We start from the raw sequence: 137,572 nt of genomic DNA, 5'->3' as shown, positions 1-137,572 counted from the left end.
TAATTGTTCCTATGTAAGGCCTATAATCTGTCTGGTATCATTGTCCTCCCTTGCTAAAGAGCCCAGGCAATCCAGTTTGAGTTCTTAAATGGTCTATAAAGGAACAGTACTTAGTGTTCTTAACCACTAAGCCATTTCTCTAGCACCTCAAAAACTTTATTTACCTAAACATAAGCATTAATTAGAAATGTCAAATCCTGTAAATATTGTCCAATTTCAGTCTTACTAGAAATCCCTGAGCTGGCAGGGTGAGGCCGAGAATTTAAAGTAAGCAAATGGAGTCTTCTTCTTTTTATATCAACTCCATTACCATTTTTAAAGAGCTGGGTCTATGGTTTTGTTTAGTTGTCTGAGCCAGAGCACTGAAAGGAGAGTGAGTTGTCAGACATTCACACTGAAATCACTCATTGATTTTAAGTAGAAAACCTGTCTCTAGTAAAGCATTAAGTAATTGAAATCAATTGTAAACCACAAGCCACACATTGGCTATCAGTATATGAATTGAAAGCTTGATTTTTTAAACATTTTTAAAACAGTGGCTATAGCACGTAATTTAATAATCTGTGTTGAAGCAATAGAAACTCAAGAGAATAAACAAGTGATCTAATCATACATGTAGTCTTTTCATTAGATGAACCACCTATAAATACAGTAAGCGCATTTCCTATGGGTTGTATGCACAAATATACAGGAAGTACAAAAGCATGTAAAGAGTAAAATTATCAATTTTGCCTGAAAAATTTGTATATGTAATAGGCCAAATATCAGTATTTTGTAATAACCAATTAACTGTTGTTTGGAATAAGATATGTTTTACCAGGTTTCTTTTTAAAATACTTCCATGACTCTAGTCCACAACTCTGTATTAACACAGCTGAAGCTTTATCTCCAATGTGCATAACAAAGACCTAAATCCTCTGGTATGGTGAGGTACTTAGCCAATTAACATATCCTTAGAAGCTTGAAATTAGTTTCAAATATTCTTTTCTGGAGTAGGGCAACAGCTACTCCCCAAATATTAAAGCTCATTTTGAGACCAAAGGTTTGTAGTAAAAATTTCCATATACATTGAAAGATTTAAGTTCTTACATTGAAGAAGCAACAAAATTACATAATATAAGGCTATTAGCCATTCTTTTTTTTTTTTTTTTGGTTCTTTTTTTCGGAGCTGGGGACCGAACCCAGGGCCTTGCGCTTCCTAGGTAAGCGCTCTACCACTGAGCTAAATCCCCAGCCCCGCTATTAGCCATTCTTAATGATATCACTCTATGGGCTCTCTAAAATTATAAGCAGGCTCACGAAATGAAAACTCAAAATCAATCCTCTAAATCTATCTTGAAATGGCAGTTGGAGTAAGTAAACTAGCTGTAATGTTCTCACAAGTTCCAAAACCTCATCAATCCTTCGTAAATCTTGTAACAATCTCTACCTGTTTGATTTTTTCTTAATTAAAAATAAGTTTGAGTTAGTCAATGTAACACTGGCAATCCTTAATCACAATCTTTAAGTTCTCTTTGTAACACCAGAGCACAACCACAAGGTCACCTGAGTTCTGAGTACCTGACTAGGCAGCTGCCCTTGGGGCAGTGGAATTAGCATTAAAATACAGATAGCTTCAGGGCAAACCACAACTTTGGAAAGCAAAACTCGACCTCCAACAATCTAGTACAAAGTTTGACTGCCAATTCCTATATATGAACGCACGATGGCATAGTCTCTAGTACCACAACAAAGAGACATTGTCCTAAATTCTTTTAGAAGCCTGGTTTCTAGGATAAGAATTCCATAAAAATATTATCTCAATTTAGACCTGTTTCCCTGGGTTGGCTCATGCCACATGTTGTCTAGAAATGACTCCATCCAAATTACCAGTTTTATGTCAACTTTCTGTTACCAATATTTTTAACCATATCCAATAACTAAAAAGGCCAACAATCTATGACCAAGGCAAGTAGAGCATATTTACACATTTAAAACCAATGAGAAACAAAATTGAAGTGGCTACACATATCTTTAATATTCAGACCAAAGACCATTTTTACCTTTTTAGCTATGATTTTAAGAGAAGCACCTTGTCACCTGTTGAGTCAAATAATAAGTCAGGGATTTCTCTAAGAGAAACAGCTCTCAGCTCTTGTACCAAAGAAGCTGAGAAGCTGCTGGCGCCTTTAAGATCAGCTCGTGCAGACGCTTAGCCTCTGGGCAGCTTCTCCAGCTAACCTAAACTCCTGGTGAAAAGAAAATTATACGAATTCTAGGTTTAGAAATATAAAATTAAAAGAGTAAGCCCCAAAAGCCACAGACTCAGGGCTAAGCCCTGCCGCCAGGAATAGCAGGCCATAAAGATAAAGAAAAGGAATACAAAAACCAGCTCAGGCTATCGAGGACTGACCCATAAACCATCCAAAGACATCCCCCCAGCTTACTCAGAGTCATACTTTAACCAGATGTCCTCCAGACCCTGATAAGCCCCTACTTGTGCTTTTCAGCCATTGTGTCCTGCAGAGAGCACTCCAAGAAACCGGGCAGCCCAAGCCTAACCAGAGGTGTTTCAAATACAAATGCTCCATCAATTTTGACAAACTTTTAAAAATAATGAGGACCTGAAGACCCTACCCTTCTCCTGATTTAGTAGCTCTGTTCCAGGAACCAGGGAGCCATAAAACCTTCTGGCATCCCCTTATCTCCTGGAGCCATAAAACAATCCTGTAACTTGTGGTGCATTCCCCTTTGACATCCCCCATCCCCTGGTGCTCACAGCCTCTGCCTTTAAATACTCTTTTTCCCAGCCTCTCGGGGCCGACACCTCTGTCTCCTGCGCGGGATACGTGTCGGCCCGGAGATCTCTGTAATAGGTCTCCGTAATAAACCTCGCCTTTGCTTATTACATCCAAAATGGTCTCTCTGTGTCTGGGGTCCGCGATTTCCCAAGACTTGAGTAAGGGTCTCTCTGCGTGGGATCTTTCACTGGCTGCAGGTGCAGGGCTCTAAAGGCCTGACTGAAACTGTTTTTTATTCATTTGTTCCTTTTTGAAACGAGTTAAAACCAAATCAAGGTGTAAACGACCGGCAGATAAAGTTTTTACCATATTTTTCTTTTGAACATGAAACATAAAACATTTAAACAACGAGAAACAAAAACCACCAGACATAAACTGACAGATATGGGGACATCCTGGTGCACCAGGGACAGACAATAGACAAAGAGGGGAAAAAACCAGATGGTGTTCACGGTGACTATCCACTCGAGTGGAGTCGATATGGACGATGGATTGTCTCAATTCCTGGACTAGTCCATCAATGTGTTGAGACCCAATTCCTGTAAGATACTGAGATATATTATCTGAGCAGCACGACTGACATTCGCCAATGGTATGGAAGTGAAACACAGTCCTGAATATTTTTACTCACAACCCAATTACATTAACTCCATCAAGCTGTGCATGGGTATTGAGATGTCCTTTTGTTTGATTCTCCTGAATAAATTTTCAGGCGGTCTGCCTCTATCAAGCCTAATCAGTATGACTCTGCAAATCTTATAGAGCCTGATCACACCTTTTGCCAGCACAATGACAAAATTTTTCTCCCAAAATACTGCGTTCCTTTTATCTCCTTTTCTTTTCGTTTTTTCTTTAGAGACCTTTTCTCCCTCTGACATACTTTCTTGTTGTTCTGTAAGGACCCTCTGACCTGTCCTAATGGCTGTAACGGCTTCCCACACAAAGAAAAAAATAAACAAAATTACCAGCCTTGTCCACGAAGGATCCATAACTTTCGGTTTCTTCACAGTTTTTGCAGGGGTCCCTCCCTCAGTAGCCGAGGTGGCCACTGTCCCCGGGGCATCCTTTCCCCGTACTATCACCTCTGGCGGTGGTAAGACCGCAGAAGGGCCTGGTGCTTGAGATCGATCAGTATCATTTTTTCGTTGCAACCTTTCACTACACTCCATTTCTGACATGCTTTCCTATCATGTCTCTCGGAGTTTACCTCAATTCCTGCCGCTTCTGGATTCTCTCCTCGGACGGAGGACTCCCTCTTGGCGCCTGGCGATGGTGTGGCATTTTTTATCCCGGGTTTCGGCACCAAATGTCCCACGCGCGTCCTTGCCAGCAAGAAAACACGCGGGGACATGCGAATCCTTGCGGCAGCCAAACTTTATAAAAATCTTAAAGAGAGCCCCGCGCGCCCGCATGGCTTATATACACCCTAGCGCGGTGCATCCACACCTGATTGGTCGCTCACCCATGATCTCATAAGGCACGCCCCGGAGTGGGCAAAGACCTGGCACGAAGGCACTCTTGCACTCTTGCACATGCGCACACAGTTAACTTCCTGAAAGGAAGTCGGCTGGCGCGGTGGAGGCCAGCGCCATCTTGTAATGGCGGAAGCTATCCTGGCCTTTCACGTGGGGCGCAGTGGAAGCCAGCGCCATCTTGTGGTGGCGAATGTTAAAGCAGCCCTCTACACTTGAGGAAAATGACAACAAAGAAAATGAACCCAGAAATTTGGCACAGACAAACCAGCAACTTCACTAGAGATGTGGATCTGCCTGGAGTTAGGGGGCACCACAACCTGAAACTCCCAACTGTGAATGCTGCCCCCAGCAGAGTGGGTGGTGAGGCTGCTCTCAGCATCAGGGAAGCACAGGACTTTGCACTCCCTCTGCTATGCTTAGAAACCCCAGCTTCCCTCAAGGGGGGTTATCCCCACGCTAATCATCAACTCCAGGTCACTAGAAACTCGGGCCAGAAAGAATTGTCACCTCCTCAGAGGTGAGCCTGGTTGGCCAGCTTCTTCCAGATGGACTCTGTCCCAGTCTGGAAGGAGTTTGCCTGGGAGCTTCCACTCTGGAAACTGAGGCTGAGAGCCAGACTGCAGGGGCTAAGGATGGACAGGCACTAAATCTGTCCTCAGCCCTCATCTCTGTGAATGTCCCCCACTCCACTGAACCATGCACAAGGATACAGATGGGGTGGCACGTTGCAGGAATGTGGTGTGTGCTATCCTAATCTACCTGGACTCACTTCATCAGATCTGTGGTGTGGGTTATCCTAATCCACCTGGACTCACTCATCAGATCTGAGGTGTGGGTTATCCTAATCTATCCTCCCTGGAAAAACGAGTCAGCAAAGAAAGCTGGTTGGTCATGTCGGAGAGATCTGGAGGATGTGCCCCAAGCTAGTGATACCACAGGCCAGACTACCATACCTTGCCAAAAGGTCAGCACAGTCTTGTACTGCCTCTGCCTGTTCGCTGAGGGAGGGGTGCTGTTCTGGCTGCTGTCCCATGATCCCTCTCCATTTCCGTCTTTGTTGCTGAGAGAGGTTATGTAAGAATGTTACGTAAGCCTTCTCCTTTATTTGTGCTGACTATTGAAAAGCAGGCCTTGTGTGCTGGGACACGCACTCCGTTTCAAAACCGTGAGATTCCCCACTGAGCTGGACTCCTATGTGGAGGGTCAGCCTCCACTTGTGGTTTATCTCTGTGAATGGGGGGGTTGCTCCTAGTTTTGTACACACACAGGGAGGTGAGGGACAGAGAGAGAGAGAGAGAGAGAGAGAGAGAGAGAGAGAGAGAGAGAGAGAGAGAGAGCGCACCAACTGCTACAGACAAATACTGACTTCATCCTAGGCAGTAAGTCGTGAGCTGAGGGCATAGGTGGGTGTCTTCCACAGGGACACTTTACATATTTACATAGAAGGGTGTCTCTCTAAGCCTGGGGCCTGAGAAGACTCATGCAGTATGGCAGGTGCATCAACACATGACTGAGGAAGGGATGGAGAAGTCAGTGAAGACCACCAGGAGCCATTAAGAAGGAGGTAGGTGCAGCCTGGGCAGGGAGAAGCCCTCCAGGGAAGGGTCTTGCTGTACACTTGTGCACACTGCTGCTTGTGACAAGTGAGCTTGGGAGGAGGGTCAGAATCCCTGGGCTCAACATAACAAGGGAGCAGAGTGCACCTCAGAGGGGGACATGGGTACTAGGCAAGAGTTTCTGCACCCGGGAAGGGATGAAGAGGTGAGGTGCAGGCCCCTGAGTGACAGTAATGGCCCCAGAGCCATCTCAGATCCTGATTCCCTTCCAGGTTCATTCTGTGGAGGTCACGGAGTTGACTGGCCCTGCATGGATCTTCACAGTCTAGCAACTTGGCTCTGTGGTTTATAATTATCAAGCATCCAGCTTCCAGCCAATGAGGTTTCTACCAAGTCTGCTACCTCAATAAACGTCAGGTCACTGAGTAGCTTCACCTTCAGTCACAAGCTCAGCAGTAAGGCTGATCTAGACCCTCAGCTTGGAGCAACTTGGTGAGTATGTTTGGGGGCAAGGTGGGGAGGAGGTGCCTCTGCATTTGTCTGGAGTAACAGGACCTTCTCTTTCACGTTTGCTCAAATGTCTAAATGTTCAGAGTTGAGGGGCAATGGCTTTGTTGAAATTTGTTCTTGGAAATGCTGGATTTGCAATGTACACACTCTAGAGAAAGAGAGATCAAAAGGGTCGGGCATGAAGACTGGCTGTCACAGGATACTATCTCAAAATCCAAGAAACTTAGAGAGTCAGTAATGGGTCCAGGATGGAGGCAGAGAAGGGGGCCACTAGTACTTCTAGGGGAGTCTAGAAGGCAAGTGTTTTGTTTTGTTTTTAAATCATGTTCTGCAGGTGAAGAAACAGGTTCAGAAAGATTAAGTGACATCCCAGTGTCACATATCCAGGCAGGCAGAAAATTACATTCCAACCAGTGTGTCTGGCCTTCCAATACTTTCTACCTGTGATGGTTTCCTCTTAGGTCACATGTGCATGTACACACACACACCCTTGAACAGGTTAATGACAAGCTGAGAACTTGGTTGGGGACTTATACTTATGTGGTTTCTTTTCTCTTCTTCAGCGTTACAGGGAAACACAGTCAGAGGTGGCTGTGTCTTTGGCCTTGGAGATCTGAGACCCAGAAGTTTCCCATGGCTCCTTATCATATCCGAAAATACCAGGACAGCGACCACAGGAGTGTAGTGAATTTGTTCTGCAGAGGCACGGAGGAGCACATCTCCGCCAGCTTCCGCTACATGCTGCTGCTGCCCGGAACCCTCCTGATCTTACTCGGGGTCCCTCTTACTCTATTCTTGGCCTCAGGCTCCTGGCTTCTGGTTCTTCTGTCCACCCTTACCCTCCTTGTTTCCCTGTGGCTCCTTGCAAAATACCCTTGGGAGAAGTATACGGCAATGTGTTTGCACTCAGACATGGCTGATATCCCCAGAACCTACTTGAGTTCTCATTACTCCTGCTTCTGGGTGGCTGAGTCTAGAGGTCAGATGGTGGGCATAATCGCTGTTTTACCAGTGAAGGATCCCCTCCTGCAGAGGAAGCAACTGCAGCTACGTCACCTCTCTGTGTCCCTGGAGCACCGGAGAGAGGGGATTGGAAGAGCTATGGTCAGGACTGCCCTCCAGTTTGCAGAGATGCAGGGCTTCAGTGAAGTTGTCCTGGTCACCAGCATGTTGCAGTATGCTGCCCTAGCTCTGTACCAGAGCATGGGCTTCCAGAAGACTGGTGAGTTCTTCTATACCTTTGTCTCTCGACTAAGGAATTCTCCAATGATATGCTTAAAATATTGCCTCACTTCTGCTCTGAATGACCTGAAAACCTGAAAGACCTGCTCTGAGAGACCTGTGAGCTCTCTCCTGTGGCCATCAGTCAGGATCTAATTGCTTCTGTAATAGTAACAAGCAAACCCAGCTATTTCAGCAAACCACTGACCCTCACTCTCAAGCACATCGGAATAAATGTTTGTGGATGGGGTTGGGGCAATGGCTACTCTTTGTTATCCATGCTTTTCTGAGGTATCCTTTAGCTAATACTACAATCATATATAAAAAGTAACGCAGATAATAAAATTTAACTTAGCTTGTGAATCTTTGGATCATTTACAGAGCTTGGCAGGACAGCTCTCAGGGTCTCAGGACACCTTGGGTCGGCTGAAGCATGTCACTTCATTCTAGCAGTCTGGCTCAGGCAGGGCTCAAGGGTTTTGGAGAGTAACAAAAGCAAAAGCTAAGGAAGTGAAGGTCTTTCTCAAACACTGAAGGGGCCACATGCAGAAACATCCAAGACTTGGGTGGAAACTCACCTTCCTCTGTCGTAGACGGAGTGCAGTCACAGAACCAAGAGGTAGGCTATAGCCCTGTGACTGGCCAGGCAGCCGCTCAACTGCTTCTGCACAAGGTTAGGAGAGTGGGTGCAGGTGGGGCACAGGGTGTTTTAGAAATTGTTTACACCCTTTGGCAACTGACAGGACTCCATCTTGTGGGACGGCATGCATGCATTGAAATAGGCTGGACATGGCGTGTTCCTGTAGCCCAGAAAAGCTATAGAATTAGTAAGGGGACACAACTTCATATGTCCATACTGCCCTGGGATTCCTCATTTCTCCAAGTGCCTCCGGCCTGGATGCATTCCTGCAAGCTTTGATGTCTTAGGGTTATGACTATTTTAATAGCAGTGTAAATTTTATCAAATGCCACCGACTTGTGTATTTTAAAATAGTTAACTCCACACATCTACGTGCCTCTAATCTCAGTGCTCAGAAGGCAGAGGTGAGGCAAGAGGCTATCTGTGAGTTCCAAGACCAGCCTCATCTACATAGCAAATTCTAGGCCAGCAAGAGCTACATAATGAAACCCTATCTTAATAATAATACTTTAAAAAATAAAATGGTTAACTTTAAAATTTGTAAATGCTTTCTCCCAATAATTGGAAAATGAAAGAAGCTTATAGATTTGTCCAAAACTCTCAAGTTCACAAGCAGTTAAAGAGAGCAGTGCTGTCGAGGGAAGCTGATTTTTGGAGATTCCACAGATGGCAAAATGTAGACCTATGATTTGTACAAGGATCAGTTTATGTGCATATAAGGTGGGGGACTGATGGTTTTCCAAAAGGCAGAAAGGAATGAGGACATAGACCAAGATAGTTTTAGAGGTTGGGACTTAGATCCAGCAGTGAGAAATCCTGGAATGTGGGTTCCAGACCTCCTGTTCCTTCAGCTAATAAATAATTTTTCTAAAGAACACGATTTTATTCTGAAAATGGTAAAAATGTAAAGACATTAGTATCTCTGAGGATCCATCCTGACTCCTAGGAATATGACCAGGTGCGTCATGCTCCTGTCTCATGTGTCCTTGATCATGGGCTGTACCCTCAAACTGTGAGCCAAAAGAAACCTTTCCACGTAAAAAGCACATCCTGTTATGTAATAGGTTATTGATTAAAGTGTAGCCTATTTTTTTTCAGTTTGGTTTTTGCTTTCTGGACACATTTATTCACCTGGGCACGTACATATGCACACTTAAGGACAAGGGTGTACACAACTGAAGCCTGCCAGCCTGACCTCCAAACTTCTGTCCCTGCCTGCTTTCCTCTCTTCTCACGTAAAATTATGTAAATGTACATAATATACATTTTCTTACATTTTGGGGGTGGGGTTCAAAACAGAGCTTCTCTGTATAGCCTGGCTGTTCTGGAACATGCTCTGTAGCCCAAACTAGTCTTGAACTCAGTTATCTGCCTGGTTCTGCTGGGATTAAAAAGAGTGTACCACCACTGCCTGGCTCTATGTATGCATGTATGTGTGCATGTATGTGTGCATGTATGTGTGCATGTATGTATGTATGTATGTATGTATGTATGTATGTATGTATGTATGCATGTATTCATTCATTCATTTTATCTCTGTGTGTAAGAGAGTAGATGTAGAAATGTGTGCCTGTGTGGAGGTCAGAGAACAGTTTGTGGGAGTCAGTTCTCTCCTTTCACAGTTGTGGGTCAGGGGATTGAACTCATTTTGTTAGACTTGGCAGTAAGTACATGCCTCTACCTGCTAAGACATTTTTGTAAACTTTTACTGATTCTTTATGAGTTTCACACCATGTACCCCAGTCCTGCTATCCCTCCGTTCCTTCATATCCGCCTTCTGCCTTGCAACCTCCCCACAAAAGATAGAACTTTTTAAAAAATCTTGTTGTAGAAGCTGTGGCATGTCCCAGTGTGTCACAGAGTACACCCTTTTGTCCACACATCTTTACTTGATGTTCATTGCAATGAGTCATTGAAGGCCTCTGTTTTAAGGCCTCTGGCTCCTGCTACAATACTGGGCCCCCATGGGGACCTCCTCTCAGATATCCTGTTGTTGCCCTGTGTCACGGAGGTCCTTTAGCTTTCAATCTGCAGTTTGTAGATGAAGTAGATGTTCAGGTTGGCCAGCTCAAAGCTTTCAGTCTGGGCCTGTGAGGTAGCTGAGTTGCTCAGCCTGCCATCTCTCCTTTGCCTACACCACCAGGGAAAGCTCTCCAGTACTGTTCAGGCTAGCTCACCCAATGCCTCAGCCAGGTCATCTCTCCCCTTCTCATGCACTGGGGGCTGGCTCACTGGCACCTTTCACTGGAGACAACTCTAATGTGCTGCCCAGCAGAGGTGCAAGACTGGCTCTCCCAAGTGCTGCAGCCCATGAGGGGCAGGGTCAGCTCTCCAGTTCTCATGACCTAGAGACCAGCTCACCCACCGGCCTGCTGCAGGCAGCAAGGGATGAAGGGGAAGAGGGCATTTTCCCCTCACCCACACCACTGCTACATTTTTAATTGTGTAGTTTGGTGGTACTAATTACATTCATAGTGTAATGCAATTATTCCCACTGTCTGTTTTCATCTGTGGGCATTGTACAATAAATCATTTCAGCTCTTCCCCATTCAGTCCTTGCCAATGTCGCTTTCTGCTTTCTCTATGGATGTGCTTTGCCTGTATCGCACATGAATCATAGAGTTCTTGCCCTTTTGTGTCTAAATTCTTTCCCTTCACTTAGTATAGTGGTTTTGAGGATCATATATGTTGTAGCATGTATCAAATGTTCCTGCTGTGTGTGTGTGTGTGTGTGTGTGTGTGTGTGTGTTACCAGGGATTAAATGCCTGGTACATGCCCGGCTTTCCTGAACAGGCTATGTAGACCAGGCTACCCCTCAACTCTGCTTCTACTCCCAAACACTGGGATGAAAGTTGTGTACCGCCATGCCTGGCTCTCTACTATGTTTTTAACCTGAAGACCGGAATTTGAATTTTTAGCACCCACAACTAAAGGCTGGGTGGGCATAGTGAACTACCTGTAATTCCAGGTTTGGGGTGGGGGGCTAGAGACAGGGGATTCTAAGAGCAAGCTACATAGGTAGGCAACCAAATCAGTAATAAAAGGTGAAAAAAGAATGAGGAAGCCAGCTATTGCTGTGGCAAAACACCATGACCAAGGAAACTTACAGAAGAGTTTATTGGGGGCTTACAGTCCCTGAGGTGAGAGTTCATGACTATCGTGACAAGGAGCATGGAAGCAGACAGACAGGCATGGCTCTAGAGCAGTAGCTGAGAGCTCACATACTTATCCAAAATGTAGGAGGAAGACGGAGAGAGAAAGAGATAACAGAGTGTCCTGGGCTTTCGATACCTCACAGCCCAACCCCCAGGGACACACCTCTTCCAACAAGTCCACAACTCCTAATCCTTACCAAGCAGATCTGTTGGGAGTGATGCCCTTGAAGCCCTCCATTATTGATGTTATTATTATGCTTAGAATTAGGTATGACTGGGTTCATGGAAACTCCCCAGCCAGCTGCAGAAAATTAATACAAATCTGGTGGTCAGGATAAATAATAATATGATAAAGTTCCCTTGCTGAGAAATACACCTGTAACCTTTCTGAAAAACCAACATCCTGTTGAAATCAGCTGACCACACGAATATTATGTCCTTAGCCTGCGTAAATGTTTCACACATCCCCCTCCCTCTGTCACCCATGTTATGGTATAAATTCAGTCTTGGGGAAAATAAAATTGTCACCTTGATCTGACTCTTGTCGTGGCGTCCTTCTTCGCGTCTCTTGTCTCCCATTCTCTTCCAGGTTCTCAGCACCCTCATTGACTGTCCTGCAGGACGTGACACAGATCTACCAACTGAGGATCAAGCATCCAAACATATGTGCCTGTGGGGACCATTCTCATTCAAACCACTACAATAGCCAATGTTAACATCTGGCTTTCATTTTTTTTTCTTTTTTTTTTCTTTTTTTTTTTTTTATTAACTTGAGTATTTCTTATATACATTTCGAGTGTTATTCCCTTTCCTGGTATCCGGGCAAACATCCCCCTCCCACCTCCCCTTCCTTATGGGTGATCCCCTCCCGACCCTCCCCCCATTGCCGCCCTCCCCCCACCAGTCTAGTTCACTGGGGGTTCAGTCTTAGCAGGACCCAGGGCTTTCCCTTCCACTGGTGCTCTTACTAGGATATTCATTGCTACCTATGAGGTCAGAGTCCAGGGTCAGTCCATGTATAGTCTTTAGGTAGTGGCTTAGTCCCTGGAAGCTCTGGTTGCTTGACATTGTTGTACATATGGGGTCTCGAGCCCCTTCAAGCTCTTCCATTTCTTTCTCTGATTCCTTCAACGGGGGACCTATTCTCAGTTCAGTGGTTTGCTGCTGGCATTCGCCTCTGTATTTGCTGTATTCTGGCTGTGTCTCTCAGGAGCGATCTACATCCGGCTCCTGCCGGTCTGCACTTCTTTGCTTCATCCATCTTGTCTAATTGGGTGGCTGTATATGTATGGGCCACATGTGGGGCAGGCTCTGAATGGGTGTTCCTTCAGTCTCTGTTTTAATCTTTGCCTCTCTCTTCCCTGCCAAGGGTATTCTTGTTCCCCTTTTAAAGAAGGAGTGAAGCATTCACATTTTGATCATCCGTCTTGAGTTTCATTTGTTCTAGGCATCTAGGGTAATTCAAGCATTTGGGCTAATAGCCACTTATCAATGAGTGCATACCATGTATGTCTTTCTGTGATTGGGTTAGCTCACTCAGGATGATGTTTTCCAGTTCCAACCATTTGCCTACGAATTTCATAAACTCGTTGTTTTTGATAGCTGAGTAATATTCCATTGTGTAGATGTACCACATTTTCTGTATCCATTCCTCTGTTGAAGGGCATCTGGGTTCTTTCCAGCTTCTGGCTATTATAAATAAGGCTGCAATGAACATAGTGGAGCACATGTCTTTTTTATATGTTGGGGCATCTTTTGGGTATATGCCCAAGAGAGGTATAGCTGGATCCTCAGGCAGTTCAATGTCCAATTTTCTGAGGATCCTCCAGACTGATTTCCAGAATGGTTGTACCAGTTGGCAATCCCACCAACAATGGAGGAGTGTTCCTCTTTCTCCACATCCTCGCCAGCATCTGTTGTCCCCTGAGTTTTTGATCATAGCCATTCTCACTGGTGTGAGGTGAAATCTCAGGGTTGTTTTGATTTGCATTTCCCTTATGACTAAAGATGTTGAACATTTCTTTAGGTGTTTCTCAGCCATTTGGCATTCCTCAGCTGTGAATTCTTTGTTTAGCTCTGAACCCCATTTTTTAATAGGGTTATTTGTTTCCCTGCGGTCTAACTTCTTGAGTTCTTTGTATATTTTGGATAAAGGGCCTCTATCTGTTGTAGGATTGGTAAAGATCTTTTCCCAATCTGTTGGTTGCCGTTTTGTCCTAACCACAGTGTCCTTTGCCTTACAGAAGCTTTGCATTTTTATGAGATCCCATTTGTCGATTCTTGATCTTAGAGCGTAAGCCATTGGTGTTTTGTTTAGGAAATTTTTTCCAGTGCCCATGTGTTCCAGATGCTTCCCTAGTTTTTCTTCTATTAGTTTGAGTGTGTCTGGATTGATGTGGAGGTCCTTGATCCACTTGGACTTAAGCTTTGTACAGGGTGATAAGCATGGATCGATCTGCATTCTTCTACATGTTGCCCTCCAGTTGAACCAGCACCATTTGCTGAAAATGCTATCTTTTTTCCATTGGATGGTTTTGGCTCCTTTGTCAAAAATCAAGTGACCATAGGTGTGTGGGTTCATTTCTGGGTCTTCAATTCTATTCCATTGGTCTATCTGTCTGTCTCTGTACCAATACCATGCAGTTTTTATCACTATTGCTCTGTAATACTGCTTGAGTTCAGGGATAGTGATTCCCCCTGAAGTCCTTTTATTGTTGAGGATAGCTTTAGCTATCCTGGATTTTTGGTTTTCCAGATGAATTTGCAAATTGTTCTGTCTAACTCTTTGAAGAATTGGATTGGTATTTTGATGGGGATTGCATTGAATCTGTAGATTGCTTTTGGTAAAATGGCCATTTTTACTATATTAATCCTGCCAATCCATGAGCATGGGAGATCTTTCCATCTTCTGAGGTCTTCTTCAATTTCCTTCTTCAGTGTCTTGAAGTTCTTATTGTACAGATCTTTTACTTGCTTTGTTAAAGTCACACCGAGGTACTTTATATTATTTGGGTCTATTATGAAGGGTGTCGTTTCCCTAATTTCTTTCTCCGCTTCTTTCTCTTTTGTATAGAGGAAGGCAACTGATTTATTTGAGTTAATTTTATACCCAGCCACTTTGCTGAAGTTGTCTATCACCTTTAGTAGTTCTCTGGTGGAACTTTTGGGATCACTTAAATATACTATCATATCATCTGCAAATACTGATATTTTGACTTCTTCTTTTCCGATCTATATCCCCTTGACCTCCTTTTGTTGTCTGATTGCTCTGGCTAGAACTTCAAGAACTATATTGAATAAGTAGGGAGAGAGTGGGCAGCCTTGTCTAGTCCCTGATTTTAGTGGGATTGCTTCAAGTTTCTCTCCATTTAGTTTAATGTTAGCAACTGGTTTGCTGTATATGGCTTTTACTATGTTCAGGTATGGGCCTTGAATTCCTATTCTTTCCAGGACTTTTATCATGAGGGGGTGTTGAATTTTGTCAAATGCTTTCTCAGCGTCTAATGAAATGATCATGTGGTTTTGTTCTTTCAGTTTGTTTATATAATGGATCACGTTGATGGTTTTCCGTATATTAAACCATCCCTGCATGCCTGGGATGAAGCCTACTTGGTCATGGTGGATGATTGTTTTGATGTGCTCTTGGATTCGGTTTGCCAGAATTTTATTGAGTATTTTTGCGTCGATATTCATAAGGGAAATTGGTCTGAAGTTCTCTTTCTTTGTTGTGTCTTTGTGTGGTTTAGGTATAAGAGTAATTTTGGCTTCGTAGAAGGTATTCGGCAGTGATCCATCTGTTTCAATTTTGTGGAATAGTTTGGATAATATTGGTATGAGGTCTTCTATGAAGGTTTGATAGAATTCTGCACTAAACCCGTCTGGACCTGGGCTCTTTTTGGTTGGGAGACCTTTAATGACTGCTTCTATTTCCTTAGGAGTTATGGGGTTGTTTAACTGGTTTATCTGTTCCTGATTTAACTTCGGTACCTGGTATCTGTCTAGGAAATTGTCCATTTCCTGAAGATTTTCAAGTTTTGTTGAATATAGGTTTTTATAGTAAGATCTGATGATTTTTTGAATTTCCTCTGAATCTGTTGTTATGTCTCCCTTTTCATTTCTGATTTTGTTAATTTGGACGCACTCTCTGTGTCCTCTCGTTAGTCTGGCTAAGGGTTTATCTATCTTGTTGATTTTCTCAAAGAACCAACTTTTGGTTCTGTTGATTCTTTCTATGGTCCTTTTTGTTTCTACTTGGTTGATTTCAGCTCTGAGTTTGATTATTTCCTGCCTTCTACTCCTCCTGGGTGTATTTGCTTCTTTTTGTTCTAGAGCTTTTAGGTGTGCTGTCAAGCTGCTGACATATGCTCTTTCCTGTTTCTTTCTGCAGGCACTGAGCGCTATGAGTTTTCCTCTTAGCACAGCTTTCATTGTGTCCCATAAGTTTGGGTATGTTGTACCTTCATTTTCATTAAATTCTAAAAAGTTTTTAATTTCTTTCTTTATTTCTTCCTTGACCAGGTTATCATTGAGTAGAGCATTGTTCAATTTCCAAGTATATGTGGGCATTCTTCCTTGATTGTTATTGAAGACCAGTTTTAGGCCGTGGTGGTCTGATAGCACGCATGGGATTATTTCTATCTTTCTGTACCTGTTGAGGCCCGTTTTTTGACCAATTATATGGTCAATTTTGGAGAAAGTACCATGAGGAGCTGAGAAGAAGGTATATCCTTTTGCTTTAGGATAGAATGTTCTATAAATATCCGTTAAGTCCATTTGGCTCATGACTTCTCTTAGTCTGTCTACATCTCTGTTTAATTTCTGTTTCCATGATCTGTCCATTGATGAGAGTGGGGTGTTGAAATCTCCCACTATTATTGTGTGAGGTGCAATGTGTGTTTTGAGCTTTAGTAAGGTTTCTTTTACATATGTAGGTGCCCTTGTATTTGGGGCATAGATATTTAGGATTGAGAGTTCATCTTGATGGATTTTTCCTTTGATGAATATGAAGTGTCCTTCCTTATCTTTTTTGATGACTTTTAGTTGAAAATTGATTTTATTTGATATTAGAATGGCTACTCCAGCTTGCTTCTTCTGACCATTTGCTTGGAAAGTTGTTTTCCAGCCTTTCACTCTGAGGTAGTGTCTGTCTTTGTCTCTGAGGTGTGTTTCCTGTAGGCAGCAGAATGCAGGGTCCTCGTTGCGTATCCAGTTTGTTAATCTATGTCTTTTTATTGGGGAGTTGAGGCCATTGATGTTGAGAGATATTAAGGAATAGTGATTATTGCTTCCTGTTATATTCATATTTGGATGTGAGGTTATGTTTGTGTGCTTTCATTCTGTTTGTTTTGTTGCCAAGACGATTAGTTTCTTGCTTCTTCTAGGGTATAGCTTGCCTCCTTATGTTGGGCTTTACCATTTATTATCCTTTGTAGTGCTGGATTTGTAGAAAGATATTGTGTAAATTTGGTTTTGTCATGGAATATCTTGGTTTCTCCATCTATGTTAATTGAGAGTTTTGCAGGATACAGTAACCTGGGCTGGCATTTGTGTTCTCTTAGGGTCTGTATGACATCAGTCCAGGATCTTCTGGCCTTCATAGTTTCTGGCGAGAAGTCTGGTGTGATTCTGATAGGTCTGCCTTTATATGTTACTTGACCTTTTTCCCTTACTGCTTTTAATATTCTTTCTTTATTTTGTGCGTTTGGTGTTTTGACTATTATGTGACGGGAGGTGTTTCTTTTCTGGTCCAATCTATTTGGAGTTCTGTAGGCTTCTTGTATGCCTATGGGTATCTCTTTTTTTAGGTTAGGGAAGTTTTCTTCTATGATTTTGTTGAAGATATTTACTGGTCCTTTGAGCTGGGAGTCTTCACTCTCTTCTATACCTATTATCCTTAGGTTTGATCTTCTCATTGAGTCCTGGATTTCCTGTATGTTTTGGACCAGTAGCTTTTTCCGCTTTACATTATCTTTGACAGTTGAGTCAATGATTTCTATGGAATCTTCTGCTCCTGAGATTCTCTCTTCCATCTCTTGTATTCTGTTGGTGAAGCTTGTATCTACAGCTCCTTGTCTCTTCTTTTGGTTTTCTATATCCAGGGTTGTTTCCATGTGTTCTTTCTTGATTGCTTCTATTTCCATTTTTAATTCCTTCAACTGTTTGATTGTGTTTTCCTGGAATTCTTTCAAGGATTTTTGCGATTCCTCTCTGTAGGCTTCTACTTGTTCTCTAAGGGAGTTCTTCACGTCTTTCTTAAAGTCCTCCAGCATCATGATCAAATATGATTTTGAAACTAGATCTTGCTTTTCTGGTGTGTTTGGATATTCCATGTTTGTTTTGGTGGGAGAATTGGGCTCTGATGATGCCATGTAGTCTTGGTTTCTGTTGCTTGGGTTCCTGCGCTTGCCTCTCGCCATCAGCTTATCTCTAGTGTTACTTTGTTCTGCTATTTCTGACAGTGGCTAGACTGTCCTATAAGCCTGTGTGTCAGGAGTGCTGTAGACCTGTTTTCCTCTCTTTCAGTCAGTTATGGGGACAGAGTGTTCTGCTTTTGGGCGTGTAGGTTTTCCTCTCTACAGGTCTTCAGCTGTTCCTGTGGGCCTGTGTCTTGAGTTCACCAGGCAGCTTTCTTGCAGCAGACAAGTTGGTCTTACCTGTGGTCCCGAGGCTCAAGTTTGCTCTCGGGGTGCTGCCCACGGGCTCTCTGCGGCGGCAGCAACCAGGAAGACCTGTGCCGCCCTTTCCGGGAGCTTCAGTGCACCAGGGTTCCAGATGGCCTTTGGTGTTTTCCTCTGGCGTCCGAGATGTATGTACAGAGAGCAGTCTCTTCTGGTTTCCCAGGCTTGTCTGCCTCTCTGAAGGTTCAGCTCACCTTCCCATGAGATTTGGGTGCAGAGAACTGTTTATCCGGTCTGTTTCCCTCAGGTTCCGGCGGTGTCTCAGGCAGGGGTCCTGCCGCTCCTGGGCCCTCCCCCACGGGAGCCCAGAGGCCTTATACAGTTTCCTCTTGGGCCAGGGATGTGGGCAGGGGTGGGCAGTGTTGGTGGTCTCTTCTGCTCTGCAGCCTCAGGAGTGCCCACCTGACCAGGCGGTGAGGCCTCTTTCCCAAGGGGTCTGGGAGCAGAGAGCTGCTGCGGGCCGGGATCCGCGGGCGTGGGACCTCCGGCAAACACAGGACGTGCCCGGTCCTAGATGAACTCTGCCTCTGTGTGCCCCGATCTCACCAGGCAGCTCTCTTGCAGCAGACAAGTTGGTCTTACCTGTGGTCCCGAGGCTCAAGTTTACTCGCGGGGTGCTGCCCACGGGCTCTCTCCGGCGGCAGCAACCAGGAACTTTTTTTTTTTTTCTGGAGCTGAGGACCGAACCCAGGGCCTTGCATTTGCTAGGCAAGCGCTCGACCACTGAGCTAAATCCCCAACCCCAACATCTGGCTTTCACACACACACACACACACACACACACACACACACACAAATACAATGGACACAAATATACATGCAGAAGGGGCTACCTATTAATCCCTGACCTGAGAATGTATGAGCCATATTTTATCCATTCATCTGTTGGTAGACTCTGCCATTGTGTCTACTGTTTAACAAATATTCATTTGTTTTGAAAACAGGAAAATAATTGCTAAGTCAATGAAAAAGAAATCACACTTAAAAGAGATACAGTGAATTTTAAAGTAAAGTTATTAGAGTAGGGAGCACATCTGGAAGCTACTTTTTGCATGCATGAGAAGCCAGTGGTTAACTGTTTTTATTATGAATTTATTTTACCCTATGTGTAAGGGTGTTTTGCCTACATGTAAGTGCAGCACATGAGTGCTGGGAATGACAACTCCTGAAAAGAAGCTGTGTCTGCAGACTGACTGACAGATTAATTCCAGTACTGTGTAGATACTGGAATGTTGCAGCTCTAAAGGCTTGTTTCCTTATCTTGGGATAGTTCAAGCCCCAGGACAGCCATGCCTTGCTCCCATTTGGAACTAACATACTGTGACTTGTAGATAAAACCTTTGAGAATCTATTAATTTATCAGACCACTAGCTTCCCCTAACCCAAAAGCTAAGAATCCTACCTGTGCTTGTAGTTAAGCTTCCACCAATCACCCTGTATCTGCTTCTCTGATACACCCACCTATGTATTTTAAACTTGCTTTATTATGGAAAACTATAAAAGTTCCATGAAATTTCTTCTCCTTTGGAATATGGAGCTTTGGATAACCTAAATTGGTGTTTCCAGGTCACAGTCATCCCAAATGGCTCCAGAATAAACTACCTCATATTCCTTTAAGATGAGAGCTGTGGTTTTTGTGTCAAAAGAAGGTCAGAATAGGGTGTCAAATCTCCTGGGACTGTTGGAAGTCATCCTTTGTGGTGCTGGGAATCAAACCCAGATTCTCCAGAAGGGTAGGTAACAAGTGTTCCTCATTGGAGCTCTCTCTCCAGCCCTGGTTAATCTTTTTGAACAAAATCAATGTAGGTGTATTCAGTAGTTAGGACCCAGTTTAAACCCAGTTTAAACCCAGTTTAAACCCAGTATGGCTGGACATGGTTGTAATCCTAGGCCAAGAATAGCCATTCAGCTTTAGTATCAGTGAGATATTATCTTTTAGAAAGAAAGAAAGAAAGAAAGAAAGAAAGAAAGAAAGAAAGAAAGAAAGAAAGGAAAAGAAAGCAAGCAAGCAAATGTGGGCATTGTTAAAGCAAGTTTTGGGGGGTTTTTTGTTTTGTTTTGTTTTGTTTTTTTGGGGGGGGACATTTGTAGAGCTGATAGAGATTTGAGGTCAGGTAGAAGGCTAGAGCTTTAAAATTAACCTAACTAGACAAACAGTGGGATAAGACTTCTGTAGGCCATCTGCCCAGAGCTTGGTTAAACAAAGACATTGCAGAATAAGTTTAAGGTGTATCTCTTCTCTTACCAATCAGTGTCCCCTCTCTATTGCATCTTAGCTCAGCTCTGTGTGGAGGGAGGGCATAGATTGCTACAAGCACCTGCGACATGAAGATGAGCAGAATCAGGTGAGTGTACTCTCAGCTGTGAAGACTAAGAAACGGGAAGGAGGAGGAAGACTTTGGCTCCTTCAGGAGGCTATAGCTTGGCAGAAAGGTGGCAGCCCCTCTGGGACTCAAATGGTGCATGGGGTGGGGACATCCAGAGAAGGGAGCAGCAGTGACTATGAACAGCATGGAACCCTTCCCACCAACACTGATGGTATACGCAGCTTTACCTTGGAGGCATGCAGACATAGCCAGGTGCTTTGGTGAATTTGCCTTGAGTTCTTTTATGTGAATATATCACTGGTCATTACCTTTTCTCCTGTGAAAGGAGGTGAGGTGTTCCTGCTCTTTGCACGGTTATGAAGATGCTGCCCTTAGCCTTCCTGGATGGGCAGTAGAGTGCACTGTCCCAGAGTGCATCGTTGGGACTCAGTGGTTCAGTGAATGCAAACCTGTTCAAAGTGTACTTGAATTCCACTTAGCCACTTTCCCGGCCAACTCTTGTGTGTCAGACTTAGCAATTCAGAGTAAAAAAGGTTCTTTTATATTTAGTGTGCATTTGACCAAAGAAGGATAATTTTCCATATTTAGCATCCAGATGTTTGTTCTTCTGTGCCTTTTTAAACTTTTTTACATTACCAATTTTGGAAGTTGACTCATAAAAGGTCTTTATATATAAATCTTTTGTTAGTTACCTGTGTTGCAATCATCTTCTTCTTCTTCTTCTGTGTGTGTTGTCTTTTCTCTCCTTTTATGTTGATAACATTCTACATTCTATCACTTTTATCAACATTTTATGGCTAATGCTTTGTTACATGGAAGGGCTAGATATTGCAACGACACAGGGCATTTGTTGCTCTTACAGAGGACCTGGGTTGGGTGTCCAGCACTCACATGGCAGCTCTCAACTGTAAATGAAGATTCCTGAAAAGAAGCTATGTCTGGCTGTGAATGAGAGAATTCTAGGAAGGAATATCAGTCTGTGGAGACTGATTGACAGACTGGAATTCCAGTAGTGGAGAAATTGGAATTTTGTAGGTGCAGAGGCTGGCTACCTTATCTTGGGCTACTTCTAGCACTTCTGGAACAGCCATTCCTTGGCCCACCCTGTATATCTTGTGACAATAGATAATCTTTAGGCTCTATTGATGTAGCAGAACACTAGCTTCTGCCAACCCAAAGCTAAGGATAGTATCAGATAGCATCTTAGGCCTTAGAGCTCCACCACCACCCCATCTCGCTGTATCTGCCTCTCTGGTTTACTCACCAATACATTTTAAGCTTACTAGATTTATGACTTTCTCTGTTCTGTATGACTATAAAAATTTCAAGAAACTGCTTCCACATTGGGACATGGAATTTTGGGGTAACCTGAGTCTGTGTTCCCGGGCCATAGGAATATGCTCTAGAATAAACTGTGTCCTTTATTCTTTTGAGGTGAGAGCTGTTTCTTCCATTGACACAATCATCCACTCCAGTTCCAGGGAAATCGATGCCCTCTTCTGATTTTCACAAGTACCACATAGACATGTGGTGCACACTTAACATTTTAGAACAATTCTTCAGTATTTTCTCCCAAAACTTTAGATTTTGCTTTTAGCCTTTGAGTATTTCTTTTTAAGTTACTTTGATGGCGTGTGTGTGCACGTTTGTGTGTGGACATATGTGCTTGCAGGTGCCTTTGCATTTGTGTAAGCATGTGGGAGCCAGAGGTCAATGTCAGGGATCATCCTCAGTTGCTCCCCACTTCACTTTTAAACGCTTTAAAAAACTTTGCTGTGTGCATAAGTGTCAGGCCATCTCCTCCTGCCATGAGCAAGACCCACCTGCCAGAGCTGGACAATTTTTAAGAGGTTAAATGGTGGCAGACCTCTTGATAGTCATATTGATGCTAGAAGTGTAAACAAAGGCTTTTGGCTTATTTTTTGTGTATCTGTTATTCAATCTCACCATCACCCTATGTCTTAGGGCCTCCATTGCTGTGAAGAGACACCATGACCAGAGAGAGCAACTCTTGTAAAGGACAACAATTAATTAGGGCTGGCTTACAGTTCAGAGGTTCAGTCCGTCATCATCATGGCAGGAAGCATGGCAACATTCAGACAGGCAAGGCACTACAGGAGCGGAGAGGTCTACATCTTGTTTGGAAGTCAAATAGAAGACTGGCGAGGAGAAGGATTTTAAAGCCCACCCCCTCAAGACGACACATTTCTTCCAACAAGGCCACACTTTCTAATAGTGCTACTCCCTGGCCAAGCATATTCAACCACCACACCCACTTCCCAAAGCCTCTGGCCTCTGATCTGGAATGATCATTCTCTGAACCACTCCAGATTCTTACTGGGCCAACCATGAGCTACATGCCCTGCAAGACCCAACAAGATGACAACACTTGCCTTCATAGAGCTCTTTAGTAGGCAAGTCAGGAAGGAAGCAAAACAAAACACCTTGCCTCCCACCCCCCAATCTCTGTTGCAGTGAACTATTTCCAGTTGTTCTGAGCTTTGCTTGAAGCCTTCCTGTTAGGTGACAGCACTGGTGTACCTGTGGGGTGATGGGGATGTTGTTTCCAGTCTAGCCATGGTGCTCAGCCTCTATGTTCTGGAAGACAATGCAAATACTCTAAAGCCTCTTCCACCATCTCGGTTAGCTCTTATACCATGATACTGTTTTTTTTTTGTTTTTTTGGTTTTTTTTTTTTTTCAGTCTTGCCTTATCTGTCTTATAGCTGGCTCTGGATTTGAAGAGCAAAGGTGAGGACAAACACTGTGATATAATGAGCCAAGATCAAGAGGCAAACTTGGCCATGCCCACTTTGGAACTTGGCCACAGGTCCTCTGCAAAAGAGAAATCTAGAAACCTAGGTTGACCATATCTAGTCCAGGTATTGCATTGGAGGAAGTGGCCCAGGACAGAGTGAACAGGCACCTCGTGCAGATTTTACCCTAGAGCCTGAGGAGACAGCTTGAGTCCCTGAGTGTTTGTGGGCACCTTAGTTCTCTGGAGGTTAGGGAAGGAGTTCAAGGCTAGTATGCCTTAGACTAAGAACTGAATATACAGCCATGTTCATGTTTCTTAGAAATGCAATCCCCTAACAACAGCAACAGAAAACAAAACATCACATACACAAAAACCAACCAAACACGACTGGGTCAGACTTTGAAAACAGCTTCTTAGAGGAGTGGTGGCAATCATTTCCTAAGACAGGGTCAGTCCTTTGTGGAGCTGCACAGGGGCAGGGCTGTGGAAAACACCCCCTGGAGGCCAACACTATGTTGTAAAGTCATTTTCCCAGGGAGCTAGCACTGCCCAGCCCAGCAGGTGTCCTTTGTCACTTGGGAGATAGCTATCAGCAACAACCCACACAGGCAGATCTAGCCTAGCTCCTTAGCAAAGATGCAGATGACATAATGATTCGGACTGGTCTAATTTCATAGCTGGACAAAACAATCATTTGAGACACAAATAAACCTCATGAAGTAAGGCATGATTTGATAAGCCTGAAATCCCAGCAGGAGCATAGGGGCATGGTTGTTGACTTTGAAGCCAGTCCAGGTTACTTAATGACCTCCTCCGAACTTTCCCTGGGTTCACATTAAGATTCTGTCCTCTTTGCCCATACCCTCACTGCCAACTGGAGGCCCTAGCAGCTACTGCAGGACTGGGCTGGGCTCTACAAAGAGTAGACAGCAAGCAAGCAACTCTAAAGCAAATCCAAAGTAAGTCAGAAGCAGCAGCAGCAGCAGGTGAGCAGCCCTGGCCTGGGCTTCCAGCAAAGTGAGAGGTATGGCTCTTGGCGAGCCTGAGGGCTGTCAGGGCAAGTGTGTAGAAGGTAGAGAGGGAGCAGGGCAGTCTGACTGCCCTAGGAATGAGGCTTGAGATGGGCACTCTTGCTTTTGCCAAGTACATAGCACAGATGGGAAGCCATCTTGTGATGTGGGAGCAGAAGGGAAGCCCCAGCTCAGAGAACTGTTCCCTAGTCCTGTTTCCACAGTCTCCTAGGGGCCAGAAATGAATGCTCTGGCAGAGCGTCTGAACAATCCAGTGCTGGGCCCGAGAAATCATATTATTTCCATCTTGCCTAAGTTGCCTTGCAAACAGGTTTGAGACAACCACAGCTTTCTATTTCTATTCTGAATAGTAACCCACAAAGCATGAAGCCATAGCATTTTGGAGCTGAAAAAAAGTTTCAGAGCTACCTATGTTCTCATTTTAGAGGTGACTGAGCATCTGAATCAGTAAGAGACATCTTTCCTCTGCATCTTCTTGGTATCTTCCTAGTACAAGCACAAGTTTGGGCTGCACAACTTGGCTACTCTCAGGGCAATGGAGACGGGACCTGCTTTCACGTCATGTGAGGAAATCTTCTAAGGTGGCCGCTGGTCTGGGTGCCCACTGCAGGGGGTGGGGACAGTCTGCTGAATCTACACCACCTTCCTTCCTCAGCATCGGGCTTCAGCTGTGATCCTGAGTTCCAGGGAAGAAACCTTTCTGCACTGTGCACAAGCACTGGACTGAGAGCGGTGTGGGAATCATTTAGCAACACTTCCTTTCCAGATGTTGTTCTATGTATGAAACTGTTCCTGTGTGATGACGAATGGCCCCAGGCTTCAATTCCACAAACAAATGAGTGAGTGGAGGGAGACCTGCCAAAGAAGGGGGTGCGGGGGCATCTGGGGAGACTTTGGTGGTGTGTGTGGCCATGGACTAGACATTCAAACAAGCCCAACGAGCAGGAGCAGAGTTCGCCACACCAAGCTGTGACTCCATTCTCTGAGCCCATGTCCCTCCATGCAGCAGGGCAGACACTGCCCCGCTCCCTGCTCCTCTGCAGATGAGGAAAGAAGGGATCTTTTGCTGCTTGCCTCACTGAGTCCGTCAGCAGCGATTTATTTTCAAGCACACACAAGCAGGGATGCAAGGGTCCCACTGGAAGACATGACCTGTGGGCAAGGCCTCAGTGGAGAGGGGAGGCCTGCTTCCCAACTACCAGTGGCTCTGTCACAGCCCCACACCCCACAGGGACTAAGGTGCACACAGACAAAGACACCACTTTATTAAATCACACCCATTAAAGTATAAATTAGCTTCTTTGGGCTCATAAAAAAAGTATTCCTAGGCTCTGAAGTAGTCTTATGTCAGTCCCAAGGCACTTTTCTCCCCAGGAGATGATTGGTCACTTTCTGTGGAAGAAAACACAGGGAAGAAGTCAGATGCACGCATGGGTAGCTGATCAACCTCACCTCAGCACACTGTGAAAGAGGCTCAGATGACTTTCCCTAACTCACCTACTGATGGTGGCAATTAGGAAGAATGTTTTGGAAAGACGGTCTCTAAGTAATACCTATCACTCCTCTGTGGAAGCAGACAACCTAGAAGGTTGTCAGCACCTAGCACAGCAAAGCCTGAGTGAGGCTCTCACAGCAGGCAGGCCATGCAGCTCTGGGGTCTCCCCCAATGCCCCAACAGTTCCCAACCCGCACAGTCCGCTCTGGTGTTCAGCTTCTGACTTTCAGGGTCCTCTAGAATGAAATGAGTAGCCAGTGGCTGTGTGGCTTCCAAGGAAATGTGCCCTGGGAGGTTCTTGGCGGGCTCCACTCTCTAGCCTCACTCTCTGAAGACTCACATGGTCCAGCGTGTTTACACAGATCCAGAGGACTACACAGGAATGTAATCGCCCTTCGGGAATTACAAGCCTGTGCTCCGTGCAGTTCAGCTATGAGGGCGAAGCCACCTGTGTGCAGTCAGGTGTAGTCGCGGACACGTGGAGAGTGGCTCCCAGCCTCCTCTCAGCAGTCAGTCACTGCTTCTCAAGAGTGAGCCAGGCTAGCTCTGCTCTCTCTGCTGATGACCTGACCACCTCCTCCACGGACAGTGCGAGCGTAACTAACCATTTTATAGTGCTGAGCTCGTAGCCGGTAGGATGTATATTCTGATTTTCTCTTCTCCTCTTCTCTCTTCTTCTTCACTTCTGGAAGCTGCTCATAAAACCTTAGTAATGCCACATGTGGAAAGACAGACAGCAATACAGTTATCAGGCATGCATGGAGGTACAGGATGCCCTGCCCAAACCTCTGGCCCTCTGCTGCCTTGGCACCCAGCCTGTAGACAGGGCTGGCCCTTATAACCCACGCCCATGGGTACAGAAAGCCTGGCCCAGGTGCCCACAGACTGAGAGAGAGAGAGAGAGAGAGAGAGAGAGAGAGAGAGAGAGAGAGAGAGAGAGAGAGAGAGAGAGAGACGAACAAAAATAGAAAACATTGACAATAGTGCTTACTTCCAGAAAAAGAATAAAATACAGAGAAAGAGTAGGTAAAATTCTGTTTTCCATGCCATGTACAAAACTGTAGAGTTTCAATGTAACAAGCAGGTATTACTGAGAACATACATACATAAACACAGACACACCTGTGTATACATACATCACCATCAATCGGGGCATCCCAGCTAGTGTGGAACTCAGTCTGGCCTTAGCTTACCAAATGCTGGGACTATGGGGCATGCAACACCATATCCAGCTCATTACTGTACTTTACATTTTCTCGTGGCACACCCCCTTCCTGGTTTTAGGACACTACTCCTTTGCCTCTTTCACCCAACCCCCAAAGCTGTCTTTCTACGTTATGTTCTGCAAATGAAGAAAGCATGACTTCAGCACTGCTTAGCACAGAGACGTCCAGGTTTGCCCATTTCCCGGCAAGTATCACTTTTTACACTGAGTACAACCCCACTGTACGAATGCACGTGTCCTTTAGCCCCTTCTCTCCCACTGAGTACTGACGCTCACCTCATTTCGTGGCTGCAGCAGACATGAATACGGAATCATGTCTGTGACCAGGTGCACACGTAAGGCCTTCAGGTGTACCCCAGAAGTGCTACAGCTGAGCCATCGTGTCATTTGCAGGTTTTTTTGTTTTTTGTGGGGGTGGTGGTGTTTGTTTGTTTGTTTGTTTTTGAGGAACGTCATGCCAAGTCTACAGTGGCTGTGGCATTCCCTCCCATAGCACGTCTTCACTAGCACTTGCTGTCATTTGTTCCTTGATGCCAGCCATTCTGACTGGAGTGAGATGAAATCTCAAAAAAAGCTTTGGTTTGCATTTCCCTGACGTCTAAGAGAGTGACCACATTTTCAGTATTTATTGGCTATTTGCATTCTTCTTCTGAGAACTGTTTCTTCAGCTTATTAGCCTATCTACTGGCTGGACGGCTGTTCTAGTCGCCTTAATCTCCTCAGGTTCTCTACACAGTCCTCTGCGGGTGCTGGTGTGGAACACCGCTTGGTCTCACATGTTGGAACAGTTGGGGGCACTGTGCGGGAAGGTAGTGGAGCAGCACTGAGCGAGTGGCTCACTAGGGGTGGGCCTTAAGCTTGGACCATTTCCTGTTACACTCTACTTCCTGCCTGTGGGTGCAGTGTGACTGGTCAGCCAGCCTTCTGCTCTGTCACTGTGTCCTCCCTTCCCTGAGGCTGCAGCTGTAGGCTTGTATTAGGATATTTTATCACAGCAATAAGAGAAAACTAGACAGATACACAGCTGCCAAAGACTGCCTTCCATTTGGAGGCCATCTCCTCGCTCTGCTGTTTCTTTGCTGTAAGAAACTTCAGTTTCATGAAATTCCATGTTCACATCTTAAGACATATTCCTGTTATCTTGATGTGTTTTGTCTCTAGCAGTTTTAGTTACTATTGTATTCAAAATACAGAAAATAAAGAAAGTACTAGAATAGACGCACCTCTAAAATACCATAGCATTCAGAGAGAAGAGAAACTTACTCTGAGGAAAGGGCAGAGCAGAGAGGAGCTTGGGCTTGTGCTGGAAATGAAAAACTGTCAGGAACAGAAAAAAAGAAGGGAGAAAGGGCATCCACGTTGGGGAAATGTGCAGAGCTGTGGTTCAGAGGCCAGGCAGGAAGCAGGTGAGGTGAGGCTGGCACAAGCCAAGTGTTTTATAGTCACATGAGAAGCTCTGTCCTATCTAGGGTCGGGTGTCCCTAACTTCAAGCGGAGAGGAGCACAAACATGCATTTGAAAGCTGACTCTGAACAGAGTCTAAATTGCCAACAAAGAGTAGAGTGCACAGTACCATGGAATGATAATGAAGGAGAACGGGCTCAAGCAATGCTTACTAGTCGGGGACACATTCACAATATGATGTTGAGAGAAAGCAGGCGTCAGACCTGGGCGCACAGCATAAGCACTACTGGGGGCAGGGAAGCGCACTGCACCAATTACTACAAATTCCAGTACTATCAACAAGATGACTGTTGTAGGACGGAGGGGAGAGTTTTGAGTAATATTTATTTTCTTTCTACTTTTTAAAATATCTTCCAAAGATTCTTACAATTTTAAAACAAAAATCTCTGAAAAGGAAGCAGTGCTGAGAGTGGTGGCACCGCCTGGGTGGGAATCTCAGCTCTCAAGCACTGGCAGAGAGACACAAGGATCTCTGTGAGTTCCAGGCCTACCTGGTCTGCAGAGCAAGCGTCAAGCTAGCAAGGCTATCTGTATCTATCTCTAAATATTCTTGTTTACCTCAAACAAACCAACACTGATTAAAAAACAAAGCAATCCACCACTTCAGAAGCCCCATGCAACCCCATGACTGTTCTTCTAATCAGCCCCAGAAACCTGTAACGTAGTTTTTTAATGGCATTCTCATAATCAATATATGCTTATCAAGCTCATTCATTAATGAGAAGACAATGCTTATAGCTGCAGAAGATTCAGAGTCTTTATGAAGAGTAGTCTGAGGAAATTTCTCAGCCTCAGTGGTTAACCATTGGCCACCGTTGCACAGGACCCAGGCTCAATTCCTCTAGCATCAGTGTGATAGCTCACAGATGTCCCTAACTCCAGCTCCAGGAAATCTGGAGTGCCTAGAAAGTCACCCACTGCATGCATGTGGTACACTTACACTTACACACACACATGCGGGAAAAAACACTCATACACACAAAAATAAAAATAAATAAATCTTAAAACAACAAAACAAAAACCCTGGCCTCTCGTGCACCTGCACCCCAGCTACTCAGACCTTGTTTCCCAAAGGTAACCACTATTACCAATTCTTTTCCAACCTACAGAAACACTTCATACATGCACATGTCTACACAGCTATAAAAGCAAAGGCTTCTTTTTAAACACTACCAATGAGGCAGTGAACTGAAACTGAACATGCTTCTGAAACCCAAGTTCTTAAGCTAATGTCTTGGAGATTTCTAATGCAGAGATGCTCACCCTAGACGTTCCCCTTCCCTTTGAACAGGAACCGCTTTCACGCTACCTTCTCTCTCTCTTCCTTTCCTGTACTATGAGAAGCAACCTAACACCTAACCTGGGAAGCATGTGCTGGGAAGGCAGGCTGCCGGAGGCCTGGCTTGTAGCTTGTAGCTTGTAGCTTGTAGCTTGTAGCTTGTAGCTTGTAGCTTGTAGCTTGTAGCTGGGTAATCACCACCGTTCTTTTGGACTTACCGTCTGGTCCTCCGAATCATTTCCGTCTTCCCAATAGGCTTGTTCTTCTGGACTGCCAAGAGAACTAGAGGAGAGAGGAGTTTATTAGGGGATAATAAGTGTAAGGAGAGGTAGAGCCTAGCTGAAGAGCTGCTGGAGCCTGGGCCCTGATCTGAGCTGCAGTACAGGAAGTGACTAAAGACCAAGGACAAGGCCCGAGTCTGAACTGCCTTGCGGGACACAGAGGTCACCACCTAAATCTGCTATGGCAGGGGACCCAATACTGACCAGGTGACCAGTAAGGCTAACAGCTTTAGTTAGTGCTTCACATCCTCACAGCTTTCTTGTTATTTTACTGAGACTTGCCACTCGGTGCAACTAAGAGAATAGAGACCTTGGCTGCAGAGCCCAGCTCTTTCACTAAGAGACTGTAACTCGGGGTGAGCGATCTGCTCTCCCTGTGAAGTAAGAGATCAATACAGTGCCTTTCTTAGAGAGGTCAGTGTATCCCTCTTTCATTTCCTACCACACCCTGAAACCATGAACACGAGGCTAGTTCACAGAGGCATCATCCTTGAAGCAACTTGTCCTTTTAAAGAGATGCAGTGACAGGGCTAGCAGAACTGGCTTCCTGGGTCACAGATGCGTGAGGAGCTAGGTTGGACCAGTCTGCTAGCTCAGGAGACCTCAGCAAGCAGAGCCACAGTCAGCAAAGTGACAAGAGGACACACCTCTCCTGGGCAGGGGCCTCGCAGTGTTGAACAGAGCTTCTCGCTCATTCTGGAACAGGTTCTGTAGCTTCCTCTCCTGGACTAGTAGCTTCAGACGTTTTATCCGCTCCCCAGAGCGGGAGATGAAATCAGGTCTGTGAAGCTGAAGTGATTCCTACAGGAGAGAAAGCCTTATATTAATGACATAGGCTGTTTTCCAAGTGCCCAGAAAAACAAACAAATCAACAAAAAGCAAAAAACCAGCACAGGTTTGGAGAGACTGAGGGAGATCAAGGAAGCCCAGAAATGCCTTTAGGAAGAGTTGAGAACTAAAGTGGGTCGGTCACTGCAACTCTTCCAGATGCTAATGAGACAAGAGGTCAGCTCATTCACTTCAAACAAATTCATCAGTAAACATTTCCTTTAGCTACCAAGAGGGAAGCGCTCAGGGATGAGCGCCTGGTTAACACTGCAAGGACCTAGAACAACGCAATGCTGACCCAAACCTGCACATGGAGGAGCCTGCACACAGTGAGCAGTGACATCACCGCCACAGAACCCTTTTCCTTCTCCTCCCAGTTCTCAGATGCTGAGGACAGTGGGATGACTAAACCCCAGCATGCCAGCCACACATCCCCACAAACACAAATGGCTGAAGTCAACATGATGTCACTGTGCCTACCTGCAGGGTTGCTCTCACAAATGGCTGAAGAAAACTCTGGCCACTATCCCTGCCTGGGCCTCCCAGGGACCCACGACTGTTCATGCATTGTGCCTGCCAGTTTTGTTCCCTCAGTGGCTCCCTCCAGGGTTTGGTTTGGGTTACTGGTTCAAACCAGGAGATAGCAGGTCTGTAAATCTTGGGCAGGTTTTCCTTCTTAGATTCAGACTTTCTGTTTTCCACAGGAACAAACCATGAGACTCCTACAGGAAAATATTTTCAAGAAACGTTTTTAATAACTGTACCCAATTACACCAAATAAATGTATGTAATACTGACTTGCACAGGACTCATCTGTTGGGGTGACAACCTTTAAGGTGCCCTTGAGTTGGTCTTCACCACAGTGAGACTCTACATAAAGTTCTAGTTGCTTTCAAAATATGCCACTGTGGTGACCAGCGGCAGGAGAGCAAAAGCACGGGTCCTCAGTGTTACAATAGACTTAGACATGCCTTTTACTCATTTCCCAGCTACCCAGAGTTAGAAACCGACCTTCACAGGGATTTGGCTTGTTTTTCCTTAAGTTTTTGCCCCGCAGATAGTTGGAAAGGAACTTTTTCTCTTTGGCTTTTTCTTCTGACCAAGAAGTCATATCACTATCCTCTTCCAATCTGGCCTCACTAGAACTGGGCGTTGGGAAAGTCACCCCAACATCCTGAGTGTATTTTTTGGCACCAGTCACAATCTCCAAGTTACCTGAGGGGAAAGACAGATGTATCTTGGAGCAGGCCGGAAGCAAGGTTGGCAGGCTTAATCAAGACAGAGATGAGCCCTATTAATAACTCAAGAATATGCTGCATGGCAGGCAGGGCAAAGGAGGAGAAAAGGAGAGAAAGATGGAGACAGGTGCAGACAGACGAGAGAAGGTTTAATCTCTACGTGGGTTAGCTATCAGACAGAAGAAAGGTTCCTTGGTTCAGGCTTCATGACCTCTGACACCAAGGGAGCAGGACAGAGTACGTCTGGCCCGGTTGCCAATCACCCAGGAAGAGGAAGAAAGAGGTGACAGTGGTGAGCTCAGGACTTGAAGGAAGAAGAAAAAAGACTGACTTGTATAAAATCAAAAGTTCTCTAGCCCCGCTCTCCAGTTACTGTTCAGAATTCAGGACTCCAGAAAACGTTACACAAGCCACTCTCTTCTGTTTTCACAGAATGCACACAGTAGTAAACCACACCCTCTTCTTTATGTTGAGTTTTCTTTTAAATGCTTGGGACCTTCCAGTATTGGTAAAATACGATTTCTTCATGTTTGAGTATGGGTGCTTTGTCTTCACGTGTGTCTGTGTGACAAGCGTACCTGCAGAACCACTGGATTCCCCAGAACTGGAATTACAGATGTTTGAGTATGTGTGTGTCTATTGGGAAGTCTGCAAGAGCAATCAGTGCTCTTAACCCTCTTTCCAGCCCGGAGAGAAAGCTTCCTCATTCTACAGCTATCAACATTGATTTTAACTTTCTGCTATAATAAACCTACATTTTACACTTAGAATTTTGCACATATTTAGGTATATCTATTGGCCAAATTCCAAATGCAAAAACTCCTGAGTCAAACTAAATTTGATAAGAGCTGCCAAACTGCTTTCCACAGGGGCAAACTATTTAGACCCCTGCTATGAGACACTCCTAAACTCTTGCTTAGCAACTTGCATTTTTTAAATTAATACATAAAAATAGCACCTAAATATGCAGAAACTTCTAACCTCTATACCCATCATGAGTGAAGTTAAGTGTGCTGAAGAGGTATATCCACATCAATACACAATTTAAATTCAAGGGACTTACCAGCTTGTACACCCTTATTCAACATGTGCACATTTTCCTCATTGGACAGAGTAGAGTCCAAGCTCAAACAACTACCAGCAGATGAAACAGAGTCAGAAGACATTATACGGTTTGCCACCTGGAAAAATGAAGAGACTCTCTCAGAACGATCTGCAGCCACTCACAGGGCAAGCCAGCGAGCGACCCAGCTGAAGCAGCTTGTGAGCGGTGTGACCATGGGTCTGTGACCGGGAGAGGGCTGCTATACAACTGGACAGAGTGCTGGGAAGTCCCTAGGATTTGAGAAAACCAAAGACGTTGGCACTAAACCTTAGCCTGAAACATCTCCAGAGTGAAATCCTCAGCTGACACCTGCAGATAATTCTGGAGCTAAAAGAAATGCTAACCTAAGTGATGAAGTCCACAGCAGATCCATCAATCGGCGCAGATTCTGACACTGCTTACATATCAGACAGATAGCAAACAGCTGCAGTGCACCTGAAGAAATCCCAAATGGGTCAAGCACATAAAACACACGAAAGCCCCTAAGCCCTTTTTAACTACATTCAGAGCAAGTAGATTGAGTTGAGGGCTGGAAGCTGATACTGGTGGGTGAGAAAAAGTTCAAAATATAGCTGAGCAAATGCCCCATAAAACTGTTTCTTAAAACATATTATGTGGGCGGTGGTAGCCCGCACCTTTGATCCCAGCACTTGGGAGGCAGAGGTAGACAGATCTCTCTGTGGGGTCAGCCTGGTCTACAGAGCAAGTTCCAGGACAGCTCTGGCTGAGACAAACTCTGTCTCAACAAACAAACAAAGTCTGTAAGCAAGCATACAAACATGGAGGTCAGAAGAGGGCACCAGCATCTCCCTCCATCACTCTTAATCTATTCCTGTGAGGCAAAACCTCTCTGGACCTTGGGCTCACATTCCACAGCTAGACTGGAACCAGAAGCCCCAGCAATCTTGTCTCTGCTTTCCTCAGATCTGGATTACTGGTGTATATGGGATGCTTGGCTCGTTAAGTAGGTGCTGGGACCTGGCACCATGGCCCAGCCAGTGTCCTTTTCCATTGAGATACTTCCCCAGCCCAAGCCCAGTGTTTAAGCCCTCTCGTCATGAATGTCTGGGGGAAGGAGAACCTATGGGTGGAAAAGAGAGAACCTTTATAGGAGAGGTTTAGTCAGCGGCATTTCTTCTAAGTGCCAAATGACATTTTTATAAGCAAGTTTGATGGAACTGTAGTGCAGTCCAAGCAAGGTATCTGCTCCTTTGAAATGGATCAACTCCAAGGCCTTTGGGGACTTAGCCCAGAATCCTGGAAAAAGGGGAGCCATGATAAGGCATTTGAAAGCAGGAAACATTTTGATTTTTCAGAAAATTAAGAATTGTAAACTGGTAAGTTTAATACCATCAACCGGTCAAATTTAAAATTTATTTCATCGATCTGCTAGTCTGCAGGCACGTGAAAGTCAAAGGCTCGCAAATGTCCAAGCATGGTAAAGACAAAGACTGGCTGCCACATTAGTCATCTTCCGGGTAGACATGATCACTGAGCGGCAGCATGTCTACTACACGTACATTTAAGGACGAGAGTCCTAAGGATTAAAATGACACACTGGCAGACTATGGTCAGTCCACACTTACCCTAGTGTTTTTTAAAGCTCAAAGAGGCTGCGCCTGAGTGTACATCTATCTTGCACTGCACAAATCCCCCACAGAGCACCTCCTGAGTCTCTAGGTCTGGTTGCAGCCATTCTTGCCTGTTTTGCATATCACCATTTTGGAGTTTTGGAAAGCAGAATTTCTGTATAATAAACATCTAGAGTGCCTGAGAGGTGGAAAAGCTCTTAAGAAACAGAGGCATGGCCCAAATCAAATTAGAGAATAGGATGGATAATTATATAAATTAAAGGTCAGAGCACTGTAGAGACAGAATGGTAAGATTATTTGATGTAGGGGAGGAAAAAAACAAAAGCAAACCAAAGTCAGCTCCAGGCCTGGAATCTTAAGACCTGAGCCAGTGGTAGGTCCTGCCTTTATTATCTCTCAGGACATAAAGTTGTCTCTTTGTGTCAGTTACCTCACTTAAGATTGAATGGAAATTTTTACTCTTGAAATTACAGGAAGTGTAGAAAGAGGCTACACTGGCTTATACCTGCAATCCCAACACTGGGAGGCTGCAGGAGGACGACTGCATGCAGCCTTTCTGAGGCTAGCTTGAGCTATACAGTGAGGCCCTGTCTCAAAACAAATGAATGAAGACATACATATAACAAAAAAGTGTTCAAAAGAACAAAGAAAAATTCTACAACAAGAAATCCTAGAAAATATAAAACTGCAGCTCTTCACATTATAGCGAGGAGATCATGAGTTCGAGTCCAACCCGGGCAAGCATGAGACACCATCTCAGGACAAACCTGTCTCAGGACAGGTTTGCTGATTGATAGTAGGCTATAAAACAGAATGAAAACACAACTACTGTAAAACGTTCAGAATGCTAAAAGGTTAAAAAGCAAAAAATGCACAAGCACAAAGGGGCAATATGGGCCAGACAAGTCTCTAAGGGGGAAACAGTACATCTAAATAAATGGGGATACTTACATGTGAGTTAAGACTAGGATGCAAGGATGCTAGGATGGCAAGTCTCCCCAAAACAATCTGTAGATTCTCCATAAACCTCAAAAATCCTAGTGGACCTTCCTGAAAAAATGTGTAAGATGTTCCCAAGCTTCCATAAAAAGCAAAGGATCCTAAGAGCCAAAACTTATTAGGAAAAGAACAGATAAAAAGTGTATTTCCTAATTTCAAAACAAAGTTAACATGGTTAAGACACAGAATAACAGAGGTAAAAAATAGGGTGTAGACACACCAGTCAACAGAGATCTGAGAGTGATCAAGTAAACTCTTAAGATTATGGTCAGCTGGGGCTCAGAATAAAGGGATCTCCACATGCAAGAGGGGTTGGCCACCACACCACACACAAAGCGTGCAGTGCACACGGATGCAGGTGTGCCCAAGCTTTCTGACACTGCAATCTACAGAGGTGCACTCACAGCTCTGAGACACTGTGGACTACAGGCCAGGCATGCCTGCATCAACTTTTAAAATGAAAACAGAGGGGAGAAAAATCTCAAGTCTAATACCAACAGCACAAACCACAAGAGGAGACTGTTAAACCAAACTGCATTATTCACCCTTTAACTTCAGGTTTCATTTTTAAAATAAACAGACGTGCCAGAATAGGAGACATTCTCAAGCTATACACCCTGTGAGACTCGTGACAGAATACAGAGCTGATAAGAATAGATAACACATATGATACTCAAAGGGCTGAGAAGGGCACCCAAATACATAAAACACTTACTAGCTGAGCAGGAAGACAGGTGACCAGGTTTAAAAGTGGGTAAAATTGAGTATCCTTGTCAACAAAGACCAACACACACAAAGGTCTTCACTATCAAGTCACCAGGAAACCCAGATTAAAATCATCACCGAGTGCCTTCACGTCATTTAGTATGGTCACACCAAACACATGAATAATGACAAGTTTTGGTAAGATGTGGAAAAACTGGAATGCTCAACACACTATACATGGGCACTGGAAAGAGCACAACCACTTTGAAAAAAAAAAACCCAACCCAAAATCCTGCAAACAAAATCAAAAAGGGCTGGGGAGTAGTGGTGCATGGCTTTAATCCCAGTACTTGGAAGGCACAGACAGGCACATGTCTTGAGTTCAAGGCCAGCCTGGTCTACACAGAGTGAGTTTCAAGGCAGCCAGGACTACACAGAGAAATGCTGTCTCAAACAAACAAAAACAACAAAAAACAAAAAAAGACTGAGTGAATGAATAAGTCAATTAAAAAACACAGGCAGTTTCTAAAAACTCACAAACCATTTCACACCTAAAAGAAATGAAGATATATAAAACTTCTAAACAAATGGTCATGCTTGCATTCCAAAAATTAAAAACAATCTAAAGCCAGGTGTGGTAGCAAATGCCTTTGATCCCAATTCTCAGGAAGCAGAGGCAGGTGTATTTCTCGCAGTTTGAGGCTAGCCTGTCCTACGAATCAAGTTCCAGGACAGCCAAGGCTATACAAAGAAACCCGGTCTCAAAAAAAGAAAGAAGAAAAGAAAAAGACAAAAAAAAAATGAAAAAAGGAAAGAAAAAGAAGTAGCAATCCAAATGTTCTAACCGCCCAGCAGTAGATTATGGTAAACACCCACATAACAAACCGCTACACATCAGGAAGAGGAGCTGCTGAAAGCACATCATATGGAAAAACCTTGAAAACACTCCACTGACGCAAACACGCCATCTGCAAAAGGCTGCTTCATCAGCGACTATCTCAACTGTGCAGAATGGACAAGATAAAGGTCCCAGAACTGAGAATACGGAATAACTGTTAACAAAAGCAAGGGAGCTTTCTAGAGGGAACAGACACACTCAAAAACTGGATATGTTGATGACTGCACAACTCACTTGCACTAGAATCTTAACACTGGCCGCCTCTGGGGAGCTTGATGCCTGGGAACTTGAGTGGGAAGGACACTCATCGAATACTCAAACTACATCAGTTCTAACATATCACTAGGCTGTATTACCAGTTCAAAAGAGAATCAACAAAAAGACTTGAAGTAGTGAGTGTGGCAATGATGCAATGAGTTTGATGCTGCTAAGTTATAAAAAAGTTTTAGCCTCATAAATGTGGCAAACTCATTCCATCATGCTTAGTACAAAGATCCAAGTTTCAAAGTACGATGTCCACAAACTTATCCCCAAGAAGGCTGCTGTATTTGCAAAAGGAAGTCAGTGGAAAGTTCCTCCACACAGTATCAGTGAGCAATGGTTACAATGGATACCAGGGGGAAAACCCTTGTCAGTAGGGAGCGAAGAGAAAGCTAGACCTATTGCCTATGCCAGAATTCAGAAAGGGAATAGTTTTTGCAATCTTAGTAGTAAAAACTGTTGATCATTAGGAACTAAGGCATGTACACTGGTCTCCCCTTTAAGGAGACGGGGCAGAGGATCTGCTGAAGCAAAGGCTGGTGGTTGAGCCCTGCTTCGAGCTGGGTGTGAAAGTCATGGATAGGACCACAGGCCTCCCGCATTTCCAAGGGCCAGTTGAGAATGCACAAAAGCCAGGGGAAATCTCCCATTTACAGTGATTTTTTTTTTTTATAAATTGCCATGAAAAGGCAAACATTCAAAACTATAGTCAAAAACTTCCAACAAAATGTGCAAATCTCCTTAGGTGAAAGCACCTCTATGTCGGTGAAAGTCAAATGAAACAAAGCAAATACTAACAGGGATGTTGACAAACTGGAACACTCATACTGCTTTTGGGTGTGAAGTGATAAGGGCCCTTTTTTTTTTTTTTCTTTTTTTCGGAGCTGGGGACCCAACCCAGGGCCTTGAGTTTGCTAGGCAAGTGCTCTACCGCTGAGCTAAATCCCCAACCCCGGTAAGGGCACTTTAGAACTGGAATTTAGGATTGGAAGAAATTTTCCCAAGATCACCTCATGATGGCTCTTCCAAGTTTACTAACAAAAATAATGTTTATAGTGAAAGCTGTTTCTAGCACGTCACAAAAGAAAACACTAAATGTTCTTAGAGGAATTTAATATTGAAGGTTGGTTTTTAAAAATAACTATATATATATTAATATATATTAATATATATATTTTAAAAATAACTATATGGTGGCATGACATGAAAGCATTAGGTGAGATGCAGCCTTACGTCCAAGGCATATGACCAGTCAAGCAACAGTACAGGGAATACTGACTTCTACCCAGTTTCCAAAGCCACCATGGAGAGACCTATACTTGTGTCCAACTGGTTTGGAGATCCACCACTGAATACATTTTAAAAACTCTAACAGATGCTGCTGGCAAGCTACAGAACCTGTCCCTTTGTCCACAAGCACCTTAGCAACCTCCAGGCATGTGTGGGTTGGTTGGCTCACTGTTCTCCAAGGCGGGGCTTCCACATAAAGACTTGAGCGTTTCCACGTTAAATGCTATCAGACGACAGTGTAAACTTTCTATGTATAGCATCTTGGGAGAAGATGCTTGCTGCTTCTCTCCAATGTTAGAAAGCAAACTCACCTGCTGGTGCCTAGTTCTACACAGGAAGAGGGAAATGCCAGCATTTCAGTGTTTCTGGACTTTTGTAGTACTTTTTAAGTTAAAAAGTACTAGATGAAACCCATTTCCACATTTATTGATTAGACATCATGAAGATCCAGACAAGAACCTTTAACTACTGTGTTTACTGAGGCATGACCTCATGTAGCCCAGGCTGACCTTTAACTTGTTGTGTACTGAATTTCTGATTTACCTGCATCAGCCTCCCAAGTACTGGGATTACAGGGACTTGCTACCATGCTCTGGTTCCTTGAAATCTTTTTAAAGTCTAAAATTACTTTCAAATTTTTTCATTAATCATAATAGCCAAAAACTAGCCAGCTTAATTGGCAGGTATGATGTTGTATAACTATATTCCGGCACGGGAGGTAGTGGCAGGAGAATCAGGAGTTCAAAGTCATCTTTGGGTACACAGCAAGTTAAAGGCTAGCCTTGGCTACATGAGGCCCTGTCCAAAATAAGAAAATTACTCTGAACATAAAAATTGAGCTTGAAAAGAGTATTTGTTATAATGTAGGAAGTTTAGTATCAATGGCCTTCAATCAAACAGACACCTGAGAGGAGGAAGAGGTTTTTCTGAGGAATGGGTTAATGGTAAATATAACTATCCAACCTTAAAATACCAGAAATATTCTAGTCACTCAAAATCTGAGGACTCTGTCACCAAACATGGCTTCTTCTTTCACAGGGCTTTAGGAATGTCCAGATCAACTGATAATTATATAATTATAATGCATCTGTATGAAAAATAATCTTTTGACATGTAATTCCTAGAAATTAATTATGAAAAATGTCGGGTGTGTTGGTTTATACCTTTAAACTTAGCACTTGGCAGCCATAGCAGCAGATCTCTGAAAACGAGGCCAGGCTGGTCTACATAGTGAGCTCCAAACAGCAAGGGCTAGCTCAAAAGGGCGGGCGGGGGGGGGGGGGGGGGAGGGGGGCGTGTGTATAAAACCATCACCAGAAAGTTAAAGTATCTAAATAGGTTCTTGGGTTTTTTGTTTTTGTTCTGTTACCCATATGAGTGAAGACTGAAGACAGAACAGATTTGGATGATATCAACATTGAAGCTGTAGCTACCAATATGGTTAACATGCTATATAGGTCATCATGGCAGAGGCCAGGAAAGGTTCCCAGATACAGGAGCACTGAGGAACAGAGGAAGAGAGTAAACCATGAACTAAACTCCTCCATCAACATGTGGGAGGAATCGGAAAGCTGACACGATCATGAAAACCTTGCAGAGCAGCAGGGCAGGGTAGTAGGGATTCCAAAGGTCTACCAAGTTGGAAACATTATGGTTGCAGTGGTTTTCCCTTGTCCTCCTTTAAACACCGCAGGGACCAGGATCACTCACAGGGTAACTCTGCATCTTTATTTGACTCAGGAGGCCAGCTACACCTGTTACGTTTACTTGGAGGCTCAGACCCGACTTTAGATTAGTAAAAATAAAATAAAAATAAAACTTCAGCCAGAATTAGGCTACTCTTCAGGTCTTTCATTTTGATCAGATCCTCCATATGCAATTGTTTGGATTAAAATTTCAAAAGAACCAAGCTGTTCAATTACTAAGTTAATGATTGGGAGTCCAGCTTAAGAGGACACCAGATTTTCTTAGGAACTTTATATTGCTTATTACAAGATATCTATCGATGACTATGTAGAAATACTTACAAAATAAATCGTAGCACTTTAACAGTTTAAGTGCACTGCTTCTCTCCCTCCACTTTCTTTTTTTAAGTAGGAAATTTGTGTTTATAATCTTGAGGTTTGGAAGAGCCCCATACTCACAGAATGAATAAAGAATATGTGTAATAGCATAGTTACAGTCCAACTAATGTTTAAAAATCAACAAAGGATCCTCAGACAACAATGACAAAAGCCCAAAAAGACATGAGAAATATAAATGGCAAATCTGAGATATTTTTCAAAGCACACTTGGGAGGATTAACAGATATTAAAAAGGTGAGCCCTGAGCAAGGGCCTGGGGATGACCCAGCACACACTTCAGAACTACTGAACGGAAACTTCAAAAACTTTCCAGAGTGGACATTTTAGAGACAGAAGAAAGTACAACATGGATTATACACTGCAATTTGATTTTGATTAACTAGGTAGGTTTTGTAACCTCCTGGCCAGTTTAATTTACATTTTGCTCAATCATCATTTAGACTTTAAAATATATCTAAATACAACAATGTAAAACACCTCTTAGAAGACCACCCACGTGACATGATGCTCACACATATCGTGTTGATACTCTCTCCTTCTGTGACAAGAACGGAGAACTGGGGTTGGGGATTTAGCTCAGTGGTAGAGCGCTTGCCTAGCAAGCGCAAGGCCCTGGGTTCGGTTCCCAGCTCCGAAAAAAAGAAAAAAGAAAAAGGAAAAAAAAAAAAAAAAAGGAGAACTGTTCTTTTAAAGGATCTGTTCCGGATTCTATTAGTCAGTCCTGGGAAGGGACCCCAAGGACACACCCTTCTCAGCACAGATTTAGCCAAAACCTCTAAGTTTTGACACATTGTTGCTACCTTAAAACATAAGAAAAAATTTTGTCTCTCATGTATTACTGTGTTGCGGTTACAGAACAGGCTTACTTACATAACTACTTTGGGATTTCTTCACATTCTACCTAGTACTCATAACCATGGTGTTCTATAGGTGTCTGGAACTGACTATGGCGTTTTACAGAGATATATTAAACAAGTGTATAATACAAGATTATACACTACAGTCAACCATCCTTTCTTCCTGACTACGAAACTCAAAGAAGCATGTTAGAACATCCTACCTCACTGGTCCAGTCAATGTGTTAAAGTTGAAAATAAAGCAAATCCCTTACAAACCTCTCCCTTTGACTTCCTTGACTTGAAAGGAGTCTACAACTGTGCCATACCAGAGTTTGGAAATATGTAAGACACTTAAAAGACAAATAGTATTCACTCAAAACGAACACACACACACACACACACACACACACACACACACACACACACACACACACCTTCAATTCAGGCAGGAATATTTTAAAAAGAAGTTTTATAGTATTGTATGAGATTGAGCATTGTGTAGCATAAATGAAAAATTCCCCTTCCAGTATACATGTAAAAGAGTCACAGAGAGCTCCCCTACCCAGGTCTCTGGCATGTCCTTGAGATACCCCCACAGTAGTGGGGATATCGAACTTGGAAGAGGCTATTCCTGTAGCAAGGCAGGAACCCCATTGGAGATAGGGACACCAACCCACTGACAAAACCTATCCCAAAATTTATCCTGTCTATAAAAATTGCAGGGATGGGGAATGGAGCAGAAACTGAGGGAATGGCCAATTAGTAATGGGTCCAATTAGAGACCCATTCCATGGGCAAGCACCAACCCGATGCTACTACTGATACTCTTGTTATGCTCACAGACAGAAGCCTACCATGGCTGTCCTCCACCCAGCAGCTGACTCAGACAGATGCAGACACCCACAGCCAAACACTGGAGGGTACTTGGGAACATTGGAGGGCACTAGGAGAAGAATTGAAGGCTCTGAAGGGAATAGGAACTCCACAGGGTGACCAACAGAGTCAACTAACCTGGACTCTTGGCTCTCAAGAGACTGAACCACCATCCAAAAAGCATATACAAGCTGGACTGAGACACCCCAAACATATATAGCAGATGTGCAGCTTAGTCTTCATGTGGGTCCCCCAACAAGTGGAGCAGGGAGCTATCCCTAAAGCTGTTGCCTGTCAGTGAAATATGTTCCCCTCACTGCCTTGTCTGGCCCCAGTGGGAGAGGGATATGCCTAGCCCTGAAGAGACTTGATGTGGCACAGTGGGGGAATACCCAGGGAGGGGAGGCTCCACCCTCTCAGAGAGAAATGCAAGGTGAAAAGACAAGGACACAGAGGGACAAAGATCTGACTGCTTGCGTTATGTGCTGGCCAGATGGGCGGAGTATTCGGCAGAGCTCACGTGAAGGTTCAGATATTACACGGAATATTTTGCACCTGGATTAGATAGACCTGTGACTAGATGCCAATAGATTCTGAGATTATGAACATAAAGCACGAAACAGTGGGGTGCTTTTTATACCTACTGAAATGCATGTACGTGTGTACACACACACATTTTTAAAAACCCAAGTAACTCAAAACTTATTTCCAAAAGGCCAGTAATATAAGCAAGATGAGAATGGGCACAGGGAAAATTTCTTAAAGAGAGGCCATGATTTGGAACACATTTAATTAAACCATCCTTAGTACTAAAGGGTTTTTGTTCTGTTTTGTTTTGGTTTTCTACAAGCCATACTAGTGCATACCTACAGTCCTGGAGGATTACAAGCGTGGGATCAGCTTTGGGTTACAAAGTGAAACATGTATATTAAAAATATGGGGGTTGGGGATTTAGCTCACTGGTAGAGCGCTTGCCTAGCAAGCGCAAGGCCCTGGGTTCGGGCCCCAGCTCCGAAAAAAAGAAAAGAAAAAAAAATATGAAGAGAGGGAGAGAGAGCTCACCGCCCGGACAGGTGGGGACTCCTGAGACTGAAGAGAGGAGGAGACCACCAATACTGCGAAACCCTGCCCACATCCCTGGCCCAAGAGGAAACTGTATAGGGCCTCTGGGAACCGTAAGATAGGGGCACTCAAGCGGCAGGTCCCCTGCAGTCCAGACACCGCCCAGAACTGAAGGGACCCGGTCAAAAGCTCCCTGCACCCAAATCCTGTGGGAGGGAGAGCTAAACCTTCAGAGGGGCAGACATGCCTAGGAAGCCAGAAGAGACTACACTCTGCCCACATTTCTGACTCCAGAGAAAAACACCTAACGCCATCTGGGACCCAGGTGCACCTGGGTGGTGCGCAGGCCCTCCTGGTTGTCGCCCTCACAGAGAGCTCGAAAGCAACACCCCAGGAGCAACTTCAGCCACAGGACCACAGGTAAGACCAACTTTTCTGCTCCAAGCGACCTGCCTGGTGGACTCAGGACACAGGTCCATAGGAAGACCAGTAGATAGGAAAGACTACACACCTGAAAACAGAACACTCTGTTCCCATAACTGGCTGAAAGAGAACAGGAAAACAGGTCTACAGCACTCCTGACACACAGGCCTATAGGACCGTCTAGCCACTGTCAGAAATAGCAGAAAAAGGTAACACCAGAGACAACCTGATGGTGAGAGGCAAGCACAGGAACCCAAGCACAGAAACCAAGACTATATGGCATCATCAGGGCCCAATTCTTCCACCAAAGCAAACACTGAATATCCAAACACACAAGAAAAGCAAGATCAGGGGTTGGGGATTTAGCTCAGTGGTAGAGCGCTTGCCTAGGAAGCGCAAGGCCCTGGGTTAGGTCCCCAGCTCTGAAAAAAAGAACCAAAAAAAAAAAAAAAAAAAAAAAAAGGAAAAAAAGAAAAGCAAGATCTAGATTTAAAATCACATTTGATCATGATGATGGAGGACTTCAAGAAAGACATAAAGAACTCCCTTAGAGAAATGCAGGAAAACATAAATAAACAAGTGGAAGCCTATAGAGAGGAATCACAAAAACACCTGAAAGAATTCCAGGAAAACACAAACAGGTGAAGGAATTAAAAATGGAAATAGAAGGGGTTGGGGATTTAGCTCAGTGGTAGAGCGCTTGCCTAGGAAGCGCAAGGCCCTGGGTTCAATCCCCAGCTCCGAAAAAAAGAACCAAAAAAAAAAAAATGGAAATAGAAGCAATAAAGAAAGCACAAAGGGAGACAATCCTGGATATAGAAAACCAAAGGAAGAGACAAGGAGCCTCAGATACAAGCATCACCAACAGAATACAAGAGGAGCAGAAGATTCCATAGAAATCATTGACACAACTGTCAAAGATAATGTAAAACGGAAAAAGCTACTGGTCCAAAACATACAGGAAATCCAGGACTCAATGAGAAGATCAAACCTAAGGATAACAGTTATAGAAGAGAGTGAAGACTCCCAGCTCAAAGGACCAGGAAATATCTTCAACAAAATCATAGAAAAAAACTTCCCTAACCTAAAGAATAAGATGGCCATAAACATACAAGAAGCCTACAGAACTCCAAATAGATTGGACCAGAAAAGAAAATCCTCCCGTCACATAATAGTCAAAACACCAAACGCACAAAACAAAGAAAGAATATTAAAAGCAGTAAGGGAAAAAGGTCAAGTAACATATAAAGGCAGACCTATCAGAATCACACCAGACTTCTCACCAGAGACTATGAAAGCCAGAAGATCCTGGACTGATGTCATACAGACCCTAAGAGAACACAAATGCCAGCCCAGGTTACTGTATCCAGCAAAACTCTCAATTAACATAGATGGAGAAACCAAGATATTCCATGACAAAACCAAATGTACACAATATCTTTCTACAAATCCAGCCCTACAAAGGATAATAAATGGTAAAGCCCAACATAAGGAGGCAAGCTACACCCGAGAAAAAGCAAGAAACTAATCGTCTTGGCAACAAAACAAAGAGAAGAAAAGCACACAAACATAACCTCACATCCAAATATGAATATAACAGAAAGCAATAATCACTATTCCTTAATATCTCTCAACATCAATGGTCTCAACTCCCAAATAAAAAGACATAGATTAACAAACTGGATACGCAATGAGGACCCTGCATTCTGCTGCCTACAGGAAACACACCTCAGAGACAAAGACGGACACGACCTCAGAGTGAAAGGCTAGAAAACAACTTTACAAGCAAATGGTCTGAAGAAGCAAGCTGGAGTAGCCATTCTAATATTGAATAAAATCAATTTTCAACCAAAAGTCATCAAAAAAGATAAGGAAGGACACTTCATATTCATCAAGGGAAAAATCCACCAAGATGAACTCTCAATCCTAAATATCTATGCCCCAAATACAAGGGCACCTACATATGTAAAAGAAACCTTACTAAAGCTCAAAGCACACATTGCACCTCACACAATAATAGTAGGAGATTTCAACACCCCACTCTCATCAATAGACAGATCATGGAAACAGAAATTAAACAGAGATGTAGACAGACTAAGAGAAGTCATGAGCCAAATGGACCTAACGGATATTTATAGAACATTATAACCTAAAGCAAAGGATATACCTTCTTCTCAGCTCCTCATGGTACTTTCTCCAAAATTGACCATATAATTGGTCAAAAAACAGGCCCCTGCTGCAGCCATACAATCTTTAAAAAGTAGCTACCACTGATGTAAACTAAAGGAAAGCTAAAATTACAGAATCACTACAAGAAAGCCAAGGAGTACTTTGGTGTACCTGACGTGGGCTGAGCCTGACTATCAGATATGACATCGAGGAGCGCATATGATGCATACATAAAAGGACTCTGCTGGGGGTTGGGGATTTAGCTCAGTGGTAGAGCGCTTGCCTAGGAAGCGCAAGGCCCTGGGTTCGGTCCCCAGCTCCGAAAAATAGAAAAAAGAAAAAGAAAAAAAATAAGAAATAGACATCTTAGACTTATATTTAGGGTTTTTTGTTTTTAAAAAGGCCCCCAAAGAAAAATATATGATCTATAGCAATTAAATTCTATCAAACACAAAGAATTAACATTAATCACAACATTAATCCTAACACTCATTATCAAAACACAGCAAGGTGACAAACCCATTCCACAAGGCTGGTACTATCCTGACAGCAAAAGCAGCAAAGACCTGGCAACAACCTAGATGTAAAGTCTTCTTCAGAGGCAAGCAAAGCGAATCCTACGGCACTGAAAAGAACTGCACACCATGGCAAAACGGGAATTACACAAGAATGCAACTGTGGCTCAACATGTGATTATCAATTAATATATACCACATCAAAAGAAAATGGGAAGAATGGGAAGTTGATGATCATTTCATTAGATGCCAAATTTGACTAATATTAAAATGTTTTTATAATAAAAAAAAAAATCCAAACTAGCAAAGTATAACAAAAGTCACAAGAGAAAAACCCACAGTAACATTCCTAACTGTGAAAGACTAAACGTATTCCTTCTGAGAACTTGAACAAGGGTACCAGCTTTTAACATTCAACTCTCTATTAGAAGTTCTCCGTAAATCAGTTAGAAAAATTAAAACCATCCAAATTGGAGAAGAAAGACTGTCTCTATTTGCAGATGGCAGGAAATTCTGTATGTTCTACAAGAAAAGAGTTAACAAATCAATTCAATGATGCTTGTAAGGCACAACATCACATGTAAACATTAGCTATGCATCTCTACACTAACAAATAATCCAAAAATGAAATTAAAATATTTATACTTACAATAGCATTAGAAAGAATAAAATATTTACAAGTTCTAAAGGGACTGAGTGGTCAAAATAATCTTGAAAACAGGACGGTTCTTGCTATCCAAAATTATGATGAAGATATACTAAATCCAAACTGTGGGACTGGCATGAGTAAAACAAACCAATGAAACAGAGCTGAGTATCCCAATGTGGACACACATACACACTATCAAGATTTCTAATTAACAGTGCCAAGGAACAAATGGGAAAACAGTCTAAACAGATGATCTTGCCAGAACTAGACATAAACATGCCGAAGAATGAAAGTAGACCTTTTTTGTATACGATGTATAAAAATTAACTCAAAACAGACTTAATTCCTAAATATAAAAGCTAGACTAAAAAGACAAGAATCTTATGACATTTGATTTGGCAACGATCTCCGGGATATGGCTCCCAAAACCTGGGTCACAGAAAGTACATGCTGCACTAGTAAATCTGCTGTAGGTCAAAGATACAGCCAACAAAGTAACTGAGTGAGGGGCAACCTACAGAATGGCAAGATATATTTTCAGATTTCACATTTAGTAAGGGACTACCATACAGAAAAGTCTAACAGCTACGGAAGGAAAGGCCAAGCAACTAAGTTTCTAAAGGCATTTCTCCAAAGAAGCTATACAAATGGTTAAGATGCACACAGAATGTTCAATAGGAATGTAAATAAAACCAGTGAGAAACCACCTTATACTCAATAGTATAGGCTAGGAGATAACATTAAAAAAACATGGGGTTGGGGATTTAGCTCAGTGGTAGAGCACTTGCCTAGGAAGCGCAAGGCCCTGGGTTCGGTCCCCAGCTCCGAAAAAAAGAACCAAAAAAAAAAAAAAAACAAACAAACAAAACAACCAACAACAAAAACCCCAGAAAATAAGCAGCCACAAAGGAGCAATGTGAGGCCCAAGGAGCTTTCGATAATCATTGCTGGCAGAAGCCTACAAGGACAGGCACTGTGGTCTTGTCAGTTGGTAAGTAAGACACAATTACCGTATGATTTGATTTCCCCTCGTGGGGGTACCTCAAGAACTGCATACAGGGATTCCAGGATCAGCCGCACTCACAATAGCTGAAGCACTGAAAGTGTCCAAGTGTGTACGACTGCACTTATAACTAGATTAAAAAAACAGTGTATCGCATATACGTACACAGAGTATTACCAAACATGAAAAACTGAATTACTGTTTGTGTTTTGACATAGATGAGCCTTGAAAAAAATGTAAAAAGGGCAGAATTGTATCTTAATGGTAGAGCATGTGCCTCAAAAGGATTATATGTTCCATGTTCAATCCCTGGGAGTAGGGGAACCTGACAAGAGTCATATGGTTATATTTATATGAAATGACCAGAATAGGCAAGTCCCCAGAAACAGAGGCAAATTATTGACTCCCAAGGGATAGGGGGAAGAGCAGAGTATAGATGATTACTATAAGCCCCAAATGTCACTTAATTGTTTAATTGGAAAAAAGAAGAAAACCATCTGAACTCTGGAGCTAGGGTCTCAGCTTCCTGAGTACTCTGTATACAGATATGCACCTTGATGCTCAGCTCAAAGTGTAACACTGCATTATATGGTCACACGTAAATCTTCAACCAGGATCCTTTCTCCTCTTTCCAGTATTATTGCCGGGTTTTTTGTTTTTTGTTTTTTCCGGAACTGAGGACTGAACCCAGGGCCTCGAGCGCTCTACCACTGAGCTAAATCCCCAACCCCCGTTTTTTATCACTTAAAAAAACTATTAACACATGTAATCACTGTCATTTCATATCTATCAAAGGCTTAATCATGAGAACTGTTGCTTATGGGAAACCTCATCTCCTATCTCCTTCCCTCTAGACTTGTCTCCATGCAGTCCTACTGACAAAGTATTTTGAGCACAAAATGCCAAAATAGGTATTTATTTATAAATTATTCTACTTACCATATATTATAAAATACAAATAGGAAATAGGAAATTTGAAAACCTGAATAAATATAAATTCTATTTTCCCTACTCCAATCTCCCTGGAGAGCTTTTCTCTAGACTTTTTTCGAGACAGGTTTACACTAGGTAGCTAAGGTTGGCCTTAAACTCATGATGCCCTTTGCTTCAGTCTTAAATTCTGAGGTAGCAGGTGTGCACCAACACATGCACGGCTCTATTTTCTCTTGGGTGGAGCACCTGTCTTTACCATCTCTGGTAAAGACATGTAATGTGGTAACAGGTTCTGACTCTTGTGCCATATACCGTGAGGTCCCTAGAGGGCTTGGGACCCTGTAACGTCTTCCTTATGAAGACAGATGAGGAAACTTCACTTGGGTATTTGTAACTGAGGACTAATAACTCTGAGATTCCAACTTGCTTTTGAGAATATAATGCTAAGTGAGCACAGCTGATCTTCTAGAGTGTGTGACACCACACTGCAGCTTATTTCTTGCAAACACACCCACCAGGTTTATCTAACCCCTCTGGTTCAACTTGTCTTCTATCTCCTAGTTCTTCATTTAGTTATATACTTTAAATCGTGTTGTGGTTGACCCCATTTTCAACTTCGATATGATCCTAATGCTTCATTTACTTAAAAAAAAATCATATTGTATTGTTTAAGTGTAAGTATTTAAAAGCAATTCAAATACTTATCAAAAGACGAGGAAAAAAAAAAAAAACAACTCCCCATCCCTGGGCCAGACAGAGGCCATGCTAGGCTTGCAGCTCCCCAGACCCTGAAGGCACCCAGTGCGAAGCGAGCCTGGCAGGGTGTGTTGGTGGAAAGAATGACAACAAACAAGAGCACGGTGCTACACTTTCTCACTTTTCCAGCGGGAAGAAATGTTATAGTGAGGAAAGGACAAATGGCTTTTTTTTTTTTCCACCTGTTGTGAAGAGATTAACTAAAACGTCCACAAAAAAAGGCATTCACATTGCCAGTTGGAATTTGTAGCCGTGTACCTGGACGTGCCTCCTTCTGGTGTGCTCAGAAGTCATTTGGGGGCAGGCTGTGTTCAATGCTTTCCTCTTGTGCTTGCATGGCTTCTCCAGATGTTTCCTCCGTTGATTAGTGACACTACTGTATAATTTAATTTGCCTGGGTGACAAATACAGTCTATCGTGGCCAAAGGCTTGGATCAGCCGGGCTGTGTCAACGGTAGAAATGGAGCTACTCCTCTCATTTAAAGGCATGTCCCTACCAGTGTGGGTCAATACATCTGACTCCACAGGAGACTCAGTGCTGGAAAAAAGGTTGGGACTATCTGTGAGGAGGAGCTCACTTTCCTCTGAGGGTCTAGAATCCAAGGAGGTATTGCTGACATTATTAAAATCTGGCTGCTTTCTCAGGATGTACTTATCTAGTTTAATCTTCTCAATATTACGCTGACTGGATTTCCCACCTTCATGAGGAGAAAGCACTTTGCTTTTCCTAAAGTCACCTGTACTGTGACCCCTCTCTAGGCTCTTACTCCACTTCCTCTGCTGCTTGCCTTTCTGTTGATGTTGCCTCCTCCCAGTCCACCCCCTGGCTCCACGTCCCCATCTGCGGTCATCTTGAGTACTTTCTGAGGCCTGGAGTGAATGTGTGATGGGATTCTGAAGCAGTTTAGCCAAACGATCAAGCCGTTCCACCAAGGAGAGCTCTTTGTTATCACAAGCGCCAGATGGTTTCTGCTGCTTCTGTCGCTCCTGGTACTTGTTCCAGAGTTCATTCAAACTCATGGGGCACTGACTTGTTAGCTCTGGGGTGACCTTCTGATCCTTTTTTGGGTCATTTGCCGGTCTTTTGTCTTCTTTTGTGTCTCTGGCCTGATTCTTGATAGTATGTATCTTCTCATGGCCCCCCAAATTCAAATCCATGCTGAGGCTCTTAACTCTGGTGCACTCCATCTCAGTGTTGTCTGACCTTGGGCCAGGGGGCGGGAGGCCGCTGTGCCCTGAATGACAGTGAAAGAGATCCTTCCAAGGATGCTGCGTGAGAACATTCCTTCCCGAAGACTCGCGGCAGAGATCCTGCTCTTGGGGCAGGTGCACTGGGTGGTGGAAGTAAAAGCTGGCTGACCTGAAGACAGAGTGAGTGGTGTTTGCAAACTCGGAGTGACACTCAGGCTCTGGAGAGAGAGAGAGAGAGAGAGAGAGAGAGAGGGAGAGAGAGAGAGAGAGAGAGAGAGAGAGCGAGAGAGGGAGAGAGAAGGAAATTTTGAAAGGATTTAAAAATAGTTGTATTCCTTTTATAAATACTTAACAATCATACTGGCATAAGTTAAAAAATAAGGATTTGGACAAACTCCACTATTGTATGACAAAGCTGGGACTGGGTCTCAGCTTTAAAAGTGCTTGCCTAGCATGCACAAAGACCCGGGTTCAACTCCTAGCATGGTCTAAACTGCACTTACAATGCCAGCACTCAGAACATTGAGACAGAATGATCAGGATGCAGGCCACCATCTGCTACACAACCAACTCAAGGCCAGCCTGGGCTAACTATATGGTACCCTATATCAAAATTAAACACAAGCAGTCCAAGAACTAGACAGAAGCCACTGGACATCCATGAGTTCAAGGCAAATTTGGTCTATACAGTGAGTTCTAGGACAGCCAAGGATACCTTTTCTTAAAACAAAACAAAGCAAAACAAAACAAAATATGGATTGAACTCTACCATCATGTGACAAAGATGCATGATCAAGGACAGCCCCTTGTTCTCCAGACTAAAATTAGTTGCCTTGTGTATTCACCACCTATTCTATTCTATTCAGACTACTTTTTGTATGTGTTCTTTCTTTTTTTTTCATTCTCCCTCCCTCCCTCTTTCTATCATATTTATTATAGTTATTATATAAAAGTACACTGTAGCTGTCTTCAGACACACCAGAAGAGGGCGTCAGATCCCATTACAGATGGTTGTGAGCCACCATGTGGTTGCTGGGAATCGAACTCAGGACCTCTGGAAGAGCAGTCAGTGCTCTTCATCACTGAGTCATCTCTCCAGTCCACATGTGTTCTTTCTTACCAAAAAAAAAAAAAAATGAACCCTGCTACTAAGATATAGATGGATATTTCCAGCTTAAAACAAAAACAAAAAACCTTGAGATTTCTCTATCAGCATTAAGTGGGTGGTGTGAAAAATTTTATTTTAAAGCCTCATTTTTGGGCAATCATCATTCTACATCAAAATACGTATTATTGAATAAATCATATATTATAGTTTACTAGGCTGAATGTGGTTTTCTGAACCACATTAAAAGTTCATCCATGTTTGCTGGACCATTCAAAATCATGGCACTCAAAAACCCTCAGACTATGGTTATTTTATTTGGCTTAGAAAATTACTGGGGAGGGGCAGGGGGCTCACCCCTAATCTTTTCTAACTGCTGGCCTGGCTATCTCCCCTGTGGTGTTCTCCAAGTATTGCTATTTCTCCTGGCCATGTGCTCATGGTACCTCTCTTCTCATGGTGCCTTCTTGTCTCTCTCCTTGTGGTCTCTCTTCTCTTCCTCTCTTCTCCACCCCAACCTGGTAACTCAAAACCCACCTACCTCAACCCTTCCAGTAATTTGCTGTAGTCAATTTTATTTAACCAATAGTTTTAAATTAAGGAGCAAGGTTTGCACAACAAAGGCTTGTAAGTGTGAGAATTCACATGTAGGCCTAGCCATTTGGGTGCAGAATTTAAGCATTACAATACATAGCTACACACCAAACCTCCACAGAATGTAAAATGGTATAGTTGTTCAGGAGAACAATGTATCCCCTCCTTAGGTGGAGGCACTGTTTGGAAGGTTTAAAGGTGTGGCCTTGCTAGATAAAGTATATCCCTGAGGACGGGCTTTGACACTCCAAAGCCTTCCTCAGTCACAGCTCAGTCTCTGCTTCATGCCTGCACATTTTTAAGACTCACATCTTAGTTTGCTACTCTAGTGGCTATATCTGCTTCCCACCAAGTGGCCACACTTCCCCACCCTGATGATGATGGACTCCTATACCTCTGGAACATAAGCCCAAATAAACCCTTCTTTAAGTTGCCTTGGTTGTGTTTTATCACAATGATAGAAAAGAAACTAAAATAAAAGTGGTTCTAATTACCAGTCTGACTATTCACTACACCGAACAGAAGAAAAGCAAACTTTACCATGACTCAACAGTAATCAAGACAGACTGGTACTATCAAGAGGGTCAAAGCATTAGATCAGCCTTAATGGTTGGGCTATTGGGCTTTAGTGTATCTCCTTACAAAGTTTATCCACATTATAGCACACTGACAACTTCCTCATGAAAGAGGCGTAAAAACCATTTTTAAATATAAATCCCATTTTCTTTTTTATTGTTTTGTTTGAGACCAGGTCTAGTTATGTATTCTATAATTACCTTGACTTGACTATGTATCCATGATTCAGAACTAAGACACAATACTGCATTTCTAGCATCATCAGCCGGGTGCAGCTGTTCCTCGGGGTCTGGTGGAAGTGGTTCCTGACCTCTCACAGATGCCAACTGCTTTGCGTAACAGGGAGACACCAATGTACACCTGTGCATATGCATGTGCATCACCAGTGCTTCTATACCTTAAATCATCACTGGATTGCTTACAATGTCAGAAATAGGGCAAATGCTAAGTCAATAGTCATTAGCCTGTGCTATCTGTGGAAAGTAATGACAAAAAAAGAGAAATCTATACACAGTCAAAAATGATAACTTTTTTCTCAAAATGTTTTCTGCAGAGTTGGTTGAATTGAGTATGGAGGGCAGTACTAAAATGATATTCATAAGTAAAATAGAAAAGCATCTTATTTTGTCAGAATGAACCAGAAACACAAACAGTAGCACTTAGGCACACACAGTAACATTTACTGCATTACCTATCTCTAAGGATCCTTCCTTCTGTTTAATGGATTTAGCGTCTGGCAGATTTCCAGTTTTTCTGTCTTGCACAGTGATATCACTGGATCCTAAGAAAACAAAATGAATTCATTAAATTCATACAAGAAGTTGACACCCTACCCCCAAAAGACCTCTAATTTCCTAATATGTGAAAGCCATTGTTACTGGCACTAGAAAACATAAATCTATACCATTGTTTAGAACCATGGGAAATGGAAATAAAAAAGCACATTTACACAAGCATGTCATATAGAGCTAGAGAAGCAACGTAAAGGGCTGGAGGTACACGCAGCTTGGTGGTTAAAAGCACCTGCGTTCAGTTTCTGGCCCATGTGGTCGCCTACTACATCTGCAACTCCAGTTCAAGGGCATCTGATATCCTCTTCTGACCTCCACAGACACAGATATTCAAGTGGTACACACACATACATATAGGCAAAACGCCCATACACATAAAATAAAATCAATTAAAAACATGTGATATCTGTTTTAAAAGTTTGAAAAAAGAATCACCATGAGAGACAGATGAAGAGGTATTAAGTGCTCAAAGAAAAAAATTCTAGCATGCAGTACCATAGAAAACTCTAGACAACCGACTTGAGTCCCTCAAGATGGGAAACATTTTGAAATGGAAACCAGAAGTCACTGAAAGCATTGGTGGCTTCTCAAAAGAGGAATCAGGAGAGCAGCCCAACACCCACGAGTGCAGCACACAATACGGAAAAGAAGGAATTAGAGCAGGCTATTTTGGAGCTGTCCTAACATTCTGAAGAATGCTAAAAGACCTTAGATTCTATTCCCAAAGACAATAAAGACTAAAATGCATCGGGAGACCTACATGATCAGAACAGTTTCAGGAACATTCATTTAGCAACAGTAAAAGCAGTGGTATAATTTTGGAGTGTTTCCCAGAATACAAATCTAAAATCTTAAGAAAACAATGGTATGTGAAAAAGAGAAGTGTCTTCTGCTCTGAAATATATCCTTGTCTTAACTGTGCACAACTGTCCTCTAATACACACTTTCTTTTCCTGTAGGAGCCGATCATGTTACCAGAATAAAGTCTCAACCTCCCTGGCAATACAACTTGACATAATCACACATGACTCAGGCTGGCATCCAGGACAAAGGACAGTGCAGCATCACCAACAGAATACAAGAGATAGAAAAGAAAGTCTCAGGCATAGAAGATACAATAGAAGAAATCAATACATTGGCCAAAGAAAATGCTAAAGCTAAAAAGTTTCTAACACAAAACACCCTCAAGATATTTGGGATACTATGAAAAGACCAAACCTAAGAATAATAGGAATAGAGGGACACGCCCAACTCAAAGGCCCAGAAAATATCTTCAACAAAATCATAGAAGAAAAGTTTCCTAACCCAAAGAATGAGAAGGCTATAAACGTAAAGCAGCTTACAGAACACCAAATAGACTGGACCAGAAAAGAAAATCTTCCCATCACATAATAATCTCAACACTAAATATACAGAACATAGACTATTAAAAGCCCCAAAGATAAAGTTCAAGTAGTAATAAAAACAGACCTATTAGAATTACCCCAGACTTCTCAATAGAGACCTTAAAAGCCAGAAGAGTCTGGCAGATGTCTTACAGTGTCCAAAAGATCACAGATGTTGAGTCAGGACTTCTATACATAGCAAACTTTCAATCGCCACAGAAAAAAAAGATATTCCATGGAAAAAAAAAACAAATTTAAATAATATCTTTCCCTTAATCCAGCCCTACAGGGGATACTAGATGGAAAACTCCAATACAAGGATGGTAACTATACCCAAGAAAACACAAAAATCGATAATTCCTTATCAGCAAAACCAAAAGAAGAGAAACACACACACACCAACATCATCAAAATAACAGGAACTATCGTTAGACATTAATATCTCACTAACATTAATTGACTCAATTCACCAAAAAAAACACACAGGTTAACAGACTGGATGAGTAAACAGGATCCACCATTCTGCTGCGCACAAGAAACACCACAGCAACAAAGACAGTCACTACCTCAGAGTACAGAACTAGAAGAAGGTATGCCAAGCAAACGGACCCAAGAAGCAAGCTGGAAGAGCCACTGTAACATCTAATAAAATAGACTTTCAACCAAAATCATCAAGAGGCATGAAAGGACATATCAAACTCAAAGGAAATATTCTCCAAGATGAACTTCTATGTCCCAATTCATAAAAACGACTAGAGCTTAAATCACAAATTGAACCCCACACATTAATAGTGAGAGACTTCAACACCCCATTCTCACCAATGGATAGGTCAAGACAGAAACTAAACTGAGAAATAATGAAACAGAGATTATGAATCAAATGGTCTAATAGATATCTAAGAACATTTCATCCAAACACAAAAGAATAATATGTCTTCTTCTCAGCACCACACGGAACCTTCTCCAAAACTGACCATATATTTGGTCACAAAGCAAGTCTCAACAGATACAAAAAAAAAAAAAAAAAAAAAAACAGAAATAACTCCTTGTGCCCTGTCAGAACAGCATGGCTTAAAGCAGGATTTCAACAACAGAAAGCCTACACAGTCATGGAAACTGGACAACTCACAATTCAATGAATACTGGGTCAAGGAAGAAATAAAGAAATAAAAGACTTTCTAGAATACAATGAAAATGAAGGCATAGCATACCCAAACTTATGGGACACAATAAGTGCAGTGCTAAGAGGAAAACTCAGAGCACTAAGTGCCTCCATGAAGAAACTGGAGAGACCTCATCCTAGCAACCTGTAAAGCTCTACAACAAAAAGAAGCAAAGATACTCAAGAGGAATAGATGGCAGGGCCGAAATCAATAAATTATAAACAAAGGGAACAACACCAAGAATCAATGAAACTAGATGCTGGTTCTTTAAAAAAAAACAAGATAGACAAACCCTTAGCCAAACTAAGTAAAAAACAAAGAGACATTATCCAAATCAACAAAATCAGAAACGAAAAGGGGGGCTTAACAGCAGAAAATCCAAAGAATCATTAGTTCTTACTTCAAAAGCCTATTCTCCACAAAATTGGAAAATATAAACGAAATGGATGATTTTCTTGATAAATACCAATTACCAAAGTTAAATCAAGATCAGGGAAACAATTTACATAGTCCTGTAACCCGTAAGGAAATATAAGCAGTCATTAGACGTCTCTCTGCCAAAAACAAAACAAAACGAACAAACTAAAAACCCCAAAAAACCAGGGTCAGATGGTTTCAGTACATAATTCTACTAGACTTTCAAAGAGCTAATTCCGCAAAAATAGAAACATTGCCAAACTCATTCTATGAGACCACAGTCATTCTGATGCCACACAAAGACTCAACAAAGAAAGATAATTTCAGACCAATTTCTCTATAAACACTGCTGTAAAAATACTCAATAAAGGGGTTGGGGATTTAGCTCAGTGGTAGAGCGCTTGCCTAGCAAACGCAAAGCCCTGGGTTCGGTCCCCAGCTCCGAAAAAAAGAAAAAGAAAAAAAAAACTCAATAAAATACTCGCAACCTGAATCCAAGAACACAAAGATAACATCCTCCATGATCAAGTAGGCTTCATCCCAGGGATGCAGGGGTAGTTCAATATATAAATATCCATCAACGTAATCTGCCATAGAAACAAACTGAAGGAAAAAAACACATGACCATCTCATTAGATGCTGAAAAAGACTTTGACAAAATCCAACACTCTTCTTAAAAGCTTTGGTGAGATCAGGGATACAAGGCGCATACCTAAACACAATGAAGGCAATATACAGCAAGCCAACTGCCAACATCAAATTAAATGAAGAGAAACTTAAAGCAATTACATTAAAATCAGAAGCAAGGCAAGGAAGTCTACTCTATCTCTTCAGAGTACTTGAATTTCTAGCTAGAGCAGTAAGACAACCAAAAAAAAAAAAAAAAAAAAAAATCAAGGGGATACAAATTGGAAAGGAAGAAGTCAAAATATCGCTATTCACAGATGCTGTAATAGTATACATAAATGACCAAGAACTCCTTCAAATTAACTCACAGAAATCAGTAGCCTCCTTTATACAAACAATAAATGGGCTAAGAAAGTTAGGGAGAGGGGTTGGGGATTTAGCTCAGTGGTAGAGCGCTTGCCTAGCAAGCGCAAGGCCCTGGGTTTGGTCACCAGCTCTGAAAAAAAAAAAAAAAAGGAAGTTAGAGAGAAAACACCCTTTACACTATCTACAAATAATATAAAATATCTTGGAGTAACACTAACCAAGCAAGTGAAAGACCTGTAATGACAAGAACTTCAAGGCTCTGAAGAAAAAAAATTGAAGAAAATATCAGAAGATGGAAAGATCTCCCATGCCATACCAAAAGCAATCTACAGATGCACTGTAATTCCCATCAAAATTCCAACACAATTCTTTAGACCTTGAAAAACAATTCTCAACTGCATATGGGAAAAAACAACAACAACAAACAAACAAACAAACAAACAAATCCAAGAGAGCTTAAAAAAAAAAAAGACCTGTAGAAGAGAAGAACGTCTGGCAGTATCATCATCCCTGACTTCAAGCTGTACTGCAGAGCAGTAGTAATAAACACCACATGGTACTGGGATAGAAACAGACAGGTTGATCAATGAAATCAAATCAAATTGAAGACCCAGAAATAAAACAACACACCTCTGAACATTTGATTTTTTTAAAAAAGAAGCCAAAACCATACAATGGAAAAAGGAGACCATCTTCAAGAAATGGTGCTGGTCTGCCTGGACGTCTGCCTGTAGACGCATGCAACTGGATCATGTTTATCACCCTGTGTAAAATGTCCAAGTGGATCCAAGACCTCACATGAAACCAGATACTAATTCTAATACAACAAAAAATATCCTTGAACTCACTGGGACAGGAGACAACTTACTGAACAGAACACCAATGGCTCAGGCACTAAGATTAACAATTAATAAATTGGACCTCATGAAACTGAAAAGCTTCTGTCAGGCAAAGGACACCATCAATAGGATAAAACGACAGCCTACAGACTGGAAAAAGAGCTTTACCAACCCCACATCTGACAGAGGGCTAATACCCAAAATATATAAAGAGCTCAAGAGGTTAGACAGTTAGACACCAACAACCCAAGTAACCCAATTTAAACACGGGGTACAGAGCTACAGAGAATTCTCAACAGACAAACATCTCAGGCCAAGAAACACTTTAAAAAATGTTCAAAGTCCTTAGTCATTAGAGAAATGCAGATCAAATCAACTCTGAAATTCTACCTCACACCCATAAGAATGGCTAAGATCAGAAACTCAAGTGACAGCACAAGGATGTGGAGCATGGGGGACACTCCTACAGTGCTGAAGGGAGTGCAAACGTGTACAACCACTCTGTAAATCAATTTGGCAGTTTCTCAGAAAATCAGGAATCGTCTACCACAGGCAGGCAGCAGACCGGGAGCAGCTGCCGCTTTAGTTGGTGGGGAACCCACCCGCATAAGACCAAGCTGCACATCTGCTGCATATGTGCAATGGTCCTAGGTACAGCCTCTGCTCGCTCGTTGGTTGGTGGAGCTGATACTGGGATGTAAAGTGACTAAATAAATAAATAAATGAAAAAATTATGTAATCTATGTCAGAGACTACTTTAACTAGTTAAAATGTATAGCACAGTTTAATATACTACTTATTTTTAAAATATTCTTTAAAATTTAAGGGTTAAAGTTCTGATAAAACAGGGTCTTACAGAAAAGTCTAAGCATGGTAAGAACTTCAAAATAATGACTTATAATAATGACTTGTAAGAAAAAAATGAAGAAATGAGGGAAAGTTTGTCTGCATTCAAAATGAGCCATATAGAAACGACTGACATAAACTACATGAGCTGAAACACCTAAATTTAGGGGAAAATTTAATAGTCTATCAGATGGAGAACTAATTTCTATAATAAGGAAAAGACAAAAATATATACAAGAAAAACAGTTCTAGACAATTCTCAGGATTATGGTAACCAAAACAAAAAATGAAAAACAAATTCAAAACCCACCAACTTTCCAAGACTTACATACATTTCGGTTGGAGAGTATAAGGAATGTTCCTTAATTATCTGATTGGCTAAAAAATATGACAAACAGCCAATCACTGGGAGGAAAGGAGGAGGCGGGTCTTCCGGGCAAGACAGGAAGAGGAGGGGAGGAAGAGGAGTTGCAGGAGACAGAGGAGGGCAGAGAGAAAGTGTTGGAAGGAAGGTGGAGCAGAAGCGCACGGCCTGGAGAAACTGCAAGTACCAGGGACTTAATAGCTGGGTAAGAAAGTGGGCTAGAGGCAGATCTGCCCAATACAGGCCGTGCAGTTTATAAATATACAACTGGGTTGTGTTTTCTTGCATGGGCTTAGTGGGGTTGGAGATTTAGCACAACAGGAGAGTATCTTGTGATGCTGAAATTACTGAAAAGGGAAAAGGCCAGTTAAGCCAATTTCTGACAATAAAATTACTTTGCATATTAAATTAAAAGTTCTCCAGAAATATCTTGAAGAGTTTCTAAAATGTTAACATTATCCATGCCAAAGTCTACAAAAACAGTCACTAGCAACCCTCATAGCAGGATGGGCAATAGGGACAGAGAGAGACATAGGAGTGCACACTGCTCCTTGTGACCTCCAAGCTTTTAAGGAGAACAGAGGCTATCAGAGCCTAAACTACTGGTTCAACTAACTACCTGCAAGGTCCTTCTCCTGGGATGGCATTTCTTCAGGTCCTGCCGTCTCGATCACAACTCTTCTACTGATGATCTCGTCTTGGTTTTCCTTATAGACATTCTTATCCCAAGTTACAGGCATTTGAACTGGGGCCTCTGGATAAGAGAACCATCAATCCCAGAGAGAAGATGAAAATAAACAAAAGGTAAGCAGCCATCCTATCCACCTACCCCTCCGACCATTATAAATGAGGAGAAAAAAGACATCTTAGGCTCTCTTTTGGAAAACTCTTAATATGAACCAGAAAGCTTGCCACATCTTTCTGGGCAACAGCAGTTTAAACAAACACTTTTTAAAATAAACACTTTAAAATTTACCAATAAGTCTGATGCAACCACAAAAATATGAATCAAATTATGTTTTTCAAAGTAAAAATATAGATTTAAACAACTCCTTGAAGCTCTTTGGCCTTTTCAAAGCTTCAGTTAACTTCAAGGCTAATTAATATATCATATAGTCAATAAAAATAATATCTAAATTTTATACATGGCATAATCTCATGCAGTTATAACTTTTAAACCTGGTCATATGTTCTCTCTTATCTCTTAAGTGCCTGTGTTTCTCAAAGAAATCAGAAAGTTAACAATGAAACAACAAAGAATCAACCTTGGCTTTATTTACTCATCCTTATTGCTATTACTTCAGTCCTAATTTTTTTCTCCTAGCTGTCTAACATTTTTCATATTTTAGACATATTAGGAGCCTAACAAGGTACTGACAACTTGGCTTAAAAATAAAATAATATATACATGACTCCCTTAGTAGCAGCCTTTGTACTGGACTTTAGTTTCTCTTAATCTCTTTAGCAAATTGCATTAATATTTAAAAGTACTACTAATGATAATTTATACTAATAATTCATCGTATCTTAAATATCTATTATATAAAATATGCATCACTATATGCCTTAAGAGCATGCCTTCTGTTAAATTTGACTGAGATTTAGCCATATTAATGTGAGTTTAATATATACACTATTCTTTATCAGTTCATCAACTGATCGACATATGGCTATTTCTGTATATTTTTTATACTAAAAAGCAATAGAGTGAACATTCCTATAACATTTCCCATTGATTTTACAAGCTGAAAACATCTTTTTCTAAATCTATGTCTTGTCTTTTAATAGTTTATATCTTCTATGCACCAGGTTTTTCATGTTAGTAACTTCATCTTTGTCCCCACAGATCTCTATTTCATGGACTTGCTTAAGAAACTCTGGACTGAGGACTGGAGAAGTGGCTCAGTCTCTGGAGTGCTTGCCTGGCAGCATGTCTGAGTGACTGGGCTTGCTCTCCAGCCCGCCGACGTTGGGAGTGGTGGCACGTGCCTGCTGAGGTGGGGGGCTGGAGGCAGTTATGCTTTAGCCGCATTGCCAGTCTCAGTGAAAGGATGAAGCTGTGAATGGCCCCACAGTCATAAGGGCACGTAAACTCTAAGATGTTTCTCTTCTTATCACATACAACTATCATACATTCTTGTTCAGTGTTCAGATAGGATGTATCTGATTTCTTATTTATCTTATTTCTTTCTCTGTTATCAATTTTCTAAGAACTACTGATGCTCATCCTCAAGATTCAAGGATTGGCACACTATCTCTCTTAAGTTTCCACACTCATAAACTTGTTTCTGGGCCACACTCTGCTATACTCTTTCAATTTTGGAAAAAAAATTTATTTTTTGAGATTATAATATAATAACATTTTTCCCTTTCCTTTCCCTCTCACCAAACTCTCCTGGGTGGGTAGGTGGGTGGGTGTAAAGGTGTGTGTCTATTCCTGAATATATAAATATAGCCTGCTCATTCTTTTTTTTTTTTTTTTTTGGTTCTTTTTTTCGGAGCTGGGGACCGAACCCAGGGCCTGCGCTTCCTACGCAAGCGCTCTACCACTGAGCTAAATCCCCAACCCCTAGCCTGCTCATTCTTATGTTACTTGTATGTATATGTTTCCAGGGCGTACCAGTTGGTACTGGCTAACTAGCTGGTGTGCTCTTCTCTGCAGAAGACTATTTCTCCAGCCCTCAGCATTCCTCAGCTGGTTGTGGTTCTAAGGTTGAAGCCTTATAAGCTTTCCTTCCATGCTAATATGTCTACTTTTATTGTCTTTAGTACACCCATAGGTAAGTAGTTTTCATTCCGCATTAAGAAAATGTCTCTTTACCACAGAGGACATTATAGAAACCACAATTGATCAACGTACAGAGTTGTGTGGCTCAGTCCCCATTGATCTATCGATAACTCAACTCCTGCACCCAAGCCTCAGGGATCATTGCAGAAGACAAGGTGGAAGGATTGTAAGAGTCAAAGGACCAAGATGTTTGCTGAGAGGGTCAACCTCCTAGACATATCAGACACTACATCCTAAAGTCTTACCGACATGGCTGCCTCCTAAATGTGTTTAATCCCTTACAGATAATATTTAACAAACTACATATAGAGTTCTGATGACCCATACAGCAGGTTCTCTTATGAATCCAGACATTAATTTAATGACAAATGACAATTATTACTATTCTATAATTCTCTTAATTATGTAGGGCTTCCGTAATATATTTAAATATAATTTTAGAATTTTCTTTATGGTAGTCTTACATGTACTTTAGGCTCATTTGTAATAACCCTATTAGTTGCATATCTTTTTAAAAAAATTTTACTATCCTAGAAAACATTGCATAGAAATGCAGGAATTATCACCAATTATCAGACAATGTGTGTACAGCCTTCCCCAGGTCAAGAAATAAAATATAAATAGAGGCCGACACAGTCCCCATCCTTCCTTCCCAATTTTTTTCACACTTAATTTAAGATTCATACAGTCTGGGGGCTGGAGAAATGACTCTGAGGTTAAGAGCACTGGCTGCTCTTCTAGAGGGCCAGAGTTCAGTTTGTGGCAACCATATGGTGACTCATAACCATCGATTACGAGATCTTGTGCCCTCTTCTGTCATGCAGGCATACATGCAGGGGAAATACATAATAAATAAATAAATCTTAAAGAAAAAAAGATTTGTACAATCTGAAGAGGAAACCAGAGTATATAATACCCAATTTTAAATAGAACAAATTCATCAGAGATGTCTGAACTTTGTATACACTGTTTGAAAAGTTTGTTACATTTGTTACATATATTTACTTTCTTCTCTGTGCCATTAAGTATTTGACACCACTACAAGTTATTTATTCTACTAAACAAATATTGGCCACATGGGTGGTTTCTAGTTTGGAACTATTACAAATAGGGCTTGAAGAATATGTGTGGGGCTAAAGGTATATCTCAGTGGTAGAGTGCATATTTACGCCTAATTGAGGCCCTAAATTCAAAACTCAGCAACACACAGTCAGGATACTAATTTACACTCTCACTAGCAGTGGATGAGTACTTAGTCTGCCCTTGTAACAGCATAGCACTTTTCATTTCAGACATTCTGAGCATAGAAAGCTACGGCTATCTTAATCTGTATTTCCAGATTATCAACAAAGTGAAAATTTATATACAATTATTTAGTATTACATAATCTCTTTTATAGAATTATCCAGTTCTTTTGCCAAATTTCTATCGCCTTGAGTGTCTTCTCCACACAATCTGTTCTTTACATCAGGATACCTTGTATAGAATGCATAATTTTCACTTCCACTCTGTGATTTGCTTATTTACTGTTCAAATTTTATAGAATTCTTTACTTTAACATACCTTATGTAACAATAGTTCTCTATATGGTTGCTGGTTTTACTTTTTGTTTTGTTTTGTAAAGAAAAATCCAGTTTAATGAAATTTTTCCTTTTCTAAGATTAAAAAGGCACACTCCTCCATTTTCTTATAGAAGATCTAGCTGTCTGTCCATCTACTTACTATTAACCTATGCTTCTATATTTTGGTCTGGGGTTTTTGGGAACAGCATATTGCTAGAACTAGTGGCTTTCCTGCAATTTTAAATATGTTGCACTTTTAGAAAATGACTGTCCTCGTAGCAATGAATAGCCTAGTAAGGGCACCTGTGGAAGGGGAAGCCCTTGGTCCTGCCAAGACTGAACCCCCAGTGAACGTGATTGTTGGGGGGAGGGCGGTAATGGGGGGAGGATGGGGAGGGGATAGAAGGGGAGGGGGAGGGGTTAGGGGGATGTTGGCCCGGAAACCAGGAAAGGGAATAACAATCGAAATGTAAATAAGAAATACCCAAGTTAATAAAGATGGGGGAAAAAGTAAAAAAAAAAAAAAAAGAAAGAAAGAAAGAAAGAAGGAAAGAAAGAAAAGAAAATGACTGTCCTCAACCTAAAGAAAAAAATTGAAAACTCGGCACTTTGAGCAGGCAGACCGGGTGTCTGAATGAAGCATCCGAGATGGATGGGGACTGAAGCAAACAGGAGAATGGATGTCCTGTATGTAGGAAACAGCCAGGGTTCCGCTGAAGGTGACTACTGTCATAGAGGAATGTATGCTAAAAGTTACCAGACATTCAGATTTTTTTTCCAACAAGCCCAAAATTTAATTTTCACAAGTTGGTACCAAAATATAAAATAAATTTAAATTTCAAAGATCATGTGAACTCTTAACTCCTTGTCAAATTCTGCCTAAAATTCCACTTTGTAACATCTAACAGAGATAAATCCATAAGAATTTTAATCAAGATGTTTTGCTAGTTAGTGTTCAAATAAGCTTGACTTAGTATTTCCTTTCAACAGGTAAACTACATTTTATTGATGTTGAAAATGAAGTTTACAGTTTTCCAACCTCTCTGAAGCACTTTAAATATTCTAACATTTTACTTCCCAGTGTCAATGTAATAGTAAAGGAGAAGGTTTCCATGACAAACAAGAAAATAGATAAATACAACAATATTCTCACTTCAGATACAAAGGTTCAAGAAACAAACTTGGAAACACACAAGGTCACTCATTACCTGCATTACCTTTCTGAGAGGGTTGTTTCCCCTTTGATGCAGCCCTCTTGCTATAGATCCCTTCTTTGTGCTTAATGTTTACAGTGGTGGAGAGGTCATCATCTCTTGTGCCTAGCACTTGAGGTGGAAAGTCTGGGGCAATAGCATCATTGGAGCCTACATAAAATTGAGAAAGAATTACAGTTAACACTAAAACAGTCTTGAAGTCAAGAAAGACATTTTCTTTTCTTAAACCATTTTCAGGAAAAGAGCACTATGACAAAAATGTTGTAGGCCAATTAGAAGGTGTAAATCAAACTGAAAATCAGAGACAGCAGAAATTACCAGGCAAGGAAGCAAATGACATAAGACATGACACAAAAAGTGGAACAATGATGGTTCAGAGGACAGTTGCCACCCAGGAAAGCTACTAAAAAGGAAAATGACTGCGGGATGTCTTCTGGCATGACCATGAAGGCAAGCAGACATGTCAGACGGTACTATACAAATGCACACAAGGCATGTATAAGATAACACACACTGTGGTCACGCTGGACAACAGGATATATTGAACAGGACTATTTAAACATAACCACAACACAGGGCATCCTAATCCAATACCATAAATTTTACTGTATGTGGAATGTAATGTCAGTCAAGATTATTTTTAATCATGGAGTAATCCATAAGCTTTGACTTAGAGCTCGTCATGTAACTCAGAGATAAGAGCATACATATATACCTAGTCTGTATGAGGCTCTGAGTTCAATCCCCAGAACCATAAAATTGAAAAGAGAAATTAAAAAAAGACAAAAACTGAAAGGAATAATTTACCCGACAAAGATCTGAAAGACTTAAACTTTAAATGTCTTTCAACATTCTTATATATACTGACAAGAGAAACTAACCTGTTATTCAAGTCATATCTGATAGGCAAAAACCATTTCTGGACATAGAAAGACTTACAATAACTACAGCTTATAGTAACTAGAGAATTCTACCAGACAGTTTGTCTTTCTACCCCAGGATCCCACACCTTGCACATTTACTTAACTCCTAATATTGTGTAGTTAATATATATGTAATAGTAATTAATAATATGTATATGACAAGTTTCCCACCCACCCATGTAGAGCAAGTCTGTGGATGACCTGGATCTTCTCAGCTTACTTGGTTATCATTTTTTAGCCCTTGCCTCTCTGCCAAGTCCTATTACCCTTTCTTCTGCCAAGTGCCCAGTTCTCCTTCAGAACTGGGCCTTTACCCTTCCTAGATACATATGACTTCCAAGGAATGGGTCATAAAAAAATGCTTAAACCAGCCCTAATGGCATACGACTTTAATTCCAGCACTTGGAAGGCAGAGAAGCAAACGCGAGTTCGAAGCCAGTCTGGTCTACACAGTGAATTATAGGACAGACAGACACACACACACACACACACCCTGCAAGCAAGCTTATTACTGGCCAAGAGTTTCCTTTTTTTTTTTTAATGCTTCAAATTCTAGCAGAAAAGGATAAAGGTAGTTATTATACCATTTTAATGGAAATTAGTGTCCTGTTCCTTCTTTATACATTTTAAGTTACTATATATTCTAACTCAACACAACTCTAATTGCTGGTCATTCTCACAAATCCTTTTTTATAGCAGAGCACATGTCAGGAGTAGCAACACAATCAGTCCGCTACCCTTTTCCCACAAGAGTGGTAACTATGTGACTTGGGCATGACTGAGAGTTAGAGTGGATGAGCAAGAGAATGAGTGGCAGCAGAGCTGAGAGGCTCTGGAGAGGAGTATAGACAAACGTGTGCACAACGGAGAGCATGTGCTTATTGTCCAGTACCTGTGTGGAGCTGGAATATGTGTGTGTGTGTGTGTGTGTGTGTGTGTGTGTGTGTGTGTGTGTGTGTGCGCGCGCACGCGCGCGCGTGCGAGTGCCTGCCCACATGCTAAGTGTCATGCAAGATGCAAGCAAACTGAAACTTTCAGGAAATAGGATACCAAACAAACCAGCTTTTTTTTTTTTCTTTTTCTTTTTTTCGGAGCTGGGAACCGAACCCAGGGCCTTGCATTTGCTAGGCAAGCGCTCTACCTAGAGCTAAATCCCCAACTCTGCAAACCAGCTTTTAAAATAACAATTTTTACCAATCAGATGAAGAGTCAATCAGCCTAACTAGAGGAATAAAATAAGTCTCCTCTTTAACCCTTATAAGCAAAGTACCACGCTGACCAATCTGCTTCCCAGGTTCTGACGCCTGGCTCTTTGTTCCAGCTTATGAAAACCAACTGTCCTGCCATGCTCAGCAGAAGCATTTTTCTAAGCAATTCAATTCAGTCTTTGAACTGCATTTGTATAAACTATAAACACTTTAAAACAACCCAGAAGTTATTTTGTGGCTCAGACATAAAGGCTACTTGGAACATTAAGGCAAGAGTGTCACAGGTTCAAAGACTGTCTGGCTATAGAACAAGTTCAAAGCCATCTTAGGCAACTCGGTGAGATTCTGTCTGAAAAGAAAAAGTTAAAAAGAAAACCAAAAGCAGCGGAAGGTCTAGGGATATAGCTCAGTGGTTCAGGAACTGAAGCAAAGGCTCTCTTGTGCATGCTTGCTAAGGACTGTGCTACCTAGCACGGCACTTGACTGGAGCACGTTAACAACTTTAAGATTCACTAAGTCAAAGAACAAATAATGCAGCATGTATCCGAATGCGGTTGCTTGACAAAGCCCAAGTAACACTCTAAGTACACTCTGTGTTCACCTACTCATGCTGTCAGATATATAGAATCCACCTTTTCATCTATAAACATGGGTACACTGGTGACTGAGATCCTGTTTTTCTTTCTTTGAAGCAGAATTGCTCAGACATATGGTAAAGTCTGTGCTTACAGTTCTGAAAAAATTGCCAGGCTGTTTTCTACAATGACCAACCACTTACATTCCCATCAGTACAATCTTCTCAGGTTTCTTCACAGTCTCCATCAACACTTGTTTTATTTTTAAAGGAATTAGGAGTGATTCTAATATGTGTGCTGTGTGGCCTGTAATGGCTCTGGGTCATCCTTGCCTGTGATGACAGATAAAAAGTACCTTTTCATGTATTTGTAAACTAATGTGGATTTAGGTTCTGTGAGTGAGCATGTATACATCAGTTATTTGGTTTTTTGTTGTTTAAGTTGTGAGTTCTTCACATTTTTCTGGATATTAACTCCTTATCAGACATATATATGGTTTGGAAATATCTTCTCTTCTCTGTTACACATTGGTGAAACAGGCCTTGAATCCCAGAACTACAGGGGAAGAGGCAGAGGGATCTCTGTGAGGCTGAAGTGAGCTCCAGGTCAGCCACAGTGATATATTAAGACTCCCTAAAACAAAATACCCTCTAACTCTGTGAATTATCTTTTTCAGGATGGGATATCCTTTGGTATACAAACATTTTGAATTAATTTTCTATTTCTTCTTTGTTACCTAAATTTTGCATATCATGTTAGTTTATGAAATGATTTTAATTATCAAGCCTCAGTTTTTGTTTGTGTCTCTAAGGGAGTGGAGGTTAGGTAGGAGTCAAACCTAAGGCCTCATGCCTGCAGGATATACATCTATTACTAAGCCACGCCAGAACTCAATCACCAAGTCTTGAATAAAATAAAATCCCTTTAGTAGTTTTTTCCTGTTAAAGACAAAAATAAAATTAAATTAGCTTTTCTTAAGCTAATCATCCCAAAATACCTTCAATTTTGTTTGTTTCCCCTCCATTCCAACAATTTCGTACTGGCTACACAGACAAACACACACTGATCAACATCCTCCTCATCTGTCTTGAATGTGCAATTCTTTGATCTGATTCTTCCTTTGGGTAAGTTGTTAAGTAAACTTTTCAGGACTAGATCATTATACACATTAGTAAAAAGGTCTTTTTTTAATGGCCATATTGTTTTATGAATATGCACTAAAGTAACAAATACATCATTTATATTCTTTCTCCACTAAATATATATCATTTTCAGCTCATTTGTGAATTTAGTATTTTAAGGAAAAAAAAGATAATCTTGTCCCAGTAACTAAACAATTTAAGCTTAGGAGCTGGAGAGATGGTTCAACAGTTAAAGGGCAGAGGCCAATCTTCTAAGACCTGGGTTCAATTTCCTGCGCCTGTATGGCAGCTCATAATTGTCTGAGGTTGCGTCCCAGGGGGTCTAGTGCTCTCTTACGGCCTTGAAGAACCCTGCATACACATGGTGCCCAAGCATTCAATAAACACTCATACACATAAAATAAAAAGTTTTAAATGTCTTAATCTTACAGATTTACAAGCTTTGTAAACTAAGCTGTAGACCATGCACTCCAGCCTCTTGTTATTGATTTGTTAGGATTATAAAGATGGCTCAATCTACATGTCATGTTCTGTGTTTTGAGAGAAGAACACTTCCCTAATTAGACCCTGAATATTACTTCTGCTTACATTGTGCTGTCTACAAAGCAGTTCCTGGTTGGGAGCTAACTGTTTCTAACACATCTTATTTCCTTATGTTCCATTTTTGTTTTTCCGTTTCTTCAGTGCTTTTTAGGCAGTTTCAAGTTGCCCACATCGCCAATTCAATTTCTTTCATGTTAATTTTAACCCTTTGTTTATATAAAAAGTATTTTAAAATGTGAAGTCAAATTTTACGTTTTATTTATTCCTGAACTCTCCTCTTAACACATTGAACTATTGGGCTGGAAAGATGGCTCAGTGGTTTAGAGCATTTGTTGTTCTTGCTGAGGGCCTGGGATTCACTGCCAGCATCCACATGGTGGCTCACAACCACCAGTTCCAGGGGATTAAACCCCCTCTGCTGGCCCCCTTAGGCACCAAACACACATGTAGTATATATGTACATATATACATGCAGGCAAAATACTCATACATATTTTTGGTTTTGGTGTTTTGTTTTGGTCTGTCTGCCTCTTTCTCCCATGTACTACCACCACCCAGCACTCATACACATTAAAAAAAATAAATAAAAACTGCCAGGCATGGTGGTGCATGCCTGTAATCCCAGTACTCTGGAGGCAGAGGAAGGCAGATCTCTGAGTTCGAGGCCAGCTAGGGCTACAAAGGAACCCTGTCTCAAAAACAAAAACAATTTAATTGAGATATTATTCACATAACATAAACGTGTTTGACTCAGAAGTATTTAATACACTCACAACCAACACTAGTATACCATTCTATAATTCTCATCACTCCACAAGGAATCCCTTACCATGTCCCCCATCACCTCACTGTCTGCACAGCTGTCTCTGTTTCACACATTCCTTTCACATCAGCGCACAGATTACATAGCTGCTTGTGAGCGGCTTAAACTATTTATTGCTCACCTCTCCCATTAGGTTAGTGTATTTTAAACTGTCATTTCTCTGTACTGTTGCATATATGTTATTCATGTACAAACTGTCTCTTCTACCTGAACTTCATCTGTTGAGTTCCTCTACAAAATAAATTTGTGCTTTTCAAGTCGAAAATTATAAATATGCCCCCCTTCTAATAAATTCAATCTCTTTAGAATGTTCTCTAGCTGGTAAGAATGTTTTTATATTTTTCCTTAGTTCTTCACAAGTTGTTTTATTTAGATTACTAAACATATTTTAAATAGTTAAGAATTTGTGTAGTAAGTCCAATGTCTGGGATTCCTCAGGTACTTCTCTCCTGTGTATTTTGTGTTTTGTGTTTTTCCTTTATAATTTTTTGTTGCAAACTGGACACTTAAATAATTTAATATAGCAAAGGTGAAAGCCAGATTCTACTCCCACCTCAGGACTTATTGTTTTATGTTGTTTAGTAAGTTCTGAACCAGATGTGAAGACCACACTTGACTGCATATGGCCATGAAAGTTCCTACTGGATTAGTGTGGACGTGAGCGAATCCCTGTAAGAAGACTGCCTCAAACAACTGAAACCAGTAAGTCTTCACGTCTTTGACTCTGTGCTTATTCTAAAGGGGCTTTAACTCCTACACAGGCAGCTGTCAACTCAATTTTAGCCTTTTTTTTTTCTTACACAAAGTCTCAAATAACTCACTTATTATGAATCAGAGGTTGGTTAAGGCATGAAAACCTCCATATTTGACTAAAAGATTTCATAATCAACCAGCCAGTACACAGTGTTTCCAAAAATAAAATCTTGAATAATTTTTGCATAATACCTGAATGTGAGCTCTCAACAGTAGTATCTGATTTGGAATCCAGATATGACGGAACTGGTTTTAACAGTGGAACATAGTACATCTTCGAACTACCAGATGGCTTATATGGCAACAACACAGGCTGGGCTGAGAAGGTAAATATCAGAATTGTTAGTAAGAAAGCACTGACTCTCCAAATACACACCAAGTACTTTTCACCTGCCAGGCAGTGCTCACATTTCTTAAAATACATGAATGAGGGGCTGGAGAGATGGCTCAGTGGTTAAGAGCACTGACTGCTCTTCCTGAGGTCCTGAGTTCAAACCCAGTAACGACATGGTGGCTCACAACCATCTGTAATGAGATCCGATGCCCTCTTCTGGTGTGTCTGAAGACAGCTACAGTGTACTCATACAGAGTAAATAAATCTTTTTAAAAAAAATTGAATGAACTAAACATAAATTCATCTTTGCTTTCAACAGTAGACAGAATTCTAGAGATAGGAAATACATGGCAGTTAATTAAAATATACAAACAAGTTATCTAGTATTTTAATAAGTTCCAAGGTATATATGAAATTTAAAAAGACATCAGGGGTTGGGGATTTAGCTCAGTGGTAGAGCACTTGCGTTGCAAGCTCAAGGCCCTGGGTTCAGTCCTCAGCTCTGGAAAAAAAAAAGAACTCAACGAAAAAGACATCAAAGTAATTACAAAGCAAAAAATATAAGATCTGACTATTCAAAGATCATCAGACTTGGGGAAGGAGACGGTCAGTGGCTCTGCTCTTCCTGAGGTCCTGAGTTCAATTCCCAGCAACCACAAGGTGGCTCACAGTCATCTGTAAGGGGATCCAATTCCCTCTTCTAATGTGTCTGTAGACAGCAACAGTATACTCATATAAATAAAAAAATAATTCTTTAAAAAAAAAAAAAGACCATCAGTTTGATGTAGACTCTATCCATGTTTTTCTTCTGTTTATACACTCGTTATCATAAAGTAAAAGTTTCAATTCAGTTTTTCTGTTTTATAATAATGAAACTATTCATACACAGAGCACTCAGATATAAATGTAGGAATAAATTCTTTTTTTCAGTTAGGTCTCCCTTCTTGTGCTTCTGCCACCACCATGAATGACAGCTACATGTTCTGGGAAAACACAAATTTTCCATAGCCTGACTCTCAGAAACAGGCACTTGGAGGCACACCTAAACTACTTTTGCTACCTGGGGCCAAACTCCAACAGGCTCTAAAGCCTGAGATGTGAAAACAAATGTTTGTTACTTTAAACTGCTGAAAATGCATGCACACCTGTGTGTGAGGGTGTGCATGGGTGGATATATATGTGGTAATGATACAAACTGGTCTGGGTAGGACCTGGTACACACTAGGTATGCACACACACTATAGTTCGGCTACATCACCAGCATCCATTGGAGATTGTTTTTCTTTTCATGTATGTGGTTATGTGTACACATGTATGTTCTTGTTCAGATGTGTGGGGGTTCACATGTGTTCAAACAGCAGGATTAGTGGTCAACCTGAGTAGCAGGTGGTTGTTTCATAAGCAAGAAATACACTATTGCTATGCACAATTAAAGCCGTATTACTATAAACCAAATGCCAATAAGTTCATCTGCCTGTCTCAAAAACAGTTCTTACGTACTAACTATAATTTTACAAAAATCACTGGACTAAAGTCAGCCAGGCAGTCATAGCAGCATGAATTCCATATACTCTTATTAACTCTATTTAAAATAAATATGAGGGCTGGAGAGATGGCTCAGTGGTTAAGAGCACTGACTGCTCTTCCAGAGGTCCTGAGTTCAATTCCCAGCAACCACATGGTGGCTCACAACCATCTGTAATGGGATCTGATGCCCTCTTCTTGTGTGTCTGAAGCTACAGTGTACTTACATACATAAAATAAATAAATATATCTTTAAAAAAGTAATTAATAAATAAATAAATATGAGGGCTGGAGAGATGGCTCAGTAGTTAAGAGCACTGACTGCTCTTCCAGAGGTCCTGAGTTCAATTTCCAACAACCACATGGTGGCTCATACCATCTGTAATGAGATCTGATACCCTCTTCTGGTGTGTGTGAAGACAGTTACAGTATACTTATATATAATAAACAAATCTTTTAAAAATTTTTAAAAAATATAATAAAGATGAAAATCCCATTCTTTTCACAGGTATAAAAGCAGAAACTGGATACGGTAATATTGTAGCATAACACTGATATTAAAAGTAGGTTTCATGATGAGAAAGACATTATTTTATTATTTTAAAAATAATTACATCAGTTGTAGCTTCTTACCGTCTTTGCCCTGAGAAGCTGTGATTTGCTGCCCTGAGGAAGAGGAGGCAAACCTGGATGGATTTTGGGTCGTGGGGTATGGAATGTCCTGTCCACGATCATCAGCATTAATAAAAATTTCAGATGAAAATGTCATCTTTTCTGGACTTTCTGTTGTTACCTGAGTGACTGCATCAGATGATAACATTCCAGAGGATGTAGTAAAGGGAGCCTTATTCTGTTCTTGTGAACTAACAACAAAAAAGACAAAACAGCTCATATCTTTGGCAAGAAATATTCAAGTAATTAGGCAATTGTACATATAGTGATCTCACATGTTAACAACCTCTTTCCATAGTCTCATTCGTTTTCTAAGATTCATAGTAAAAAGCAATCAAGCATGTTTATTATTTATTCCCAAATCGTTTTAATATATAATACTTTATGTAATTTAACTAAGGAAACAGTACTTCTTAGTTGAAATTAATAGACTCATTTATTTAATTTCACAATTACTATAAAACTATATTAAATGCCCAGAGGATACAAAGATAAACATGAAGTAAAGTCTTCCCATAAGGGAACCATAATGATGGAACCAGAAGTTCTAAAGGGTGTGTCTGTGTGTGTTTAATCAAGATTGTTGAGAATTCATGTTAAGTAAATGAATGATTGGGGGCTGGGGATTTAGCTCAGTGGTAGAGCGCTTGCCTAGCAAGTGCAAGGCCCTGGGTTCGGTCCCCAGCTCCGAAAAATAGAAAAGAAAAAGAAAAAAAGAAAAGTAAATGAATGATTGAATAAACAAGCATCTAGGAAGAAAGGCTAGTTTTGCTTAAGAAGAATTCCATAGACCATGAACATAGCTCTCACCAAAGAGGGGAAAGATAAGCCCAACTCCTAACCCCAAGTACAGGCTAGAATAGTGGCTAGACCTCAAGGAATATAGCCCAGAAAGTGAGAAACCCACCTACCTAGTGAGCAAAAATGACATCACATTATACTTGTGGGTGTAATCTCCCCTCTATCTGATGTAAGGGTAAATTTCTCTTGTGGTATTTCCACAAATTTAAAACTTCAGTCTGATCATGAGAAAACATCAAACTGGAATGGAGGCTCTATTCAGCAAATGTCTAGTAGTCCTCAAAATGGTCAAGCTCATTTACAAACAGGAAGGAAGGAAGGATTGCCATATCCCGCAGAAGGCCAAGAGATGCTTGCATTGTCATAGCAAAATCCACAGGCTGTGTGGCCTTCAAACAAAACTCACTGATTACCAGTCTGGGGGCTCAGAAAGCCAATGAAGCAGTGAGATTCGTTGTCTGGTGAAGACCTACTTTCTGGCCGTGCGTAGATGTTGCCATACTTCCATGATGGGAAAGGAGTCTTTGGATAAAGGCACTAATCTCATCCATGAGGCACACTCTCTCACAACCTAAATGCTTCTTTGAGGCCGGACTTTCAGACAACATCATACTGGGGATTAGAATTTAACATGTGACTTCTGGAGAAACTAAGTATTTAAACCACTACGTTCTGTTTCTGGTTCCCAAAATTCATGTCCACACATACATATATATTCATTCCATCTCACTAGTCTTAGCTCACTGCAGTAACAACTCTGAAGTTAAGTCCAGAGCGTCATCTAAGTACCATCTTCATCAGAGGCAGTCAATGTACAGTTTATATGCAGACAAACTGTTCTCCAACTGTGAGCCAATGACATAAAACACAGTATGTCCTTCCAATAGGACATTCTCGTTCCAAAAGGGAGAGAGAGAAAATGAAATCTCAATCTTAAATCTCAAGAATGATCTGACCTCTGGTCGCTGTGACTCCGGCAGCCAATGCCTGTGGGGATTCTCCCAGTGGCCCTTCTCTCAGTGGCCCTCTAAATCACATCACCACAATGTTACTACATAGCACATACATGGGGTCCTAGAGCCATGCCTGAGATGACAAAGGAGTGCAGTGACACAGAGTATAGGACAGAAGATCTGTGGGACAACATTGAGCAATAAACACAGATGCACAAAGACCTGAAATGTCTCCTTTGAAATTATGACCCCAAGTCCCTGCACTCTGGATCATCAGTGGGTAGGACACCAATAGTATCTGAAATGCCTTTGGATATATTTGTCAATATTCTTAGTGATAAGAACAGATCTGGCAGATCCATACTTACTCTATCAAATGGCCACTTGGTCATACTACTAGAGTTCTCTGCCAAACACACTTTCTCATTTTTATGATACAGAAATGTTAAATACTTTCCAATAAATAATATCTACTTCTATTCATATTAAAAATGTATCATTAAATCATTTCCTTCATTGCAGAAGAGGTGGTGGGAAAAATGTAAGAGCTGGGAATGGGGAGCAGGGCTCTGAAATATTCTTGGACCTAACAGGACCATTGCACTAAAAAACCATGGCACCTACACAAGACATGTACAGGTTCTAATGTGTCAGTATTATAGCACAGACAGAGAACAGGCCCACTCCTCGATGAGACACTATTAGCAAGCAATTAGTAGCTGCTGACTGTGGAAGAGTTAACTTCCTTTCAAGGTGCAACCATTGCTAGTTAAGTTGCTAATGATCCGACTAATAACTGCACATGCGGGGGTTGGGGATTTAGCTCAGTGGTAGAGCGCTTGCCTAGGAAGCGCAAGGCCCTGGGTTCGGTCCCCAGCTCCGAAAAAAAGAACCAAAAAAAAAAAAAAAAAAAAAAAAAAAAAAAAAAAAAAAAACTGCACATGCGAAATAATAAAGTAAAATCAACATTTTTAAAAACTTATTTTTCTTATTCTATTTTAAAACCAACATCTAAGAAAAGCTAAGCTGTGCCTTCAACACTTTTCTTAGAGATTTCAGCTAAGTTCATCACTTACAAGTTTTCTCTTCCCAAAACCATTATGTCATCTAATGTTTTCCTAACTTACATATTGTTTTAAAATCTAGAGTCGATATATGAGAGAAAGTTAAATGCATTATCTGTGACTCTGCATCTGGCATGCTTCAAACTTAGATCTCTACCTCTACTCATTTTCCTGCAAACGACTTAACTTCACATTTCTTCATGGCTGAATAGAACTCCATTGTTTATAGATAGTATATTTTCTTTATTCATTTATCTCCTGATGAACATCTAGTCTGATCCTGTGACCTGACTACTGTAGGTCGTGCAACAGTCAGCATAAATATGCAGTTTTCTTCAGTGGTAAGCTGCCTTAGCTTCCCCAGGACTATTCCCAGGACTGGTAGAGGCACAGCATATGGCATCACAGCTTTGGTTTTGAGGAACTGCCACACCACCTTCCACACCAGCGGTCCTAAAATTTCTATCCCCACCAACACTGCTCCTTCCCCCTGCATCCCTGCCAGCCTTTGTTTGGTTTCTTGATTTCAGCTACTCTGACTAGAGTGAAATGGAATCTCAGCCTAGTTCTGATTTGCACTTCCTGATGGGTAAAATACCAAGTATTTTTCCATGTATTTATAGAGCATTTGTATTTACCATAGAAGCAACTAAACAAGATGTGAAATATTGGCAGGGTCCATGGAAGAGACAAAGGCCACTGATAAAATACGGATTAAAAACCAGGAAAACCTAGCTGCAACACACAAGTCCTGATTTCTTCATCCTGGCAAATATACTATGAAACTGTAACATAAGAAATAGGAGAAGCTGAGTGGTTGCTAGAAGGAATTCTACATGTATATTTTCTATAAATATAAAATTTTCAAAAATAAATTTAGCTACTTTTGGTGGTACTTTTCTGTAACTCCAAAAAAAGATAAAATTAAAAAAAAAAAAAAGGAATAGTGTGTTGTATTAGAACAACATGAAGAATATATCCAAAACATAGAAAAACTATTAAAACTCTGTATGTGAATAACCATCCTATCTTAAGAGTGAAATGCTGTGAGTAATCATTTTATATAGCAACATAATAAGTCACCAATTCAACACTCCCATTCAACAGCTCAGTAAACTTAATGATATGCAGAAAGTGTTAATAGGCAGGAAAAAGTAGAAAAAAGGTAAATGAGTCAAAAAGTAAAAAGCCATTTCTTTGGTACTGGATAATATTATGTATACAAACAATAAAAAAATACTATATAACCTCAGAATAAAACTGACTTTTTAAATTGCCAGATATAAGATCAAAAAATACTTAAAAAATACTTAAAAATCCATTAAAATGTTTCTATCATAAGTTATAAATTTAAAATATAGATATATCATACATGACACTATAAGAGTATCAAATGCCTAATGAATATAATAAAAGATGTAAGAACTCTTAATATAGGAAGAAGCTTAAGGATGGCCTTAAAAACATCTCAGGTTTTAACTGTAGCTGGAGATCATTAATCCTACTAAAAAGGGTTTACTGTGTAGCGTTGACTATCCTAGAACTCGCTCTGTAGACCAGATTGGCCTCCAACTCACAGTGATTTGCCTGCCTCTGCCTCCCGAGTACTGGAATTAAAGATGTGCTCCACTAATCCTGGCTTTAGCTCTTTGAAAGTTTTTTTTTTTAACATTTTATTTTTATTTTATGTGCATTGGTGTATTGCCTGCATGTATGTCTGGGTGAGAATGTCAGATCTTAGAGTTACAAACCATTGTGAGCTGCCATGCTGGTACTGAGAATTGAAACCCAGGTCCTCTGAAAGAGCAGTCAGCTCTCTTAACCACTGAGCCATCTCTCCAGCCCTCTTTGAAAGTTACTCTGTAACTTAATATATAGGCCAAGTTGGCTTGGAAATTATAACAACCCTTCTTTGGCCTCAGCCTCCTAGATGCTGGGATTATGGGCCTGAGCCACCACATTCAGCTTCTCAGGACTATTTTTGTGCTTTCCTGTTACGCTATGTTTATTTCAAATGAAAAGGAAAAAGCAAATCAGCATCAATAGCCAGGGCTCATGGCACACACCAATAAACCCAATATGTGAGGCAGGCTGATTACAAGTTTGAAGCAGGCCTGGACTATAAGAAAAGAGTCTATAAGAACAGAAAGAGACGAGGTGTGGTGCGCATCTTTAATTCCAGCGTTTAGAAGGGAGAAGCAGGCATATTTCTTTGAGTTCAAGGATTGTCTAAATAAAAAAGAGAGAAGAAATTAAAGATAAAAACAGTAAATCATAAACCACTCAGATAAGAAAGCATGATTCTGTATAGGTATAAATAATAAACTGAATTTGCTAAACACCAAGATATTTATATAATTTTAAAGAACGTCATAAAACATTTAACTACAGGGAGAAAAGAATAATAACAGTAGTAACAAGTAGCTGCTACTACCTTACTAAGTAATTCAAGCGATGGTTTTCAATCACAGGACAAATTAAAGCTATGTAACATGATATAATGATGAGAGTCAATATAATTCATCTACATAAAGTAACAGATAAGTAACCAAAAGAATCATAAGAAAACTCAAAGAGCATTTCACAAAATAATTGTTTTATAAAATCTAAAAAGTTTCAATAAGAAAATACTAAAGCCAGATGGGGCAGAGCACATCTTGAAATCTCGGAATTTGGGAGGCAGAGGCAGGCAGACCTTTGTGTTCCAGGCCAGCCTGATCTACACAGTGAGTTTCAGGATAGCCTGGGCTACATAAAGAGATCCAGTCTCAAAAACAAAAACAAAAAAAACAAAAAAACAAAAAAACAAAAAAACAAATAAAAACAAGAAACCACTGAAGAAATAGCTTCAAAGGAAAGGACTTTAAACATACATGATAACTAATACAACAAGTAATTTTGAATTATTTCTTTTACTGTAAAAGACACCAGAAGAAGAAAAGTCAGAATGACACTTGTAATAAACTTCAGTTTCAATTCCTGACCCGGATGTTTTCATTGTCACTATATAGACAACCTTTTAAGACAGAAAAACGTGTCCTATTTCATTATGGAGCATGTCAACTTCACAAAAGACTAAATACAAGGAGAACTTACAACTTTCCCCATAATGTTTAACTCAAATACACACACACACACACACACACACACACACACACAGAGAGAGAGAGAGAGAGAGAGAGAGAGAGAGAGATATGGGGGGAGAGTAATGGGGGGAAGTAAAGGGAAGGACGGAATGAAAAACCATGCCTGGAAGTGTGCTCATATGTTATCATGTGATATGTTCCTATTGTATGTCGACTAACAAGCAGACAAATATAGCAAAGGGAAACACAGCAATGACTCACGTGACCAGCTAAACTGGACTGCTCTCTACCCCACACAGCAACATCAGAACATGCAATCTTTTCAACCATAAACTGGTCAAAATAAAAACATCACAAAGCATTTTGAATGTTTAATAGTCGGTGAGGTCATTTTAAGTAACTGCTGTGACTGCAATGCAATCAAGACACACACAGCACCAGTCAATGGGGCAAAGAAAAACCTGAAAACCACAGTTAAGAACTCTAGGGCTGGAGAGACGGCTCAGCGGGTAAGAGCACCCACTGCCTTTCCTGAGGTCCTGAGTTCAATTCCCAGCAACCACATGGTGGCTCACAACCATCTGTAATGAGATCTGATGCCCTCTTCATAAAAAAAATAAATAAAAATGTAATAAAAAAGAATGCTAAAAATTAACAAAAAAGTATAAATTACATTATTTACTCTAAAGAAGGTAAAAAACAAAAGATGCAAAATGTAAGACAAAAGAGTAGAAAATAATGAAAACCACTAAAGCGGCTTCCAAAACCCTTATTTTTAACTGTTAACAAGAATGACCTCAGAGAAAGATTACCAATATCAGAAAGGGGAGGAGGAGAGCTAATGCCACAATAGGATATCACATGTCAACTTAGAAAAAAAATTTAAAAAGCATTTTTCAAAACACCAGAAAAATATATAGTCATATTCATTAAACATTAGAACTAGTACTAACAACTACCCTGTCCTTGACAATGTCATTAATTCCAAATCTTCAGAGTACCAACACTTTCATAAAGAATTCCAGTTCAATACTGGAAAGCTACTCACGAGTGAGTGTTTCTCCTGAGTACAGCTGTAAAGATCTTTAAATATCAGGTAACCACATCAGCAGAGGCTTCCATAAATTAAGAGTGCAGATGGCAAGCTCTACAACACCCACAATAATAAAGAGTTTCCCTCTGTTTCTGATGTTTGATCACCAATTTCCTTTTTATGACTTTCCCTTCTTTTCCACTTTGGGTCCTTAGCTGGACAGGTTGGCAGGAATGTCTATGCTTTCCAGTACGAAACGTAGGCCCTTCACAGTCATCTGCTCTAGCTATGAGCTCAATCCACTTCATTTGCTTTGTGCATGCTAGCCCAGATCTGCTTACAGACAGATCTCCCTGAAAATGTTTGTGTGAATGAGAAATCTCCTTTGATGTTCTCTTGGTGTGAAGAAAACAATACTATGAATCTATCTCATTTCTGCCAAGGTAGCCAATCAACCATGAAAAAAAAAAATTAAAGATGTCTATAAAGGATGAGACAGTTCAGTGGTTAAACACCTACTGCCTAGCCAGAGGACCCAGATTAGTTCACAGCACCTACACGGTGAGTCACAACCATCTGTAACTCCAGGTCTGGGGGATCCAGCATCTTCTTCTGGCCTCTGTGTGCACTGTACACATATGGTATACATACACACATGCAGGTATAGACATATATACATACATGCATGCATACATACATGACAAAATAATAAAATTTTTAATTTAAAAAAATGTCTTTAAGACAGTTAAAGGTCTAAAGACAGTTAAGGAGGTCAGCATTTGGATGTAGAATGCCCCCAAGGTGGTTCCTAGCCGTAGAGGATGGCCACTGTTTTCGGAGGCTGCAGACCCTTTAGAAGGTGGTGCATCACTAGTGGAAGTGGATTGCTAGGGAGCAGGCACTGGCAATTGTAACCAGCCCTACTTCCAGCCCTAGTCTCTCTTCTCTCTGGCCTGCTGAGATGTAACAATTCCCATCACATCCTGCCATCATAATTTTTGCCACTTCCGTCACTGTGCCTTCCCCACCATGATGAACTGTATATTCCCAACCCAGCCAAGAGAACCCTCTATCCCCGACATTCCTCTGAAGGAAGTATTGCTCCTCTTCCGTTCATTTATTCCTCTTCTTAATGATTTACACCAGCATAGACTCAGTAATAGCTCTTTCACACTTTAAGATGTAATTTGGTGCTTAAATTACTCAGTTTCTGAGATCAGTGATTTCAGAGTTTTGCCCCACTCCTACTCCAGCCCAGAATCAGCCAGTTCTCTAAAGGACTCTCCTGTTTTTATGTAGGGAGCATAGGATTTCAACTGTTTACAAACCCTGATGTAAGCTCCAGATCTGCTGAGCTATTACTGTATGTCATTGCTCGTAATCCTTTTCACTTACTTCAGCTAATACAAATGGTACCAATAGGTTAGACTGGCTGGCCAACAAGCCTCGAGAATCTCCCCCCTCCCCCTCCCCCGCCCCCCCCCTCGCTGCAACCACAATGCTGGGATTACGCATCACATGACTCCGCATGCCCACCCTGACCTCTGACTTTTTCTAGGTCAAGGGTACTAGCAATCACACTCAGGTCCTCATGCTTTCAAGGCAAACACCTTTTCAGCAGCACTGCCTCCCTATAGACCAAAATTTTTTTCCTCTAATTTTCAAGGTTTAAAACCTAGGAATTGAGTTAATGAGATTTGTAAGTTTAAAGTGTAAACATGAAGCTTAGCATTTACTAAATTCTCAATAAGTAGCATCTCTATTAGTTCATACTTACAATAATTTATTTTCTTGTTTACAGCTTTATCTCAATTTTAAAGAAACTCAGCTCCAATAAGTTGGCATTTAAACCTTGAAGGGAATAATGAATGCTGTCCACAAATCTGTTATACTTTTAACTTCTAAATATTAAAATAAAGTCCATCACTTCATATGATGTATAATACTCAAGAGAGAAGTTGACACCTTCAATTTCTTACCGAAGTCCAGTTCTTAATTACTTCAGCTTTGTAAAGGACCTTTCAACTTCTCAGCACTTTCCTTCACAACTCCCAACAATGTCAAAGATACTAAATTATTTGTCCAAAATTGTGGATGAAAGAAAGTTACAAGTAGTGTTCAAGAATGTGTAAAACACACACACACACACACACACACACACACACACACACACACACACACACACACACACGATGCGGGAAACGAAGTTCTTGCCTTGTTAAGATGAACTGCTGCTGAACAATTCTCCTCCTACCAACATCATTTGGCATAAGAGACACTGTTAGTGTCTTGGTTTTCCAGCCAATCAGGGAATCAGGATGTCGTGAAGACTAAATGAAACTGTGTATCAATGTTATTCATGCCCGTAGATTTTGAAAAAACACTTCTTCCTCCTTCCCAAACCCTGGGCTTTCCATTGTAGTATGCTACCTTCTCAACCATTTTCATACAGGTAATTCTTTCTCATTAGCCATAAAAGACTTATAAAGGTAAAACTAAACCAGCGATGAGTTACTAATGACAAGTATAATTAGCCTGTTCATGAATTAACCTGTTCATGAATTTAGTTTCCATTCCTGTAACACGAGGTAAGGGAGGCTTCTCATCTAGGAACATCATAATCATATGCATAACTGCTGGGCTGGCTAAAGTGCTTATATGCCAGGATAACACTCAATGCTATAAAGTTATGGGGCTTTAAAAGAAATCTCTTGTAAATACAAAATATAATAGAGAAATCATGAGCTAGAAAAGAGAGAAATATATGCAGAGTATGCAAGCAAAAATATGGTTAAGCATGACTGAACTTAACTGGATTGAGAAATGACTGGATGTGTTTGAGGGTATTTGCAGAGTTAATTATATCATGACAACTCTGATCTAAGAATAGCTTAAATTGGGGTTGGGGATTTAGCTCAGTGGTAGAGCGCTTACCTAGGAAGCGCAAGGCCCTGGGTTCGGTCCCCAGCTCCGAAAAAAAGAACCAAAAAAAAAAAAAAATAGCTTAAATTACTGATAGATTCAAAATATAAAGAGACTACTGGGATGTAGAATTGATCAAGGTGGGAAATAGCTGGGAGAAATTAGATTACTGGGGGTATTTGAGGCTCCTCCACCTCATCCTCTTGTAGCCATGATATGATATTGAAGAAAACAAACATCAGTTGACCTCTTTCCACACTTAAGTTGCAAGCTCCCAGGAACTTCAGTATATCTCCAATATAAAAATAAGTAGTCATTGTACCGTGGGCTGACCAAACTTTTCAGTTTCCAATTTCTTACATTTGATGTCAAATCTTACAAAAAGTCCTTCCCATGTTACTTCACATTTCACATTTACATCACCTTCACAGGTTCCCTTACTTACACACCTCTTAAGACCGCTGTCAGACCAGTTAGATCCAATCTCCTACAAAGAAATGACACTGCCCTCCCCCAACCCCAAAGTCTTTCCATTTGCTTAACTGTTTAAAATCCTTTGTTACAAATCCCATCAGTTTGCCTGTTATCACAGTGACTCACCCATCTGCAGGTACTGGAGTCCCCTCTGGTTTGGAATATTCTTCCAAATCTGAAATGTTCACTTGTGTTTGCCTTGAGGTTACTATCTGGCTATTCTGAGGAGGTGTGGTTTTCAAGTCCTGAGAAATAGTCTTACTATCTGGAAGAGAAGACTCTGCGACTTGCAAGTCCAGTGGAGATTTAGGTCCTAGAAAAACTAAAGATTCTTGATCCTGTGCTACTGGTTTACAGGTCAGTAATTTGGAGGTTGGTTCCAATGACCTTGAAGATATAATTCGAAGATCAGAGTTAAACTCACTATTAATCCTTGTTTTAGAAGCAGGATCCAATGAATGAAACCTTTCGTCTAAGGTTCCACTATCCAACTTGGAAGGAGTCTTGGGACAAAGAGTTATGCGAACACATGAAAGTGCTTTTCTACTTGAAGGTGGAGTAGATGCTGCTGTAAAGTGGTCAGGGGCGTCAGGGGAGACCATATCACTGACCTTGGCTTCAACATTTACCATATTAGAAAAGTATGATTGGGGTATACACTGAACCTCTTCTACCTCACAATCCTGAACTGGAGAAAGAGGATAGTGCTGTTTTCTCACGTGGCCATCTACACCTGGAGGTTTGCATTGCTGCTGATCAGGAAAGTCAGAAGGGTCTGCAGCTATGTAACCCTGGCACTTAGGGAAGAGAGAGTAGTCTTCTCTCATTTCATGATCATCTACATGCTGGCCTTGGCTTTGCTCAAAGAATTTGTGCTGCTCAAGAAAAATGCAAGAAGCAATGTCTAGACCAGAGGGAGAAGGGCACTTCCTCATATGAAGATCTGTGTGTGGGGTGTGGCTTTCTTCTCCTTGCTCAAGAAAAATGCAAGAAGGAAGATCAGGAGTTAAAGTTACATTCTTCTCTTTTACCTCAACTGTGGAAATTAATTTGTCCTGCCTAACGATGGTATCGTTACCAGAAAATTGAACTCCCTTGAAACTAACATTTGTACTGACACTGGGTTCAGAATGGCTAAAATTAAAAGCTGATCTTTGTAAGAGTTTTCCTTTTTGATTAGAATGCTCAAAATCAACAGGTAATTTTTGTCTTTGCCTACTACTGTCAACTAAAATAGTCACTGGTGTGTAACTATGCCTTTGAAGTGATGAAGGGGACGAGATTTTCTGTTTAAGATCTCTAGGAGAAATCTGCTCTTCAGGGATATGAGGCTTAAACACCCCTAAAGATGGCCCAGTACACTGGCTACCTGCAGTAACATCAACCTTAAAACCAGAGGAATCAGAAATGCACTTAGAGTGTTGGTGAGAAGAAAAAGTGATGGAAGTGGTGAACTGCTTCTTGGGTTCAGAGGGCAGTATTTCAGAAGAGGAAGAAAAATCCATTTCTTTAGCTGGCACACAAGTAGGTTCTATTAATTCTGATGGCTGGGGATCCATGTGTTCATGGAATGGCATTCCAACACCCTTGCTAATTTTGATGTCATCAGGTACAAGTTTTTCAAATGGGGGATGACTCTGTAACTGAAAGGAATTCCCTATTTTGAAATGGGGATTGCTCTGATCTATCGATCTGGAAAGGTTGATGTGCCTGCCTCTCCATGATGATGGGCTCCGATGTCCTCTAATCAAGTCTGAAGGATCAACAGATCGAAAAACACAATGGCAGCTGTCTGGTCGTGGTTGTTCAGCAGTAAGAGTCCTGTAACATCCTTTCTCATGGCTCTCAATAATAATGTGACCACATACAGCTTCAGGCAAACATCCTATTCCTCGTGGACTCTGTAAGACCTAGAAGATATAAATAGGTTCCCATTTAAAGTAATCCAATAGTCATATGTTGATTAGTTTAATATCCAAGCTAAAAATGACCATGAGTGTTATTTTCTCCGTCTATAAGACATATCAAAGAAACAGGGAAAAAAATGGAACTTTACAGAATAAAATGGTGCATGATAATGAAGAACACTTAGGAAATCTTTTAAAATTGTTCTACTTGGGGCTGGAGAGATGGCTCAGTGGTTAAAAGAACTGACTGCTCTTCCAAGACCAGCACCCACATCAGTTCAGTTCACATCACCCACATTAGGCAGGTCACAACCATCTGTAAACTGAGCTCCAAGGAGTCAATGCCTCTGGACTCCAAGGGCCCCTACATTCATGTACACATGCCTACATGCAGACACAAACATATATACATACTTAAAAATAATAAAAATATAGAGGTGTGGTGATGCACGACTTTAATTCTAGCACTCAGGAGGCAGAGGGAGGTGGATCTCTGAGTTGGAGGCTAGCCTGGTCTATACAGCAAGTTCCAGGATAGGCAAGACTATAAAAAAAAACTGTCTTGAAAAACTGATGATGATGATGATGATGATGATGATGATGATGACGACGACGACGACGACGAAGACGACAACTTTTGTGGCTTTATTTAAATAAATTATTACTAAAAAAGAACACATACATTCATATCAAACAGATACAAAAAAAATTCAAAATTCAGCAGTGGGACTATGGGTAGGTCAGCTGTACAGTGCTTCTCTACCATATATGATGGTATAAGTTTGATCCGCAGCGTAACACACATATAAACAAACAAAAAGAGACATAAAAATGTCAATAAACGTTCAACATCAAAAAAGGGCATCCCTGTGAATTATTCTTGAATCAAGTATTTAAAGTTATTTGAAATAAAAAAGGCCAACACACAAAAAATGCATGCTATATGACTTCATTTGATGACATTCTTGACATTACAAAATACAGAAATGGAGATCAGACTAGGATCTGAGGAGTGTTACAGAAGAGGTGGGGGTGCATGGATGTAGATATTATACAGAAGGGCGGCCCTCACAGTTTATAAATATCAGTTTTCAGTACTGACTATAAAGTGAATGTCATAACTGGGGAAGATCATTAGAATTGTGCAAGACATTGGCTGGCATAGTGGTGCATGCCTTCATTCTCAGCACTTGAGACAGGGAGGCAGATCTCTTGTGAATTCCAGGTTAACAAGACCCTGTTTCAAAATTTAAAAAAAGAAAAACCTGGGGTTGGGGATTTAGCTCAGTGGTAGAGCGCTTGCCTAGCAAGTGCAAGGCCCTGGTTTGGTCTCCAGCTCTGAAGAAAAAAAAAAAAAAAGAAAGAAAAACCTTTGTAGGGCATAAGAAAGTGGATACAGCAGGACATACATCGTCTCTCCAGACCATTTCTTACAGCTGCACATAATGCTACAATTCAAAACAATAGTTGGCTTTAAAAAAAAAAAACAATTAAATACACAGAGTTACCATTTTTTAATCTACAGCTTCTGACTAGCCTGGAACCTCCTGACACATCACTGGGAAATAAATGCCTTAATTTGAGAAATATAAATTTCCCCCACTTTCAAAACTGGAAATCATATATTGACACTCATCTAATATGGATTTCTCTTTCTCAGTGGCATACTTCTCCTGTGGCATCTTTCAAGTTTTCATAATAAACAAAAATTTATAATGATCTTTCCGCATTAAAAACTCTTTAGAGGGACTGGAGAGATGGCTCAGTGATTAAGAGCACTGACTGCTCTTCCAGAGGTCCTGAGTTCAATTCCCGGCAACCACATGGTGGCTCACAACCATCTGTAATGGGATCTGATGCCCTCTTCTGGTGTCTGAAGACAGAGCTACAGTGTACTCACATACATAAAAGAAATAAATCTTTACAAAACAAAAACAAAACTCTTTAGAGTATTGGGAAGCAAGATGACCCAGAAAGTACAGACACTTGCTGCCAAGCCTGACTCAGTTCAATCTCCAGAACCTATATGGTGAGAGAAAAGATGCAACCTTCTAAATTGTCCTCTGACCTTCACAGGCATGCTGTGGCACCGTCCCCACAAAATTAATATATGTAATTTTTTTCTTAATTCTTATTGCTTTAGTACCTGCCAAACATTATTTTTAGACTATTCTTCCTAAAATCTTATAATAAGCCAACATATTGACAGATGTGCAAGAGGTTCTTTTTTTTTTTTGAGGTTCTTTTTAAAAAAAACAAAAACTACTGTAAATAGCAAAAACAGTATTTAAGTGTCCAATAGGGATGATGAAGGGAAAAAAAACATGGTATTTGTACAGAATGGAACACTACCCTCATAAAGAATGAATACATCTGCTGATTTTCTTTTTTATGTATATGAGTGTTTTACCTGCATGTATGTATGTGTACCATAGGAATACCTGGTGACTTTGGGGCCAGAAGACAAGTGTCAGATTCCCTGGAACTGGAGTCATGGATGGTTTCGAACCACCATATGGATGCTAGGAACTGACCCCTGATACACTTCAAGGACAACAACTGCTCTTAACCACTGAGGCATTTCTCTAGCCCCACATCATGTTGATTCTATGTAAAATTCAAAAGCATACCGGAGAGATCAGAAAGTCAATACATGTCAAGATTAGAAATAAAGATAAGTCTAGGGAAGGAGATCCAAAACAAAGGCCTTTGTCAGGGGTGGGCAAGTGCTGGTTTGATTTGGTTTTTGAGATACAACCTTGCTAAATATCACAAGCTGGCCTTGACCTTGCGAATCTCTGCACTTAGCTCCCAAATACTAGGACTAAAGTACGCACTACCACATCCAGTTTAATGATATTCTGTTTCTAGAGCTAGAACACAGGAAACACAGAGTAATTCTTTATACATAAATGCTTCCATTCAAGAAACATTTCATTAAAGGAAAAAAAAGCACTATTAATTGTAAAGATGAATTGGCAAAAAGAACTCAGTTTTACTACTGTGATAATTTTGGAATGAAGCAAAACTTAAACAATTTAGTCCTTTAATCTTAACTTTTAGAGAACTAAGACTTTACCCCAAGATTATCAGCTACTTGGCTAGAGTCATCAATAAGTCAGAGCTCAAATTTCTACTGCCCTCTCTTTCACAGTTTCAGTTTTCACCCCTAAGTTTTATACCTCAGACACGTGAGTTGTTCTTCCATGACCAAACAACTTTGCCTTTATCTCTTCTACTTTCCTCCTGTCATCTTCATTTAACTCTGAAACGGGGTATCCATAGTCACGTCCTAAATTGAACTTTAGATTCCAGGCTGGAGAGAAATCACAAAACAGTTGAGATTTAAAAACTGTGAAGCTGGTAATTTTTCAATGACTATTCAAGTAAAGAAACCCAGCAATATCTGCCCCTTAATGCCTTCTAATGAAGATACAGAAGTCTCAGCTCCTCCTGCACCATGCCTGCCTGGACGCTATGCTCCTGCCTTGGTGATAATGAACTGAACCTCTGAACCTTTAAGCCAGCCCCAATTAAATGTTGTCTTTATAAGGGTCGCCTTGGTCAGGGTGTCTGTTCATAGCAGTAAACCCCTAATAAGACACAGGGTAACCCTGAACACGTGATCTCTGTGCCTCAGCCTAGTCCAGAGATTACAAATTTGAGTCACCATAAATAAACAAAGAGTCTAAGTGTTTTAAACTCTCTCCACAGAATCATCTCCAAAGAAGCCGATCTAAACACGGTATTTAAGTCATTAATTTTAACTTTTCTTCTAATCAAAAAGTCTCTATCTTCCCATAGTACTTGCTATAGTTACTAACACCTCTATGAAATCTAATACAAGCAAAACTAGGGAGATTTTGACAGAATTCAAATATACAAGGAACCACACAGGCAGTTAATCTCAAGATTCCGAGCCAGTCCTGAACCACGTACAAGATACTACCCACAACACACTTCTTTATGTCTTAAAGACTGTTATGACTCCTTTACAAAGAGTCTACTAGAGAGTAATAATGAGGCTAATAAATAACCCTTTACACTTAGACCTCTAACCAAAGTTTTAGTACTAAAGACCTGATATCTTTCCCTTCAGACTAACTCCAAAAATTTCTTAAGAAAACATACATAGCTTTAGAATATAAAACAACTTACAGAAGAAATTGGAGGCCTATGTGTCTCCAAACAAGGATATTACAATAAGAGAATTAACTAAAGAAGTACAAAGTACTGTCCATCAATCATGAGAATCTCCTTCTAAAACCATAAACACAGACTAGCACTACTGGTTATATATCTCATTTACAGCATTGTTTTTGTTTTCCAGATTGTGGATAGAAAATATCATTCTATAGTTCTCTAAGAAAATAAATTTAGAACTTCAAACATCTCACTATAAACTGCTAAGGTGTAATGTTCACAGACCTGAATGTACCTATTATGTCAGTTAGTCCTTACCTTGGGCTCGGACTCGATATTCCTCCTCTTCTGCATTCTTAAGTATCTGTTTGGCTTGATTCAGTGAGGATTCACACTGCAGAAGGTACTTCACATGTGCAGCCAATGAATCTGCACTACCATAGCCATCTTCACTCTCTGACAAGCCCTCCTCTTCTCGGCTATCTGTTATGCTTGTCTTGGGTGAAGTATACGGAAAGAAGTTTAGAAAAACATCAGAAACAGATTCCAAAGACTCTGGTAAATTATTGTCCCATGAGCAGCAACCATCACTTACATCACTACTCGAGTCACTCTTTATGATTGTCATCATAGGGATAATAATTTTATCCCCAATGCCTGTGCTGCAGTCTTCAGGTTCAGACCTCATTACAGACCTGGTAGCTCTATATTGCCTGAAATTTTCATCAAATGCCACTCGAGCTGTGCCATTTGCTTCATGTAGAGGACTTCTAAAGGTAGCTGAACTAATAAATTCCCAATTTCTAACATTCCTCTGGTACTTAAGGTTCGTCTGTGTACCGATGTCCTTCTGTACATACTTAGTGTGTGGGACTTCCTCTGCAAATGAGTCCTTCTGGATACAAACATCAGATGTGGGGGTTTCTTTGAAGCAAACCACCTTCTTTGATTGTACAAATGAAACATCACTAACATCTCTGAAAGGAACTAAGGGAACAGAGAAATTGCATCGTTTTAGTGCCATATTTTCTGCTTCCATTAAGAGAGTCTGAATTTCTTTAAGAGTTTTGGAACCATGATCTATATCCTGGATTTCCTCACAGCCAACATTGGCAAAACGTGAAGATTCTGGCTTACATATGATAACTCCATCATCAATTTGTGAATTTGAAGGCATCATAATGTCTGCATTGAGACAAGACTCAGAAGAATTCAAATTATCAATCAGCTCTTGTACATGCTCTGAGATAAGCTGGTACTTTTCACTGTGTGAATAAGTACCAGGAGGAACTGTAGGTAACCTAGAAATCTGGTCAGCTTGTCCAAGACTGCTTGAAGCCTGCATGTCAACTTTAGCTGGATGTCTATCTGGCAGTTCCTTTGGGGAAGAGAAATCTGACTTCTCTCTGTATGGGTAAGAACTAGACAGAAGTACTGGTGCACCTGTGTTTGCAACAGTTGGCTCAGAGACAGTTGAAATCTTCGGAATATCTTCACTTTGATCTCTACCTGATAACTGTTTTTGAACAAAAATAACAGGTTTTACTTTTTGAGCACAGGAGGCATGACAAGTTGTTGGTAATGGAATCTTTGGGTCATCTGGTTTGATCACAGTTGAAATTGCCAGCTTTTCTCTATGTAAGCAGGATCTCTGAATAACTGTTGGCAGTTCAGCCGCCTGGGCATCCAGCAAATCTGCAGCCGAAATCTTGTGTTTCTCTTTGTGTGAACAGGAACCAGATGAGACTGGAGGTCTCTTTTTCTGATCAGACAATCCAGGAACAGTTGAAGACTTCAAAGAATTTTCAGTTAGATCACAATCTGGTGAGGCCTTTTGATAATTACTGAACCTTTCTTTATGGAAGTAGAAAATGGACGGTCCTGCTGGTGCCTCAGGCATCTGTGCCACACAGGCAGAACCGTCTGACACCTTCAGAGCCTCTCCTGTAAGATGGCTGGCCGGCAACTGCTGTGGAGACAAAGCACTGGCCTTTCCCTGTATGTTGGAAGGTTCTGTTGGTTTTCCAACCTTCTGGGCAACTGGTTCAGGATGAAAAGTACCTAATGCATCCCCACAAGTATTTGGCAACTCCTGCTGATGAAAACCACTGGACTTCTCTCTTCTTGAGGAGGAGACTATGTGTGCCCCAGTCTTCTGATCAGTAGAGCCAAAGCCTACTGATTTCAAAGATACTTCAGTACCATCTGGTAACTTCTTCTGGTAAGAGATGAGACGTGTCTTATCACGTGAAGGGACAGAAGGAACTTCTTCAGCAACACCTAAAATTTGCAAAGCTTCTTCAGTAAGATTTGGCAAATCCTCTTGGGAAGAAATAGTAGGTACCTCTGTGTGTAAGAGAGCAGAAGACACTACTGGTATTTCAGTTTTCTGTTCAGTGGATCTAACACCACCTAGAACTTTCAAAGCTTTTTCACTAACATTTGGAAACTCTTGCTGGTAAGAAACAGAACGCCTCTCTATATATGACTGTGAAGTAGAAGGCACTGCTGGTATACCAGTCTTCTGGTCAGTTGGTCCAGGAACAACTGAAACGTTGTGACCTTTAGTTAGGGGACTATCCGACAGAGGCTGCTGGTAGAAAATAATGGGCTTTACCTCAACAGAACAGGAAGCCGAATATACTGGTGGCTCCCCAGTCTTCAGGTCAGCTGGTGCAGGAGAAGCTTCTTTAGAAAGATGACCATCTGGCAAGGCCTGATGGTAGAAAATAATGGACTTCTCTCCAACTGAGTAGGAACCTGATGGTCCTGTTGTTATGTTAGTCTTCTGTTCAGCTAATTCAGAAATCCTTGAAACTTTGAAAGGCACTACAGATGGAGTGTTACCTGGAAAGCCAGCTTGGTAAAAAATAATGGACTCTTCTCCAGGGAAGTAGGAACTAGGCGATATTGTTGGTGCCTCAGTGTTCTGGTCGGGCGGTCCAGGAGGCTCTCCAGGCAAATGACCACCTGAGAGCGCCTCTTGGTAGAAAACCTGAGGTTTTTCTCTTTGTGAGAAGGAAGCAGAAGTTACCATTGGTATAGCAATGTTCTGGTCAACTTGCAGATCCTCTGCAGATAGACCACCTTCTGGCAAGGCCTGTTGGTAGAAAACACTAGGCTTTTCTTTTGCTGTCACTGTCTTCTGGTCTACTGTTACAGTTGAACCCAAGATTTTCTGGGCCTCTTCAATTAGGTAACTGTCTGGAAACTTCTCTTGATGAGAAATATTGGGTCTCCCTTTATATGAGTAGGAAACAGAGGTCAGAGCTGTTATTCCAGATGGCTCTTCAGATGACTTACAAACATAAGAAGCTTTGAAAACATCTTCAGGTAGATGACTACCTAGCAAAGTTAGCAGGGAGGGGGGAACAGGCTTCTCTGCCTGTGAAGAGGAAGTAGAGGGCACTGCTGATAGATCAGTCTTCTGGCCAGCTGCTCCTGACTGAGATACAACCTTTCTAGTCCCTATAGGCACATGGCTGTCTGGAAACTCTTGGTAGTAAATAATACCAGGTTTTGTTTTGTGCTGGTAGGTACTAGAGGACACTGTTGGAATGTCAGCCTTCTTGTCAACAGATCCAGAATCAGTGGAAACTTTCACTACATCTTCAGGCAGGTCCTCTCCTCTGTGAGAATATGAGAGAGAGAACCCTGATAGCAAATGAGTCTTCTGGTCACCTGATTCAGGAATAACAGAAACTGGCAATGTTTCTGCAGTTAGAAGACTGTCTGATAATGTTTGCTGGTAGAAAGCTTTAGCTGTCTCTCTCTGTGGCTGGGAAACAGAGGTTACTGTTAGGGGCAGGGCATTCTCAGCTGATCCAGAAACAGATGAAACATTTGGAGGCTCTTTGCCTTGAGGACTGTATGACATCGGATATCGATAGAAAACAGATTTTATTCCCTTAGAGTAAGAACTAGATGGTACTGTTGGCATCTCAGGCTTCTGGCCAGCTGGCCTAGGAGCAGGTGACACTTTCCGAATCTCTTCGGTAAGATGCCTATCTGGCAACTCTTCTTGGGGAAAGCTGCCAGGCTGTACTCCATGTGAGTAAGGAGAAGAGATTGCAGCTGCTCCAATCTTCTGGTCAACAGATCCTGTGAGATACAAGGAAGCCATTCTAAGAAAGTTTAAAGTTACACATACCTACATTTAAATAGTCAGAGCTTTCAAATAAAGAACTGAATCATGGAACTCAAGGTCTTAGAAAAAATGAGAAGTAAATGTGTAATCTGTAGATAGAAATAAGGGTCAGAGTGAAAGTTACGGAAATGAAAACACAGAGCACAGAAAAGCCAATGAAACATAGAGAGGGCTCTCTGAACAAGACAAAGAGGGTTAGCAAATTCTTAGCAAAATACCCAAAAGAAAAGATACCCAAATTAATAAAATTAGAGATTAAAAATGGAGATAATGCAACAGATAACAATAAAATTCAGATTATTAAAACATATCAATATGAAAACCCATATGCCAATAAGCTGGAAAAATCTAAAAGAAATGGATAAATTTTAAGCATATATTTCCTTAGTTACCTTTTTATTGCTATAAAGGGACACCATGACCAAAGCAACCTATAAAAGAAACCCTTTTTTGTTTTATATTAAGTGTTTTAATCTGCAACTGGGGCTTACAGTTTCAAGAGGTGAGTCTATGACCATCATGACAGGGAACATGATGGCAGGCAGGCATGGCCCTGGAGCAGTAGCTAAGTTCTTACATCATCTTGACATACAACCACCAGGCAGAGAGAACTCTCACTGGGAATAGTATAGACTTTTCAAACCTAAAAGCCCACTCATGGCAGCATACTACCTCCAACAAAGACACATCACTTAATCCCTGACAAACAGTTCCACCAATTGGAGGCCAAGAATTCAAATAAATGAGTCTATGAGGGGCTATTTTCATTAAAACCACCACACATATGAACTATAAAAATTAAACCAAGATATAAATAACTTAAGCATATCTACAACAAGCAATGAGTCTGAAGAAGTTATAAAAAAAAAAAAAGTCACCTAAAAATGCCCAGGCCCAGAAGGTCATGTCCCAATGGCCATGTTATTGCTGAATTCTATCAGAGTGTTTTTTTCCCTTGGTTTTTCAAGACAGGGTCTCTCTCTATGTAGCTCTGGCTGTCTTGGGACTTGCTCTGTAGACCAAACCTGCCTCTGCCTCCAAAAGCTGAAATTAAAGGCTTACACAACCACCATCTATCAGACCTCTTTTAAAATTTTGTTTTAATCAAATACTACTTGTGGTGGTAAAATTAGCCCCCATATGCTCATATATTAGAACGCTTAAATCAGTCACCAGGGAGTGGAACTTTTTGACAGGATTAAAAGGAAGTGTGTCACTGGGGCTGGGGTTTGAGTTTTCAAAAGCCCATGCCAGGCCCAGGTTCTCTCTCTGCCTGTGGATCAGAATCTAAAAATCTCAGATACTACTCCAACCTCTGTGTGCTGCCATGTTCCCCATCAAGTTGAAATGAACTTAGTTCCTGAAACTAAAAGCAAGCCCCTAGTTAAATGCTTTCTTTTGTAAGACTTTTGTAGCCTGGCCATAGTGTCTTCACAGCAACAGAACAGTGACTAAGACACCAGTGCATGATGTTGTGCATTGATGTTGTGCATTAGAAATCAGAGGACAACATTCATAAGTCACTTCTGTCCTCACAGGAATCAATGCCAAGTTTGCACAGCAAGTGTTTTTTCCCACTGAGCCAACTTTCTGGCTCTATACTAGAACTTTTTTTAAAACATTGTTTATCTTTATGTGTATGGGTGTTTTGTCTGAATATGTCTGTGCACCAACGCATGTAGTACCTGCAGAGAACAAAGCAAGGTGTAAACTGGTGTGAATTGGAGTTGTTAATGGTGTAGCTGCCATGTGATGAGGAGAGTCAAACCAAGGTCCTCTAGAAGAACGGCCAGTGCTCGTCAAACATTAAGTCATCTCTTTAGCTCCCACAAGAACTTTAAAGACATAGTCCCCAAACTATTCCATAAAATAGGATAAAAAAGGAATAGCTACCAAATTTGTTTTATAAAAGTCAGTACTACTCTGATACCAATGCTAGACAAGGACCCACAAAAAATAGAAAACAGGTCAGTATACCAGAAGAACACAAATGCTTAAAATCTCAGTAAAATATTGCAAACTAAATTCAACAAGTATAAGGTTAATTTACCATGAATGACCAAATTAGCTTCATTCCAGGAACGTAAGAATGATTTGGCATATATATGTTAATAAACATAAAATACAACATTAATAAACTCGGTCAGAAATCATACAGTCACCTCAACAGATGTAGAAAATACCACTGACAAAGTGTAACACCCCTTAAGATAAAAGCCCTGAAGAATTAGAAACAAAAGTAACATATCTAAATAAAGGCTACATATAAGCCAACATGTTCCTAAATGGAAAATAACTGAAAATCTCAGATTAAGTATATTAATTGAAGTTTTATCTAAAACAAGACAAGAGAAATACAAAATATGCAAATAGAAAAGGAAAAGAAATCAAAGCCCTCCTGTTTGCAAGCAGTATGATCAAACATTTAAGAACAGGACTGTGAGTTGATTCAGCAGGCTAAGATTGCTAGCCATACAAGCATGGTAACCTGAGTTCAGTTGCTGGAACTCATAACGGAAAGAAAAGACCAACTCTCAAAAAAAAATCTGAAGTCTGCATGTACTAAAGAGACAAAGACAACTAGATCAATAACCAGTAATCTGACCAGTCAGCCTGGCAAGAAAAATGGTTTCTGAACATATTTTCATCATCCAAAGCTCTAGTTTAGTGGTATCGTCTATGTGAACACTTAAGGAGGCCTTTCTGATCCAGCATATAAGGACTTAGAGTGCATGCCTGTTTTCACAAGGAAAGGAGAAAGAACACCTCACTTACATGAAAGTGCTTGATGTAGATAGAGCACTTGGCAAGAGCCTCTCACAACAGAAGACACCACAGTACTGTGTTCGTGTGGGCAGAGTGACAAGGATCACTCCAAGGTCCTTACTTTGTCACTAAGAGTTCTTGTGACCTTCCAAAGGCTCTACTTCCTAATGCCATCACTCTGAGAGTAAGAATTTCAAAGAGAAAATTTCAGGGACACAATCATTCAGAACATAATGAATCCCCATCTGAGAAAAAACATTTTTCATAATTGGAAGGCAAAAGTAATTGAGCTCAAGAGCTCAAGAGATGTATGGATGCAATTAACCTTGTACAAAAGAGAACAGGAGACCATTCTGAGGAGGAAAGCAGTACTATTTACTGAGAAGTTGGTGAGCAGTAGAGCAGTTTGAGAGTGGCCTACTGAAAACTTAACATTCGCCAGGCATGGTGGTACTCACCTAACCTCAGCACTCAAGGCAGAGGCAGGCAGACCTCTGTGAATTCAAGGCCAGCCTGATCTACACAGAGTTCCAGGACAGCCAGAGCTAAAAAAAGGAGCCAGACCCTATCTCAAAAAAGAAAAGGGGGAGGGAGAACCCTAATGGAAATGACTAAATAAAAAAATTAGCAGGTAATTCTCAGAAGAAATTGGAGTAATTGATCCTAGGATGGTATGGCTTAGCTTACACCCCAAAACCCCAAAATCACTTATGCCAACAGTATAACTCAGTCTAAGAGCAAGGACAGGGAAACTGCCTTAAGGTCAAGTAACCTGGAGTTCTGCCTTCAAGGGCAGGTACAAGATGTCCCAGCATGCCTTTCTGTGCAGGTCTCAACCAATTAGACAATTGGTGAGGCAGATCTTCCTTATTCAGTCCACTTACTCAAATCGCTTCCTCAGATATCCCTTCAGGTATGAGTAGAAATACTGCTTTACCAATTATCTGGTGTGCTGTTTAATTTTTTTGTCAACTTAACACAAGCTACATTCATCTGAAAGAAGGAAACCTCAATTGAGAAATGCCTCCAAAGTCAGCCGATAGGCAAGCTGTGAGGCATTCGCTTGATTAATGACTGATGTGGGAAGGGAGAACCCAGCCCATTGTAGATGGTGCTACTGCCTGGGCAAGTGGTCCTGGGATATGTAAGAAAGAAAACTGAGCAAGCCAGGAGGAGCAAGACAATACACAGCGGGCTGGAGAGATGGTTCAGTGGTTAAGAGCACTGACTGCAGGTCATGAGTTCAATTCCCAGCAACCACATGGTGGCTCACAACCATCTGTAATGAGATCTGGTGCCCTCTTCTGGCCTGCAGTCACATATGCAGGCAGAATGCTGTACATAAAATAAATAAATAAATCTTTAAAAAAAAAAAGAATACGCAGCGATGCTCCAAGGTTCCTGACTTCCCTCAGTCATGAAGTGTGACGGAGAGTTGTTAAGATGAAACAACAGTCCCATATTGAACTCAAGTTGGAAGAGGCAAGTCTGGTCTCAAAACGGAGCTTTGAAATAAACCCTTTCTTCCACAGGTTGATTTTGGCCATGGTATTATCACAGTAGTAAAAACACTGAATAAGATATCTGGGCATCCTTTAATCCATCCAACTGCTAAAAAGGCGTGGTAAAGCAGTAAATCATGACCTAGATATGAAGAGGGCGTTTCATGCCTCCATTTCACATACCTGTTGTCTGTGTAAGAGTTGTCAGCAGAGTGTCGGGAGATACTCTCAACATTCTGAGATTGGAGGAATGATATTCTGACTCAATGGTCGGTTCTTGAGGAACAAATGAAGGCAAGGAAGATGGAAAAGCCTGGGTAATGCTCAGATTAGAACAGTCTACCTATGAAATGAGAAATGAAGGGGAAAATTCTATTAATGACACTTTGTTGGTCAAAAAACAAACCACATTATAAAAACGAACACAAGAAGTTTAATAATTCTTACTTAATTTCATTTTACATGTACAAGTGTTTTGCCTACATGTATGCAACGTTAGAGAAAGTTGTGGTCCGCTGGAACTAGTTACAGATGATGATGAGGCCCCATGTGGATTCTCTAAGAACAAGTTGGGGCTGGAGATTTGCAGCAGTTACGAGTCGGGCTGCTCTTCCTGAGCTCAACTGTCTCCTAACTGTCTAACTCCAGTCCTTGAGAACACAATGCCCTCTTCCAGTTTCCAAAGGCACTACTTCATGCAGATCCACATGCAGGCAAAATATTCACACATATAAAAAAAAGTAAATCTTTTAAAATGAACATCAACAACTGTTCTTCACTGATGACCCATGTCCCAGCACATCACACTGAGGAGTATTACCAGTTACTTACGATCCTGTTCCTCCCAGCTGTGGTGGTTCCCCACTCAAATCTCAGAAGGAAGAGAATCACAAGTTTGAGACCAGTGAAGCTAACTGTGAGACCTGGGCCAGTCTAGTAACAGAATGAGATTCATGTTCTCAAGCCATTTGAATTCATATACAGATCAGATTTTGTTTGGTTAAGACAGCACCAATAGTTCTGTGGTTTACAATGCTGCCTTAGAGAATATCACATAGCAATAACTGATGGCATGAAAGCATAAATGCATAAAAATCTCCACTAAGTTCAAAAGACACTTAGGTAAAAACATATAGCACTATTAACTTTTTAAAGGATTAGTCTAGTCATGCCCTTTAGGACAGAAGCCAAAAATATACATAAACATGATTTTATGGGGTTGGGGATTTAGCTCAGTGGTAGAGCACTTGCCTAGCAAGCGCAAGGCCCTGGGTTCGGTCCCCAGCTCTGAAAAAAAGAATAAAAAAAAAAAAAAAACATGATTTTATTTTTTGTTTACTTGTTTGTGTATTTGGAGGCAGGATCTCATGTAGCCCAGGCTGACCTCAAACTCCTCACTACACAACTGGGACTGGCTTTGAACTCCTGATCCTCCTGTCTCCACATCTCATGTGCAAAGATTACAAGTATACATTACTTATTTCTTTTTTTTACTGGATTCTCAGTTCTCAAGAAGTTGGCAGCCACATGTTAGAATGAATATTCTACCTCTATTCCCTAAAGGCTTTTCTAAGCTTACTAGCTCTCATCTGGGAAAATCCTATCCCTTGCAAAGAGAAATTTAGCAGTGTCAGAAAACATTTTTCATTTGTCATACATGGTGAAAACAGGATGGGTAAGACAGGAAGCTGCTGGTACCTAGTGAGTAGTGGCCAGAAATACTAGAAAACATTAAAATACAGAGTGGTTCTCTAGATCAAAAACATATAGTCCAAATATAAATACTTAGAAGCCGGGGTTGGGGATTTAGCTCAGTGGTAGAGCGCTTGCCTAGGAAGCGCAAGGCCCTGGGTTCGGTCCCCAGCTCCAAAAAAAGAACCAAAAAAAAAAAAAAAAATACTTAGAAGCCAAAAATTGTTAAGTCAAGAATCTCATTCCTAAAAGTTTAGTTTCTTTTAAGTATAGCTTGTGGGAGGAATGCCGAGTAGAAGAAATGAGGTACTATTAACACACCTTCAAACATAAAAGCTATTATAACAGGTAATACTAAAAAATATACAGATAACTTCGTGGCCTGTTGGCTTAGTGAAGAAAAAATAATGTAGAATTATTTATCAGAAGTATTTGATAGATCAACAGATTTGAGGAACTATTTGAAAATGAGAGGAACCAGGAGGAAAATGCTCAGATTTATTTCCCATTTTTAAGTCTGTATGTGTGGTAATGAACCCAGGGCCTTGGGCATGCTAGGCCCTCAGCCCTTAATTACCATTACATTACATTAAAAAATTATGTCTTTATTTACATGTATGTATATATATATGTATGTGTATATGTATGTTATTAATATGTGTATATGTATGTTATGACTGTATATGCTATGAGTATATGTATATATGTTATGAATGTATGTATGTACATGCATATGCATGCCTATATGTTGGTTCCATGAATGCAGATGCTCTCAGAGACAAGAAGAGGGCTCCTGATGGTCCTCTGGACCTTTGGTTTCAGGTGGTTCTAAGTGACCTGATACTGGTCTTAGGAACTGAACTTGGGTCTTCTGGAAATTCCCATTTTTTTAACTGCCAACAAAAAAATATTAAAAGATGAGTTAAAAACTAGAAAAATGCTAATATTTCTATAAAAAAGCAGAATCTGCAAATCAGTCTGATATAGGGGATATATGAGTTATTTTGATATACACAAGTTGAACTGGAGGTAAGCATAATGTTCATTTTTAAGAAGTCCTGTTGGGCACTGGTGGTTCCTGCATTTAATCCCTGTACTCAGGAGACAGAGGCAAGAGGCAGGTGGACCTCTGTGAGTTCCAGGACAGCCAAGGATACACAGAGAAACCCTGTCTCAAAAAGCAAAAAGCGGGGTTGGGAATTTAGCTCAGTGGTAGAGCGCTTGCCTAGCAAGCACAAGGCCCTGGATTCGGTCCCCAGCTCCGAAAAAAAAAGAAAAAAAAAAAAAAAAAAGCAAAACACAACAAAAAAAAGTAAGATACCATAAAGGGCCTGACTTGGAAGAGATTAACATCTAGAAGCATAGCTGATGGCAATCCTGAGAAAATGAGACTTCTTGAGGAGAGGGTTAACCTGTAGGTAGTAGGCAGTTCACAGTACAGCATTCAAGAACATAATGAGGTTTCCTATTAGTGTTCTTATGTAGTGAATGCTGACCCTAGAAGTTTCATTTTAAACTGTGGACCAAAATAATCTACACTAATCCAATCTGACACAATGGACTAGTGAACTGCTGTGACCTATGAACCTCTTAGCACTGAACCTGAGCAGAGTGTTAGCCATTATTTCTATCCCCACTCTCATCAAATTAAAAATTCAAACAATGCATACTTTAGAATACTGAAGAAAACAAATTAATCCCATGAAATTTTCTTACACAGACAACAACCTAAAAATAAAAGCAAAATTCTTCATGTTATCTTTGTTATCTTCACATATCAACTTCTAAACCTGAACAAGGACATGTCACAAGTGAGACCAGGACACGTCACAAGTGAGACCAATTTGATGATGACAGCATCACACAACCAAGGGTGGGACTCAAGGAAACTTAATGTCAAGGAGGTCCAAAGATCCAAGCAAATGAATTGTTCTAAGTCCCCAGAGTCAGCATTTTCTGTAGACAGTGATGTACTGAACGATGGCAGCATGAGCAGACAGGTGGGCAGCTATGTGTGCAAGCTGACAGTGCTCATGTGAGAAGAGGTAGGTAGGGATCTTCAGAAACAATGCCTAGTTTGGACTCTGAAGTATCCTTTCCAGTCAAATAATGATGCTTGGCATTTTCTCAAATACCTTAAGTCAAAATTATCAAGAACTTTAAATGTGTTTTTGTCACGTATTCCAAATATTCTTGCTACCCCAACATGAAAAGGACACCTCAAAATAAAACCTTGGAAGGTTGACCATGGTGGTGGTAGATGCCTTCACTCCCAGCACGTGGGAGGCAGAGGCAGGAGATCGTTCTGAATTCTAGGCCAGCATGGTCTACACAGCAAACTCCAGGACAGCCAGGACTACTTAGAGACCTTGTCTCAAAGAACTAAAAACAAAAGAAAAGCAAAAGATAAAAAGCCCAGACTTCGGGCTGGAGAGATGGCTCAGTGGTTAAGAGCACTGACTGCTCTTCCAAAGGTTCTGAGTTCAAATCCCAGCAACCACATGGTGGCTCACAACCATCTGTAATAGGATCGATGCCTCTTCTGGTGTGTCTGAGGACAGAAACAGTGTACTTATATATGATAAATGAATAAATCTTTAAAAAAAAATAAAAAAAGCCCAGACTTCCAAAAGATGTCCCTTCCTAAGACACCAAAGAACTCGTGAAGTGTTAAGGGCTATGAAACGATCTTTCTGTCAACACTTGGAAGAGATCAGATTCCTGGGTATGAGATGAAGACCACATTGTGAGTTAATATTGGTATCAAAAATAAATGAGCTCTTTACTTTCAGTATGATTTTCTTTTCAACTAAAATATTCCTTTACCTATCCATAAAAAATGTCGAGTAACTTACAGGCTTTTCAAAATGGTTCTCTTCAGATGATGGTTATGAAGTAGCCAAAACAAGGAGCTGTCACAAAGATCACTAAGCAAATTCTCTAAATCTGCAAGCTCCAAGTACTTACCAGGCCTCATGTGTGGGAAACAGTGCAAGGTAAAAAACAAATACCATTTCCTGAGTCAGTACTGGAAAGGACTGTACTCTACAATGATCACGCCATTGTATCTCACCTCTCTTTGCAATTCGGTAATTCTTTCACTGTGTGCACCAGCATTTTCATATATGCTGGCGTATTTAGCATCACCAAACAGAATAAGGACATCAGATTTAGCCTTCCCCTGCAGGCCCTCTATTAAAAAAAAAGAAAAGAAAAAAGTCATGTTGTATAACTATATATGTATATATGTATGTGTGTGTACATATATATAGTGCCTGACTCAGCCCCCAAGAAATTTCACCTTGGCCTCCATCGGCTTCCAGCAATGAGCTCTTTACTTCCATGACTATAATCAGCAATGCGTCATGAATCAGTGCTAATGCAAAGTGGGACTTGCATCACATGCTGCCAAGTTTGCTGTTCCATACAGCAGCAGATTAGACCTTCATAGGGTTACTACAGTTTACATCCTTACCCAAATTATAGGCTGAGGAATCTGCAACTTCTTCAAAGGTCTGCTGCTTTAAATCTTGTAAAACCCAAGATCCTGAAGTTGATATTTTCTTTGCAAAACTAGTGTTTGAAGATCCTACCTTCTCTGTAAGGTTAAGACTGTTTATACCATATTGAAATGAAGGTGGCTGTGTTTTCTCAAGACCAACAGCCTGGTTGTGAACGTTTTGACTTAAAGGAGATGACTTAAGCTCTAGAATGACAGAAACCGGCTTACCGAGCATGCTCTGAGGAACATTAATGGGATGCTTTAAATCTGGATAGTGATATAGGGAGCCAGCATCATCTTCTTTACACAACAGTGGTTTGGAATCTGCTGGTTCAAACACCGCAGGAGTAGACTGGTATTGATACTTAAGCTTATCAATGAAAGAGATTTCATCCTTACAACTGAATGGGGAAAGGTCTGGTTTTAGGGTTTTTTTCTCTTCGCTGTCATCTGCTAACAGTTGACTGCTGTCAGTTTGAGTCTCACTTACAGAACCCTCTTGATTGGAAGACTCAATTGAGGCAATAATTGCCTCAAAGGCTACATTTCCAGTAGCATCAACATTTTTCTCATCAAAAGTAGTAGCTGCCTTTTGGTTTCTTTCCTCTTGAAAACAGAGTTGTTCTGATGTCTCATTAAAGTTGGATTTGACTGTCGGAAGAGGACAACCAGAGGTATCCAGCTTAGAGATATCAAGTCCTCTGCAGAGTATGTATGATTCTGCAACTCGTTTCTGACTCTCAGGGATAGCAACGGTCCCAAGCGACTTTATCTCTGGGTATTTGGCATGCACCCGAGAAGATGCCCAAGTATTTCTAGTCTCCTTTTGCTTAAAATATTGAGATAGTTCTTTCTGCAGATCTTCGTTTCCTTCATAACCCTCCAAAGAATCATTCTTTTGACTCATCTCATCTTCTGCTGGAGTCCTTAAACAAACATTTTCAGGAGGATTATCAGAGGTCAAGGGAGTCCCTTCTCCTCTTTTTAACATGCATCGCAGGAAAGAGCGTGACATTTTATTAGGAAGAGAAGTAATTTGACGTGAGAAGGAAGCATGGTCCTTACTGGCTAGAGATGCTTCAGTCTGTTTTAAGGCTTCCTGCTTCCGATACTGACTATATGAACAGGAAATGCCAAGAGCGCTGCTCCTTTTCACAGTGATACTTTCATCACTAATGTCAGATATGGTTGTAGAGGACGCTTGGTCTTTATCAGCCAAGCTGCCTTCTGGCTGCTGAGTGTCCTTTTCTGTCAGCCATGACATATATGAATACTGGGCATCATAATGATACGAGTTATCTGGGCTTTTCAGATCATCAGGAGCATTACATGGTACAGTTTCTCTATTATTCTCTTGTTCAAACAAGGAGAGAGAGCGCTGAGACCCAAAAATTGTGCTACCTGTGAGTGGATGCTGAGATATACTAAAGCAACTGTTAACTAAGTCTGAAGATGATTCTGAGGTGGCCTGGATTAAAGCTTCACTAACTTCTGACGGTCGAGCAAGCCATTCAATATCTTCAGACTTATCAGGAATCCCTCTGAAAATACAAAGTTATAAAGAAATAATTGGCTCCTGATACTTTAATTTTTAAATACTAATGTGAAAATACAAACCTGGTGTGACTAAAATCAGGTTTACTTGAAAGTGCATTTTTAAAAGTTCTAATCTTCAATCTTTAGCTAAAGATTAAACAAAGAAAAGTTTGCAGCCAGTAAGTAAACCACCACCTGCTATTGCCTAGCATTGTCCTAAGACAGATCAACTCCAACACCACAAACACAGTTAAGACGCTGCCCTTTTATAAGGCTTGCTATTTTAAATGTTTGCTCCCTACTATGAATTGACACTCCTCTAACTTATATCCTTCAGTTTACTGGTCAGTTATTGTGCTTATTAATTCTACTCCCAAAATACAATATAGCTTAGTCACTTTGATCACCTAAATGAACACAGAACTTTGCAACCATGATTCTAAAGTAATATACAGCATAATGACAGGGATATACGCTTACTTTCTAAATATCTAGAGTTTTGAGTTTAAGGTAGAGTTTTCTTTTAGTTTTAACAAAAAAACAAAAGCCTTGGACAGTTCCAAGTATGTTTCTAAAGAATTACAGAATGTCCTTCCATTTTGATTGTTCTAAAAGACATCAATTTGAAATATTACAAAAATCTTACTTGATATTTGCACAGTATAAAGACAGCCACCTAGACTAACTCAGTAACAGCTGAGCAAACTCAGAGTGCAGACAAGTTAACATCCTAGAAATGCCCGCTTTCTTGCAGGATAAAGGTGGGCTGGAGGGGAAGGAGAGCCGCAGCACCCAGAGACTTAGAATAGGAAACCCAGGTTCCTGGTAACTAAAGCCTGACTAAAGGCACACCAAACAGTACATTACTTCTAAACCACAGGTCAAATGCTGCACCGACTGAAGACGCAAGAGTGTGCTAAGAACACCTACTCCTACTCCCAATCCACTTCATCCTGAAACTATTACTACTACTAACAACTACTGCAAGAGTAGCAAATTTAGATGGTAAATAAAAGAATCACCCTACCTCAAAGGTGCAAATTCCAGTTCACTTTGTTGAAACAAGGAATCAGGTTCAAACTCCTGGTCTTGGGTCATACATGTCAGCAAGGGCAAATCAGGAGCAGCAAAGTCATCCTGTATCACTGCAAAGTTTCAAGTATAAAGAGGCTGAGCAATGGAAACGTGCAATGCTTTAAAGCACCTAAGCCTCTGCCATCTGGAAGATTCTACATCATTACAGCAGTAATACACTAACAGTAGCAATCACCTATGGAACAAGAAAGGCTAAACATCTAACACACAGTATCTCATCTAATCCATGAAGACTTTGAAGAATAAGTATCATTTACTATTACTAACTTAAAGGTAAGAAAATTTATTTACAAAACTTATTATTAAATAATCTCTTCATATGTAATTAGGTTAAATGACAGCATTCTAACTTCTTTGCAAATTACGATACAATTTATATTAACAATTAACAATCGTCAGCAATTAAAGCATGTCTTTTTTTTATTAATTTTTATTTTGTATGGGTGTTAGGTAGATGGGTGTGAGTGTGCACTGGTAATCAAATGGCAATCAGGAGACAACTTGCAGTAATCATTTCTCTCCTTCCACTTCGTAGGAAGAATCAAACCTAGGTCATCAGGTTTGGCGGCAGCTGCCTTTGCCTGCTAAGTCATATTGCTGGCCCCTCAATCTTAAGTAATATGAAATTTTATATATGAATATTATCAAAGGGTAATCTAACACTGTTAGGAGATGATGAGGATCAAAATTATATTCAAAATAGTGAACAAGGCCTCCCTCTTAAATAAATATTTGTTTTACAAAATTGCTTGTCAAGAAAATTATGTATGGTATTACTATATAAGTAACAGGTGGCCAGTTTTAAATAAATATTTCTTAAATTTTCTGTTTAAACTCTACCATAAGATGCTATCACAAACACAAATGCTCTTTGAAGCTCTCGTTCTGAAATATATAAAATAGGTATATTACCTGAAGAGTTTGAACCTTAAAAAGAAAAAGCACTATGGTTTCCGAACAGCTTAAGTAATTATTTTTTGTTGTTGGCTTGTGGGATGGAGTGCTTCTGTGTTTGGTTTGTTTTTTTTGTTTTTTTTTTTTTTTTCAAGACAGGGTTTCTTTGTATAGTCCTGGCTGTCCTGGAATTCTCTATGTAGATCAGGGTGGCCTCAAACTCAGAGATCTGCCTGCCTCTACCTCTCTGCTTCTGCCTTTCTCTCCTCCGCATCTCCCTTCCAAGTGCTGGGACTAAAAGCATATGTCACCATGCTGAGCTTAAGTAATTCTTATCTCTTTAAATATATATAAAGTAGTATAAAATCCTTATTCCCTATAGCATTTATAAAATTACAAAACAAAAATTATCCATATAAAACTTGATTTCTAAAATGGCAGCCTGCTAAAATTGAGTAACGATGTGCTGCTAAAACTAACCTGGTTTTTCAACACGAATTTAATGATTGCTACAGCACATTTCCTTGATTCAACTATGTACAGAGCTGACAGCTCCACCCTGGCACCAGCCTTCTTCCTGGAATGCCCTCCAAGGAGTTTTGCTCTCATTGGTGATATACACCCTCCCTTGGGACCCCAGCACTCTCACTGCTCTGGATTGGCACACATTTGGTTCCTCTCCAATTCTATAAAAGCTGCTTTATCACAGGGACATCCTCAACGATAAGCAAAGCATCTGCTACACTTAGCAGGTATTAAATGAAAAATATTTACTGAATTGGTAAAAAATAAGAAATGGCTAACTTTAAAATCATAACTTTAGTCAGTAAAGTGCATTCTGGTCAAGCATGAAACCTGAATTTAATTCCATAAATTGTTGTAAAAAGTTAGGCATGGTATTACCCACTTGCAATCCCAGTGCTAGAAACATCAAAACAGGCAAATCCTTGGGTTTTCTGGCCAGCCAATGAGTCAAATCATTGAGTTTCAGGCCAGTAGGGGACAATGTCTCAAAAGAAAATGGATGGCTTCTGGCAAACAAAACCTGAGTGTGTCCTCTACACTTTGTGCACTCATACACAAAGAAAGATTTAACATCAGAAAAGAGTTAATATGGTTCATCCCTGGCACTGACTTAGATAATCATTTTAAACCTTCAGAACAGATAATCTTCATCCCTTGAATCAACGATGTTTTTTAAAAAGAAACTAGGGCTAACACCACAAAGGACTGGTGAGTACAAGAAATTATTTTCAGTTAACTAGGTATATTGGTCATTTAAAATGATCTGGTAATCTTTTTTAAAAATTAGTTATCTGGGGAGGGTGGGAAAAAAAATAGTTATCTTATGCTGGAGAGAAAGCTCAACGGTTAAAAGAAATGGCTGCTGTTCTTCAAGAGGACCTAAGTTTGATTCCCAGCACCTACACGGTGACTTAATTCCAGTTCCAAGGGATCTGACATCTTCTTCTGGCTTCCTCCAGCACCAGTCACTCAAGTGGTACACAACATACATGCAGGCAAAACACCCATACACATAAAATAATATGAAAAATAAATAATTAAAAATTAATTATCCCTAACCAGATTCCAGAACTTACAGAAATCTTTATCGTGAACAGAGATAAAACCAAAAAAATCATAATTACTTATAAGCACCATTTGAGCATCTCCTTAAATATTTAAAAATATGAGTAGTATCTGAGAGTTAAATCAGGTTAAGTAGAAAAATTCATTTTTAAAGGAGCAAGCCAGAATTAAATTATTAATTTTCAAGCATGTCATCTGTGTATATGTGTGTAATTGATGGGAAGGCTATTCAGATAACTAGCAATGACTCCCTCACACTTGTTCTCAACTCTTATTTCCTCACATTTGGATAGATGTTGCTAGCATGGGTCCCTCCATCACCTGTCATATCAATGATATCTGCCATTGGCCTAATACCATGATGCAGGACAGAACAGCGGGAATGACATGTCCAATGGCCATACTACCCAAAAACCAGTAGCTTTTTTTTTTTTCTTTTTTCTTTTTTTCAGAGCTGGGGACCAAACCCAGGGCCTTGCGCTTGCTAGGCAAGCGCTCTACCACTGAGCTAAATCCCCAACCCCAGCTTTTTTTTTTTTTTTAAAGATTTATTCATTATATATGAGTACACTGTTGCTCTCTTAGGACACACCAGAAGAGGGCACCAGATCCCATTACAGATGGTTGTGAGCCACCATGTGGTTGCTGGGAATTGAACTCAGGACCTCTGGGAGAGCAGTCAGTGCTCTCTCCAGCCCACCAGTAGCTTTAACTATCTACTCTATCTACTAATAAGGAAGAACTACAGCTATACAAGAAACTGCACTATAGAGTCTCTCATTCAATGCTGAAACCTTTTTATTATAGAATTTTCCTTGACATTTTGCTGTAACAGGAATTGTTTTCGGTTGCTGATACATTACCTTTTTTAAAAGGTTGCTCTTATATTCAGTTCAATGCAGCATCCTATACTTTACATGTAGTCCTCATTTGAACCCCTGCCGACAGGTTAGCAAGCATTTTTTGTGAAGGGTCAGAGCATAAATATTTTAGGTTTGTTGATAACATATGAACTGTCACATATACTTCATTTTCACATCTTTTAAAAATTCAAATGGTGAGGGCTATAGCTCAGCAGTAAAGTATTTGCCAAACATGCAAAGCCTTAGGTTAACCTAGAGTTCCACAATAAAAGTGAAAAAACAAAAATGCATCCGGGCTGGGTAGTACACACATATATCCTAGCACTTGGGAAGTTAAGCAAGGAGACATAGAATTCCCAACAAGATAGGTAGGGGTGTCTTTCTGAGAACAGATAAATTAAATATGTAAAATAAAACATTCTTACAATTTGCACTCATAGCACAAGATGGAGCTTTAGACTGTCGGCTACAGTTTGTGGATTTCTGCTCTTGTTTTGTAATTATGAAAATTTCTTCAGCGAAAAGGAGATAGTGTTCATCTATCTACCCTTGGATTAGAACACAATAGACATTTAGATAAGTTACATAAATGTTACATAGTGGACAAACAAAGGTTATTTCTCCTTAGCAAGGCAGCCTTCAATCGTTTGGTCACAGGCATCTCCTCCAGCAAGGTCAACCGCCTTATTCCAAAAGAAAAGCTACAATGGCCTTTAATGTTCTGCACCTTTAATGCATCAGCACCCTGCCTTGCAAACATTAGCTTGTTTTGAAAAGAATATGCTCAATTGGGTCCTAGTCTTCTCTACAAAGCTCTATAAAACCATCTTTATGGTTGAATACCTTGATTTGAAAGTTACTTGAGGGGGTTGGGGATTTGGCTCAGTGGTAGAGCGCTTGCCGAGGAAGCACAAGGTCCTGGGTTCGATCCCCAGCCCCGAAAAAAAAAAAAAAAAAAAAAAAAGAAAGTTACTTGAAGTCTATCTTTGGTAAAGAGCTAAGAAAACCATTCTACACTAAAAGAAAAGCAGGATGATCTATCTTAAAGAAATGACTCAATTTTATCTGCTTTTGTTCTCAAAGCTGAGGATAACAATGGCTTAGAATGAGTCCAAGGATCAAATAAGGTAAATTTACACAAACATATCCTTAGTTGAGAAATTTCCTCCATCAGATTGCAAATAGGTAAGTCTGGGAGGTATTTTCATAAATAATAATTGATATGAAAGGGCTGAGTCCACTGTGGGCTGCCTGCCTACAGGTGGTCCTAGTTGTATAAAAAGCAGACTGGGAAAAAAAAAAAAAAAGCAGGCTGAGCAAGTCAGTAAGCAGCATTCCACCATGGCTTCCTCATCAGTTCCTATCTTGAGTCCTTATCTTGACTTCTCTCAATGGATGTGATCCAGGATATATACGCCAAATAAACTCTGTCCTCCCTAAGAGACTTGTTTGTGATCTTTATCACAGCAATAAAAAGCAAATGAAGACATATAGACACTTATTTTATGTGAGGAAACAGTCTCCACTGAATACCAATCAAAGATAAATGTACTTTTTCCAGGAGCAACAGTGCTATGGAAGACTAATGACATATACCCATGAGAATGGGCATGATCACCTTTCAGCCTTCTATGAGCAATGCTAAAATGAGGATCAATAGTATATTTAATATGGCTAACCCTACCAGCTAGTGTGGAAAACTAAAACCAACCAATTCTTTTGACTATAGCTCCACAGAAATCCTCAATTAAAATAGATTTAGTTATTAATGAGTTACTGTATGTATACACATACACAAAATGTTTTTAGAATTATAAGCTATTGCCAGGCAGGGGTGTCTCTCACCTTTAATCCCAGCACTCAGGATGCAGAGACAGGTAAAACCTCTTGTGAGTTCGAGGCCAGCTTGGTCAACAAATCGAGTCCCAGGACAGCCAAGGCTACACAGAGAAACCCTGTCTCAAAAAAAAAAAAAAAAAAAAAGAAAAGAAAAGAAAAAAGAAAAAAGAAAAAAGAAAGAAAGGAAATATAAGCTATTACCTCTGGTTAAAGACACAGAGGCCATTTAGGGCTGAGGAAAGAGCTTGACTGGCTTACACTGGCTGCCCTTCAAGAGAACCTGAGTTTGATTCCTAGCACCCATAATTCCAGTTCCAGGGACTCAGATGTTCTCATCTGACCTCCATAGGCACCAGGCACAAAAACGATGCACAGACATACATGCAGGTGAAACACCCACACACATGAAATAGATTAAAATGCTAAAATAGAGAGAGAAAGGCATTACCTAGCAATGGAGAACACAAGAGATCCAGCTTTGGTTCCTTTACTGGACACTGTGCCTGAACCGATTCACCTCCCTCCTGAGAGGGCAAGTCTTTTACTTCTGCTCCTTCTACTCTGTCGATCCCAGTCTGGGATATATTCAAGGTTTGGAAAGAATCCCTTTCTTGAGGAAGATGATGCCAAGACTCTGTTCTCTGAAAGGAAAATTTTTAAGGAAAGATTTTGATCATTAACTGAGTAAACACATTAATACTACTGTGTACTCATACTTAACAACATTCTCACCAGAGTGGAAAAAAAGTCATTCCTTCTATGTTCTTTCTTGCTACATTAACCTCCTTCTCTTCCAATCATTCCCATCTCCTGGTAGCAGGCAGTCACTGACACTTAATGCTACTATTTTAAGTTCTCATTGTCAAATCAATACATTTGGTACTACATGACAAATCAATACTGTGGCAATTAAAAAAAAACCTGAACAAGTATTTTCAAACCTAGCTACAGCATTCTTTGGGCAATGGGTACTTCAGAAAATAATTTGGCGTATTCTTATAAGCTTAAATACATCATTATGTAAGTTAGCTGATCTACTCCTAGGTATTTACTCAACAGAAAGTCATGTTTTCTCCAAAAAACCTGAATGAATATTATTTAACAATGAAAATTGAAAAGCTGATACATGAAACCTGGGCTAATTTTAGAAAGGAAGGAAAAAGTCAGATTTTAAAAGTCCACACACTGTAATTCTGTGAAGGCAAAGCTACAGAGCCACCAACTACAGGATGCTTGCTGTAAGCTCAGGGACTGGAGAAGGCAATGATTACAACAGCACTCAGAATCTTTTGTATATAATACCAATACAGAAGTCTCAACCACAGTGGTATGTACATGACTTCATCTTTCAAAGCTCATCTGACAAACTGTATAGCTAGAACTGTTCACTTTAGTACATTTTTTAATACATCAATAAAGTTAGCTGTTTAAAAGTGGAAAGAGGTAACTGGCAAGTAGTGGCGCACACCTTTAACCCCAGCACTGGGGAGGCAGACGCAGGTAGTGTTTTAAGGCAGCCTGGTCTACAGAGCAAGTTCTAGAACAACTAGGGCTATACAGAGAAACCCTGCCTCAAAATCAGACCAAAAAGAAATGCAAATAGACACTTTTCCTCTTAAAATAAATTATCATCAAGTAATGAGTTTGTAATTTTAAATGTTTAAACTTCTTGTATGCTAAATGTCCCAAGACACAATGCATATATACAAAGCCCTTTACAGTACTCTTGAAGAACGTAGACTACTGAGACCAAGAAAGCAGGAATGATGAGCACCACTAGGACACTGAAACATAGTACAACATTTCTTGTGCTACTGGTAAAAAGAAAAAGAATTGTCCTATATTTACCTGAACCTCCTCAGGGTCCCACTGAAATTCTGGCTCCAATAACAATGTACTGGAGTTGGAAAACTGGGCTCTAGCATTATCTTGGTATGATGTCTGCTGCCATGCACGGTAAGTCAGTGGAATAACCTGAAAATCGAAGCACATGAAAGCCGAGTGAGGTGCAAGAGCAAAAGTAACCATGCTAGAATATATCTTTCACTTTATAAAAATGCTCTCATTCTGTTATAAAATGCTATTCTCCAAGCATAACAGCATTACCATCTTCACTAGAAGCAGCTGTAACTTACCAACAAGAGACTCTGGAGACTGGACTTGTTCTTCCCTCACAAGAGCGTGTGGAGAAAGTCATTATAAGGCAGGAAAACATAGGGTATGGTTCAGTGGCTTGAGACCCTATTTGGTTCGGTTTACATGCACGAACACAGACACACCCTTGTGATAATGTACCTGATAGTCTAGTTCCTTCACTGCATGCACTATGCATACACACCCCTCTCAAACATGCATCGAGCAATCTCAGGACCCTCTACACTCCACCTACACTAGGCAGAATGTATACTTCACTCTGAGCAACAGTGTAAGCTTCTCTGCCCCTAACAATCAAATTTGGACTGTTTCTATTCAAATATCCCAATGTCTCTGGACAGGTAGAAGAGAAAGGCTGATCTGGTCTGAACTGGTTTGGGGTGCATGTACAATAAGACAAATGTCATTGTTTCAGTGACATTTTTGGGAAAATTCCTATCTATATTATGTACATATAACTGTACATGTATATGAATCAAATCAGGTACATTAGGAAAGGGACGTGCAGCAGAAAAAAGATGACCTAATCTACCTATTTTATCAGCATTCATCTGAAAACCTCCACAAAACACTCATAAATAAGTTATAATCTTGTCAAATAAAAATCTATTAGATAGAGGTTACACTTAGTTTTTACACACACACACACACACACACACACACACACACACACACACATATATGCATGGAACAATCAATGAAAAGAGAGACCATGAATTTCAAAGAGCCCAAGGAGAAATATATGGAAGGGTTTGGAGGGAAGAAAGGAAAGAGAAATTATGTGATTATATTATAGTCTCAAAAAGAAAAAAGAAAAAAATAAGCATACCAAAACGTTGCACTCTTTTGTTTTGTTTTTGTGTTTTGAGACAGGGCGTCTCTGTGTGGACCTCGGTGTCCTAGAATTCACTCTGTAGACCAGCCTGGGTGGAACTCAGAAATCCTCCCGACTCTGCCTCCAGAGTGCTGGGATTAAAGACTCCCCACCAGCACACTTATCTTTTAAATTTTGATACAGATTACATCCTTTAAACAAGATAACTTGAAAATTGTTACGATATTTAGTGTGTGTCTCTCTTGAAATGTCCCACAGGAGTCTGGGAGTTTACTGTGCATTATGAACTCTGCTTCTCCCTAATCTGTCCTAAAATTCTTTCTGTAGCCTAAGACCTCCGCTACACCTGAGGCCTGAGTGTAGCACCCGGGAGGAGCTCTTCAGGCTGCTGGAATCAGCAGTGCTAAAAAGCAACTCCTCTGTTGGCTAAAAGGGAATATAAAAACTGCTTTTTAAAAAATTCAAATTCGGGGTTGGGGATTTGGCTCAGTGGTAGAGCGCTTGCCTAGCAAGTGCAAGGCCCTGGGTTCGGTCCCCAGCTCCGGAAAAAAAAAAAATTCAAATTCACTTTATCAATTTCTATCTGGATGCAAAACAGTGAATCTATTACAAATTACAAGAAGTTGCAAAATTAATGACTTATATGCAAATCTGAGTTGATAAGAAACTAAGAAAAATCAGGAGAGCTAAATAACAAACAGGAAATTAAAAATCAGAGTAGTAACTGTATAGGTGGCTTAGTTGGAAGAGTGCTTGCCTAGTACACACAAAGCCCTGGGTCCAACCTCCAGCACCACATAAACACCAAAAGCGTGGTAATACAGTCCCATAACCCCAGTATTCAGGATGTGGTAACAGGAGAATCAGAACTTAAAAGCCATTCTTGGCTAGTGAGTTTGAGGCTAGCCTGGGCTACCTAATACCCTTCTCTAAATAAATAAAGTGGTGAGATAACCCATCAGGTAAAGGTACTTTCACTTATCATGATCAACACATTGTTCAATCTTGGTACCCACAACCACATAATAGAAGGGAGCTGATTTCCATAAATTATCCTCTGATATTTCCATAAATAAGTGCACGCGTGCGCACACACACAATAAATAAAAATAGGAGTGGAGAGTTGCGTAGCTGTTGAGTGTGTGCTTGCTACTTTTCCAGCAGACCTAAATTCAATTCCCAGCACCCACAGCATAGGCTGAAGGATGCTAAGATCAACTGTAACTCCAGCTCCAGGAAATCCCACACATTCTTGTGGCCTCCATGGTCACCTGCACACATCTGCATACTTGCGCACACACACAAAGAATTTTCTTTAAGACATTTATTAACAGGTACTTGCAGTTTGTTGACTTTTTTGGAAAAAAAAAAATCAAGCTGTAAACTTCATTACAAATTAAAAATGAAGTTCTTAAAAATCTCAACTTCACCAGATATGAAACAATTTAAAAATCATTAAAGGTGTATTGAGAAAAAACAGGCCTTTCTTTTTCTTAAAAAACACGTTTGTCATTACCAAAAAGAGACATCTTTAGGTAAAAATAATAAAAGCCCTGCTGCATAGATAATGTACATAGCTCTAGAGGATCTGCTCAATGGGCCAAAGCAAGCCTTAAGGTCCTCAGCTCTAGCCTTTGTTCATTTCTTATTGCTGGAATGTCTTATTCATTTCTTCTTGTTGGATGACCAAACTGGATGATGGTAGAGATGGTGAGCCGGCATTCACTCAGCCCCACCCTGCTCAGCCTAGGAGGGGAGGGGGGAGCAGACGGACGAATTCTCAGCTGGTGCATCGGCTGCTTTTGTCTCTTTGCCATCTTGTGGTTTAGGGTTCTCTGGACATCTGCGTCAGTAACTGAAGTTGCAGCAATACGGCAATACCGACGTTGAGGTGGCTGCTGACCTTGGGTTTCATCTCCTTGATTTTCTTTGTCCTCTTCATTGCCATCCTCTCTAGGCTGTCTTTAGTGAGGAGGGCCCCTGCGGAATCGTGGTCTGTAACCCCATACATATTGTCTCACTGGTCAACCTTGCTCTCCTGCATCCTAGTTGTTGGCACCCTCCATCACTTCTTCTTGCAAAGGGGGGTTGGAATACTGTGGTTGACACCCATACGGTCTTGCATGTAGTAAGATCCTTCACCTGCAAGAGGGCCGGCGTTGTTCGGCCTGGCCTTCAGGAGCGTTTTCCAATCCCTCATTCTTTTCCCCACTCTCACTATTCTGGCAACTTTGCTGGTAATTGCGTGGAGGACCCCTACAACATGGATAGCATCTATAACGGTAAGGTCTGCTGCATATTTACTGCTTTGAACTGGAACTCCATCAGTATCATTTGCTGCCTCTGCACTCTTTTCTCCTTCACAACAAACTCCACAGTCTCTTCATCTCCTACACTGTAAAGGTACTTCCTGGGGTTCTTCTTCTTTATGGCAGCCTTAGAGGTGCCATTCCTGCTGATGAAACCATATCTGTTCCTTATATTGAACCATTTTACTGTTTCTAAAACCTTCGTTCACAGAGAAGTTTTTTAAAGCTACTTTTTAAAACACGTCCAATAAGCTAAGGTAAAATCAGTAAAATGATGTCAGAACAAATTAAAACAGCAACAGAGACAATGATTTTAAAAGTGACAAAACCTAGCGGGTTAGACAGGTAGCTGAGTCAGCAAAGTGCCTGCTTTGTGAACACCTGAGTTCAATTTCTAGGAGCTACATTAAGGGGTGGTAGTACCTGAGGAAAGCTGATCTCTGGCCTCCATATATTTGCATCTCTGCATGCACACATACACAAACAAATATATATATATATATATATATATATATATATATATATATATATATATATCTCACACAGGAACACACACACACACACACACACACACACACACAAATCAGTTACACTTAATATATACAAGTAACTATCCAAAGAAGAAATGAGAAAAGATGGATGGATGGGTGGACGGATGGATGGACAGATAGATGATAGACAGACAAACAGACTGATAAATCAACAACCAGTAATCCCAGCACTTTGTCAAAAGGACTTATAAAGTTCAAGGCCAGCCTAGGCTATAGCAAGTTCTAGACCCTAACTCTCTCACACACACAAAAAGTCAGTTCATAAAAACATACTTAAGGGCAAATTAAATCAAGAAGATAAAAGACCTGTATCCTAAAACGTCTTAAGATTCTAATGAAAGCCCCAGCTCTGAAAAAAAATACCAAAAAAAAAAAAAAAAAAAGATTCTAATGAAAGAAATTGAAAAAAAAAAAAAAAGCACCCTTAGCCAGACCTAGTAGCACACATCTTTAAATCCCAGGTAGAAGCCAGCCTGATCTATGACTAGTTGAATTTCAGGCCAAGCTATACAGTAAGAGCCTCTCAAGAGAGGTGGGGGAGGGGAGAAGGAAAAAGTTGAGGGGAAAAAGAAAAAAACACAAATAAACAGAAAGTCAGTGTTTGGGGATTAGAAATAATATTGTTAACATGTGCATCTTGCCCAAAGCAATACATGAATTCAACCCAATCTCTATCAAATCCCAACGGTATCCTTCACAAAAATTCAAAGCAAAAAATTCCCAACATTCACATGAAACTACAAAAGACCCAAAGCAGTCTTAAGCAATTTTGAGAAAGAAAAAGCTACGTGTCCCATTTCAACTACTCCAGAAAATAACTCACAATGGCTTTTTTTAATTGTAAAAACTGAAGTTTAAACTGTAAAACAAGAAAATGAAGGGAAAAGCTCTTTAACTCTGCTCTTGGCAGTGATTTTCCTATATCACACCACAAGCTCAGGGCACGAACTGAAACGACAGAACTCTCTCAGACTTCGCTGTGAAAAGCTCCACAGGGAAGCAAACAATGAAATGATGCTCAGGGGAGAGCACTTGCCTGACATGCATGAACACTGATCTGGCTGGTTTGTGTGTCTACTTGACACACACTAGAGTCAGCAGAGAGAACAGGACCTCAGCTGAGGAAATGCCTCCAAGAGATCCAGCTATAAGGCATTTTCTCAATCAGTGATCAAGAGCAGAGGACCCAGACCATTATGAGTGATGCCATGCCTGGGCTGGTGCTCCTGGATTCTATAAGAAAGCAGGCTGAGCAAGCCATGAGGAGTAAGCCAGTAAGCAGCACTCCTCCACGGTCTTTGCATCAGCTCCTTCCTCAAGGTTCCAATCTTGCTTGAGTTCCTGTACTGACTTCTTTGGCAATAAACAGTAATGTGCAAGTGTAAGCTGAATAAAACCTTTTCTCCTCAACTTGCTTTGTGGTCATGGTGTTTTGTCACAGCAAAGAGCCCATAAGTAAGATAAAACCCTTAAATCTATCCAGCACAGGGGAGAGAGAAGACAAAGGAACGAAGCGGCAGAGAGGAAGGGAGGGGATAGAAATGAAGGAGAAAAAGAAGAAAAAGCACACTACAGAATGGAAAGAAATATTTGCAATATTTTCAAATTTGAGTCTAATGTTAAACACATTAGCCAGAAACAAAGAAGGGAGCAAACGCCTTTAATCCCAGCACTAGAGGCAAGAGGATCTCTGTGAGTTCAAGGTCAGTCTTGTCCACATAGTAAGTTCCATGACACCTAGGACTCAGAGAGACGTTTATAGATAGATAAATAGGTAGGTAGGTAGGTAGGTAGGTAGGTAGGTAGATAGATAGATAGATAGATAGATAGATAGATAGATAGATAGATAGATAGATAGATAGGATATAGGGGCTAAAGAGATGGCTCTGTGGCTTAAAGCACTAACTACTCTTGCAGAGGACCTAGGGTTTGGTTCTCAGCACTCACATAGAGGTTCACAACCATCTACAACTTCTGTTTCAAGGGATCTGACACCCTCTTCCTACTCCACAGGCACCATGCATACAAGTGGTACAGATATATATAGCAACAAAGATCATACACATTAAATAAGTAAATCTAAAACTTGTAATATATATATGTAGACACCCTCTTCCTACTCCACAGGCACCATGCATACAAGTGGTACAGATATATATAGCAACAAAGATCATACACATTAAATAAGTAAATCTAAAACTTGTAATTAATATATATATGTAAAGAATTCATACCATTCAATAGGAGAAAGCTATCTACTGTAAAAACTAAAAGGTCCCCAACAGTTTGCATCATATGTCCCTGCACTTGACTGATCTCAGCTTACCTTGGAAGCTAAGCAGGATAGTTTTTTAAAGTTTTGCATGATGTGGCAATTTTCACTTCTCATCCCTAGTTTTGTGTGTTTCATTTTTGTGATTTTCCACCGTAAAGGGTTATTTACTTCTCATCTTGGAATGCTATCTCTTTTTTTTTCTTCCATGTTAAAATGCTGTTGCTCTAAACATACACATGTGTGTTATCGTGTGGGCCTGTGCGTTCATTGCTCTTGAGTATGTATCTGGGAGTGGAATTGCTGGATATTTAGCAGTTCTGTAGTTAACCTTCAGGGCCTGCCAGATAGTTACCTGTGTGGCCACTTAACATTCTGATGAACGAGAGCCATTGCTGAACTTAGAAAATCATATATTATCAAAATCAACCTAAGAAACATGAGTCCATGTATACAGACCACACCTGAGAGGAAATCTGGAAACACCATAGCTTTTTTGTTTTTGTTTTTGTTTTTTGCTTCTGGCATCACTCAAACATTAGAGAAACATTTCCGTACAACTAAACTGTTCTCTGGGACATAGACAATATTCATTCCAGCATTCTTCATGCAAATGGAACACCACAGACAAAACTAAAGGCTCAGACTGTTTTCCTTCCGGAGAAAACCTGACCACCTGCTATCAGAAAGCACTGAGAGGAACTGGAAGGTACGCGCAAAGGGAGGGGCCAGCAAGAGACACACAAAAACTTGTAGGCTGGGTTCATGACTCATTTAAAAGTTGGAGACCGGGTTGGGGATTTAGCTCAGTGGCAGTAGAGCACTTGCCTAGCAAGCGCAAGGTCCTGGGTTCGGTCCTCAGCTCCGAAAAAAAAAGAAAAAAAAGTTGGAGACCAAGAATCTCTAGGGCCACAGCCGAAAACAATTACTTTCAAAATGTAAGCTTCAAGGAGAGGTATTTTAAATCATCTGAGCTGAAAAGATGTGCAGAACCAGCAGGAAAACAAAGGAGGGAGACAAGTAGATATCTGTGACTTGCTGGTGGGCCAGCCTAACCTTCCAATGAGCTCCAGGTTCAGTAAACAGATCCTGTCTCAAAAATTAAGATAGAAGATATGGTGCACACACCTTTAATCCCAGCACTCAGGTGGCAGAGGCAGGTGGATGTGTCTATAAAGATTACCATGTAGACCAGCCTGGTCAAATTAAATAGTGGGAAGCAACCTAAGTAGAAGTAGAACTTCAATATACACCCATACACACATGCATATGCGCACACAAACACTACAGCACACACACACACACTGTTAGCCAACAGGTGAACAATGAACACTAACTGGGAAGGAGCCAGGAATATCGGTGCACACCTTTAATCCTGGGAGGCAGAAAAAGGCCTCTGAGCTCAAGGACAGCCTGATCTACATAGGGAGTTTAAGGATAGTCTGACTACATAGTGAGATCCTGTTTGCAGAAAAAGAAAAAGAAAAAATGGGAGGGGGGCTACATAGCTCAGGGGCAGAGTCACGAATCAAGATCAGGATTGGAAATCCCCAACTTCATAAAGCAAACAAACAAAAGGATAGCCACCTACACCTTCATATATTCTTTCATGTAAACTACTGATATCAGCAGGACTGGGTATGATGACCACATGTTTATTCCAGCACTTGGGAAGCAGAGAGGCAGTCAGATCATCCAAGTGTTCAAAGCCAGCCTCTTCATAGCAAACTCCAGGTCAGTCAGGGCTACATAGTGAGATCCTGTCTCAAAAAAAAAAAAAAAAAAATTCCAGGGAAGGAAAAGGACACTCTGAGCTCTAAGAAGCAGTATTTTTCTACTACAATTAGACAGGTCACTATAAAACAGAAAGACAATTTTCTCGTATTCGGTATGATAAGAGTTAAGAATTCTTCACTAGGGGATTTGGCTCAGTGGTAGAGCGCTTGCCTAGGAAGCGCACAAGGTCCTGGGTTTGGTCCCCAGCCTGGGGGGGGGGGGGGGGGGAAGGGCTGGGAATTTAGCTCAGCGGTAGAGCGCTTGCCTAGCGAGCGCAAGGCCCTGGGTTCGGTCCCCAGCTCTGAAAAAAAAAAATTAAAAAAAAAAAAATTCTTCCACTAGACCTAAAGAAATAAATTTAAATATTCATGGCAATTAATATAAGTCAGAACAAAGTAAGTTAGGAAAGGTCTTCGAAAGTATAGCTTTCACTATGGTCTAGTTGTAGATAACATACTACTTAAAATTTCTAGCCCAGACCACTTCTCTAATCTTCAAAACCAAATTCAATCTTAGCACCCACCCAGCCAATCCATCACCTGCTCAAAGCCACCACAGACCTGGCCACATCTCCCAATCAGCACAAGCATTTACTCACTACCTAATCCCTAGACACTACCCTCTACATCCAATCCACTACTAAGGATGATTTTACTTTCTAAATGTTAATGTTATTCTGGGATCGATGGTTTGTGCCCAAGTTATTCTAATCTCAGAGCAAGGCTATTTTGTTTTGGCTTCAAAGCAAAGCCCCTGCCTCCTTCAGAAAGAGCTAACTTAACAGGCCCTGGCTGAAGACTGCCTCCAAGCATACTGAAATCACCGCCTCCACTCTTTAATGAGAACACTAGAGCATCAGAAGTTTGACCCAGAGTGACCCATACCTGCCCTGCACAGATAACCAGAGAGGGCGAGAGGGCAAGAGGGGGGAGGGGGGGAGAGCGAGGAAGCCACAAGGAGTCCCACCAGACAAGACCTAAACAACCAGAGCATGATGACACTTAAACAGCGTCAGAAAAGTTCCCCAATGTGGAACTTAAACTTTCTATTTCTGTCTTTTTGTCTTGGTGAAATCCTTCACAGCACCATGCCACCAGTCAGTCAACCCTTTTTCTGCTATGACAAACATCTCTTGAAAGAACCTACTTCTCCTTACTCCCATCAATTCTCCATTCTATGTAAACCAAGCTGGCCTGGAACTCAAGAGACCCACCTGTCTTGGCCTATAATCATTGGTTCTCAACCTAGGGGCCTCTCTCTGGTGGTTGCATATTAGGTCTCCCGCACTTACATTACTCGAAGCATGATAGTAGCAAAACTACAGCTATGAAGTGATTTTATGGCTGAGGGTCACCATGAATGAGGATGAGAACCATTGCTCTAAATGCCAAAATACAAAAGTATACGCCACCACACCCTGCTCACTTCCTTGCTCTAAAAAGCTGTTTTGCCTGACAGTTTGCACTGACCCTCTAATTAGTGTCCTTCACGTCTTCCAGCTGCTCTAACCTCCCTTGCTAGCACAGCTAGGTACACTACTAATTTTCATGCTGAAATACAAAAGTCTGATCACAAACTTCTTTATCGACTTCCCAAAACTTCAGAGATAAAACCTCAAAATGCATAACACATAAAGCCTTACAGTCCAGACTCAACCCGCTGGCCTTCGAGTTCTTGAAAATGTCATGCTTTAAATAATGTGGTCCAGCTTTTGCCTAGCTTGCTTAAAGGCCCGGGTTCAATCCTAATCCTACAAAAAAAAATTCAAAAGCAAATGGAAAATGTGAAAATGTCACACTCTTGCTAACCAACAGTGCCTTGTCTCGTGTAGGCTTTTTTTTTAACCCTTGTTTAGCTAGCCTTACAGTCTTCAAGGTAACTCCCAACCTTCCCTGATGAGGCCAGGCTACCTACTTCATGCATTCGTCTTCATGCGTGCATTTTTGTGTATACCAGTTTTATTTATGACACCATGTGAATTTTATCTGCCCCCCTCTTCGGAATGGGAACACTAGGACGGCAGCCGTTTAGTTCACAAAGATTTCCTTAGCATCAAGTACAAGGATAAGCTGAAATACCCGCTAGCAAGCAAACGTCGTGTACTGCTTTCCAGCAATCAGTCCATAATAATGCTGTGATAATGGGACTGTTCTGTAATTGCTATGTCCAATGTCCAATGTGGCAGCTTGAGAAGTGTACAGGACCACTGAATTCCTAATTTTATTCATCCCACCCCTTCCCCAAAACTAGGGCTTGAAAACTCAGGTCCTTGCACACATTAGGCAAGACTTCTCTACCATTTAAATACACCACCAGCCTTTCTAGTTTTACTTATTACTAATTAGTATATAAAGAGCCACACCTGGCCGTACTGGCCAACAACACAGTTCTTGAGAGTTAAAAAGCATTATTAACACGGTTAGTTTCAAAACGATCTTGGCAGGACCTCTGTAAACTTGGCTCTTCTTCCACTTGGTCTTAACTTGGTGCTTTCTAATTTTCCAGACTAGAGCTCCCTCACAAGCCACTTTCATTCAAAGTCCCTGCCACTGGCTAGGAACCTATTAATTGGTACAAATGCAGAGACACACAATGGGCGGGGAAGACACACAAAAGCTCACCCTGCAGAGTACTTAACCAACACTAATGGGGGGAGGGGGTGGCGCTTCTTGCACTTCAATAAAACTAAGGTATTAAATGTTAAACGTCTCTCCGCTAGTTAGATATCCCCTAGGCTCTGTCCCTAGGCTCCCTCCCCAGCTCCCAGCTCCCACCACCTCCTGCCAAAGAAGCTTTTCTAACTGCACGCTCTGGGAATACGGGCTCCCTGCGCATCTGTCTTATCTGCCCTACTTTAAAACGAAAAACAAAACAAAACAAAAAACATATCCACTAAGAGGTGCGAGAAACACCAGAGCTGTCACAGTTAGGAAGAACCTGAGATTACAAAGAATCTGCCTGCCTCATGAGCAGGGTGTAAAGAACATACATAGGCAGAGCGACCCGCAGAGTGTAGGTACCAGGATCCTGGACTAATTTCAATAGATCAAGCATCACTACAGGCGCTTGGGCCTCAGCCTCGCTCCTCCCCACAGTCCAGCTCCTCACCACAGCGCCGATCCACGCAACAGCACGGCCTCTCACCTCCCTCTTGCCCCAGTGCTCTACCGGCCTGTACTGGTGCCGGGAGGACGGAGGCGGAGTCGGAGGCGGGGTCAGAGAGAAACCTTGGCCAGGACGGTCAGGGTGAGCCTGCAGCCAGGCTTTAGCCAGCTCGTCCTCCTCTTCGTCCGTGCTCTCTTGCAGCTGGGACTCGCTGTTAAAATCCAAGTCCACCTCCGGACCCGCCCCTTCCAACTCTTCCTCTTCCAGTCTCCCAGTCTCCTCAGAGGTCCGGGCCTCCTCGGTCGCTGCCGCTGATGCATTCTCCGCCTCCTCCTTCCCTTCCTCTTCCTCCTCCTCTTCCTCCTCTTCCAGCTCGTCAGGCCATGGCAGGTCCTCCGGCTCCATGTTGGCGTCGCGCTCCAAGCGTCTGTGGAAGAGGAGGAGAGGGGGAGGGGAGAGGAAGGGAGGGGAAGCGAGTTGACTGGCGGTTGCGGCTGTGCGCAGGCGCACCTGCCCTCTCTGCCTCACGAGGGGCGGAGCTGCCAACCAGCGCGCGCGTTGCTAGGGACGCCCCGCGAAGAGCGCGGGAAAGCCGCGGAAGAGGTGGGCCGCAACTGGCTACGTCCTTTTTCCGTCACTAGACCTTGCTCATAGTACGGTATGCTCACAATAAACCTAGACAGTGCTTTCGGGGCGCTGGGGCCCTGCACAATTCACCCATGATTTTTTTGCCTCTTGCCCTAGAATAAACCAATAATCACATTCGCCAATTACACATTTTAAGGTTAGTGCCTTAAGGGACAGTCTGCCTAGCAGTAGTGAATCTAAGGCGATGAGTGAATAGTTAGAGACTGAGGAGCTGGGATCTGACTTTACCAACGGAGTTGTGTGAGGAGCACCTATAAAATGAGGTTAAAAAACACTAGCCCTTGGGGATTTAGCTCAGTGGTAGAGCGCTTGCCTAGGAAGCGCAAGGCCCTGGGTTCAGTCCCCAGCTCCGGAAAAAAAGAACAAAAAAAAAAAAACAAAAAAAAAAAAAAAACACTAGCCCCACACCCACACCCCCGGTGAAGAGACGGCTCCACCAGTAAGGCATGTACATCACAAACCTAAAGACCCAGAGTTCAATTCCCAGAACCCATATAAAAGTGGAAGGCGAGAACTAACTCCCCTAAATTGTCTTTATTCAGCGCATGCAGGATAATATGATGGCGGTAGCTGGGCCAACACCCTTTATTTTCAGCACTCTAGAGACGGGTAAATCTCTTGAGTTCAAGGCCAGTCTGACCTACATAGGGAGTTTCAAGACACCCAGGATGACATAGACAGGCTGTCTCAAAAGAAAATAAAAGTCTCTAAAAGAGGGCAGGCAGCTCAGCAGAAAGGCACACGACCCCCACCTCCATCCTGTATGACAGGCTTCCAGCAGCAAAGCGAAGCTCTACGCCTCAAGCTAAACAGTTTCACCAACTGTGAAACAAGCCGTTTCTAATTTAAACCGTCACAGAAGGACATCTGTTCATGTCTCTTCAGAAAAAGCCACGACGATGTACCTAGTGTCCAGAAACAGACTCTGGCATTTAAGGAGATGCTCCGTAAACCCTGTCAAGTGAAATGAACAGATCAAATTGACTAGTCAAAAGATGATAAATAGAACACTGGAATGCTGGCTTTCCTCGGAATCCCTACAGTTGTCTGCCCACCGGAGAACTTTGACTTCCTCTCCCAGCTAGCAACTGGGGAGGGCATCAGACAGGCAAAAAGTGAAGTGAACCTTCAGGGGTTTGTGCGGGTGGAGGGACACTCATTATAACTTTCAGTTGACTCCGGGAGGCAAAGCCCCACGTAGGATGAATCATTGCCACCAATGGCTAAAGAAATCCATTAACAGTTTCAAAGAATGATTCTATGTAGTATACACAGAATATATATGTATATAAGTATGTATGTCTGTGTGTTTGGGGAAATAGATGGGCAGATAAATACATACAAAAAAGTATGATAAAGGACCAGAAAATTTAGGAAAACATAAAAGAAATACATAATAAACCAGGGAAGGCAAAATAAAGTGCGCAGTAAATTCCCATTTGCTCTCATTCCTGTTACTGTGGTAAAACAACTAACAAAAGGTAATTTGGGAAAGGGTTTATGTTAGCTCATGGTCACAAACCATTTGCCGTCCATCATAACAGGAAAGCCAAGACAGCAGCTGGTCACAGTAAACCCCCAGTCAAGAACAGGGAGAAATTCACACGTGTATGCTTGCTTGCTTGCTCCCTTGCTTGTGAGGGATGGCTTAAGTTCATCGGTGTGGGAAGGGCCCGCCCACTGGATGTGTCTTTATTCCTGAGGCAGGAGGCCCAGAACTAGATAAAAGTAGAAAAATTGAACTGAGAACAATCAAGAAGCATGCATATTTTCGTTTCTCTCTGCTCATTACTGGACACAAACCATAGAATATCACTTCAACCCTGTTCATATCTACCTCTTGTCTCAGCCTGCATCACAGGGTCTTTGATCCATTAGGTGACCCCAAACTCTAATTTTAAGGGGTCTTACTTTCATAGGTGGCTGTCATCTTCTATTACCTGATATTGCTAGATGTGTCATTCTTAGAGACTGCCCCAGATGACCTGTGTTCCAGATCTATTCCTTTTGAAGCATTTTTTCATATTCATTTATTAATGTGTATGAATGTTTTCTCTGCATTTATGTATGTGCACCATATTGTGCCTGGTATCTGAGGAGGCGAAAGGACATATGGAATCCCTTAGAACTGGAGTTACAGTGGTTGTGAGCCACCATCTGGGGCCCAGGACCACTGCAAAAACAAGTGATCTTAAGCCATAGGCAATCTCTCTCCAGATGTACTCTCTCCTCATTCCATTTTGTTATACTCTCTCTAGTTTCCTTTGGTAATCTGGATCCATTTCCTTGACCAATTAGAAAGCCCCTTTCTAGCCTACTAAACCAAGAGCATGAAAAATAAACCATGAGACATCAACTTCCCGTTCACATAAGCCCTTGTGTCCTTGATGAGAACTAATTCTGTCAATCCAGAGTCCCAAAGAAAGAAATGTGGCAAAATTCAATGACAATGAAGCAAACATTTTGCATGGAAAAATTAACAACCACTTTTCCTCATTTGGTTCCCAGGTCCATGAATTCTGACTGGGGGAAACTTCACTATCCCAGGAGCGGGAAGGCACCTACTCCCTTCCCCTGACGTCCCTGGTTACCTCACATTTGGCTTAAGAACAAACAGTCTGAACAGCCTGGACATGGCACCGGAAGCTCACAGTAATGAAGGTCATGAAAAGACCTGCAATTTCTATAGGGTTCTCCTTTCTTAGTGTGTTACACAGAGATATACATGCAGAAGATAACAAGGAATTCGTATAAAAACGGGTTACGTGTTATGGAAGCTGAAAAGTTCCACAACAGGCTGGAGACTCAGGGATCTTGGTCCAAGGAATCTTACATATGACTTTCAATCTGCAGCACAAGGACTAGAGAATCTGATGCAATCCCAAAATTGTGATCCAAGAGCAAGAACAAAGAATCTGGGCTCCACAAGCGGGGGGGGGGGGGGGGGGGGATGCCTTTAATCCCAGCACTGAGGAGGCAGTAGACCTCTGAGCTCAAGGTCAGCCTGGTATAGGGAGTGGATTCCAAGATAGCCAGCACTACACAAAGAAATCTTGTCTCTAAAAACAAAACAACAGGAACAAACAAACAAAGACAGAATCTGGGCTCCACAAAAGACAGAATTCTAGCAGGCTCCCAACTGATTGGATAATGCCAGTCTACACAAAGAAAATATCTTTCTCTCTCAATCCACCAACCCACATGGTATTCTCTAGAAAAACTCCCTTAAACTCAGGCGGTGGCATATGATGTTAATCCCAGCAGAGGTAGGCTGATCTCTCAGAGTTCAAGGCCAGACTGTTTTCTTCATAGTTCCAAGCCAAACAGTTCTACATAGACCATCTCAGAAAACAAAAACTCCCTTTAGTTTGTAATTGGAGGAGCAAAGGGAATTACTACAGTACCTCCATTAAGCTCTTTTTGCCACAGTAGACAATTTTAAGGTCAGGGAGCAAAGTGAATTTTTCTGTCTGTAGCTGGATATCTCTGATTCAACCTTAGAACTCAAAAACTAGGAAAATAACCACAGGACGCATTTGAAGGTCCACTGTGAAAAGAATGCCAAGGGTCTGGGGAAATGGCTCAGTGGGTAAAGGGTTTGCTATACGTGCACCAAGACTTGAGTTAGATTCTCCACATCTGTATAAACCAGGTGGTAGCAAGTACCTGTAGCCCCTGAGCTGGAAAGAGAGACAGAAGCATCCCGGGGCTAACTGGCCAGCCTCGCTGAACTCCAAATTCAATGGGATATCTTCTCTCAAAAAATCAGAAGGGGTGGAGAAACGGCTCAGCAGTTAAGAGCCCTTTGTTGCTTCTGGAGAGGGTTGGTTCCCAGCACCTACACAGTGGCTCACAATTACCTGAAACTCCAGTTCCAGGAGATGTGACACCTTCCTTTGACCTCCATGGATATCATCCATGCGCATAGTGCGCGCACACACACACACACACACACACACACACACACACACACACAATGAAAGGTAAAAGTTTTAAAGTTGCCCCCCTAGACACAAAGTTTAGAGCAGAAAAAAAAAAAAAAAAAAAAACAGGTTAGGCCCCAGAATTGTATGTTCCAAGAAGCCTCTCCTAGGGCTATAGAATGGATAATTACATTGGCCAGCTCAACAGCTTTCTCCCAGAAACTAGCTGACCATAAATCTTAGAGAACAATCTTGAGAAGCAGGAAACAACTTCTCCTAGGAACTAGCTGACCATGAAGTTAAACAATCTGAGAAGTAGGAGACAGCTTCTCCTAGGAAACAATCTTGGGGGACAGAGAGTTCTTCCTTCTGATTTTTCACTGTTATTCTACACACTTTCCAATGACGCCATCCCTGCCCCCTCGGGTTGTGGTTTCTCCCTTTATTTTTTTTTTTTTTCTTTTTTTCGGAGCTGGGGAGTGAACCCAGGGCCTTGCGCTTGCTAGGCAAGTGCTCTACTGCTGAGCTAAAACCCCAACCCCGGTTTCTCCCTTTAAATACCTCTTCTCCCAGCCTCTCGGTGGTCGAACTCCACTGTCCCTGCGTGGGATACGAGTCTCGACCCCAGTGCACTGGTTGCTATCGATAAACCTCATGTGATTACAACAAGGACGGTCTTGTGTGAGTTCTTGGGGGGTCGCGTCATCCCGAGACTTGAGTGAGGGTCTCCCCACTCCGGGGGTCTTTCAACACACACACACACACACACACACACACACACACACACACACACACACAGAGTATCAACCCAAGAGTAATTGCCAAGCTCTCCTAAGCCCCACTGCTATGTCCCATAGTGAACTCAGGCTCCACAGGTAAATCAGCTTTGGTTTAAAGCCAGATACAATTCCTGGGAGGTCTGCTTATTTCTCTTTTGCCAGGATCCGTTACCATGGTGAGTAGGTATGTGTGCCTTTGGGAAAGACAGAGAAGAAGCATTGCTGTGTGTTTCTGAGTGACATTAGGGTAACTGATTGCTTTCATTCAAAGTCCTGACTCAGAAATGGGAAAGAGGGGGAGAAGTCAGAATTTTTTTTGTTTTGTTATCAGAAATCAGGACTCTTCACATACAAGGGCCTCCTCCTCCTCCTCCTCCTCTTCTTCCTCCTCCTCCTCTTCCTCCTCCTCCTCTTCCTTCTCCTTTTCCTCCTCTTCCTCCTCCTCCTCTTCATCTTCATTTTCCTCCTCCTTTTTCTGGTTTTAAAATTTAAGTAGAACCTCAGTGCATTGTCCTTTTGGCCATCCTTGCCCACAGGAACCACGTCAAAGTTTTCTGAGTCTCAACTATTTTGACTACCACTTCAGCCACAAACCTATCAGGTAGTCAGGCCTACCTTCTCTGCTGTTTAGAGACACTTTGTGGGCTCCGTTTCTTATGATAACAGCTCTACAGCAAATCCAAATGGCACATCTCAATAAAAGAATACCGTGAGTTCACACTTTCTTCCATCCCAATGTTTTTAGATTTACTTATTTTTATTCTATGTGTATGAATAGTTTATATGTATGTCTGTGAACCATTCGTGCCCTGGTACCTGAGGAGGTCAGAAGATGGCATCTGATCTCCTGGGACTAGAGTTACAGACATCTGGAACCCACCATCTGTAGGGGCTGGGAACCAAAACCAGGTCTCTGAAAGAACAGCAAGAGTCCTTAACTGCAGAGTCATCGCTCCAGCCCCTATTCCACTTTTCTAAGGCCAGATCAGAGAACCTTCCCAGATAAGGTTTTTAGGCAAGGGGTAAGGGACACAGATGTACTGGATAAAGAAGAGGTCCAGAACACTTGTCTCTGGGTTTCTCTGTTTCATGCTGTGGTTCATTTCTGGTATTTTGATTTCTCAACTACACATTGCATCAACTACCTTTCCCACTACAACCAAAGAGCCAGAACCTTTAAAATTAAATAAATTGAAGGAGGTCTAAAAGTGCGTTCCTAGCACTAGAGAGCTAGCTCAGCTGCTAAGAACATTTGCTGCTCTTGTATAGAACCCAAGTTCAGTTCCTAGTACCCACTTTGAGCAACTCATAGCCACCTGTAACTCCAGAACACCTGCCTTCACACACATATACTCAGTCGTACATACAATCATAGAAAATAAGCATGTGTAAACTACTCTTCAAAAAGCATGTTGCTGCTGGAGAGATGGCTCAGCGGTTAAGAGGACCTGAGTTCAATTCCCAGCAACCACATGGTGGTTCACAACCATCTGTAATGGAATCCAGCGCCCTCTTCTGGTGTGTGTGAAGGCGGCAACAGTGTACTCATATACCTAAAATAAATAAATCTTTCTTTAAAAAGGCATGTTGCGAGACACGTCTGGGAAGCCAGAAGAGACCACACTCTGCCTACATTTCTGACTCCAGAGGAAAACACTTAACGTCATCTGGGACCCTGGTGCGTGGGGGCTCCAGGATAAGGCGGCGCAGGCCCTCCTGGTTGCCACTCTTAGGGAGAGTTCAAAAGCACCCCCCCACGAGCAACTTGAGCTGCGGGACCACAGCTAAGACCAACTTTTCTGCTCCAAGCAACCTGCCAGGTGGACTCAGGCCACAGGCCCACAGGAACAGCTGAAGACCAGTAGACAGGAAAGACTACACGCCCGAAAGCAGAACACTCTGTCCCCATAAATGGCTGAAGAAAACAGGAAAACAGGTCTACAGCACTCCTGACACACAGGCCTATAGGACAGTCTAGCCACTGTCAGAAATAGCAGAACAAAGTAACACTAGAGATAATCTGATGGCGAGAGGCAAGCGCAGGAACCCAAGCAACAGAAACCAAGACTACGTGGCATCATTGGAGTCCAATTCTCCCACCAAAGCAAACACTGAATATCCAAACACACCAGAAAAGCAAGATCTAGATTTTAAATCACATTTCATCGTGATGATGGAGGACTTCAAGAAAGACGTGAAGAACTCCCTTAGGGAAACACAGGAAAACATAAATAAACAAGTAGAAGCCTATCGAGAGGAATCACAAAAATCCCTGAAAGGATTCCAGGAAAACACTATCAAACAGGTGAAGGAATTAAAAACGGAAATAGAAGCAATAAAGAAAGAACACAGGGAAACAACCCTGGATATAGAAAACCAAAGGAAGAGGCAAGGAGCTGTAGATACAAGCTTCACCAACAGAATACAAGAGATAGAAGAGAGAATCTCAGGAGCAGAAGATTCCATAGAAATCATGGACATAACGGTCAAAGATAATGTAAAACAGAAAAGGCTACTGGTCCAAAACATACAGGAAATCCAGGACTCAATGAGAAGATCAAACCTAAGGATAATAGGTATAGAAGAGAGTGAAGACTCCCAGCTCAAAGGGCCAGTAAATATCTTCAACAAAATCATAGAAGAAAACTTCCCTAAACTAAAGAAAGAGATGCCCATAAACATACAAGAAGCCTACAGAACTCCAAATAGATTGGACCAGAAAAGAAAATCCCCCCGTCACATAATAGTCAAAACACCAAATGCACAAAACAAAGAAAGAATATTAAAAGCAGTAAGGGAAAAAGGTCAAGTAACATATAAAGGCAGACCTATCAGAATCACACCAGACTTCTCACCAGAGACTATGAAAGCCAGAAGATCCTGTCATACAGACCCTAAGAGAACACAAATGCCAGCCCAGGTTACTGTATCCAGCAAAACTCTCAATTAACACAGATGGAGAAACCAAGATATTCCATGACAAAACCAAATTTACACAATATCTTTCCACAAATCCAGCACTACAAAGGATAATAAATGGTAAAGCCCAACATAAGGAGGCAAGCTATACCCTAGAAGAAGCAAGAAACTAATTGTCTTGGCAACAAAACAAAGAGAAGAAAAGCACACAAACATAACCTCATATCCAAATATGAATATAACAAGAAGCAATAATCACTATTCCTTAATATCTCTCAACATCAATGGCCTCAACTCCCCAATAAAAAGACATAGATTAACAAACTGGATACGCAATGAGGACCCTGCATTCTGCTGCCTACAGGAAACACACCTCAGAGACAAAGACGGACACTACCTCAGAGTAAAAGGCTAGAAAACAACTTTACAAGCAAATGGTCGGAAGAACCAAGCTGGAGTAGCCATTCTAATATTGAATAAAATCAATTTTCAACTAAAAGTCATAAAAAAAGATAAGGAAGGACACTTCATATTCATCAAAGGAAAAATCCACCAAGATGAACTCTCAATCCTAAATACTTATGCTCCAAATACAAGGGCACCTACATACATAAAAGAAACCTTACTAAAGCTCAAAGCACACATTGCACCTTACACAATAATAGTAGGAGATTTCAACACCCCACTATCATCAATGGACAGATCATGGAAACAGAAATTAAACAGAGACATAGACAGACTAAGAGAAATCATGAACCAAATGGACTTAACAGATATTTATAGAACATTCTATACTAAAACGAAAGGATACACCTTCTTCTCACCACCTCATGGTACTTTCTCCAAAATTGACCATATAATTGGTCATAAAACAGGCCTCAACAGATACAGAAAGATAGAAATAATCCCATGCGTCCTATCAGACCACCACGGGCTAAAGCTGGTCTTCAATAACAATAAGGGAAGAACACCCACATATACATGGAAGTTGAACAATGCTCTACTCAACGATAACCTGGTCAAGGAAGAAATAAAGAAAGAAATTAAAGACTTCTTAGAAATTAATGAAAGGTACAACATACCCAAACTTATGGGACACAATGAAAGCTGTGCTAAGAGGAAAACTCATAGCTCTGAGTGCCTGCAGAAAGAAACAGGAGAGAGCATATATCAGCAGCTTGACAGCACCCCTAAAAGCTCTAGAACAAAAAGAAGCAAATACACCCAAGAAATAATCAAACTCAGAGCTGAAATCAACCAAGTAGAAACAAAAGGACCATATAAAGAATCAACAGAACCAAAAGTTGGTTCTTTGAGGAAATCAACAAGATAGATAAACCCTTAGCCAGACTAATGAGAGGACACAGAGAGTATGTCCAAATTAACAAAATCAGAAATGAAAAGGGAGACATAACTACAGAATCAGAGGAAATTAAAAAAATCATAAGATTCTACTACAAAAGCCTATACTCAACAAAACTTGAAAATCTGCAGGAAATGGACAATTTCCTAGACAGATACCAGGTACCGAAGTTAAATCAGGAACAGATAAACCAGTTAAACAACCCCATAACTCCTAACGAAATAGAAGCAGTCATTAAAGGTCTCCCAACCAAAAAGAGCCCAGGTCCAGACGGGTTTAGTGCAGAATTCTATCAAACCTTCATAGAAGACCTCATACCAATACTGTCCAAACTATTCCACAAAATTGAAACAGATGGGGAGCTACCAAATTCCTTCTATAAAGCCACAATTAGGGGTTGGGGATTTAGCTCAGTGGTAGAGCGCTTGCCTAGGAAGCGCAAGGCCCTGGGTTCGGTCCCCAGCCCCAAAAAAAGAAAAAGAAAAAAAAAGCCACAATTACTCTTATACCTAAACCACACAAAGACCCAACAAAGAAAGAGAACTTCAGAGCAATTTTCCTTATGAATATCGATGCAAAAATACTCAATAAAATTCTGGCAAACCAAATCCAAGAGCACATCAAAACAATCATCCACCATGATCAAGTAGGCTTCATCCCAGGCATGCAGGGATGGTTTAATATATGGAAAACCATCAACGTAATCCATTCAAACTGAAAGATAAACACCACATGATCATTTCATTAGATGCTGAGAAAGCATTTGACAAAATTCAACACTCCTTCATGATAAAAGTCCTGGAAAGAATAGGAATTCAAGGCCCATACCTAAACATAGTGAAAGCCATATACAGCAAACCAGTAGCTAACATTAAACTAAATGGAGAGAAACTTGAAGCAATCCCACTAAAATCAGGGACTAGACAAGGCTGCCCACTCTCTCCCTACTTATTCAATATAGTTCTTGAAGTTCTAGCCAGAGCAATCAGACAACAAAAGGAGATCAAGGGGATACGGATTGGAAAAGAAGAAGTCAAAATATCACTATTTGCAGATGATATGACAGTATATTTAAGTGATCCCAAAAGTTCCACCAGAGAACTACTAAACCTGATAAACACCTTCAGCAAAGTGGCTGGGTATAAAATTAGCTCAAATAAATCAGTAGCCTTCCTCTACACAAAAGAGAAACAAGCCGAGAAAGAAATTAGGGAAATGACACCCTTCATAAAAGTCCCAAATAATATAAAATACCTCGGTGTGACTTTAACCAAGCAAGTAAAAGATCTGCATGATAAGAACTTCACGCCTCTGAAGAAAGAAATTGAAGAAGACCTCAGAAGATGGAAAGATCTCCCATGCTCATGAATTGGTAGGATTAATATAGTAAAAATGGCCATTTTACCAAAAGCGATCTACAGATTCAATGCAATCCCCATCAAAATACCAATCCAATTCTTCAGAGAGTTAGACAGAACAATTTGCAAATTCATCTGGAATAACAAAAAACCCAGGATAGCTAAAACTATCCTCAACAATAAAAGGACTTCTGGGGGAATCACTATCCCTGAATTCAAGCACTATTGCAGAGCAATAGTGATAAAAACTGCATGGTATTGGTACAGAGACAGACAGATAGATCAGTGGAATAGAATTGAAGACCCAGAAATGAACCCACACACCTATGGTCACTTGATTTTTGACAAAGGAGCCAAAACCATCCAATGGGGAAAAAGATAGCATTTTCAGCAAATGGTGCTGGTTCAACTGGAGGTCAGCATGTAGAAGAATGCAGATCGATCCATGCTTATCACCCTGTACAAAGCTTAAGTCCCAGTGGATCAAGGACCTCCACATCAAACCAGATATACTCAAACTAATAGAAGAAAAAGTGGGGAAGCAACTCGAACACATGGGCACTGGAGAAAATTTCCTGAACAAAACACCAATGGCTTATGCTCTAAGATCAAGAATTGACAAATCTCATAAAACTGCAAAGCTTCTGTAAGACAAAGGACACTGTTGTTAGAACAAAAGGACAACCAACAGATTAGGAAAAGATCTTTAGCAATCCTACAACAGATAGAGGGTTTATATCCAAAATATACAAAGAACTCAAGAAGTTAGACCACAGGGAGACAAATAACCCTATTAAAAATGGGGTTCAGAGCTAAACAAAGAATTCACAGCTGAGGAATGCTGAATGGCTGAGAAACACCTAAAGAAATGTTCAACATCTTTAGTCATAAGAGAAATGCAAATCAAACAACCCTGAGATTTCACCTCACACCAGTGAGAATGGCTAAGATCAAAAACTCAGGTGACAACAAATGCTGGGAAGGATGTGGAGAAAGAGGAACACTCCTCCATTGTTGGTGGGATTGCAGACTGGTACAACCATTCTGGAAATCAGTCTGGAGGTTCCTCAGAAAATTGGACACTGAACTACCTGAGGACCCAGCTATACCTCTCTTGGGCATATACCCAAAAGATGCCCCAACATATAACAAAGACACATGCTCCACTATGTTCATAGCAGCCTTATTTATAATAGCCAGAAACTGGGAAGAACCCTGATGTCCTTCAACAGAGGAATGGATACAGAAAATGTGGTACATCTACACAATGGAATACTACTCATCTATCAAAAACAATGACTTTATGAAATTCATAGGCAAATGGATGGAACTGGAAAATATCATCCAGAG

At 41.1% G+C, this 137,572-nt stretch overlaps 2 protein-coding genes, 2 long non-coding RNA genes and 1 pseudogene across 14 annotated transcripts; 3 read left to right on the top strand and 2 right to left on the bottom strand.

Annotated features, from left to right (window-relative positions):
• Positions 1-5,360: 5,360 nt before the first annotated feature.
• Nat8f3 (N-acetyltransferase 8 (GCN5-related) family member 3) lies at positions 5,361-9,579 on the top strand. Its single transcript, NM_080883.1, has 3 exons — positions 5,361-5,819; positions 6,084-6,303; positions 6,885-9,579. The coding sequence occupies exon 3, from the start codon at positions 6,955-6,957 to the stop codon at positions 7,639-7,641; it is 687 nt and encodes a 228-aa protein (NP_543159.1). The 5' UTR covers positions 5,361-5,819; positions 6,084-6,303; positions 6,885-6,954; the 3' UTR covers positions 7,642-9,579.
• Positions 9,580-25,365: 15,786 nt separating this feature from the next.
• Positions 25,366-125,752, bottom strand: Alms1 (ALMS1, centrosome and basal body associated protein). 11 transcript variants are annotated; one of them, XM_039107352.2, is made up of 24 exons: positions 125,236-125,701; positions 114,079-114,204; positions 112,679-112,871; positions 106,977-107,094; positions 104,642-105,954; positions 103,985-104,103; positions 99,403-99,562; positions 91,400-94,905; positions 91,123-91,300; positions 89,844-89,977; positions 84,881-86,664; positions 74,383-74,612; positions 72,084-72,209; positions 65,919-66,074; positions 60,980-61,114; positions 54,254-54,343; positions 50,355-51,505; positions 33,004-33,121; positions 31,714-31,917; positions 31,183-31,424; positions 30,522-30,675; positions 29,812-29,875; positions 26,231-26,330; positions 25,375-25,522 (listed from the first exon to the last, which is right to left on the bottom strand). In XM_039107352.2, the coding sequence occupies exons 1-24, from the start codon at positions 125,635-125,637 to the stop codon at positions 25,478-25,480; spliced, it is 10,848 nt and encodes a 3,615-aa protein (XP_038963280.1). In that variant the 5' UTR covers positions 125,638-125,701; the 3' UTR covers positions 25,375-25,477. The 11 variants fall into 11 exon arrangements, with proteins under 11 accessions (NP_001100074.2, XP_038963280.1, XP_063141876.1 ...); XM_063285806.1 differs by having other exon boundaries at positions 125,272-125,701; NM_001106604.2 differs by having other exon boundaries at positions 25,366-25,522; positions 91,123-94,905; positions 105,815-105,954; positions 125,272-125,752.
• LOC120102325 (uncharacterized) lies at positions 61,074-65,276 on the top strand. Its single transcript, XR_005503678.2, has 2 exons — positions 61,074-61,164; positions 62,207-65,276. It is a non-coding gene; the product is annotated as an uncharacterized LOC120102325 (long non-coding RNA).
• On the bottom strand, positions 116,531-117,749 carry Ybx1-ps2 (Y box binding protein 1, pseudogene 2; annotated as a pseudogene).
• Positions 125,753-125,758: 6 nt separating the features above from the next.
• Positions 125,759-130,469, top strand: LOC134486601 (uncharacterized). The gene is made up of 2 exons (XR_010065849.1): positions 125,759-125,890; positions 128,389-130,469. It is a non-coding gene; the product is annotated as an uncharacterized LOC134486601 (long non-coding RNA).
• The last annotated feature ends 7,103 nt before the right edge of the window (positions 130,470-137,572 follow it).

The sequence above is a fragment of the Rattus norvegicus genome, chromosome 4 (assembly GCF_036323735.1).
Source record: "Rattus norvegicus strain BN/NHsdMcwi chromosome 4, GRCr8, whole genome shotgun sequence".
Lineage (NCBI taxonomy): Eukaryota > Metazoa > Chordata > Mammalia > Rodentia > Muridae > Rattus > Rattus norvegicus.
The sequence above is the reverse complement of the archived record's forward strand: the minus strand, read 5'-3'. Positions and strand labels throughout refer to the sequence as shown.

Coding starts and splice junctions, on each gene's coding strand:
- Nat8f3 (NM_080883.1), top strand. CDS start 6,955: ATGGCTCCTTATCATATCCGAAAATACCAGGACAGCGACCACAGGAGT.
- Alms1 (XM_039107348.2), bottom strand. CDS start 125,637: ATGGAGCCGGAGGACCTGCCATGGCCTGACGAGCTGGAAGAGGAGGAA. Junction 104,104..104,641: donor TGTTCCTCAGAGCATGCTCG/GTAAGCCGGTTT, acceptor TTTTTTTAATAG/AGGGCCTGCAGGGGAAGGCT. Junction 31,918..33,003: donor GAATAAGGGTGTACAAGCTG/GTAAGTCCCTTG, acceptor CTTTCCCCTCAG/GTAACTTGGAGATTGTGACT.